The sequence below is a fragment of the Saimiri boliviensis genome, chromosome 16, assembly GCF_048565385.1.
Source record: "Saimiri boliviensis isolate mSaiBol1 chromosome 16, mSaiBol1.pri, whole genome shotgun sequence".
NCBI classification, from domain to species: Eukaryota; Metazoa; Chordata; class Mammalia; order Primates; family Cebidae; genus Saimiri; species Saimiri boliviensis.
This window is the reverse complement of record NC_133464.1, coordinates 62,766,809-62,891,259: the sequence shown is the minus strand read 5'-3', so window position 1 is coordinate 62,891,259 and position 124,451 is coordinate 62,766,809. Positions and strand designations below refer to the sequence as shown.

Sequence of the window (124,451 nt, the reverse complement as noted above, 5' to 3'; positions counted from 1 at the left end):
TCGTGATAGGAACTGATGTAAATATGGATGAGCTGCCACACAGAAGATTACCTGCCAGAATCTATTGTGTGGCTCAGGCCCATTTTGCCATAGTGATCTTTGGACTAAATTAACCTGTGGACTGAACCTGTGGATCAGTTGGAATTCAGACTGAAAATAATGTTTCATCGAAATAATGTTTTTATTTTGAGAAAGCATTGAAGTAAACTGTTTTAAACTTTATTTTTACTATTTTTAAATATAAATAATTGGAAAGGGGATTTTCTTCAGTTTCAAAACTGAAACAGAATGAATGAATACCTGTTTGCAGGTTCTTTAGAACTGATGTTTGAACAAAGATAAAAAATTAAATGATAAATTCACCTCACTGCGTCGAGGTGCAGACTAGCCAAAGAAGTGTAAGTGTGAAGTTCTTTTACTAAAGGGTTCTTGTGTTAATACAATATGAGAATAATTAGAACTAAAATTTCTTTTACATAGCATAAATAAAACGTTAATTGATCCACAAAAGTTGATTTCTTTAAAATATTAAGAATATGTACATAATTATTATTATTTGGACATGGAAGCAAAGTAAGTTGAAATCAGAAATTAGGGTTGATGTTTTAATAATGAGACTATCAATAAAAATGGATCAATATTAAGTACCCAAAGAAATAGTCCAAAAATTATGTGTGAGTGGGTGGCTGAGAGGATTTAGTACTCTTGGGTTGAACTAAAATAAATTGAAATATAATCTTAAGGAGCTAACAAAGGGATGCAACAAAACTGAGAAAAAGTCAAATATACTTAAAGCCTGTAAGAAAAGAGATTGTTTTAGTCAGTTCCAGCTTAACAGAAATGTAATCCTCACCATTCTAACAGTCTATGAAGTCCAAGATCAAGGTGCTGGTGAATTCTGTTCCTGCTGAGGGTCCTTTTCCTGGTTTGCAGAGGAATACCTTCTTGCTATAGCCTCACTTGGTAGGTGGGGTGAGGAGAGCTCTGGTTCCTTCATCTTATTTTAAGGGCACTAGTCCCATTCACATGGACTCTACCATTATGGTGTAATTATCTCCCAAAGTCTCCAACTCTACATACCATCATGTTAAGGATATTGTTAAGGTTCATTGTTTGAATGTTGGGGGATAAAAACATTCAGTCTATAGCAGAGATGATTTTAAAGAGTTTAGAAAAGGCACCATACATAAAAGTTATATAATCTCTTGGGCATCCAATATGCTATTTGAGAAGTGTCCTTGTGGCTTTTCCACAGACTAGAATTGGGTTTCTCAACCTTGGCACTATTGATGTTGGGGCCAGATAATTCTTTGTTGTGGGGACCTATCCTATGCGTTGTAGCAGGTTTGGGAATATCCCTAGCCTCCACTAGCTAAATGCTGGTAGCACCTCCAACAAGCTTAGATACCCAATATGTCTCTCAACATTGCCAAATGTCCATGGAGAGAGGGGTTGGGGAAGAGGAGGGCAGCACAATTGCCCCTAGTTAAGAACCACTGGCTTAGAGAAACACTTTTCAAAACTCCCTTTATTCTGATTCTGTTCTTACCTAGTGACATTTGGGAAAAGGATAGCCTCCACTGTTATTTAATAAATCAGAACTTAGGCTAATAATGCTTTAGTCTCTGGTGAGTCTAGTTGAGATGATATATTTTCCCAAAGACTTACTACCTCTGAGCATGATATTCACCTTATAAAATTGAGTTTCTGAATGTGTACTCTGAAGACCAGACTTTGGATCATGGGAACTGAACTAAGTACCAAAAACTTACAGCCCTATGGCACCGTTCCATCTTGTCTTTGTTATCTTAGTTCTAACTGTGGAGTGCAATACAGTAAGCATGATAAACCTTTCAGTCTCACACTCACATTGACAAATGTCTGAATTTCAGGTATTTCAATTTTATTTATTTATTTATTTAAGACAGGGTCTTACTCTGTCACTCAGGCTGGAGTACAATGGTGCAATCATAGCTCACTACAACCTCAAACTTCTGGGCTCAGGTGATCCTACTCAGCCTCCTGAGTAGCTGGCACTATAGGCATGTGCTAGCACGCCCAGTTAATTTTTGTATTTTTAGTAGGAATGGGGTCTTGAAATCTTGAGCTCAAGTGATCCTCCCACTTTAGCCTCCCAAAGTATTGGGACTATAGGCATGAGCCATTGCACCCAGCCACATCTGGCCTCAATTCCAATTTTTAAAAATATTCTTAAATCCTAAAAGCTATATTTCTTTTTCATCATCCCTTCAAAAAAAATCAAGAGTTAGTATGTGATGGCACAGAGCCGACCTTTGTATTAGCCATTATTGTTATTCTTGTTAGCATGATAACTAAAACTATAGATTTTTTCCTATTTAGACTGACTCTTTCCTATTCTTTCTTTCTTTTAACTGTACTTTAAATTCTGGGGTACATGTGCAGATCATGCGAGATTGTTGCATATGTACATTCAGGGCAAGGTTGTTTGTTGCCACCATCCCCCCATCACCTATACCTGACATTTCTCCACATCTTATCCCTCCCCCACCCTCCCTCCCACTATCCCTCCATAGCCTCTCTCCCTGTGATGGATCCTACTGTGCTATGCTCCCCTCTTTGTGTCCAAGTGTTCTCATTTTTCAACACCAGCCTATGAGTGAGAACATGTGGTGTTTGGTTTTCTGTTCTTGTGTCAGTTTGCTGAGAATGATGGCTTCCAACTTCCTCCATGTCCCTGAAAAGGACACAAACTCATCATTTTTTATGGCTGCCTAGTATTCCATGGTGTCTATGTGCCACATTTTCTTTGTCCAGTCTATCATTGATGGGCATTTGGGTTGGTTCCAGGTGTTTGCTATTGTAAACAGTGCCACAATGAACATATACATGCATGTGTCTTTATAATAGAATGATTTATAGTCCTTTGGGTATATATATACCCAATAATGGCATTGCTGGGTCAAATGGAATTTCTATTTCTAGATCCTTGATGAATCACCACACTGTCTTCCACAATGGTTGAACTAATTTACACTCCCACCAATGGTGTAAAAGTGTTCCTATTTCTCCACATCCTCTTCAGCATCTGCTGTCTCCAGATTTTTTAATGATCGCTATTCTAACTGGTATGAGATGGTATCTCAATGTGGTTTTGATTTGCATTTCTCTAATGACCAGTGATGATGAGTATTTTTTTGTATGTTTATTGGCTTCATGTATGTCTTCTTTTGAAAAATGTCTGTTCATATCTTTTGCTCACTTTTGAATGGGTTTGTTTTTTTCATGTAAATCTGTTTTAGTTCTTCGTAGATTCTGGATATTAGCCCTGTGTCAGATAGGTAGATTGCAAAATTTTTTTCCCATTCTGTTGGTTACTGGTTCACTCTAATGATTGTTTCTTTTGCTGTACAGAAGCTCTGGAGTTTAATTAGATGCCATTCATCTATTTTGGCTTTTGTTACCGGTGCTTTTGGTGTTTTGGCCATGAAGTCCTTGCTTATGCCTATGTCCTGAATGGTTTTGCCTAGGTTTCCTTCTAGGGTTTTTATGGTGTTAGGTTTTAAGTCTTTAATCCATCTGGAGTTAATTTTTGTGTAAGGTGTCAGGAAGGGGTCCAGTTTTAGCTTTCTGCACATGGCTAGCCAGTTTTCCCAACACTATTTATTAAAAAGGAAATCCTTTCCTCATTGCTTGTTTTTGTCAGGTTTGTCAAAGATCAGATGGTTGTAGATGTATGGTGTTGCTCTGGAGGCCTCTGTTCTGTTCCATTGGTCTATGTCTCTGTTTTGATACCAGTACCATGCTATTTTGATTACTGTTGCCTTGTAGTTTAGCTTGAAGTCTGGCAGCATGATGTCGCCAGCTTTGTTCTTTTTGCATAGGATTGTCTTGGCTATGTGGGCACTTTTTTGGTTCCATACGAAGTTTGTGGTTTTTTCCAGTTCTGTGAAGAAGGTCATTTGTAGTTTGATGGGGATAGCATTAAATCTATAAATTACTTGTGCAGTATGGCCATTTTCACAATATTCTTCCTAACCATGAGCATGGAATGTTTTTCCATCTGTTTGTGTCCTCTCTTATTTCCTTGAACAGTGGTTTGTAGTTCTCCTTGAAGAGATCCTTCATGTCCTTTGTTAGTTGTATTCCCAGGTATTTTATTCTCTTTGTAGAAATTGAGAACGGGAGTTCACTCTTGATTTGGCTCTCTTTTGTCTGTTATTGGTATATAGGAATGCTTGTGATTTCTGCACGTTGATTTTGTATCCTGAGACTTTGCTGAAGTTGTTTATCAGTTGTTTATCAGGAGATTTTGGGCTGAGGCGATAGGGTCTCCTAAATATACAATCATGTGGTCTGCAAATAGAGACTATCTGACTTTCTCTTTTCCGAATTGAATACCCTTTATTTCCTTTCCTTGCCTGATTGCTCTGGCTAAAACTTCCAATACTTTATTGAATAGGAGTGGTGAGAGAGGGCATCCTTGTCTAGTACCAGATTTCAAAGGGAATGCTTCCAGTTTTTGCCTATTCAGTATGACCTTGGCAGTTGGTTTGTCATAAATAGCTTTTATGATTTTGTGATAGCTTCCATTGATACCTAGTTTATTGAGAGTTTTTAGCATGAAGGGCTGTTGAATTTTGTCAAAGGCCTTCTCTGCATCTATTGAGATAATCATGTGGACTTTGTCTTTGGTTCTGTTTATGTGGTAGATTATGTTTATGGACTTATGTACGTTGAACCACCCTTGCATCCCTGGGATGAAGCCTACTTGATCATGATTGAAATGCTTTTTGATGTGCCGTTGCAATTGGTTTGTTGTATTTTATTGAAGACTTTTGCATCTATGTTTATCATGGAGATTGGCCTGAAGTTTTCTTTTTTTTGTTGAGTCTCTGCTGGGTTTTGGTATCAGGATGACGTTGGTCTCATAAAATGAGTTGGGAAGGATTCTCTCTTTTTGTATTGTTTGGAATAGTTTCAGAATGATTGGTACCAGCTCCTCTTTGTGTGTCTGGTAGAATTTGGCTGTGAACCTGTCTGGACCTGGACTTAATATTTTTGGTTGGTAGGCTATTAACTGCTGCCTGAACTTCAGCCCTTGTTATTGGTCTATTCAGGGCTTCAACTTCTTCCTGGTTTAGTTTTGGTAGGGTGCAAGTGTCCATGAATTTATCCATTTCTTCCAGGTTTTCTGGTTTATGTGCATAGAGTTGTTTGTAGTAATCTCTGATGGTAGTTTGTATTTCTGTGGGATCAGTGGTGATATCCCCTGTATTGTTTTTTATTGCATCTATTTGATTCTTCTCTCTCTCTCTCTCTTTTTTTTTATTAATCTGGCTAGCAGTCTATCTATTTTGTTGATCTTTTAAAAAAACCAGCTACTGGATTTATTGACTTTTTGAAGAGTTTTTTTGTGTCTCTATCTCCTTCATTTCTGCTCTGATCTTAGTTATTTCTTGTCTTCTGCTAGCTTTTGAGTTTTTTTTTGATCTTGCTTCTCTAGCTCTTTCAATTTTGATGATAGGGTGTCAATTTTAGATCTTTCCTTGTTTCTCATGTGTGTATTTATTGCTATAAATTTCCCTCTAGACACTGCTTTAAATGTGTCCCAGAGATTCTGGTACGTTGTGTCCTCGTTCTTGTTGGTTTTGAGGAACATCTTTGTTTCTGCCTTCATTTCATTGTTTATCTAGTCAACATTCAGGAGCCAGTTGTTCAGTTTCCATGAAGTTGTGCAGTTTTGAGTTAGTTTCTTAATCCTGAGATCTAAGTTGATTGCACTGTGGTCTGAGAGACTGTTTATGATTTCCATTTTTTTGCATTTGCTGAGGAGTGCTTTACTTCCAATTATGTGGTCAGTTTTAGAGTAAGTGTGATGTAGTGTTGAGAAGAATGTATATTCTTTGGCTGTGGGGTGGAGAGTTCTGCAGATGTCTATTAGGTCTGCTTGTTCCAGTTCTGCATTCAAGTTCTGTATATTATTGTTGATTTTCTGTCTCATTGATCTGTCTAATGTTTACAGTGGGATGTTAAAGTCTCCCACTATTATTGTGGAGGAGTCTAAGTCTCTTTGTAGTTTACAGTGGGATGTTAAAGTCTCCCACTATTATTGTGGAGGAGTCTAAGTCTCTTTGTAGGTCATTAAGAACTTGCTTTATGCATCTGGGTGCTCCTGTATTGGGTGCATATATATTTAGGATAGTTAGCTCTTCTTGTTGTATTGATTCTTTCACCATTATGTAGTGTCCTTCTTTGTCTCTTCTGATCTTTGTTGGTTTAAAGTCGATTTTATCAGAGATGAAAACTACAATCCCTGCTTTTTTTTTGCTCTCCATTTGCTTGGTAGATCTTTTTCCATCCCTTTATTTTGACTCTATGTGTGACTTTGTGTGTCAGATGGGTCTCCTGAATACAGTACACCGATGAGTTTTGACTTTTCACCCAGTTTGCCCGTCTGTATCTTTTTATTGGGGGCATTTGGGCCATTTACATTTAACATTAACATTGTTATGTGTGAATTTGATCCTGCCGTTTTGTTACTGGTTGTTAGTTTTGCCTGTTGGTCGATGCAGTTTCCTCATTGTGTCATTGGTCTTTATCATTTTTGCAGTGGCTGATACTGGATGTTTCTTTATGTGTTTAGTGCTTCCTTCAGGAGCTCTTGTAGGGCAGGTCTGGTGGCGAAAAAATCTCTCAGTAATTGCTTGTCCGCAAAGGATTTTATTTCTCCTTCACTTATGAAGATTAGTTTGGCTGGATACGAGATTCTGGGTTGAACGTTCTGTTCTTTAAGGATGTTAAATATTGGTACCCACTCTCTTCTGGCTTGTAGGGTTTCTGCCAAGAGATCCACTGTGAGTCTGATGGGCTTTCCTTTGTGGGTGACCCGAACTTTCTCTCTGGCTACCCTTAGCATTTTTTCCCATTTTTTCCTTCACTGTCAACCCTGGTGAATCTGACAATTATGTACCTTGGGGTTGCTCTTCTTGAGGAGTATGTCTGTGGTGTTCTTTGTATTTCTTGTATTGAATGTTGGCCTGCTTTGCTAGGGTGGGGAAGTTCTCCTGGATATTTTGAAGAGTGTTTTCCAGCTTGTATTCATTTTCCCCATGCTCTTCAGGTACACCAATCAAGTGTAGATTAGGTCTTTTCGCATAATCTCATATTTCTTGGATGCTTTGTTTATTTCTTTTCACTCTTTTTTTTCCTTTTCTTACCACCTTCTTTTATTTCGTTGAGTTGATCTTCGATCTCTGATATCCTTTCTTTTGCTCGATCGATTGGGCTATTGGAACTTGTGTATGCTTCATGAAGCTCTCGTGCTGTGTTTTTCAGCTCCATCAAGTCATTTATGTTCTTCTCCAGGCTGGTTATTCTGGTTAGCATTTCATCTAATCCTTTTTCGAGTTCTTAGTTTCTTTGCATTGGGTTAAAACATGTTCTTTTAGCTCAGAGAAGTTTGTTATTACCCATCTTCTGAAGCCTGCTTCTGTCAGTTCATCAAAATCATTTTCTGATCTGTTTTGTTGACATGCTGCTGAGTTGTTGTGATCTCTCTGGGGAGATGAGGCATTCTGGACTTTGATGTTTTTATCCTTTTTGCACTGGTTTCTTCCCATCTTCTCTGAGTGTACATCCTTTCTATTGGAAGTTGGGGTTATTTCTCCTGTATGAGGCTTTTTTTTTTTAAACCCAGGTGTCAGTGTGCCACTTGATGCAGTCTGTCCATTGTCTGCCTGTGGAGGCACTTCTGTGCTGCCTCAGTTCCAGACAGGCTGCTGTTTATTCTTCGCCTGGTTTCTGTACTGATGGGGTTAGCCCCACCTTCGCAATGGCAGGCTCTTTCCCTCTGCCGAGCCCCTTGTTCCTGGGTAGAGGATGTGAAACTCTCCCAGGAGAGGGACTCCGGTTGTGGGATCTTGTGGAGAAGGGACCTGTCTGGTTGTAACCACTCCCCGCTTTCAACTCTCCCTTCTGTGGGACAGGCAGTTCCTTTTAGCAAGCTTTCTTGGTATTAGTCCAAATCTCCTCCCTGGTCTGTGCTAACAAGGCACTGGTCTGGCCTGGGCTGCCAGCCTGGGTTGTGACTCAGGGTGGTTCTCGTAAGGCAGCGTTTTCCTGGTCTGTCAGCTGCCGAAGTCTTGGAGTGAATTGCTGTATCTGATTCAGAGAACTGAGGAGGTGATGCCCGTCCCCCCCTCCATCCTCTGTGCCTGATATACTTTCCAGGTGGAGCAGTGCCCTACCTTGCCTTGACTGGATGCCTTTGGGCTGCTTTCACTACCTTGTTTTGGGGTTAATCCCTCTGTTCAACCAGTCCCTTTATTTTATTTTATTTTTTTGAGACAGAGTCTTGATCTGTTTCCAGGTGCCAGGCTGGAGTACAGTGGTACAATCTCGGCTCACTGCAATCTCTGCCTCCTGGGTTCAAGCAATTCTCTTGCCTCAGCCTCCCTAGTAGCTGGGACTACAGGTGCATGCCACCACGCCCAGCTAATTTTTGTATTTTTTAGTAAAGATGGGGTTTCACCATGTTCCATTCCCTTTAAAACAAAACCGGTACCTCACTCAGAGATGTGGATATCACTCTGGTTCTGTCTCACTGAGTGGTAGCTGCACTCCGGAGAGGCTTCCTTTCGGCCCCTTTTGCTCTATTACAGTACTCTTTCAGTTTCTTAACATCCTACGTATTTGTTGATCCACAGTTTGTCAGTTAGTCATAATTTTCAAAGTTCCATTGATAGCTTATTAGGACCAAAATGAACTCTGACCATCTGTTAATCACTGGCACATATGAAAACTGACAAAAGGCCAGTTCACTGACTGTTTTGGTCAATACTTATAGATGTCGTTGGGTATAAGGTGTTTTGCTAGTGAGACTACCTCTGCTCTCATGATCCTTTTCTCCATAATGCCAACTATGTCTTTAGGTCATTTCTCAAATGTCTCTTGTCACTTACACTTTCCCCAACATACCTTAAATATGCTTCTCTAACCATTTGTAAACATAGAGAGTGAAGTATAATAAACTATTGCAATAGACAATAAGGCAACTAAAAAGTCCTGAGATTACCATCATAACCCTGACTGGCATTTTGCTAATGGAAAATAAGGATTTAGAAGAAAATTGGTTTCTTTATGTATCCTCCACGAATCAGTAGCTCTAGATATTATTTCATTATCTTTTCAGGCTGAGAATAGGACAGCTTCCTTGGTTATAAAGAATCAGATGTTAGGTAGAAATCTCCTGCAGATATGCCATCTTGGCCTTACTGCAAGGACCGTCATATCCACAAGTCACCCCAAATTTCCCTCTCTCTTTGCCTCCCTACATGAAAACAATTTAGGAATTCTCTCTTTTCTTTATCCTATATCCTCCCTCCCCCCGCCTCAATAGGCAGATAGTTTGATAGGTAGATCTATCTATATATATAAATAGATATACCTATATATAGATATATATTATATCTATCTTTTATACATAGATATATATCTCCATATATAATATATAATTTATATATGTCTATATATTACATATAGTAATGAGTTGCTATACATAATATATATCTCTCCATATATAATATATAATCTATATATATCTCTATATTATATATAATCATGAGTTGCTATATATATTTTATATCTCTCTCCATATATAATATATATATATACAGACATACACACACATAAACACACAGTCATGAGTCGCTTTATGACAGGGATATATTCTGAGAAATGCACTGTTAGGTGATTCTGTCATGGGACTATCACAGGGTATACTTATGCAAACCTAGATGGTATAGCCTACTACCTACCTAGGCTGTATGGTCTAGTATGCTGCTCCTAGGCTACAAACCTGTACATTGTGTTACTGTACTAAATACTGTAGGCAACTGTTACACAATGGTATTTATGTATCTAAACACAGCTAAATATAGTAAAGTACAGAAAAAGTAAAGTATTATAATCTTCTGGGACCAGTGTATGTATGTAATCAGTTACTCATCAAAACATTGTAATGCAGCACATGACTGCATCTGTACACACACATGCTCAAAATAATACCGAGTTAAGAAACACTTGCTATGTGCTAGGTACTATGAATGAAAAGGACATTAACACCAAGTTATCCCTCCAGGTTCATGATCCCCAGCGCCCTCATAACTCCATCCTATGCTAAAGTTGTACCAAGCTACTTCCCTCCTAGTCACAACCTAAACACTCCATGCTCTTATATCATCATGAGTTTGCACATGCACAAAATCATGATGATGTAAGAGCACGGGGTTTTTGCCTATCCCACAACACACCATTCACCATGCACAATCTACCTTATTAACTTTTACATGTTCTTCGTTTTTCAGCTCAAATGCACATTCCCTAGGGAAGCTTTTTGAACTGCTTAGATAAACCTAGGCACTCTTCAGTGCACCTTTAGCCAGTGTTCAGCCACACCTCTATTGTGGCACCTGATATTGCATTGCAATTTGAATATAAGTAAGTTTCTGAAAGGCAGGAGCTGAGTCATATTCTTGTTCTAATACTTGCAAACATAGGCACACAAGTGGCTTTGGAATTCTTGAAAGGTGACTATGGCCTGGGTATTTGTGCCTCTCCAGAATTCATATGTTGAAGTTTAATCTCTAATGTGTTGGTGTTAAGAGGTAGGGCCTTTTAGAAGTGTTGAAGTAATGATGGTGGATCCCTCATGAATGGGATAAGCGCCCTTATAAAAGAGGCTCTTAAAAAGAGGCTCTTACCAGACACTGAATCTGCTGATGCCTTGATCTGAGACTTTCTAACATCCAGAACTGTGAGCAGTAAATTTCCATTGTTTATAAATTACCTAGTCTAAGGTATTTTGGTATAGCAGCTCAATATGACTAAGACAAAGTTTAATAATTATTATGTTTTCAGGATTGAAATAAATTTATTTATTGTTCATAGAATGCAGAGGTAAATTTTTAATTTTCTTTTCATAAAAGAACATAAAGGAAATGAAAGCTTAGCATAAAACAGTGATGCTATCCATTTGTTAAATGGTTAACATTTTTCACAGATTACGAAATCAGCATTTAAAAAATATCCTGGCCAGGCACGGTGGCTCACGCTTGTAATCCCCACACTTTGGGAGGCCAAGGCGGGCAGATCACAAGGCCAGGAGTTCGAGACCAGCCTAGCCAACAACAGTGAAACCCTCATCTCTACTAAATACAAAAATTAGCTGGGCGTGGTGGCAGGCTCCTGTAATCCCAGCTACTCGGGAGGCTGAGGCAGAATTGCTTCAACCTGGGAGGCAGAGGTTACAGTGAGCGAAAATCTCACCACTGCACTCCAGCCTGGTGACAGAGCTAGATTCCGTCTCAAAAAAAAAAACACAAAACAAAACAAAAAAAATCCCCTTTGAGTTATGCAACAAAGCTGGACACAAACATCCTTGTTTAAATTGGTAACATTATTCTTTTGTACTTTCCCCCTAATTACGAATTTGGTTTTAAATTTCTTAGTTTAATTGATTTCCTCACAGACACATGTACTCAGTCTATTCATAGAAACATTTTCCTTAGCTTTACATACTAATTTATTTCATAATCCAAGATAAAGTTGTTTTACAGTTTTGAAATAAAGCAATTTGCCCTTTTAATTTAGAGATTAAATACTGCTTTAAATATTGAATCATAAAAACTTTTTTTTTAGAGGGAGGTAATGTTTTAGTTACCTACTGCTTTGTAACTAGCCACATCAGAACTTAGTGGTTTAAAGTGGTAATTTATTATTATCTTTCATGGGTCCAGGGGCTGACAGGCTTAGCTGATGCATCTAATCTGGGGTTCTTTATCCAGTTGCAATCAGATGGTTGCAGGTTGGGTACTGACAGCTCCTTCAGTTCCCTATCTGATGCCTGGGCTGGAATCGCACAAACAACTGGAGGCTGCTGGAGCACCTTCTCTCCACATGGCTAGCTTGGATTTCCTCACAACATAGTGGTCTCGGGGCACTTGGACTTCTTACATTAGGTCTGGCTTCCTCCATCAAGCATTTCAAGAAACCTAGGCAGAAGCTGCAACACTTCTTATGACACAGTGGGTAGGGAAAGCTCTCTCTATTTTTCCTCTGCTCTTACACCACAGCAATTGTGAACACAGAATAAGTTTTCTGTGACCAAATGTGTGGGTTTTGTTACCCAGGCAGAAGATACCAGCTGTGTGTCCTCTAATTTAGTTCTGACACTATCTATCCGGCGATAGGGTCAGATTCCACAGGTTGAGGGCTCAGTCCCTAAGATTGCCCCCCAACCACACCAGTTGCAAGTCTAGGCCTCCAGAACTTTTGACCTAACTGCTTCAAGTTGGGATCCCCATGACCTCCTTTTTGGGTTCAATTAATTTGCTGGAGTGGCTCACAGAACTCATGAAAACACTAATGCTTACTGGTTTATTATAAAAGACCTTGCAAAGGATACCAATGAAGAGACACATAGGGTGAGGTGTCGGGGAAGGGATAAGGAGCATCCATGCTCTCCCTGGGTGAGCCACCCACTAGGAACCTCCACATGTTCAGCTGTCTACAAGCTCACTAAACCCTATTCTCTTGGGCTTTTATGGATGCTTCATGACTTCAGCATTTCTTCCCCCAGAGATAGCATGGTACTTTTTCATGGGAGCATCTTAAGACCAACAGTCAGACAAATGGGGAAATATCAGAATGGAAGGAGGGCAGGTGGCTTGCCTCTGAGTCCTACCACACCCGATATTCTAACGTAAGACTGCAACAAGGGCTATAGGAGTTAGCCAGGAACTGTGGACAATAACCAGGAAATATCATAACGCCACACATAGCCTTGGAAATCCCAGAATGTCATTTCTGCCATATTCTATTGCCCAAGCAAATCACTAAGTCCAGCCCAGAGACTATGGGAAGGAAGGAATGACATCTATGTGCTGAGAAGGTTGGAGTAGATGGCAGTCATCCTTGACACAAACTACTGCAGATAGCTGAGATTTTTTTTTTGTTGTTAAAGACTTAATTTTTAATGAGCAGTTTAATGTTCCTAGTAAAATTGAGAAGAAGGTATAGAGGGTAATATTATATGTATTATTCTAGAAGTACCCTGTCTTTTTTTTTTTTAAACAGCTGAATAGTATATCATTCTATGAATGTACCATATTTTATTTAACCAATGCCATATTATACTGGTTCCTAAAGCTGCATAAAAAACTCCTCCAAAACTTAGTCCTGTGAAATACCATCTTGTTGCACTGAGTCCGTGGGTTAGGAATTTGGTCAGGGCATAATGGGGATGACTTGTCTCTGATCCGTGATGTCTGGGGCCTCTGCTGGGGAGATCCAGCAGCTGAGGTGACTCAATAACTGGGGAGTGGAATCATTGGTGGTATTTTCACTCACCTGCCTGTTGGTTGGTACTGGCTGCTGGCCAGAGGGCCCACCTGTTCATTTGCTTCCTAACAACACAGCAGCTTCAGGACAGTCAGACTTTTTACATGGTGATCTAGGACTCTAAAGGCAAGTGTCTCAAGAGAAACAGGCAGAAACTGTGTGGCTTCTTCTGATCTAGTGTTGGAAGTCCACAGAGTGTGACCTATTGGTCACAGTAGTCGCAAACTACTTAGAATTCAGGAGAGGGGACTGGATGAGAGAAGCTCAAAACTGCGCACTTCGTAGTCCTAGCTACTCCGAAGGCTGACGGGGGGATGGAGTCTATCTTGGGCAACATAGCGAGACTCTGTCTTTTGAAATAAGAAAACCAACCTTTGTCAAGGAATGAGACAACTGGAATAAAGGTTATCTGTGATCTTAGCAGTGAGTCATTTAAAAGAATTAGAGGTACATTTAGTCACTTATTCTCCCATTCGATGAATATTTATTGGGTTCCTTTAACGTGTCAGTGATTGTGCTTGAAATAACGTAATGAACTAGACAGGCAAAGTTCTTGAGTTCATTAAACTTACATTCTAGCTGAGGGAGACAGAAAAGAAAACAAAAATAAATAGATAATTAAGAAAATTTGAGTAATTTGTAAGCACTAGAGTGCTTATAAAGAATTAAAGTCAGGAATGTAATAGCAGTCCTCTACTTTAGAAACACTGGTCAGAGAAGGACTTCTGAGACTAAATTTGAGCTGAGATCAGAATGAGAAAAATAATCTAGGTCTGTGGCAACCAGGGGAAGACTACTCTATGTACAGGGTACAGCTGTTGCACAGACCCTGGAATGAAACCAGAGTACTTGAGGAAAAGCAGAAATGAATAGGGCAGATTCCAAACACTTTTTACTGTGCCACAGACCCTGTATCTTTTGGTACCTAAAGATCAAAATGAAACGCAGCCTGTGCAGGCATTTCTAACAATAGCTCTGAATTAGAAGAGCGCACTGATAATAGTAAACACATGTAGTGCTTCCTGTGGGCAAGCGCTGTTCTAATTGATTTAAACAGTTTGTAGACTCTTTGTGGAGGGGCACAGAATTAAATCTGTGGCAATGTAAGTGCATATGTAACTGCTTTACGTGCCTTAACTTTTGAAGTTATGAGACAGGTACTTCCATTTTTACAGGCAAAATGTTTTGCAGATGAGGAAACTGGACCTCAGAGATGTTGCCTGATGTGGGTCAGGGGGCTAGTAAATGGCAGAGCTGAGGTTTGCTTTCATTAGTTGAAATCCAGAGTTTTTGTGTGTAACTGCCTTTCCATTCCGCTAATAATAATAATCCTCATCAATAATAGTCGTGATGAAGATACTGATACTATACATTACTTTTGTTATCAAAGGATTCTGGACTGAACAAATTAATGATTTCCCCTAGTCATAACCAATAAAAACAAAATGAATTAATTTTAAAAATGTAAAAAATTAGGTGCAAGAATATGGCTTTATTTTCTGTCACCGAGTCACTGAGCAAAGTAAATTTGTTATATCTCTGGATCTCTAGTTATATTATTATTTATTTATTTATTCTTTTCAGCCGCAAATAATCATTGATTGCTTACCATACGCCATATGCTTTTCTAGATACTGGAAATACGGAAATAGACAAATCAAAGTCTCTGCTTTTATAGGGTTTACTTTTCCTTTTTTCTTTTCTTTTGAGACAGGGTCTCACTGTTGCCCAGGCTGGAGTACAGTGGCACAACCGCAGCTCACTGAAACCTTGAATTCCTGGGCTCAAGTGATCCTCTCATCTCAGCCTTCCACATAGCTGGGACTACAGGCACTTGCTACCACGCCCAGCTAATTTTTTCATTTTTTTGTAGAGATGGGGTCTTGCTATGTTTCCAGGGCTGGACTTGAACTCTTAGATTCAAGTGATCTGCCTGCCTCGGCCTCCCAAAATGCTAGGATTACAGGTGTGAACCACAGCCCAAGCTTACTTTTTCTAAAAGCATGGGAAAATACTATTATTTCCCCGTAAAACAAACCTTTTTTAATATATTAACTCAGGTAACAGAATCAAATATCTTTGCATAAAGTTAATTTCATCTTTACAGATTATAAACTGATTCACAGGAGACACATGACTTGATTCAAGGCATTGGCACAGCTAGAAATAAAGCTTAAGGTGAGATTGCTAGGAACCCAAGTGATCTGGCTTCAGCTCGAATACTAGATAAATCTAATTCCTTGGAGCAGACCAAAGCTTGCAAAGCAGCAGCATTTGTCCCACAAAATGGAACATGATTAGTGTTTGTAAATGTCCACTGCTTTTAGCCCACACTAGTGCAGTTGTACTTGAGAAGACATAGCCAAAATGTCTCAATAATTATTAAATTCTGACCTTTTCCAGGCTACCTCCTACTAAAGTAATCCATGTAACCTGGAAGTCAGCAATGTTGCAGAAACCCTCTAGAAACATTATGGTGTGAATACGAGACAGGATTGATGAGCTAGATCTAAAAGTGCTTTTATTGAAATCAATAAGGGGAAGAAAGAACAGAGTTTAAAAAACATCTGAGTAAAATGAGTTAGCAGAGAGAGTAACATGAGAAAAAGTGGAGAGATGTTTATAAACCAGGCCTGATGTGGAATGGAAGAAATGGGAAAGGGTGCCAAGATATTTTTAAGTTTGTTGGAAATGGGAAGGGAATAATGGTAACATTATCATTATATTTGATCCGACTGGTATAGAAAGGACAATTCTTGCAAAACTGACAATTTTCTGGAGTTTCGTAGGCTAATATGTTTCAGAAATACACTTAGATGAAGGTAGAGTTCACAAAACTGTAACTGATTTTAAATTTTATCATGTTACCAAACTTGTCTAATAAATGGACTTTCTTTATAAATCTGGTCCCACATTTCTCAGTGTCATTGAGAAACTCCAGTTCCATGGGATATTATTTAGATTTATGTTTCTGTGATTAAATGTGGGAATGGTAGGTTGAACAAAAGATGTCACTGAGTCTTCAGGTTGCTAGTTTACAGTATGCATTTCCCATTGGGGGTTAGTTTCTTTTTTCATCTTTGAGCATTCTGAAAGATTCATGTAATCTGGAATGTACTTTGAAAAATATCAGTCTATACACTGCTGGTCATATCTCCATTAGATGGCCCATAATAATCTTTTTCTGTTAATGAAGTCTTTAACGGTTCACATTTCCTTAACAACTTGTCTCTTTTTTAAGTCTCGACATCATGTTATCATCTATTTCTGAAGAAATTCAGAGCTCAGAGCATTTTATATTTAATTGCTTTTTACTCCAGAGAATTTTTTTTTGTTTTTTTTTTTTTGCTTGAAACAATGTCTTACTCCAGTTGCCCAGGCTGGAGTGCAATGGCATGAACATAGCTCATTGTAGCCTCGATTTCCATGCTCAGGTGATTCTCCCACCTCAGCCTCCTGAGTAGCTGAGTCTGCAGGTGTGCACCACCAAGCCTGGCTATTTTTCTTTTATTTTGTATAGAGACAGGTGGGTTTTTTGCAATGTTACCCAAGCTGGTCTTGAACTGCTGGACTCTTTATCATTATCGAATGTCTTTGTTTCTTAATTGGAATGCTTAGTTCATTTACATTTAATGTAACTATTGATATAATTGGATTTGGGTCTACTTTTTTGCTATTTCTTTCCCATTTGTCCTACCTTTTAAAATTTCTTTCCCTTTCTGGCTTTCATTTGGATTAATTGAAATTTTTTCATCATTTCATTTGAATTCCTCTATTAGCCTTTTAGTTTTACCTCTTTCTATTTTTAAGTGGTTTCTATAGGGATTATAATGTGCATTCTTAATTTATCACAGTCTACTTTGATTTAATATCATGCCACTTTAACGTAAGAACTTTGTAACAGTATAGTTCTGTTTCCCCACTCCACATTCTTTTAGTTCTTGTTACAATGACTCTTAGATCTACATACTGTAGTTATAAAACTATAGAAGTGTGCTATAGAAATAATAGTGTAACTTTTACTTTCAACAGGCAAACATTTTATAATAATAAAATAGATGAAGTGGCAAATAACACATCCTTTTAATATTTGCCACTTTCAGTATTCTTAATTTCTTCCAGCACATATGAATTTCCTCCTGGTATCATTTCTTTCAGACTGAAGATCTTTTAGCTTTCTTAGAGTTCAAATCTACCTATAACAATTCTCCCAATTTTTGTTTACTGAAGAAAATGGCCTCATTTTATCTTTACTTTTCAAGAGTATTTTCATCACTGGATATAGAATTTTAGGTTGCCATTTTTTTTCAGTCCTGTCAGACTTTTTTGATGGTAGGCAGGTCACTTTTGATTTCAAATATATTCTTAGGGCATACCCCTTACCCTGGTATATGCGCTTTATTTCTATGGCATGGTGTTTCTTGAGTGACAATTTAGTATGTGAAATGCTCAGTGACATCTCTCTACTCTGTTGGGAATGAACTCTGATATCTTCCAGTGTTGCATAACTTCTAGTATTACTGAGCCCTAAAGCACATGATCTTTGTTGGGTCTCATGAAGTCTTGTCTTGTGCATGTTTGTGTCAGACCTAGCCAAGGGCCCATGTGAATCCTCATGCAGAATTCTGAAACCAACTTTGTATTCTCAAGTACTCTCACACATCCTAGGTGCTTCAGAAGCCCAGAACCCTAATCTTTGTCTTCTCAGGTCAATAATATCACTGCTGTGTTTAGGCCCCACCTTTATGATCTGTGACAGGAAAGTGCTGCCAGGAAAAAAACCTGAGGAGACTCATCTTGTGGTTTTCCTTTTCTTAAGGATCACAGTGCTGCACTGCTTGCTTTTCAGTGCATGGAAACATATTTCTGCGTTTTGCTGGGGGTCGTTTTCTTCAGTGGAATGGCAGGTGCAGTGCTGGTTGCTCTGTCATAATTGGTAGTGGTAATCAGAGTATATTCACTTTTTTAAAAAAATCATGTTTACTGAGGTATAATTTATAAATAGCAAAACTGACCTCTAAACTGCATAGTTCAGTAAGTGTCTGTAGTTATGTAGCCAGCACCACAAACAAGGCATAAGTGTAGAAGATTTTAATTTTCTCCCCAAAGTTTCTTTGTATTCTTTCTCCCAACTCCTGCCCCTGGAAAACACTGATGTAATTTCTGTTTCTTTAGTTTTCATCCTTGAGTGTTAGTCCAGTCAGAATACATAAAAATTTATTTATTGACTTACCAGTTTATGAACCTTAGATTATTTCTAGATATTGGCTATTGGAAATACATCTTCTATAAATATCTACATGAGGTCTTTGTGTGAACCTAGGTTTTCACTTCTTTTGGGTGAAGTTGTAGGAGTGAGATTTCTGGGTTGAATGATAGGTATGTTTAACTTTGTAAGAAACTTGGCAGATTATTTTCCAAAGTGGCCATAACATTTTATATCCCCATTAACAATGTATGAGATTTCTAGTTGCTGCACATGCCCACTAGCATTTTACCGTAAATCATGATAATCAAACTGGAATCAATACATGAGGGAATCATAGCTTTGCTTCAAACTAATAGGAACTCTTTTGTTCTTCACTTCTTTGAAATCACTTGTTATCATTTGGTTTACTATTATTGCCACAGGCAGAGAAGGGCAGCCTTGGTTTTTTCTGACAAAAAAATACAGTGAAGCTCACTTCCCTATGTGTAAATTAAGGTTAAAATTAATAAGTCAACTAATAATCTGAATAGTTCCCCGATTTAAGTAATAATTTTAAATTATTAAATAAAACAACCTGAATTAAATATTTAATACCAAATAACATCAAATATTTAAAATTTAAAAATAAAACCATCAAAGTACTAGAAGAAATAATAGACAAATTTATTTGTAACCTTAAGGTAGAGAAGGTCCTTCTAATCACAATTCAAACTTTAGTAGCCATACTTTAGTAGCCATAACACCCCCCCGCCACATATACATTAAATTTGACTATGTTAATGACAACAGCAACAACAGAAACATTTCTGCATAAGAGAAAAACACAGTAAGTAAAAAAAAAGGAAACAACTGAGAAAAAGATAATCAACTCATACCATAAATTAAAATTTAACTTCCCTTAGAAAGAAAGAGCTCCTAGATATCAAGCAGATAGAGATCTAGCAATAACCACATAGAAAAATAGTAAAACAACATGGCTCTGAGCAGGAAAATGAACATAAGTGATCCTTCAAGGTGTGAAAATATGCTCGACTTCACTTAATAATAAGAAACACAAATTAAAATCGCATTGAGATATCATTTTCTACCTATTAGATGAAATTTGGAAAGTTGACAACATGCTGTTGGCAAGGGCATGGAGAAGCAAATTTTTTTCACACACTGTTGGTGTGAGCACAAGGTGGAAAAATCACTGTAGAAATCAGATTACAATATGTGTCAAAATAAAAAATGCATTAATATTTTGATCCAGTACTAATGGAATTTTTCTTACAGATATGACTTCAAATATATAAAATATTATACCTCCAAGGTTATTCATTGCAACATTGTTTATAACACCAAAACAAGAAAAGCAACCTAAATATCTGCCAATAAAGGCCCATTGGAATATACTAAGTTACATTACAAAATGGGATAGGCTATACAGCCTTACCTAAGAATGACGTAGTTCTGTGTATAGAAATATGAATCAATCTCTGGTTTAAACAATGTAAGGTATAGATCAAGTATAGATGTATGCAGTATGTTACTTTTTATATATAAAATGGAAATTTAAATAGGTATTTGTGTTAATGAATACTGGAAGGATACACACAATCTAATGAAAGGGACTACCTATAAACATGCAATAGGGATGGACATGAGGGAACAGGAAGCAGTAAGATTCCCTATTTTATGGGTTTGATTGTTGAAACTTACAATGTTTATTTAAAACTTCTGCTCATTCATAGCTGAATTAAGGACTATGGCTAAAGAAAAATGTGGCCCTGTGCTGTTAAGAATATGTGCCACAGAGCTGTCCTTTGATTTTCTGTTTTAGATGAAAATGAACATTTTATCACACTCATTGTGTTTTGTCTTTAATTTAGAATAACGATTCTTTGTAGCCCAACTTTTTATGATCTCAGAAGAAAATAAGTGATCCATTTGGGAAATGGATGCTACCAACTATTAAAGAAGGACAGGAATTTACTTTTAGCTATTATCTTTTGTCAACTTCTAAATCTTTTATTTCCTTGACTCTTGACACTTTTGTGAATGAATTGTTCTTCCAAATGTTAGGCTAGCCAAAGGGTATATAAGTATTGAGAAATATGTCTTTTCTGATAAATCATTGACAAATGAGCTGTTGAGGAAAACACTGGCTTATGTGCACAGAGAAAAACACTGGCTTGCGTTAGGAGACCATTGACTCCTCTCAGCCCTGTATCTGTCATTGTGAGCACACGTTATAAGGGAGCCTTGTATAAGAGAAACATGCAAAATAAGCGTGAGTATGAAAGGAAAGACCTGGGTCACCAGCTAGAAACATAAAATGAGGGAAAAAAGAGGTCCACAGCCAATAAAATACCTAAGGATAAGCTGCATCATAAACTTGAGAAATCTGTAAAAGGAAAACACATAAAACTCAAAACATGGCCGGGCGCGGTGGCTCAAGCCTGTAATCCCAGCACTTTGGGAGGCCGAGGCGGGTGGATCACGAGGTCAAGAGATAGAGACAATCCCGGTCAACACGGTGAAACCCCGTCTCTACTAAAAATACAAAAAAATAAGCTGGGCATGGTGGCGCGTGCCTGTAATCCCAGCTACTCAGGAGGCTGAGGCAGGAGAATTGCCTGAACCCAGGAGGCGGAGGCTGCGGTGAGCCGAGATCGCGCCATTGCACTCCAGCCTGGGTAACAAGAGCGAAACTCCGTCTCAAACAAACAAACAAACAAAAAAACCTCAAAACATTACTAACAGCTATTCTCCTGGGAAGAAAAATAGGTAATTAAAAAATGTAAATTCCTTCTAAATTGATTTACAAGTTTTGTGTAAGTCTCATCAAAATTCCAAGAGTATTTTTGTGGAAATTGGCAGAATGAGTCAAGATTCATTTAGAAGCATAAGAATAGAAAATTTACCACCATAAAAAAAGCGACAAAAAAAAAAAAAAAAGGAAAAATCAAAATAATTGATAGCCAGGTACTAGGACGAATAGAGGGAAGGGAAACAGGAATACACACGTGATGCCTGTAGCGTGTTTAGTGTCCAGTTCTTTCAGTTGTTTTCGATATTTGCAATTTCTCAAAATGAAATAGGAAAAAAAATCTGCCGCAGCTCCCTGTTCTTATTACATCAAGTTGAAATGCCTCTGCCTGGTTTTTATAGCAGGATTATAGTTGCGCCACACCTGTCCAGCCTTATTTCCTGCTGCTCCCTATCAGGCCCTCTGCTGTAACCAAGTAATTTCCCTCATTATCCCTCCTTCCCGCTATGCTCATTTTCTCTTCACACTTTTGCTCTTATTGGTTCTCCTGCCTAAGGTGCCCTCAGATTCCCTCTTCACCCGTCCCACTCTTGCTGGTCCACACCGACTTCCTGTTATAATTTCATGGAAACCCAATAGATACTGCCTCACACTGTTCATGCTGGTCTACTAGTCAGATCTCACATCATTGTGAACCTGTTCTGATGCTTCTTTGTGATACTCAGCAGGTAGCGTAATATTGAACAGTAGATGATTAGATGATCAATAATTTCTAGCTGGCTGATTAATTCTTAATAACCCTTGTTATGAGTTTGTTATCCAAAGTACCACCAGGATGTCTATAAAGTAGAAAGGAGAGTTTTATTGGTGATGTCAGTTTGCAAACTGGGAAGAAACAGTCCCTGGCTTGAGCAGATGCTCTGTCTCAGAAGTGGGAAGGAAGAGGTTGCTCTTCCTTCCCACGAGTCTGAGTTACACAATAGGACCATACAAACTCAGCAGGTTTGGGGAAAATCTATACGTATTTATAATGGGAGTCAAGTGTAGGCACCATGGGTGGGAGGGGCTACAGCCACCCAACCTGCCACTGTGGATCCGAGCCTCCCTGTGCTCTTGGAGGAGCGGAGAACAGGCAGGATCTGCCCTCTTGGGTGTAGCTGCAGCCACACCCTGCCGCAGACCTGGGCCTCCAGCTCCAGGAAGCAGGCAGGAGCAGAGGACAAGTGGGAACCATGCCCCTTCCGAGTTGGCAGGGAGGGAGCGCCTGGGTGCAGCTGTGACCACCCTACCAGGCACAGGACCTGGGCATCTCTGCAGCCTGCACCCTTAGAGGCCCCAGGAAGTACCCATCCCCCCTGGTCCCTGCAGGCTTGGGGGTGTCTGCTCCCACTGCCTGGCCTCTCTCCACTCCCAGTGCCTGTTCTGAACTCAGAGTAGGGGTTGGGGGCAAGCCCTGGGGCCATGAATGGCAGTGAAAGGCAGGCAGAGTACTGGGTGGAAGGGAGCAGATCCCCAGTAAGGTCCTACCTACAGGCCAGAGAGGGCCAGAAGGCTGGGGAGTTGGGTCTTGTGGTGCCTCTTCCAGGCTGTCTGTGGCTGCCCATGGACCAATCAGCACACATTTCCTCCCTTATGAGGTCCATAAAAGCCCTGGGCCCAGCCAGAGCAGGGCAGAGGATGGCCAGAGAACTAAGAGAGTAGAGGATGGAGATATGATGAAGACTATCAGCAGTTGCAGAGAGGAATATCATTTCCACTGAGAGATGCAGATAATGGGAGGATCAGAGAGGAGCTACCCTCTCTGTTCAGAGCTTCAGGGACCTGCAGAGACATCAGAATAACTTGCCTGCAGAGAGGAGCCACCCTTTCCAGGGCCTCCTCTCTCCAGGGCCTGCTCTCTCCAGGGCCTCCTCTCTGCTAAGAGCTGAACATTTGACTGGACGATCTGCCTACCGAGAGGAGCTACCCACTCCTCTGAGCTGTTCTAACACTAAATAAAACTCTCTTCAACCTTCCCTTGTCTGCAAACCTCATTCTTCCAGAATGCAGGACAAGGACTCAGGAAAGCTACTGTGGTCACAGATCCAGCCAGAAAAATCGACATTCCAGTGATCCCATAACATCACAACTTACTGGCTTAAAACAACACAAATGTATTATTTTACAGTTCCAGAAGTTAGACATCTGAAATGATTTTAGACTAAAATCAGGGTGCTGGAGGAGCTGCATTCATTCTGGAGGCCCTGAAGCGGACACTTAGGTTTCACTTTCTAGAAGTGTCAGGAAGCCAAGTATGGCTGGTCACAGCTGGGGGAATTATGGGATAGGAGCTCAGAGAGATAAGGGCTGGGCAGGTTATGTAGGAATTTCTTGGGCATTTACTCTGCCTGAGATGGGGAGCCGTTGGAGGCTTTAGAGTGGAAGATTGATTTTGTAAGGGTCCCTCGGCTGTTGTGAACAGATTTTCTGGGTGGGGTAAGAACAGAAGCCAGGGGACCAGGAAGGGAGCGACTCGGTCATTTATGTGAGAGATGATGTTGGTTTTAGTGTAGTGTGATGGATACATTTTGAAGATTGAGCCAACAGGACTTCCTGATGAAGGAGATATCAAATGTATCGAGACAGACAGATGCACAGGCAGAAAGAGGAGAGAGAGATGAGATGAGGTGAGAGAGAGAAAGAGAGGAGAGAATCTAAACGACAAAAACAATTGAATTCTTCCTTTGGATTCTTGGAGTGTAGGAAGGAGTATGGAGGATGGAGTGACTTACATCAAACTGTTGATGTGAAGTAGCGGAGACTAGATAGCTGTAAAAAGGGACCCTCCCATTTGTCTGTGAGCTGTTGTATGCTTGAATCTTATACAATGACAATATGTTTTTTATGTTGTTTGTATATCTTCTAAAAAAGTTACAGAAGACTGACAACTTCTGCAAAGGACACATTTTGCTTCATCTAGGCAATGTGTGCAGTTTTAACATGAGCATTGTCAGAGACGTGGATTAATTCAGACAAATATTTCGTCTCTACAATTGGCAAAGGCACTGCCATGTGCCATGGAACCATCTGACAAATATAGTATTATAAAGAAAAATGCAATCAAGAATGAAACAATTAAATTTATTATTGACTCAGGAGATTGAGATGTAAATGTAATGGAAGTTAATAGATTGCAATTATAGATCATTGTGCGTTTTTTAGAAGGAAGAAAAGTTTACTGATTGAAATGAAAATAATGATCAAACCGTGTAAAGTGCTTGAAGAGAGAGAGGGAGGGGCTGCTATTTTTCTCTATAGCAGTCTAATAATGTTGCATTATTTGGTGAACTCAGTATAGACCAACATTTTTCACATTGACGTGGGAGTAGAACTAATTAGGCTGAATGTGGTTCTATAGATTCTTTTTCTTAGGCTATCAAGCCTTTCCTCGAACTAGAGTCTTTTCTAGTATTGAATACATTTTTTGAAACTTCACATATGTAAAAATAAACTGAATGGGTTTTTGAAATCAAGATTTTGCTAAGTCTATGAGCACACGCATACAAAAATGCCTTAGGGTTGTTTAGAGGACTAAATGCAATAATTTTAGTAAAGAGCTTTGTAAGCTTTAAAGTGCTGCACCAACAGAAGGCATTATTGTTTTTAACCTTGCTCTTCTAGTTTTGAAGAGGTTTGAAAGGTTCTAGACAAGTGGATTTCTAGATATGTGTAAAGTACGCATTTGAGAACTATTTTTTAAAAAATTAATAATTTGAATGGGTATATTCCTACTGTGTAGTCTTAAAATTCCATTGAATGTTCTTTAATCTTTTAGCTCCTTTATTCTTTCTTATTATAGGTGGTGAAAGTCAGTATCTTCACTCTGTTTTTCATAGATCCACATCCCCTATCCAACACTCTTTGGGCTAGATGTGTTTGTGAACTGAGATCGTTCTAATTGTAGGAAGGTAATCTGAACCCTGAACAATGCATTCCTCGTGACATCACCTGCAGGATCCTGAACATCTCTCAGGAATCATATTCTTTCATATTTCTGAAGAGAAACAAGTAATTACATCAAGTGGGATAATTAAAATTATGCATATTCTCCTATCAGTCAGGGCAGGTTTGGTCAAAATTACTTTAGGTCAGGTGAGGTTTTGCTACCAAATCAATTAGTAAATTTTTTTTTTAGTTTTCAGAGCTTTTTGGTTTTAAAGCTGAGGGTAAAGTATTTTGGAATTGAGGTTAAAAGAGTGTGGGCCTGTTGTATAATAGTTTCCAGAGGGCATCACGCAACAGTTCTCCCATCTCCAATTCATTCTTTATATTACCAAACAATTTCAACATGGTGTATTCTCTACTCCTGCTCCCAGGTCTTTAGAAAATGCCCTGGCCTATACATTTGCAACTGTTGACACCTTCACCATGAGTTCCTTTGGCTCCATACACAGTATGCTTCCCATGGCTCCAGTAATCAAAGGTGCAAATCTGATTACATGGTTGTTTTTTTCTTTTTCTTTTTTTACTATTTTGGTCAATGGCTTATATTGACCACAGAAGAGATTCCTAACATGAAACTGTGCAATTCAGGGTTGTCTTTGTTCTAACCCTTACCTGTACAGTTCTACTTTATCTTCTACTGTTTCCTTCTCTGTCTCCTTTACTCTCAATGTAAGACTTAAGGTTCACTGAATGTCCTCCCTTTTTCAACCTCTGGACTTACCTGTTACTTAAGGCTTTTTTCCTCACGTCAGCTTAATGAATTAGTACCTATTGTTCATGATATAACTCCAGGATATCTTCATCTACAAAAAATTTTCAGACCTGTTGAAGTAGAATTTATCATTCTCTTTTGTTCTTTTTTAGGTTACCTATGTGGCATATGCATATATACACATATCTGTATGTGTGTATACACACACACACACACACACACATACACAAATGTATTCCTGTGTAGTATAGCATTGATCACACTTTTGCAGATTTGCACTTTTGCAGATTTTATTTACCTGTTTGTATTTCCAACTAGGCTGTGGGCTTCCTGAGGGTAGGGATTGTGACTTTGCCATTGTTGTCTCTCTAATTCCTAGCATTCTGCTCAGTACCTGAGTGTATTTTAAATTAACATTAGTTGAAGGAATGAATAACTGGGGTGCAATTCTACCTTTAGGTCCATGCTTCCCAAAAAGTGGTCTAAGGACTAACTCTGGAAATACCAGGGTCTTATAAAAAACACTTCAAATTCCTGGTGCCAATTCTAGATGGTTCCAAATAGAATCTCTGGGAAGGGGGTTCTGGAATCTGCATTTTAAAGCAATTCTCCAGGGATTCTGAAGACTCAGAATTATAGCTTTGGGGGCCTTTGAAGAATGTGAGATTTGTTGCCCAGTATGAAGCTGTTACGCCTGACGTGCTTTTCTTCCGCTACCCTACCCTGCTTTGTAGTTACACAGCCCACACCCGGACTATGGTGGTCACCTGCCTCTGCTGTTCTTTATTTCCTGTTTCCTCTCCATTTTCCAATCTTCTTTTCTAATTTATTTTGCAACGCCAAACAAGACAACAGTTATTAACAGCACTTCATCCCCCTATCCACACAACAACTCCAGAGCACATGGGACTTCAAGTTTGTAAGTTGCAGGCAACATACTGTTGCTTATTACATCCCTAGGTCCTGCTTCTATGAACGTCCTTGAACCCTGGAGCAGAGACTGGGGGTATTAAGGACAGGCTTGAGTCTATGGGTCTTGATGAAAACTACTTTGGCTACTCAGCAGCTCTTTTCACTCATTTCTCTATATAGCTCTGTTCTAGAAGGCTGAGATGGCTTGATAGCTGATGCTCAGACAGTGTCAGTCAGTAATATGAGACTTTCCAGTTAGAAGGGGATTATTCTGCCCAGGGATGGCTTTTCTGGGATGGAATGCAGTCTCCTTCCGCTCAAGCAGACAGGATTGATCATCTACTATATCATCAAAAGGGCAGATTTGAAAATGAAATATATCTGTTCTTCATTCTTTCTTTTTGTTACTACTCTAAATAATGATGCTGAAAATTTGTTTTTCCAAATGAAGTGGGTTTGAGCCTGCTTTCCCCTTTCTCTCCAAAGGTCAGTGGAAGGTCCCATTGTGGTCACTGCAGCCAGGAGCCTCACCTACTTCTTCACAAGAATCTGTAGGTCGTAGTCTGGAAGCCTTGAGGTGTTCGTGTGGTGGGAGGCTGGGAGGCTCACTCCTTCTGTGCCAGGCTCAGGCCTGGAGCTCTTTGGCCAGGGTGTCGGATTTTCTGTTCTCTCCCATTCACTGACAGCATAGCAGAGGCCTTACAAACCTTCAGGGCCCCGATGGGGCAGAGTGCAGTGTTTCTCACTTGTCAAAGTTTGTACCCTGTATTTTTCCTAATCGCAGGGTAACCTTGGAGTCAGGCTATCATCCCCAACTTCAGTTAAAGTCTTCATCCTCTCTGCTTCTGATATGACACAACCCAGCAGGACTGAAAGACCTGTTTACCTGGCCCCTTGTGGGAAGGAGCCCTTAGACCTTTAGAAACAGGTACAGGCAGGGAAAGGAGAGACCTCTCCTTTTACACCCATACTTGCAAAAGAGCCCAAAAGAGTGATTGATTTTTTTTTTAAGTTAAACTTGCTTCTTTATTGCAGGAGTTCCCAGAAGTTTTATCTTAAAATCCATTGTGAATCTTCCAGAAAAATGATAAAGTGCATTTCCAATTTTTTCTAGTTATATTGAGATATAATTGACAAATAAAAATTGTATGTATTCAAGATGTATGATGAGATGATTTGCTGTACATATACATTGTGTAATGATTGCCACACTCCAATTAGTTAACACACCAGTCACCACACACAGTTACTGTGAGTGTGTGTGGGGGAGGGGTGAGGATGCTTAAGATCTACTCCCTCAGCAGCAGTGAGATCTGCATATAAGTCAGATTACACAGCATTTGTCTTTGTTGATTATGTTTTCCTTTGGTAACCCACCTTATTATGAGAACACCAAGGGAGAAACAAGATGGGGGTAGATTTGTTTGAGACCCTTGCCAGGCCTTGGGTAATTTTGCTTCTGGCATGTCAGCTCTAGGGGTCTCTTTGTCCTCATTTTGATTCTCCTTTCTGTTGCTTAGTCAGGAGGGCCCCACTGAGAGGGAGTTACTTCTTTAGAGGGCAGAGAAGCCCTCTAGCTAGTCATGTTAATAACCATCACATATTAAGTTCTATTATAGGTCAGACCCTGTTTGAAATGCTCTTCATAAACTACCTCTAATTCTTACAACTCCGCAAGATATTATTGTCCCCATTTAGCAGATGTACCTCATAGAGTTTAAGTAATTCTCTAACACAACCAGTAAATGATAGTGGCAGAATTTGAAGTAATGTCTGAGTAACTCCTAAGTCCATGATCTTTCAAATATTTTTCTAAATCTTTTAGCATTAGATTGAAAATACAACCTCATGTAATGTTCTTCCTGTGAACTTTGTCATTGCGATATTCTCCACAAGTAAAGTACCCAAGCTCTCTATTGCATAACTTTTTCTTATTGTTGTGAACCTAAAGGATATGAAATAACTAATTCTCATTGTACCACAAGGGAAAATATTGTATTTCCTTATTTTTAATAATGTCTAGTTCCCTTATTTATTCTTAGAGTTGTGGTTTGCAGGGAATTAAATCCATGGTTTTCTCTGCTCAGGGGCATAATCTGGCCACCTTCCAGGGGGCTGCAGGTGCAGGAGTCATCCTATGTTTTGCTCTCATGGTTACAAATTATGACATTGGACGGATCTGATGGTTATCGGACTCTGTCGCCTGAATGACACAAACATTTCAACTACTAAGTGATTTTCTCCTCCAATGGGGCTTGGCAGATTTTTCTAAATTGTTCAATTTTCATTAGATTATAACGTGGCAGTTTTAATCATAGTGTACCATGATTGCTTGTTGAGGTCTTCAAATCACAACTCTCAGGGCAAGCCTTGGAAAAGCATCATTGAGATTGATTCATCTCCCATCCATTGTTTTCCCAGGTATCAGATTCAAGCTTCTGGGGTTTTTTTTTTTTGTGTGTGTGTTTTTTCTTAGCAACAAGTATTTTGCAGATAACCCCATAAAAGAAAACTGGCTGACTCACTTCTTGGTTATATTCTTTAAAGTGTTAACCTGTGAGGGTTCTGTTTTGCAGATGAGGTTATGGATAGGAAATTGGAAGTAACTGTATTAGAAGGAAAAAGTGTAAATTAAGAAATGGGAATGCTGGTTGAAAGAGGTGGCTACTCTTGCCAGAAGAGTAAATCAATAGATTTTCTCTCTTTTCAGATAAGGTATTGATTAGCATTCAGATCCAGTGATGGATACCCTAGCCCTCTGTGTGAAAACTCTTCTGCCAAGTGATTCCATTGTGGGAATATTCTGCGTAGCTCACCACAGCTGGTTGAATTGGGAAAGGCATCTGGCCACATCTGCTCAGTAGACTACAAAGGGAGCTCAGAACAAAGTCTCTGCTCATGTAGGGAGAATATGGACCAACCTAACCAGCTTGAAATCTATAAAAGTCAGTATAGAGAAGCTCATGTAATTAGTGGCAGCTGTAGAAGATGAAAGTCCATGAGGCAGAGGGGTCATGGTGTACTGTAAGTGAGCATATGCTATATGTAAAAAGAAACCAAATGGAAACCAGCAGGTAGAGGGAAGATGAGTGAAAGAGACACAGAGTGAAACAGGTTGAGAGAAAGTAGCTGGTAGCTGAGTACTAGGGATGATTGAGGCATTTGATGAAAACAGAACTTGTGCCTGCATCCCTCTGGCAGCCTTTGATTTGGTGTGGAGAGGGTTATATGTCTCTGAGCTTCCATGAGGGCTACTTGACATTGATTCAAAACTGTGATCCTTGTTTTCTCATTTCCATGTATATCCTGACAATAAGATATATGTTCTCTGAAGGAACTTGGAGATTTTTCAATCTTTCTGATTTGTATTAATATCTATAACATTTATCTTAAATAGTAATTTTTCCAGTCAAAATTTATTCTTTTATTGATTAGCAAATGAAATAGAAAGGGCATGTAAGAAATTTATTTTTGAACATCTACAAATATAAAGGACAGGCCAGGCTCACGCCTGTAATCCCAGCACTTTGGGAGTCTGAGGCAGACAGATCACAAGGTCAGGAGTTTGAGACCAGTTTGACTAACATGATGAAACCCTGTCTCTACTAAAAATACAAAAAATTAGCCAGGCATGGTGGTGCCTGCCTGGAATCCCAGCTACTCAGGAGGCTGAAGCAGGAGAATTACTTGAACTCAAGAGGCGGAGGTAGGTGAGCCAAGATGGCGCCATTGCACTCCAGCCTGGGCAACAAAAGCAAAACTCCATCTCAAACAAACAAACGTAAATGATATAGAGTTTATACATTCTTCCTTTTATTTAGAAGGAACTTAATGTTAGATACATTCTCTGTGCATGAGGGTGAGCTAAGAGAAAAGACAACAATCAATATATTATTATTCTATCTTACTAGTCAAGAATTTCCTTTAGAGAATTAACCATGTTGGTGAGCATCACTTATCAACACTTCTACTTATGAGTTGAAATTGTGTTTATTCAGCAAAGTCTAATTTACCCTGCATTGTAAGTTGGGGACTTTAGAAAGAACTGTATCCTTCCCAAAGTTAGAGCTCTGCTGAGCTTCACTCTTGAGTCTAACTAAGGCAAGGCAGTCACAGGTGTGATGCCAGCATGATCAGAATGTGCCTTCGTTCTTTTGGGGTAGGGAGGAAATAGAGCAAGTGGCTAAGAATACAGATGTTGATTCAAAATCCAGCTCTATTACTTACCATGTGTGAGCTTGGGTAGGTCACTTAATCTCTAGTTTCCTTATATAGAAAATGGAGATGATGATAATATCTACTGTGTATTGTTTGTATTATAAGAATATGCTAAAATACCTAACATAATACTTAACATTTACTAAGGGCTCAAATAAATAGATGTGATGGTGGTAGTAGGGTAGTAGTATATGTTGTGGTTGTTGTATTTGTGGTAATTATTGTTACTGTTGTTGGATGGTAGTATCCGGGGATTGGCTAACTACATAGTCCATGGCTCTAATCTAATCCAGAGTCTGTTTTTGTAAATAAAGTTTTATTGGAACATAGTCACATTCACTTATTTGCTTATTGTCTATGGCTGTTTTCATACTACCACAGAACCTAAGACATGTACTATTTGGATCCTTATAGAAAATATTTTCTGATCTTTAGAACAGTGGAAATAAGAAACAGTAAAAGTTTATCATTCACATAAGTCATACTTGAATTCTGATTCTTCTCCTTAGCTTGGTAGAATTGGTCAAATTTACCTTTGAGGCTCAGTTTCCTCTATGGTTATTGAGACATAAATAGCTGTTATTGTGATTAATGTGTGACAGCCCTTAGCACAAAATTGTTGCTCAGTAAGTATCAACTTCAGTATCTTCCTTCGACATTTCTTCTGCTTTCCTTGCTGTAGCAAGATAAATAGGTTGGATGTTTCTGGATTTAATCTCGCTGTTTCAAAAAATGTGAAAACATGGTTAGGGTATGCTTTATATGTACATTATTGCCTACCGACAAGTGGCTAGCTGTACTTTGCTCAAATTCTTAGAACCAAGTAAAATTACTCAAAGCTATTAGCAAAAGAAGCTGGTATTTAAGTCAAATAAAAAATATTCTCATCTAAGGCAGAAATATGTTATCTTTCAAAGCTACTAAAGCAAATTTCTCAAAGCAGAGTGTTATATAAATGCACTAATAATTTCAATATTTTATTTATTATGCTTAATATAAATGGAGCTAACTTGATATTTGCGTCATGACAGTGATAATAATTCTAAGTTTGACAAGATTTTTTTTTTGAGTGGTCCCAGTAAGTTTTCAGACTTAGTCAGGTCTATTTGGTGGAGAGGATTAGGACCAAAAGTGAGTCATAGCTTTCACATTCTATTTCAGAGAAGTACAGGGATAGTTAATCATAGTCAAGTTCTCTGGTGATTATATTAGAAGAATAAATGTAGTGTTACATTTTCGTGCAAATCACTCTTCTCGTTCTTCAGCCTAGGAAATATTTAGTTGTCTTAATTTTGTCCCACTTGTAATCACTTATGAATAACTAACATTTCCTATTTTTCTGCTAGTTCGGAATAAAAAGCCTACCATCTTGTCTCAAGGAACTAAAGACTAATAAATATATTCCCTTTTCAGAGTGTAAGAGAGGCATGCCATCACATGTATACATGTTGAACAGATTTGTTTTGATATTTACCATTGTTTATTTTTTCATTTCCTTTTTTCTTCTTTTTAAAAATGCTTCTTGGATTGCTTGTCTATATTCATTTAATTCCCATTTTTAAGATATTCTTCCTTATGTACCCCACTGTGATCCTAGGTCTTAGAATGCAGAACTTTAACAATGGAGCCTGGAGATAGTGATACTGAACATTCTAGCTAATTTTCATTTTTTACCCCCATTAAACCAACTTTAAAATTCTATATTCTTAACACTTTTGCCATTGGCCCACACAACCGTGCTTTTCACCAGTGTCTAAAGTGGCTGAAACATCAGCGTCAGGTGGTGGCAATGCCTTAAGGAACATCCTCTCATGTGCAGTGTGGCATCTCTGGGTAGGCGTATTAAGTTATCCTATATTACGTAGGCTAATTTGTGACGAAGTTGGTAGGCTCAACAAAATAAACATACATTTTGTAAAGAGGTAGAATAATCTCCCCACCCAGTATCTTATTTAAATTTTTTAAAAGAGTAATTCCATCCCCAGACTTCCCACACTTCATAGTCTTACATATAACATACACATGGTAGACCCTCACTAGCAAACCTGATAAGAGGATAAATGAGTCTGCAGCACTAGCTGCTCAACCCAATTTGAGTCTATTTTTGCTTATGTAACACACTAAACACGCAGTTATGTGAACTTTTACTTCTTCCCTCTCTAATGCTGTCTGCTTCCTCGGATCATCTCCCACGTAAATAACCTGCACCTGAGTCTTAACTCTGCTCTTAGGGTCACCCCAACTAACACAAGATTATCAGAAAAATAGCACATGTTACTTTTCAATATCTGAAATAAGTGTAGGACAGGAAGTACAAATTGTGCTGTTCTCTAGAAGACAGAATAAACACTTTTTTAAGGTCCCATAATCTCAATTATAAATGAAAACTTAAGTGACTTTGGCATGCTGTCAACATAAATCTAGCTTTTAAAAAAGAGATCTTCTCTGCACCATGAATTCTAAATCAACTTGGGCTTTTTAATTTTAACCCTTCAGGGAGATTGAACTCACATAGTAGGAGCACTTGTTCTTCAGGAAGCCTGAGGGTTATGAGAAAGGGCAACCCAAAATATTGTAGTAGCTATGAGCTGTGCAGAAGAGAGGCCAACTATGAGGAAAATACCATTGTAAGAACACTTACGTTGATATTTGCCTCCTGGTCTCATATCTTAGAAACTTCTTAGATAAACTCGAAATTTGATTTATCTCGTAAGATTCCCATATAAAAGACAAAGTTGTCATTTATTTGCAATTCATCTAGAGAATTTAAGAAAATATGAGTGTTGTACGTTCCACATTATCCTTTGCTGTGTTTTGGTTCAGCAAGGCCTTCTTTGGACTCTCTAGCGTTCCAATAAGCATAACCATAGAAGAGACTCCTTGCTGAGATCATTGACCCTATGTCCTTTATTATATGTTTCAAGGAGTAAAAGCTCGGACTTGTCCAAGGTCAGATGACAGCAGCAGGCTGGACCTAGGTTTCCTGTCTGTCTTTTGCTGTGATTGGGCCACGTGAAAAAAGGTTCCAATTGGTTATGAAGACTTCCCATAAAGGCTCAGATAGACATACTGGTGTTAATATCAAAAAAGAAGTTCAGAACTAAGATAGGTGTGTATACCATTAAGGAAACATTTTTTAAAACACATTTGTTTTAGCAAGCCACATGCCAAAATAGACATTCATAAAGAAGTCTTGTCTTATTGCTTATATGCTGGGACAAATACATCATTGATATTCTCAGTTTAGAATAAAATCATCGAAGTCATGAATGTTTCTTTCACTATCATCATTATTTTTGTGGATTAAATTCAATGTTAAGTTATAAAACTTTATATAAATTATGAAGTATTTGAAGGTACTTGTTTTCTCTTTTTTGTTGGTTATTTGAGGGATACCAGGAGAATATTTCCTTTCACTTATTTATTTATTTTGAGACAGAGTCTTGCTCTGTGGCCCAGGCTGGAGTGCAATGGCACGCTCTCAGCTCACCACAACCTCCACCTCCCAGGTTCGAGCAATTCTCCTGCCTCAGCCTTCCAAGTAGCTGGGATTACAGGTGTGCACGACCACGCCCAGCTAATTTTTATATTTTTAAGTAGAGATCAGGTTTCACCATGTTGGTCTGGCTGGTCTCAAACCCCCGACCTTATGATCTGCCCACGTCAGCCTCCCAAAGTGCTGGGATTACAGGCATGAGCCACTGCCCCTGGCTACCAGGAAAATATTTCTTATCCCCAGATTTTCTTCTCACTTGTCTCCTTGATGCCTAATAGTTTTCCTTTGATTTCTGCCTTTTGGATTTTCATCATGGTGGGCTGTTGAAGAGATGTCAGTCAATGATACACAATAGCATATCAGCTTCAATTTCTTATTAGTAATCTTCCAGAGAGCTGACACCTGAGGGAATGGCACGTAGGATGGAAAGCTTTTATGTAAGTAATAAGAAACAGCCCCAAAGGAGGGAGATCTGCATTAAGATGACGACAAAGCAGAAGTAAATATTTTTTTTTTTAAAAGAGAAACACTCACCAAGAGAGTAGCAGGAGCAGCTGTATCACAGTATTGCATTTCCCATAGTTTTGTCTAGAGTTTGCTCTGATGGCTAATAATTTACAGAGGCTTTGGAGTTTTTCCTTTTAATAACACATTGATTACATTTACATGGTGTTTTGCATGTTATTGAGCACAGCCATAAGCATGATCTTCTCTAAGCTACTCTGTTGGGTAGCCAGGATGGATACCAGAAGCTGCATTTCACAGACAATGAAACTGAAGCCCAGAATTGTTAAGAGGCTGGTTCCAACTCACATAACCAGTGAGTGGAGTAGCCAACAGGGGAACTCTCCTGTTGTGGTTTTGACAGGTGATCTTTTCCCTGTACTGCATGAGGATGGGAAATATTTTATGCTTTGGAGTCAGATGAGCCAGGCTTAAACTTGCCAATTTTCTTGCCAGCAGTGAGACTTTGAATATGTTACTAACTGCCCTGAATATCACTTTCTTCATCCGTGAAAAAATAAAAATAATTCTACCTTGTCAGATTGTTGTGAAATTCCATTTGGTAAAGCAAGCAAAGCAACCAGCTTAGCGCCTGGCACACGGTAGGCACCCAAAATACTTTCCCTGCAGTTAAAGATGAAATGATGAGTAGGGGTAACTTTCCAGTTTGTTCAATGATACCATACCTCCTTGGTTTACTTTAATTCCTGAAATGATCTCCTGTGAAAGAGTGTGTGTGTGCATACGTGGATGCGTCTGTGCATATGCGCACCTGTGTGCATGTCTTGATGTACACCAAACGTACCTGTGCACATCTCTTAGGACACTGAAGTTCTTCTCTGTGTTCCTCATCTCTGTGGAACCAGACATAGTGATCAGACATGGAGTATATTTTTACTGCAAATAGCTAGAGACTGAATCCTGATGATAAAGCTGATCCAACCAGATGGATCCTAGCTCCGTGACATGGCTGACTTCCAGAAGCACAGGCTCTTTTTGCTTCCAAATATCAGGATGATACCTGGAGTTCTGAGTCTGATGACCTAGAAGATTTGGGGTAATTCCCTTTAGTAGACACAGCTGTGGACTCACACAAAATTGCATTCATTTTGGAGTATACTTTATTTACAGTTATTTATTCTTTCTTAAAAACTTTTAGAATCACCTTGACTAAAATAAGTTCATAAAATAATCACTGTATTTGTTACATGTGGCACAGAATAATTTAGCACTTTATAAATATGTCTCATTGATGCACAAACGTCAGAAGCACCCTTTGCTAAAAGCAGTACAGTAACTTAGTTCAATTTGGCTGCGGTAGCACTTTAAAAAATTAGCATGAGATGGCGCTGTGGCCAAGTAGATGAAGTATGCTTTAAACTGAGTTTCCCCTAACTATGGCAGTTAATTGCCTTTTTTTGAATATAGAGGAATCTATCATTCAACTTAAAGTAGAGCAAGGTTTGTTACTCCGTTATAATAGTATCGATCAAAAGTGAATCCTTTAATCACCGATCCATAAGTCATTTAACAACTGTGTTTCACTCAGGTGTTTAAAAAGCCGTAGTAGTCAGAAAATCGCCGAACAAAGGGCCCAAAGGTATCATTTTATTTAGGATCAAGAAACTATATATGTGGACCACTGTTTTCGCCACCCTCATAGATTTATCTTAAAGTTCTTGCACAAAGTTAGATTAACTTCCAGTTTATTTAAAGAGCTGATATTTTTGTTAAACTTTAATCCGCTTTGACAGCAATGGAAGGTCATAGAAATATTAGAACATGAATTCACATTTAAATAAACATGATACAAACATGCACACATGTGTATATACTGAGTGTTTTCATCGACTTGCTTTTCCTCCATATAAATATATAAATATTGAATAAAGTGCATGAGAACATGTCTGTACATATATACAGCTACACATTTGCCTATACAGTATACACTTGAATACTTATGGAAGAAAAAAACACATATACATTTGTAATATATAGGTAGTCAAAAGACATCTGTCAGGCATCATTAATGTTCATTCTGATCAAGATTGAGTACATGGGGGTAGAATCTGTAATATTTTCCCTACTATATAATGAAATGTGCAGAGTTATAAGTGAAGGCAACATACATTAGAGCGGAGACATTTTAACATCTATATTTTCATCAGTTAGTATGGTGTAATCATAAGGAATAGCTCAGTTCAATTGCAGCCTTGGCACTAGCAGCATATTATACATTCTAGCTTTGAAATAGTGAACCCATTTTTCAATGTATCTAAGAGGACATAATTAGAATTTTATTCATTTCCAAATGACACAAGGACACCTCCCACATTCTTTAGTTTTCAAATCTCTATTTTTTCTCAAAGTTTTAGGGCAAAAATGATTTCTCATTCAACAGAAATGCTTCAGCATTGTAATCATGTATCTAACAGTGATTCCAGTAACAACGAGCAATTTAACCTTGAGTGTTATAATATCAAGGTACATTAACAGTTGTTAATCTCTTTTGCTCTTTAGCAACTATTTCTACAAAACATTATAATGTCTGCTTTTCTATTAGGGAGCCCGGTGCCAATGAGTAGTATTGAAATGAGCGAGTTTTTGGAGAAATAAAAGAAAAACTTTGCTCAAAACTATGGTAGTTGTAAGCTAGGTCGAGATTGAGGTGCATATTTCTAAATTAATTGCAATGTTAAGCTTCAGTGGTATTTTCCCCCACCTTTGCTTGTTTGGTGTTTATTGGTAACCAATCAGAAAAACTTATTTTTGAAAGCTACTCTCATAGTTGAAACAAACTTGTTTCTGAATCAGGTAAGAAGGAAATAAATTGAAAGGACTCTCAAAATAAGTCTGTTTATATTTTTTTACTAGGACCATTTCAGTTTGGTCTTTTTGTGTGTGTGTGTGAAATGCAGTTGTGTGAACTTTGGCTCACTGCAGCCTTGACCTCCTGGGCTCAAGTGATCCTTATGTCTCAGCCTCCTGTGTAGCTGGGACCACAGGTGCGTGCCACCACGATCAGCTAATTTTTAAATTTTTTGCAGGCACGGGGGCGGGGGTCTCACTTTGTTGCCCACGTTGGTCTCCTGGGCTCAAGCGATCATCCCGTCTCAGCCTCCCAAAGTGCCAGGATTACATGCATGAGCCACTGTGCCTGGCTGAGCCATTTTCTTTAAAGGTAAGGATTTTGTTTTAATTGTATTTCTCACATCTAGAAATTTGCTTCACACATAAATATACACTCAATAGATGATGGTGGAACCAAGCTGAATGGTTTTAATAAATAATATAAACTGATTGATTAGAAAGCATCAATGTCCCTGATGAATGTCATAGGAAAGTCACCTGCTTTTTACAGAGATGTCCTAAGACTCCACTACTGTCAGTAGCCAGAAACCTAAGTTCAACCTCAACCCTGACACAGTTACATCAATATACTGTTTACTGCTCAAAAGAGTGCATGCATGATGCAGTCATTTCACAGCAAGTTACCAAATACCTCTATGGTGCTGTTTTAGAGGAGTCATTGCTAGAAATGTATTTGGTAATGTTAAATCATCCTTTTGCTAGTTTACCTAGAAGAACAAATATTAAACAAGACCACATCGGAAATTCAGAGTAAAGCACAAGAAGTAGAAGAGAAAGCAGCAATAGTTATAGAATAACATTTGAAATCTTTTTTTTACTTCTGAGAATTAACTTGAAATGCAGCAAATACCAGCAACCTTGTGAATATTTCAAAATGGTATCTATGAAAAAGCAAGAATGAAATATGTTGTCAAGTATTTCATTTAATTATCTTAGCAATACAGATTTTGTAACACTGACCTTAGTGTCTTTTTTCTCCTTTCAAAATATATACCATGTAAGTTTTAAAGAGAATTTTTCTTTAAGAGGTCATTATATTCAATAAAATTTTCACTATTCATAGCTATTTTTATTTACAGCAATAGGTAACCACCTCAATCCATGCCATCAATGAACAGCATAGCAGCAAGGTTTCCATTTGAAAATAGAAGTTAATTTAGATAACTTAGGGTTTCATAATTATACAATAAAACTGAATCATTTTAAAGATGTATCATTTACAATGTTAAAAATAAGTATCAGAAAGCTCACAGCTGAAATGCTGTCAGACCATTTTCCAAGTGCACATTTTGTAGCATTGAACCCAGCTTTTCACTGACAGAATAAAATGAGGCGTACAGATATGATCGTTGGTTTCACTAGACTGGTCTAATATTTTCCAGTCTCTCTCTTTTTTTTTTTTTCCCCCAGATAGGTGAAACCTTGCTCAGTGTGCCTTCCACAGTTGCCACGGCAACTAGCTTTTCACACACAGCTCACCTTTTCATTTACGGCGTCGGTATTGTCTTTAGAAGCATCTTCAGAATGCTGCTTTCCTAGAGCCACCATCGAGCAGTCATTCTCTGTTGTCTTGGCATCTTTCTTTGAATTCTTTTTTTGTCCCATTTGGAGTTGGCTCGACTTGTAGGCTAAAGCCGGTATAGTGTTCACTAAAATTAACTGCAATGGTTTTTTGTTTTCCTTGTACTGACACTGAATATACCGTGAAAAGGCTGACCGATAGGTCTTGTTGAACAGTGTGTACACCAGGGGGTTGACTGCTGAAGAGAGATAACCGATCCAAACAAAAACATTGAGCAGGGCTCCGATGACATCCTCGTTGCAGGACTCTTTGCAGATGACGGCCATGATGTTGGTGATGAAGAAAGGGCACCACATCACCACAAACAGGAAGAAGACGATGCCCAGCACCTTGCATGCCTTTTGCTCATTGCTGATGGACTGCATAGTCCTCCTGCCTGTGTAGGATCCTGGCTCCCTGTGGATCGACCGTTGGAAGAGCTTTTCCGAAGACAAGGAACTCTGAGGGAGGAAGCTGAAAGAAGCTAATTTGGCCCGTGTGCCAAGATCACTTACACACAAAGTAGCTTCTTTCTGGAGTGACTTGATGGTTAGAAAGTAGGTGATCACCATGATGGTTAAGGGAATGAAAAATGACACAAAAGAGCCGATCAGGACAAAGTTATCATCGGCGAGTAAGCAACTCCCCTCCTTAAAGACCTTGGAATCATCCTGTAGCCCAAAGACTGGTATTGGCATGGATATACCTGGAGTTGGACAGAGAATGAAACATGATTATTAAGGAATTGAGTATATAAAGGCAAGAGCATCACCATGCAATGTTGGCTATTGAAAACATTTTATATCAACATTATTTAAAAGCTTAACATGCTTGATTCAGAATTTAAAATTCCTTTGGACTTACTTATGTGTTTTGTAAGTATTTATTATGTAGTTCCTTGTATGTTTTATTGCCCTATATAGTTAACCCTTTGCTTATTAAGAAGTATAATAAATCTAGCTTTAATTTTTTATGCCACATGTTTCTGATTATAGTATTATATATATATATATATATAAATTTTTTTTTTTTTTTTTTTTTTTTTTTTTTTTTTTAGACGGAGATTCACTCTTGTTAACCAGGCTGGAGTGCAATGGCACGATCTCGGCCGTTTCACCATGTTGACCAGGATGGTCTCGATCTCTTGACCTCGTGATCCACCCACGTCGGCCTCCCAAAGTGCTGGGATTACAGGCGTGAGCCACCTCCCAGCATATTATACTTATTAATTGAAGAAACACACAGAGGCAAATAAACTAAGAAATGACCAGTAACATCAACATCTAGAGCTAGCCAAAATTAACAAATGATGCTGTTCATTTTATTTATTTATATATTTATTTATTTTGGCCTATCAACATCTAGAATATAGATTTATTTCATTTTTTGATGCTGTTCATTTTAGATAGAGACACACACACTCACCATGTGCACATATTTTAAAACAGAGTTGAGGTTCTTTTTCACAAACAGTTCTGTATCTTATTAAAAAAATCTAATGGCCAGGCGCGGTGGCTCAAGCCTGTAATCCCAGCTCTTTGGGAGGCCGAGGCCGGTGGATCACGAGGTCAGGAGATCGAGACCATCCTGGTCAACATGGTGAAACCCCGTCTCTACTAAAAATACAAAAAATTAGCTGGGCGTGGTGGCGCGTGCCTGTAATCCCAGCTACTCGGGAAGCTGAGGCAGGAGAATTGCCTGAACCCAGGAGGCGGAGGTTGCGGTGAGCCGAGATCGCGCCATTGCACTCCAGCCTGGGTAACAAGAGCGAAACTCCGTCTCAAAAAAAAAAAAAAAAATCTAATGATATCTCACAAGCATGGTATATATAAAAAAACTATAAAATTATAAATATAGTATATTTTCTCTCTAGAAAATTTGGGAGGTACAAAAATGTAACAATGAATAGAGAAAAATAATATGTATTCTCACCAGCCAGGGGCAACCATAATTTACATTTGTGTAGTTTTTTCTTCCACCTACATGTACATATAAAAACAAATGTGTATATGCAGTACTTTTATGCAGTATTTTATATCTTATATGTTTTAGATCTTCCTATTTCATTTAACATTATAAATCATGATAATTGCATATGAAGTATTTTTGAGAAATACAATTTTCTAATATTAACTTTAAACAACTTTAATTTTGATTCTTTTTTAAAAAGCTTTCATTATGGAAAATTTTTAAAAGACACACAACTAACCAAAAACCAAACCCAGTGCAGTGAACTCATTACCCAGCTTCAAAGATTATCAGCTCAAGACCAATCTTGTCTCATCCATATGTCCTCCAGCTGCCACCCCTCCCATGGTATTAAGAAGCAAATCCTAGACATCATGTCATTCAATCTGAAAATATTTATTATATAGATCTAAAAGCTATGCACTCTTAGACAATCTAATATTTTCACAGTACTATTCTCACTCCTAAATAGAAGTTTACTATTTCCTTAATATTAAATATAGAGTTAGTGCTCAAATTTCCAATTGTTCCATAAACGTTGTTGTATGTTTTTAGTAGGAGAGCATTCATAAGGGGTGGGTTACAAAAAACAAGACAGCCATGGACTTTGTATTTACAAATATAAGGGGTAGGTACAGGAAGGGATAATACATGGGAACATGCGCCTGCATGGTCCATTCTGTGTCACCCAGATTTAGGGGATCTGTAAGGCTTTACCAGGCAGAAGAATTAGGCAGAGGAGGAAGCAGAAGTGAATAAACGCAACCCCTGACCTCTAATCATGCTACATTACCCCCATGAGAGTAGAACCTTTTTAAAGAGCGATTCAACAGGCCATGTTGCGCAGATTCACCACCCAACCCCCACCATGGACAACCTCTCTACTCCTGGGGAAATAGGTGTATCTTTCTCTGCTGGCCTGGGACAGTTGATCCAAGGCAATCGTGAGTGAGACGGCTTATTCTCCCTGCTGTAAAGATAGAATTAGGATGACAAAAAAAGAGAGGAAACATGAATCAAGTACTCTGTATAACTTAGTTTAAGATTGTTTCTTTCATGAAGTGGTAGATGTCACAGGCACAGCCATGGAGAAAAAGTCAGAAAAAAAGTTCCCTTCTAACTCCTGCCCAAATTTTCAGCACACTCAGAACCATAGAACATAGAGTGTCCTGGTTACTGCTTCTGACCATCTTTAGAGTCCAATACGTGGTCTCAAACCAGCTGAGAACACCAGTTTATTCCAGAGTTGGGGGCCACTGCCTGACTCTTCCCATCCATCTGGAAAAAGCTCTTTGGAGGATCTCTAATCTAACTTCTGCATACTAGGAACAGAGTTCCGCTTCATCCAACCACAGACATGACTGTGCTAACCGCATGTCACCTCACATTGGGCATCCTGACCAGGAGAGAACATTAGCTTGAGTTGATGTAATTTTCAACAAAAATGTTTCTCAGTGACATTTGCCATTGTCTTCAAAGACTTAACTGACAGTATTTGTCACTTGCCTATGCAAGCCCATCCAGAATTCTTGGAAGGTGGAGAGAAATGACATCAGAGCTGTTCATAAGGACACTTATGTGGCTAACGACCCTTCATTTCCTCCATCCCTCTCTGTTCCTGGCCCACTGTTTGGAACATTCAGGAAGAGACTGATGAGCTGTGCCTCCAAGCAGGACATCCTCCGAGGCCCTGGATATTGACCAATTTTGTTTATCCAGGAGAAAACTCTTGATTGTGAAAGTGAAGGCATGATTTTTAAGAAGAGTGTTTTTCTCCAAGTGTTGGAATCTAGATCTGTGAAAGATGTTTCCTGTACTCGTGTACAAGGTCTTGTTAGACAGCATAGTTGCTCGCTGATGAGAAAGGCTGCTTTGTTCATCTATTTGAGACATACCTGGATTTGAGTCTTGCCTGTGGCTCTGGGTTCCTGAACTGATTACTTACTCCTATAGTCCTCACTTCTTCATCTATCATAGGAGGCTGGCACCAACCTACTTTCATGCATGTGCTGAGGATAAAATGGATCCCATTTGCAGAGCACTGAGCACAGCACCCAGTCCAGAGTGATGTTCTACCAGTGGTCAATAAACATGAGAGTAGCTTTCTCTGCAGAACTATTTAGATTAAGTACATCAACATTATTTTATTCTAATCCATTTTGCTTAGATTGTATATACTAGATTTTATGTAGCAGCTCTTTTTAAACCAAAAGAGGCTTAAAAGAGTTTTGGCTATTGGCCATAGAGTTAAAACTGATGTAATTATTAGCTTCTGCCAGGGTGACACAGGGTCTCGATCAATTTTAATTTTGTACAGCTGGAACTGTTGATTACTTTCTTAATGTGATGAATTACAGCATTACTATTAGTAATAATACACATAAACAAAATATCAACTGTCTGAAAAAGATGTGTGATTTTGTTATTAAACTCTTGAGTGTTCATTTTTTTAATTAATACAAAGGAAGTTACTACCTTGAGAGCCTTTTGCTCTATTTGCTTGTGACTTAGTAATTTACATAAGTGGCAATTCTTAATTAACCAGAATGTGGGCTTACCTAAAATGCCAATTCTTTAATTATTTGAAATAGGTTCTTTGGTTGGACACACAGACACACAGACACACAGACACACACACACACACACACACACACACACACACACACACACTTCCAGAATAGCCCACGTTCTGAGAGGGGTGATGGAGTCACCTGCACTGTAATAGAGAATCCCTCTCTTAGATGCTTAGATAAACAGCTACTCTAGAAGAGGATGCGGTAAGAGGTTACAGGCAGAGTTGTTCTGTCTGGCAGGGGGACCTTAGTTTGGAGGGGGGAATCAAGCTGATCAGCTGTTTAAATGGTCCATTCATCTTTGCATGTAACAGAAACATCCTGAATACTGTCACATGCCATTCTTTTTCCATGCCTCACTCATAGTAACTGGTCAGCAAGGGTTGGAGAAAAAATAACCAGAAAGTTAAAGTAATACTCTCTAAAGAGGAGAGGAAATTTTATATCAAAAAACTAGTACACATAGATAGGCCTTGTGGGTACAATAAGCAGCTCAAAAGCATGTGCCTCTACCAAGAGAGGTGAAGACATGGGCTGATACCCAATATTGTGGTCACAGCCATCTCCGGGGCATTAATTCTCTGGCTGCTTTGTTTGATAATAGCTGCTTTTGGAGACCTGACATCTCCTCTCCCTTCAAATTTCTGCATATAAAGCATTTTCCTTTATGACCAAAACAGACAGTAACTTGAATTACGTGACTATATTTTGTTTAATATATTTTTCTGAGGAGTGGAAAACAGCAATCAAAATTCAATGGCAGTATTGGATCCTCCATGTACCTTTTTATTTATTTCCATTAAAACTCAGATAATAAAATGAACGGGAAACATTGACACCTGAGAACACAAAAACTTTGGTTGGTGTCTTTCTTTTGGCATAGCTCTGCTGATTTTCTGCACATAAATGTTACCACAGACTGGATACATAACTCACTTTGAACCACTGACTGTGAAGGACTGGCTTCATTCTTAATGATGGACTTTTTCTGAGACAGTGTCCATTTCTTGGGAAATAAGAAGATTGCCTTCGTTGATAACCATCCTCTTGTAGGGAATGAGACTGTGGCAGTCCCTAGGGCCCTCAGCCGGAAAGGAGGTGGAGGGCACCCAAGTTATTTTGGGGCTCTTGTGAAAAAGATCAAAATTTAGGTTTATAGGTTTCAGTTCCCCCAAACTGCTACCGTTTCTTTGCATTTTAATGCATGCTGTATTTTTCAAGTTATAAGAATTAATTTTCTAGCAGTTTGACAGAAAACACTACCTGTAAACACTGCAGGATGATCTTCATATTCAGGGAAAGAATTGAATATATAGGGCAACTGCCAGTGGGACTCACTGTCTTTCCGAGATAGAGTTGCTGACTTCCTTCCAATCTATGTATGGTGTGTTGACAAGGTAGATGTACATAAAAATGAGAGCTAGACAAGCATGCCAGTTACCCAAAAGCTGTATGTTTCTTTTTCTCAGATTAATTCCAAATAGCTCAGATAACAAATTGCAACTTTTCAAGGTATTTCCTCACATATTCATTCACTCTAAATTGATTTTTTACAAAATTGTTAAAACATTAGCCACACTTACTCATGGGGAAGATAAGTTTCACTTTACAGATATGAAAACCTGGGCCTACCTAGCTGAAGTAATTTTATTAGAATCATACAGAAATTTGGGAGCAAAATCAAGACCTCTGCTTAGGGTTCTTAACTCTTACGGTGAATTTTTTTAAACTGCTTATTTGTTCCTTTGAAGGTCGTTACAAAGGTCTATGACTACATCCAAGGTTTTTTGTTTTTGTTTTTGTTTTTTTTTTCTTTTTGAGATGGAGTTCACACTTGTTGCCCAGGCTGGAGTGCAATGGCACGATCTCGGCTTACCACAAACTCCGCGTTTCAGGTTCAAGAGATTCTCCTGCCTTAGCCTCCCGAGTAGCTGGGGTTACAGGTATGTGCCACCATACCCAGCTAATTCTGTATTTTTAGTAGAGGTGAGGTTTCTCCATGTTTGTCAGGCTGGTCTTGAACTTCTGACCTCAGGTGATCCACCTGCCTTGACCTCCCAAAATGCTGGGATTACAGGCGTGAGCCACCATGCCTGGCCTACATCCGAGGTTTTTAACATTGGCTTCAGGAAGCCTATGATGGTCTTATAATCTGAAAAATGTGTATATATGTATTTCCTTGGAGATAGATCGATCTTTCCTTAGATGGGCAGAAAAGTTCTAGCCCCTATATGACTCATAAACATTTAATTACACTAATTGATACTGTTGGGTTCTGTGTCCCCACTCAAATCTCATCTTGAATTGTAATCCTCATAATCCCCACATGTCAGGAGAGGGATCTGGTGGGAGGTGACTGGATCATGGCCAGGTTTCCTTCATGTTGTTCTCGTGATAGTGAGAGTTCTCATGAGATCTAATGGTTTTATAAGTGACAGTTTCTCCCCCACACTCTCTCTCACCTGGCACCATGTAAGATGTGCCTGCTTCCCCTTTTGCCATGATTGTAAGTTTCCTGAGCCCTCCCCAGTCATGTGGAACTGTGAGTCAATTAAACCCCTTTCCTTTATAAATTACCCAGTCTTGGGCATTTCCTTATAGCAATGTGAGAACGAACTAATACGCCAATGTTGCATATATGGAACAAACTCTATCTCTCCAACTCCACCCTCAATGATTTTCTGTACCTTGATTTACTTTTTTTTCATTCTTTCATCTCAAAGTCACAATTTTCTCTAGCCAGACATTAATTTCATTGAGGCCAGGAAAATATTTCAAAAATTAAATCCTTATAATCAACATTTAGTTTCTTTCAAATACTACAACAGTTATTCTCAACTTTATTTGGACATTAGAATCACTGAGGTGCTTAAAAGTTACATTGCCTGAGCCTCATTCCCAGGGGTTCTGAAGTTAGTATTTTAAAAAATATAAATACCCAGGCCATACATAAACATGAAAACAGCAACCACTCCAGGGATCTCTGTAACCAATTGTGCACTGCAGAAGCTGGTGACCTAATTGCCCGAATCATAGATTCCTTATAAAGTGTTCTCTGTCTCCCTGGACCCACCTTTCTTTTCCTTTCCATTGCGTAGCCTAGAGGTTGTGCTTTCAATATAAAGATCTTGCACTGAAAGGTGAAGAGACTGAATTCTGACTTGTAGATGGGGCTTGCCAGCCATCACTGTAACACTTAGGAACCCATCCACATCTCTCTTGTCTCAGGGAAGATTGACTTTCATCTACCATATCCCTCTGAGACAACACGTTACAAAACCCAAAGAGAATCTGAATTGTATGATGTAATTTGAATAAATTACCAGAGCCGTGTTTTGTTGTTGGAATCATAAGTAATAAGGTGACTTCTGATGACTATGTTAGTCAGCTTGAATTCATCTTTCTACATTGTAGGCATTGATCAAAATATCACATTGTACCTCATCAATGATAAAATTATGATTTACAAATTAAGAATAATATTAATAATAAAAATAAAACTCTTTGATTCAACTTGTCATCCATTGCCTCTTTTTTAATGAGTGGATATTACACGATCTACCCACAGCAAAGGCTCCTTTCTAGGGTGCATATTTAGCAACATGCTCACGAGTAAAGATTTATTTAGAAAAAAACCTCATCTCTGCCTTACATTATTGGACCCCATCTTGAAAGTATTATAATCTCTCTCCTATTTGTATCAAGGGATCAGATTTTGGAGTGATTCTGAAAGCTTGGAGAATGAGTCTTACATGTGACATGTTTCATTTCAGAGACTCTGGTCTAGAAGGTGTGGGGAGAAACAGTCATGGTGTCTGGAAAGTTAGGTTGCAGCAGGTGGGCACATCATCCAGACCCACAGCAGTCAGTTCTCTTCCCTCCAGCCTTGCTTGTACGCAGCATCCTAAAGCACCTTGTCCATCATATTACACAACAGCCTACTGTGCCCTAACGCTCGAGCAATTACCAGCTACTCAGCCCACCCTACAGTGTCTTTGTAATCTGATTTTAACATAATTATTTGACTGTCTCAATAGTCATATGGTGTTCTCTCTCTTCTTTATGTTGTCTTCAACTATTCAGAGGGATACCACCCATAGCAAGATTTTTCAGCCAGTCACCGAGTGTGATTTGAGAAGCCCAAAAGTCCTGCCTCCTCTCACATGTGTCTCCTCTCAGTGGCTTGCTTGGTATACACTAGTCCCCCTTTATCCTTGCTTTCCCTTTCCATAGCCTCAGTTACCCAGTTAACCACAGTCTGAAAATATTAAATTGAAAACGACAGAAATAAACAATTCATAGGTTTTACATTGCGAACTGTTCTGAGTAGTGTGATGAAATCTTGTATTATCCTACTTCACCCCACCTGGGATGTAAGCCATCCCTTGGTCCAGCGGTTTCACGCTGCAGATGCTCTGGGCCCGTGAGTCACTGGGTAGCCATCCCAGCAGATCAGCTATTGTGGGATCACAATGCCTGTGTTCAAGAAACCCCTATTTTACCTAAGAATGGCCCCAAAGTGCAAGAGTAGTGAGGTTGGCATATTGTTATAATTGTTCTATTTTATTATTTGTGATTGTTAGTCTCTTAGTGTGCCTAATCTATAAATTAAACGCTATCATAGGTATGTACACATAGAAAGAAACATAGTGTATATAGGGTTCAGTATGATCCGCAGTGTCTGGCATCCACTAGGGGTCTTGGAATGTATGCTCCAAGGATAAGTGGGAGCTACTGTACTGCAGTGTCTCTCTGTCAGGGTAGAGGTCCCATTCTGTGTACCTACAGTACCCTGGAGGGTTGACTATTAACCTAAGTTCAAGCTGCAGCAGCACAGCGATGCACAGCAGGGAGGATTCCTGAGGGCACAGACCTTGGAAAGGAAGGTTGCCCTAGGAGGGAAGACATAGAAGATAGCTCAGGGATGCAGGGCTGAGGGAGATATGGTGGTTGTGCCATGCTGGGCTGTTCCTAAAACCCCAGGCACCATGGGGAAGGGGCAATGTAAACAGCTACTGGGAAGTGCAGAGACTCACTTCTCATTTTTGCCCTGGACCAATTTTGATGCCTTCTCTTTCCCTGAAATGCTATACCAACGAGTAGGGATTCCAGGATTTCTATGTAGCAGGGGCTTAGGAGTGGCGGCTGGAGGGCATGGTGGAATGAGGCATGTCTTGAGGCTACATTTGCATAGAAAACACATTGTACTTTAACCATAAGATTATTTGGGATTGGTTTGGGAAGCTGAAGATGGAGATCATGTTTCCAAACCACACCCTACATTTTTTTTCAAAACATGTCTCAAGGTACATTCCCTGTATAAAACCTTTCCCGAATTAATTATCTCTATAATAGGAACTATTTTTCTTACTCCTATTCCTTCAACAGCTCCATAAATAAATTATACTGTGCTCGTTCACGCTTTCAATGTCTTAGAATTTTTCTCTAGATGAGTCATTATATTCATGAGATGATAATCTCATTAATAGCAGGGATATCTTTTCCTCTGTTTATTGTAAGACATTCCAGCATCTAATGTGCTTCTGCTTATACTGGGAGCTTAGTAAATGCTGTGGGATTGATGGGTAAACAAATGAGAGGGAAGAAATAAAAGAGAGAGTGGGGAATTATAATACCTTTTATAGACACAGCTTGAAATTACTGAATAATTTCATAATGCTTCCCTTCATTTTTGTTGGGAAAGCACAGTAATGAGGCTGCCAATTAGCCACATAGGGTGGAAAAAAGGAAAATGGAGATTTACATGACACATAATTTGTATGCTTTTTTGAGGGAGCCACATATAGGATTAATCAGCACATGAACTGACCACCTTAACGACTAAAATCACAAGGGAAAAGATTGCTGTAAAACATGGTGCCTAGTGAAAATCAGGAGACCTGGGTTTATTCCTGTCTGTTCTGACTCATATCCTGGATCTAGGCCCGTTATTTTTCACAAAATGTCTTTCAGGTAAATTAAAAAAAGTGTGTATCAGCAAACTGGAGCGTGAATATAGTGGAAAAATCACAGAATTTGGAATCACAAGACAGGTTTGTCTCCCTACTCTGTTAATCACTAGCAGGGTGACCTTAGGCTGCTTCGCTTTTAAGCCTCCATCTGTGAGGCGGAGATGACAGAAAGAGGACTCTGCTAATTTGCAGGCAAGGCTTTGGTGAAAAAGCAGTGAGATAATGAGTCTGAATCATTTTGTAAAGTTTTAAGATTTATTTAGATGAAAGTGATTATAATTTACTTAGCACTATGTGAGTCTCTGGCTAATGCAAAAGACCTTTGAGACATTTCATGATGTCTAAGATTTTATAGGGAAAACAAAATACACACATTTGATTTAGGAAGGCAGCAGTGCAGGACAGAATGAGATCAAGAGGCAAAATAGACGACATAGATAAATTCCTACGTGATGTCAGAGTGTGAAGCTCATTGTGGGTTGGCATCTCTGGGAAAGCCACAGGGGCTGAGCTGGGCCTATGAATGAATAGAATCTGGACAGGGATCAGGACCTATGCAGAAAGACAGGAGGGGTCTCTACATCCTGGACCAAGGTACGCCTGGACTTGCTGGGGCTGAGGCAGTCTGCTGTCTGGCACCCAGCTGTGAACTCAGGAGCAAGTACACACATTGCTTATCACTTACCAGAAGCATCAAGCAGGTCCTATACCTGTGATAGCGAACAGTTTTGTTCCTTCATCCATCAATCAGTCACTGAGCCTGCACTGACCGAGGTACTTGAGGAATTCAAGAGGAAGAAGGTGGGTGGGTCTATAATCAGTTACTTTACAATCTAACACCTTTCACTACCATTCATTAATTCATCTTTCCAAAAAAAAGCTAGGGAGGCAGAGGATACAGAGATATAAGCAGAAAACTAGGCTTAACACTGGCATCAAATTGTTAAAAAATAACATTCAAGGTAAATCTGTACTTATGCTGGATTTTTTTTCAAGGGTGATATTATATAGGATAGCAGTACTGAATTGTTTTGGTATTAAGTCTCCTTTACACATTTAAAAATTACTGAGGGGTCAGGCACAGTGGCTCATGCTTGTAATCCCAGCACTTTGGGGGGACGAGGTGGGTGGGTCACCTGAGGTCAGGGGTTTGAGACCAGCCCCTGGCCAACATGGTGAAACCCTGTCTCTACTAGAAATAAAAAAATTAGCTGGGCATGATGGCGGGCACCTGTAATCCCAGCTACTCGGGAGGCTGGGGCAGGAGAATCCCTTGAACCCAGAAGGCAGAGGTTGCAGTGAGCTGAGACTGTGCCACTGCACTGCAGTCTGGGTGACAAGAGTGAAACTCTGTCTTTAAAAAATGAAATAAATTAAATACAAATTATTGAGAACGCCAGAGTGTTTTTGCTTCTACGGGTTGTAATAAAGTAAACATGTGTCAATATTTACTTTATTAGAAATTAAAACAGGATATTTAAAAATAATTATCAATTCATTTGAAAACAATAGTAATAAGCCTATTATCATACATTAACATAAGTAGTCTATTTTAATGAAAAATAACTATATCTTTCAGAAAGAAAACAAAGTGGCATTGTTTTATGATTGAAAAAATCATGAATGTCTGGCTTAATGGAAGTCAGCTGGATTCATGTATCTGCTTCTGCTTCAGTTGGTTGTGAAGTTACATACAAGGTATCCTCTCAAAAACTCTCTACCCTCTTAAAAGGGTGAATGGGAGAAAGGAAAATAACATCTTACCATAGTCATGCACCCATAACAGTGTTTCAGTCAACAAGGGGCTGCATACACAGCAGTGGTCCCCTAAGATTAGAATAAGATTATATTGCTGTATTTTTTCCGTACCTTTTTTGTGTTTAGATATGTTTAGATACACAGCTATCATTGTGCTATAATGGTTTGTGGGGTTCAGTGCAGTAATACTCTGTACAGATTTGTAACCTAGAAGCACTGGGCTGTCCCACACAGCCTTGGGGCAGAGTAGGTTACCCCATCTTGGTTTGTATAAGTACACTCTGCAAGGGTCACACACGGACAAAATTGCCCAATGATCCATTTTTCAGAACATATCCCCTTCATTAAGTGATGCATGACTATATTTTGAAAATAGCATTGACCCCCTGGACTTCCTGAAAGGATCTTAGGGATCCCTGAGAACCTGCGGAATATATTTGGAAAGCCACTGCTATAGGAGAAAAAAGCCATTTGTTTGTAGTGGGAAAACCCAAATTTGCATCCCCTCTGGTTTTAAGCAAGTCAGTTAATCTCTCTGAGTTTTTTCTCCTGTAAAATGGGGATTAATGGTGTACCTACCCTTCAAAAGATGATCATGAGAAATATAAATGAGAATTGCTACCCTTAGATAGTAAATATAAAGTAAATACTGCATGGTAAATATAGTATTGTCTAACAACTAGAAATTATAGAGAAAAATGTTCCACAGCCTTCCTTAATGCCCAGAGTTCTCCATTCTGTCTAAAAATCTGCTGTAGCTGAAACCTCCAACCACGCTTGTTTGGTGCTAACAGAAATGAAAACCAGTTTGCTATCATCTTTATATTTTATTTTTAAAATCTGCGCATTGCTTGCCACTTTGCACATAGGTCTCTGTTAATATGGAACCAGTTCATCACCCAAGATAGGGGTCCTGCAGAGCAAGAACGTTTCCCAGAACGGCTGATAATGGTCTCCTCAGTAAACATGGAATGGTCTCTTCTGTGGATGGTGCCAATGAAGTCAAGTGCCAAGGGTGCCAAGTAATGGGTGTGCAATGTCATATTGCCTTAAAAGTACACATTGGGATTTGCAAAACAAGGACAAAAGAGAAATTTCCACTGTGTACTTTCTCTGTGGGAATGAGGCTGGTCATATAAAATCTGGGGCTTTTTTCATAGATGTTATGCTAATATGGAATCAGTTCGTTGCACAGAAGTCTGTATTAACATGGAACCAGTTCCTCACCCAAGACAACAGAAGGATCGGCCACAGTGTCACAGTGTCTCTTGTGTACTGGGAATTCAGTCACGCAAGCCCTGGAAACCTGATACCTCAGCTGTGCTGGCAAAAATGAGGGTGGCTGGTTCCTCCTCTTTGTTCGTTTTGCTGTTTTCCAAATTGCAGTTTTGCCAGCATGCAGCTCTTTGGTGGAACTGAGGCTATAAGCCAATGTCCTAGCTAAAAAGAAGGGTGGGAATTTGAGTTCCGATTCTTGGAAATTTCCCAAAACATTGAAAGGCTAGTTGAAAGAAATATGGCAGGCACCCACTTCACTTGACCTACGTGTGATCTGTAGCTGCTGTAATTGGGGAAGTGAGTGGCGTTGCCTCTTTCGAAGATGGTTCTGCTAGGATTTCTCCCCTTTTTCAATTTCCCACTTTTCCTGCCTATGATCTTCCTCTCTCTTTCTGGCATCTCTGTAGTCAACGTATGTTCAAGTGTTTAACAGTTAAAAATGAATTCATCTGAAAACGTAAACTACATACCAATAGCTATCATCTCAAATGCTCACAGGGCCAGGGTGGTAATGTAATTGAGTTACGTGTTGGAGGATAAGACGGTAGGAAGAGTGGTGTTTGGTAAACTGGACAGTGTCTGAGGGCAATTAAGTTCAATACAATAAAAAACAAAACACATTGTGCAAGCCAAACAAAACAGATCTGTGGGCTAGACACATTTTTCATTATTCAATTAGCTTGGCACAGGTTTAGAGCTTTGAAAAGTTTCTTTTGGGTTCTTCTTCTTCTTTTTTTTTTAGTTGATTTAAAAATTTTATTTAACGTTGGTAGTAACAAAAGATTGATGAGTACTGTGACCGGGTGTGGGCCGAACAAAAGTGAACTGGAAGATACATAGCAACAGAAAAATCACATTAGGAAATGCTTTCCGCAATAGAGAAATATGAAATTTGGTTAAGGTTTAATTAGAGAAATATTAATACTTTGACTTTTAAATCATACTAGTGTGACATCTATATTTTTGTCAGTATAAATCTTCAGTGGATCAAATTACTTGTGGTAATCATGGACTCTCCCTGGCACATTTTAGTTGAAAAACTGTACAACGAATAGCATATAGCTGTTTTTCTTGGACACTTATTATTTGGTAGGAAAGATTGTTCCTCTACTTATATTATTACTTATATTATTGGTCCTGTAGTGAGATTAAAATATAAAAATTGTAGAAAAATAGCTGGGTGTGGTGATATACACCTATAGTCCCAACTACTTGGGAGTTTGAGGTTGCCTGAGCCCAGGAGTTTGAGAACCACCTGGGCAGCCTAACCAGGCTGCATCTGATTTATTTATTTATTTATTCCTATCTCTTATGGACTTCTTAACTTGGCCTTGCTCTTGTGGTCACTGTTCTTGTCCTGATCAAGTGATGCTATTTGTACCACAAGGCCCAAATAACTTTTTGTTTTGGGTCCTAAATCGTGAGATGAGGCAGAATCTTAGTTTGGGTTTCAGTTGCATGCCTCTGGATCTCATATAAAAATTGTTATCATGCACACAGATGAGTGCTCCTGGGTACTATCTGGGGGCACAGAAAGTCCCTAACTAGCATCTTCTTCTTGTAACCTAGGCAAAACTTCTGTATCTCCCTCTTGTCTTAGCCACTGTCTCCTTGAGCTTCTAGGATTCTAGAAACTTCTTCACAGTTTCACTTTTTATCACTCAACAGTCTGGTTGGCTGAGACCTCCAAAATTCCCTTCCAGCCCAGGGACACCCAAGATGAAGAGCTTTTGTTTTTACTATCTTTCAGCGAGTGCTATGAAAGCCGCTACTCTATGAGATTTCATTTACTCCATCTCCTAAAAAGTTGTACATACCCTGAAACACTAGTGATTTGGAGGGAGAATTGTTTGTTTGTTTTGCATTGGAGAGACATTTCTGTGGTTTAATGTCTGCTTGTGAATGTCCTGTCTTCCCCAATCTTAAGTATGCCTTAAGTTTGCAGAAGGGTGCACTGAGTTCAGGTTAAAAGAAGCTTTAATCAAGAAGTTTATCTGGTTGTTTTCAAGATGTTGTACAGATTTTTTCTCAGAGATGAAATAGAGCTTAGTGATCATCTAGAGAAGCAGCTTTCTTTTACAGTTAATGAGCCAAGGTAGAGCTGTTAGCGCTCTGTGTAAATTTAATAGATAAAAAGTGGGGGAAATAACAGGTGTCCACAATGCGGCAGACACTGAGTAGGTCTTCACAGACGTCAGCACATTTCATCCTCACAAAGAACTCATGAGGAAGGAATTATTATTCCACAGATGAAGGAAACTGAGGCTCCAAGATATTCCATAACTTGTTCTAGGTCTCATAATTAATAAATGCATGGGCTAAGACTCAAATCTACATCTGATTTGTTTTCTGTACTTCAAGTTTTTTGTTAGAATCTGAATCTCATGAACCCTCATCTAGTGTTCTTTTCACTGCATCAGAAGAGTTTAGTTCGCTTTTTCATTGCTTTCATTTTGTAGCTAATACTTTTGGGGTTTTAAGGATTGAGAGTGTTTACTTGTAAAGAATTTTGAGATGCATCTGGAATTAATGAGATCCGATATTACTTACACATGGGAAGCGGGAATAGAAACGGGGAAATGAACAAAACCTCCGCCCCAAGGGCTAAGCATTGTCATGATAAGTAGTTAACAACTGAGACCTTTAGCTGCCTCGGGCCTCTCAACTTGGATGTCTCTGATGGGCATCCCTAACCTCATGTGGTCTCACTAGGACTCTGAGTGGCACTTGCTCACTCCCACCTTTTATTGTCCCAGTACATGGTCCTACCATCTATCCAGATATACAGCTTAAAAACTTAGGAGTCTCCTTTCTTTATCCTACCTTTGCAAAAGACTCATTAGCATTCTAATAAGTCTACCTAATAATCTATCCTAACTTTACCTGCAAAATATACTTTATGACCAAATCTGCTTACTTCTCTTTCTCTTCTGCCATCTCTGTACTCTAAGCCACTAGGATGCCTGCCTGAATTACCATGAGACCTTCCCCACTGCTCTTGGGAGGCTTCCATCCTTACCTGTGTACCCTTGAGCCTAAGACCCTCAGAGACTGCACACTGCCCTTAGAATACCATCCAAAGTCCTTACTTTGGATACAGGCCTTCAGAGATGTGGCTCTGCTGACCTCTCCTTCCTCCTCTCCTCTCACTCCCTCTCTTCCTTACTATGCTCTAGCTGCACTGGCTGCTTTCTGCTCCTTCAAAACTGTAAGCCGGTTACTCCATCAGGGCCTTGGACTTGCTGTTCCCACTGCCAGGAACATGCCACTCTCTACTGAAATTCCCATGGCTGGCTGCTTCTTATTTGGCATCAATGTAAATGCCCTAATCAGCCTTCCTCACCCTCCCTGAGTCACTCAGTAGCGCATTTCTCTGATTTGTTTTCTTCTTTAGCATTTGCCACTGTATGAGATTATCTTGCTGGTCTATTTATTTGCTTGTTAGCTCTCTCTTTACATGAATATGAGCTCCATAAAAGCAGATACTTTTCCTAAGACAGTGCATGGCACATAATATTTAAATATTAAACATGAGACAAAGATTTCTGGAATAAATGAGTAAGCAAATGCAGAGGCCTTTGGAAACACGTGCAACATAAAATGAAGAAGAGAGAACAATCATGGCTAACCAGTAGACTTCCTCATTACCTTAGTTACTGGGGCAAGGGCAAGAAATTGCCCAAATACAGGTCATTTGGGGAACTACCGATGCTGACAAATTAGGGCTTTAGAGAAGATGAAGGTAAAGCTAGTTAATTTGAGGACTCTCCATAGACACGGCCCTTTCTCTAATATCTTGGTTAATAATAATCCTCTGTCTTTACATCCTAACAGTGCATCAGGGAGGACTATGTCATGGTGGTGGTAGTGATAATAACAATGACAACAACTAATGCCATCAAACCATCAAATACTTATATGCTGCTTACTGTGCTCCAGGCAGTATCCTAAACGCTTTATATGGATTAGCTGACTCACTCCTCACAGTCACTTTGTGTTCGTGCTATTATGATCCCTGTATGCTGATGAGAAAGCAAAAGCACAGAGAGGTTAGGTACGTTGTCAAATGTCACACAGTAAGTGGTGAAACTAGAATTTTGAGACACAGTCTGGCTCTGCAGTCTGTCTTTTGCTATGCCCTGTAGCCTCGGCACACTCTCACCATGGCATGCGGGCTTGGAGATCACACCTCCTCACTTCAGAAAACTTGCTGCTTGAAGACTTACGGCTTCCTAAGTTGCTGCTCGAGGCTGGCTCTTGGATCTGGAGCCCGGAATTCATGCTAGGTCCTACCTATGAAATCTTTTTATTGAGACAGGCCTCCTTTTATCTACGCTTGTGTTGCAGGGGCTATACATTTCTCATTTAGAGCTATTTATATGCTATCCACGGGAAGACTGGTCATGGCATCCCCTAGGAGAGATACAAATGGACTAAGCTGTAGAAACCATCTTTTAATAACTTAACGCCAATGAGCGTTTACTGCAAGTCTTTAATGCACAACTGCCAGATCAACATTTTTTAAAATTATGGTTTCCTCCACTATTTCTCACCATGCTTATTTTCCTCCCATGGCTTCCAGCTAACTGGTGTCACGTACCTGTGCTGATACTGAATGTTCTTCCTCCAACTTAACCTGTAGATGATTTCTGGGGTGGGGGTGAGGATGTGGCAGAAACCTTTTGAAAAGGAGTGCAAAAGTTTATGTTGATGTGACTACGTACATTTTTCAGAAAAGAGGTAATTCTCCCAATACTCCACAACACAAAAAAGATTCTGAATCACTGGGCCTGGGTGTACAAACACTATGTCCTGTGTGTGTTTGTCTGTGTATGTGTGGGTTTCCTAGTAAAATCACAGTTTCATGTCTTCATAGTTCTATTTCTTCGGGGTAGTACTTTTCGAAGAATATGGCAGGGATTTCTAATTTTAAAAGACATCAAGAAACAAAAGTCACAGTAAAAATCTAATGAGCCAAGTAGTTTATGAGAAAAGAAAGAAAAGGATAAAGAATGAGCTCTTCAACATATTGCATATTCTGGTTCAAACATAATACATGCACGGATACATACAGCACGAAACACACTCACTTGAATATCCTATGGAGAAGTTAATTTGCTAGGTTACATACATGCATGTTAAATGGAAACATTTATTAGAAGAAGTCAGACCAAAAGAACACTTTCGCACAGAATAGCTGTATGATGGAAACAGGGATTTCTGAAAAGTTGTTTCAGTTTTCCAGGTGGCTTTACAAGGGTACGATGGGTGTAGAGTAACCAGGAGAGGGACTCTCCTTTTAGCAATATTCTGGGCGTGAAAGGCAGTTGTGGATCCAGCCAAAGAGGCTGCAAACTTCCTGATGATTTATTCACCGCTTTTCTACATTTTGTGATAGTAATAAGGAAGCTGTTGCTCTAACCTGCTAAATGTTTGAACTTGATGCATTTTGTAATTGGCAGCATAATGGTCCCCAAAGATGTCTACGTCTAACTCTTGGAAGCTGTGAATATGTTGTGTTATATGGCAAGGAAAAAATAAAGTTGCAGATGGGAATTAAAGATGACAAACAGCTGACCTGGAAATAAAGTGCGTGCCCTGGATTAACCAGGTGGACCCAATGTAATCCCAGGTTTCCTTAAAAGGGGATGAGGGAGGAAGCTGCGTGGGGTCAAAGCGATTCAGTAAGAGCGGGATTCGGGATTCGACCTGTACTGGCTGCCTCTGAAGACACAGGAAAAGGACGAGGGACCAAGGAGTGCAAGTGGCTTCTAGAAATTGGTAGGGGCCAGTGACTTTTCTCCTAGTGCCTGTCGAAAGAACGCAGCTCTGCCGACACCTTGGATTTGACCTGGTGAGACCCGTTTTGGACTTTGCACGTCTGAAACCGTAAGTCATAAATTTCTGTTGGTTTAAAAACAACAGTAGCGGCGTTGTTTCGGTTTGCGGTCACTGCTGCAGCAGCAGGAGCAAGGGGCACACGGGGCCGGAACCTCTCCTGCTCCCGCGCTTGGGCGGTGCTGTAGGTGCTCGTGCTCACGGAGGGAGTCAGCAAAGCACGGCTGTCTGGGCTGGGCAGGCCGCGTCTGCCTACACTGAGCGCTCCCCTCTGCCCACTGCGATCGTAGCCTTAGTCCCTGTACATTTGGAGTGGCATTCTCTCCAAAAATTCTCTGCCAAAGGGGCAAACTCGCTGAGTTATGATGCCGTTCAGACTGATGTGTTAACGCCTAAGCTTTCCTGTGAGCAGGATAATTGTTCTATGATTTAGGAAGTGGCGTTGCATGCAGTGTATTTCTTTATGTGCCATTAAAATGCAGTTCACAGCTATAGAAAGGTGGGGTGAAATGAGCACCAGACTGGGAGACGCAAGCCGTGATTTCTTTCCTCGTCCTGTCCACATACAAGCTATGGGTGTAATCGACTTTGATTTTCCCGTAAACATTTTAGAATCACTTTGTCATGCTCCTCAAAAATGTTAACAGTTGGATTAAAACTGTTAACACTGTAGATAAATCTGGTGGAAAATGAGCACCTTAGTTGTACAGTTTACAATGCTAAGTCACCCCAGTAATTTGAACACGTTATCTTTTTTTTTTTTTTTTATCTACTTAGGTCATGTCTGTCCTATAATAGTTCTAGAGCTTTTTTTTTTTTTTTCTATAAGGTTTCTGGTAATTCTTACGCTTATTTATCATGCAGCATCCAGTATTGTAGTCTGTACCAATCTGATTTTTCTTTTTCTCCTTAATATAGTGCGTTACTTGTGAATTGTTGGGTAAAAGTTGGTCTGCTTGTTGTTTTTATCTTACAGAGATTGTACTTCTCATATGCCTAGAAATTTTTTCCTGTGACTTTATATCCACCCCTCCCCCCGTCTCCAGGCATATAAGATGCCGTGATTGATATCGTACATCAGGAGAAGGGGTTACAGCCTGCGCACCTCCTGGTAATCTTGATTAGGAAGAAAGGGAGGGTGGGCCTTAAGGCAGATGGCCTCCAGCACTGAAATGTGGGCTCCCAGATCCTCCTTCTGCCCACATCTTGCTGGACATCTCCATGCGCATTTGCCTGGTCCACTGCTCTGGCTCCCAACCCCCTAACCCTTGGGCTGGGAGGAGAAAGAGCTCAGAAGCCAGCTGGTTGCTCGCTTCCCTTGCTGTGTGCTTTCAGTGGTTGTTGGCAGCACACTGGTATCACCTGGCAGCCTTAAACACTGATGGTGGATTGAATCCATAGAGATTCTGACTTTACGCAGTGCAGGTGAGACCAAGGGCATCAGGCTGTTTTAAAGCTCCCCAGATGATTCTAATGTGCGGCTAAGGTTGGGATCCCCAGTGCCAGCCCTATCCTGAAGCCACCCCGCTTGCTGGAGAAGACATTGGTCTGACGTTGCTTTTTCTCTGCATTGCCATGGTCACTGGGTGGGCCGGCTCCTGTCCAGGGGTGCGTGGATACTCTTCCAGGGCAGCCTCTGCGCTGCCTGTGGCTCTTGGCTCGCCTCAATCTAAAACATCTTAGTTTTACAGTTGTGCTTTTCATATGCCTAGAAATTTCTGGGCTACACTTCTCTTCCATACATGGACTTCGTGAGTGTCTATTTTCCCAGAGGATTTTTGCAGTTTTTACGCCAGTTTCGACTCACCAATCTTTTCCTTGTGTTAGGTTTAAAGGAGAAAGTCTACAGTTCCAGTTAGCCTACTTTTGTAACAGGACCTGAGAGCTCGATTCTACTTTCAATCCTGAAAGACTATAGGAAAAACTAGCCCAAGTGACTGAGCTGGGGGTCCCAGTCATTGGTAGCATGGGTATTTTGCTTTGGAATGTTAAATGGGGAGTGGGGAGAAGGGAGGGGAGGGGACAAGCACAGTTAATTTAAAGTGTCAAGTCTAGATTGGATTCTTAGCTAGCAAAACAAGCTGCTTTTCTCAGAGTTGTGAGGATTAAGTGAGATAAAATGGAATAGTGCCTAGCAGTGATGGGCTTTCAAGAGATGCTCATAGACGTTAGCTGAATTTGAACATGTTCAGCTTGAACGGAACAGAAACGTTAACTGGAGTTGACAGGAGGATCAGCAATGTTTCTAATAGGTGGCATCACAAAAAGCACGAGCTTAGGTGTTCCTCAGCTGCCACACCTTTGTGCTTGCTCCTCTGTTAGGATCATCTATTAGACTTTGCTGTTTGATTAGATTTTTATGTTACAAGAGGGGCACATAATAGAGCTCATGCAATTTAGTTCATTTCAGACTTGGACAAGCTTTCAGTGAAAGCTGCTGGAACTAATTTTTATAGCCAGGACTTCAAATAGTGACTTTGAGCCTATATCAGAACAAAATATCATTATCCCCATCTCTGGCTCTGACATCAGTTCTTTTGTGGCTGAAATTTGCCCTGGAGTTGTACGATCTTACACGGTCAATAGCAGAAGTCAGCAGGGACTCCTAGGGAGAGAGATGTGCTAACATAATTAACATTTTGATAGCATTCTAGACAGCAACAGAATCATGCCTTTGGCCAGGAAATCACAGATCCCTTCCCACCTGTCATGGTGGAACTGCGTCCCCTCAAATGATCCCCAGTAGCTGTGAATGTGATCTTGTTTGGAAATAGATGCTTTTGTAGATGAGCAAGTTAAAGTAAGGTCATTAGGTGGGCCCTAGTCCACTGTGACTGACCTTATAAAGAGAGAAAAATTTGGATACAGACATGTGCACGCTGGGATGACACTATGTGAAGATGAAGGCAGAGATTGGGAGATGGCACTACAAGTCAGGGAACACCAGAGATGACTAATGTTCCACCAGAAGCTAAGGAAAGGCCATAGAACTGCCTCTCCCTCACAGCCCTCAGAAGGATTCAATTCTGCTAGTGTCTTGATTCCCAAATTCTGACCTCCAGAACTGTGACACTGTAAATCTGTTGGTTTAAGCGAATGAGTTGGTGGTACTTCATTACAGTAGCCCTCAGAAACCAGTACACCCCCTTTTCTCTCACTCTGCCTTCCAGGAGAAGTGATACTGTAGATTGGTTAAACTCAAGGGAACTCCTTGTTTTTCTATGAGAACATGTGAAGAGGCTGATATGCAACCACTGTGACCTTCAGAAGGGCAGTTTCACAGGATGTGGTCAAATATATTTTCCGGTGGGTGGAGCTTTGTGTGAGATACAGATCAATCTCATTGGGTAGCTGTCTCAATTTCTGCTTTCCCAGTTCAGTGTGGGTGGATGGGAAGGTACTCTCAAGTGGGAGGTATACAGGCTGCTTTTTTCATTGGATTTCCCTTATGCTTTGGGGACATTCTTCATTCTGTGTGGCCAGGGAACATGTAAACTGGAGACGGAACCCGAAAGCTTTCCCTCCCTAAAAATGCCTGAGGTGGGGCAGCCAGTAGGCAGGTGAAGACTTTGCTACAAAAATTTTAAGACAGAGAAAAGGAAATATTGCTCCCCCCAAAATTCAATCTCAAAATTAATAAATATTTAATTTAGGCTAGGCGTGGTGGCTCACACCTGTAATCCCAGCATTTTGGGAGGCTGAGGTGGGCAGATCATGAGGATAAGACATGGAGACCAGCCTGGCCAACATGGTGAAACCCCATCTCTACTAAAAATACAAAAACTAGCCAGGTGTGGTGGCACATGCCTGTAGTTGCAGCGACTTGGGAGGCTGAGGCAGGAGAATTGTTGACGCTTGGGTGTGGGGGAGCAGAGGCTGCGGTGAGCTGAGATTGTGCCACTGCACTCCAGCCTGGCAACAGAGCAAGACTCCTCAAAAACAAAATGTAAATATCTAAAACATAACATGTCCACTAGCCAGATCAGCTGATAGTAGAGTATATACAGTGACATTTAATGTGGTGTACTATGCATAATATGTGATATGGGTGGGGTCTCCGAAAGTAAGGGTGCCAAAAGTCTGAAACAGCTTTGGGCATTGGTGCAAATGATATTTCCTCTGGCTACCATTGTCTCCTCCTTATGCCTTCTTCCTGAGCTGTATGTTCTTGACATTCCAAAATAAGATCAGAGACCCAGTGTGGGTTTGGGACAGAACATGTAGAACAAAGCAATGCCTTGCCTTGCTTCATCTCTGGCTATATGTTTATCTTAGAAAAGGGTGCTCTGGACAGTGAGTGGAGAAGATTCAAGTACATCTTTGTCCCTGACAGTATGCTCTCATCTCTTTTGTAAGAGTATACAATTTAAATTTCTAAAAATTCATTACAATAAAAAGCAAAACAATCCCTCGTAGGTTTATAATTAAACTAATGCACCATTTACAAAGGATTTGAAATAAATGCAAATACCTAGGTACAATGTTTTATCTTTTTAATGACACTTCAATAAACCCAATTACTTAACTTTTATTTTTCCAAACCAAGCAACTGTGAAGTGTTTCTTCATACACTGTAAGTTTATGAAATTCAAGAGGTAGAAAATGCAGCAGGGTTTTGAATAAGAGCCTTTTCAATGAATGTGAAGCTTGGCTATCCCTACACTTGGGAAGCGGGTCTTCTAAATGGTACCTTAAAGTTTGTGAAAGTGAAGGTCAGCAAATCCTTCCCCAGTAGGCTTTAACTCTTATGTTAAAAAAAAATACTAGGCTGAATAGGCCATTCGTATCATCTAGTAGGATGACTCTTATGTATGTACTTCCATCCTGGGATGAAAGTCCTTCATGAAGGATTTGCAGATTAGATTAAGAGGGTTGTCATCTAATTACACAACAAACCTATTCATCTGGCAAATACTTAGTGAATATCTACTAAGTACCAGCACAATGCTAAACAAACTTGTCGAAAACAACCACATGAGAGCAGGGGCATGATACCGGTTCCTGTAATCATGGAGCTCAGCTGAGTAGGAAGCATCTAGAATTCCATGTGAGGATGAGGGCAGTACAAGGTACCGAGGAGTACTAGCATCTTCATTCAGGCTGCTAGAATGAACTGCCACAGTCTGGGGGGGCTTGTAAATAACAAATTCATTGCCCATGTTCTACAGGCTGGGAAACCTAAGACGAAGGCACCAGCAGATTCAGTGTCTAGTGAGGGCAGTTTGCCCATTTCATAACTGGCACCTGCTCACTGCATCCTCACAGGGTGGAGGGGTCAAGGCAGCTCTGTAGGGCCCCTTAGATACCAGCTGTACTCTCATTCCTGAGAGCTCTCCTTTCATGATTTAACCACCTCTCAAAGGACTCGCCTCCAAACACATAATCACATTGGTGATTACATTTCTACCGGTGAATTTTGGGGAGACACATTCAGACCATAGTAAGTAGGGAGGGGCATTTCACTTGAATTTGAGAACTAATCAAAAAACCTTTCTGTAGAAAGTGGTAGCTGAGGCCTCAAAACCACGAAGGGCTTATCCAGACAAATGAGATAAATGCCCCAGAGGCAAGAAGGCACAGCACATTTAAGAACTGAAAGTAATTTGAGATGAGGTAAGGATCCTCGGGGGAGAGAAGCCTAGAGACATAGGCAGAAGCCACATCTCGAAGGTCCTTGCAAGCCATTTGGAGAAGATTTACCTCTATCCCGAGGGCAATGGGAAGCTACTAAATGACTTTCAGCAGAGAATGGAAATGTTTCAGATGACGACTTGGCTGTTTGGTCGATGGATTAGGGGGAAACTAGTCCAGTAAGGAGGCTGCTGCAGTAAGCAAGGTGAGAAATGAGAAATGACAAATAGTGCCATTGGGAACAAAGGTGGGGGACTCCTAAGATAGTGGCAGGCAGCATCATCAGCACAACTTAGTGATTGTTTGGGGGGAAGTGCAAGGAAGAAAATGAAGGCTGAAGAACTGATCTTTGTAAGAGTGGTACCTCTCGGTGGAGCTTGAGAACTCAGCAAAGCAAGTTTTGGGGGGAGGGGGACGATTCAGTTTTAGACATACTGACTGGATATACATAAAGTATATCCAAGCAGAGCTGCTTGGAAAACGGGTACCTGAGTCTGATGGCCCTTTACTCAGACAGCTCTCAGGACAGGTGACTCCAGGAAGGAAAGAGGACTGAGCTGCCTTCGAGGATGAAGAGTAGTGGGAGGAGGTGTGGCAGGAAGTGCTTGGAAGTTGGGGAACGGTGGTGAGACCAAAGTGCCACAAGGAATTGCAGGTAATACAGAGGGTGTGAGTGGAAGGCAGGGAATAATTACTGATGGGTTTTGCCTGTCATGTTTTATGCCTAAGGAGTGAGATAGAGCAAATACAGTATTTTAGACAGGCGAGAGACCTGATCATAATGGTTTTAGAAATTAGTCTGGCACTGCCATGAGTGTGAGCTGGAAATGAAAATAAATCAGACCGTTTAAAATAATCTAGTAGTATGCACATCAAAAGATCAAGTCCTAAACTGAGACTGGGCAGAGAGAATGAGGAAGGAGGAATGAATTTAAAACATATTAAGGTGGCAGAAATGATAGCAGTAGCCATGGACTAAATATGGGAGGTGAGGAAGATGGCAAGGATGATATTCAGGGTTCTGGCTTGGCTGATGGTGGGCCATTTGGTGAGCTGGACACCACCCATCTCAGAAGCAGAATGGCAGGGCAGATGTGCCATAAACCCTGATCTCACAATTGACTGAAAAATAATGAGTCACTAAGACATTCGAATTCTTGATCTCTAGAAGAAATAGCAATTTTAATTACTTTCATCTGCAGTGAAGAATTTGGCATCACTTTACCCTTTTTGTCAATATTAAGGCTTGGGAATTAGTTCTTTTTGCAAAACTACTTTATCTCTTTTTTGAAAGAAACTATACTCAACATGTTAAAAATGGACAAAATACAACTTGGTGTTTGCAGGGATCTCTCTTTCCCAAATAATCAGATTATTAAAGTCTTCTGTTGAAGTCTTCTGTTGAAAGCCTTAAAGTCTTCTGTTGAAGAGAACTATAATTTGTCCAAGTCCTCAAAAGGCTATCATATGGCTGATTCTGTTCAGTCTTCAAGTTTCAGTGGAGATAAAAATGGTCAGAAAAGCATTCCTTGAACATCTTCTCCAAGCGGACCCTATTATTACTATCATGGCACTATGTCCTGTCATCCATACCACTTCATCAGCTTCAAGTTATATTTTTATTTACACATTTTTTTCTCTCACTATGACTATAAGGTCTGAGGGTTGATATGGTTTGGATCTGTTTCCCTGCTGAGAAATCTTCTGTCGAATTGTAATCCCCAATGTGGAGGTGGGGCCGGTGGGAGGTGATTGGATCATCACGGGGGTGGTTTCTGATGGTTCAGCACCATCTACCTAGTGCTGTTTCATGAGAGAGTTCTCAGGAGATCTGGCTGTTTACAAGTGTGTAGCTCCTCCCTCGCCATTCTCCCGCTCTGGGCCACGTAATTCGTACCTGCTTCCCCTTCTGCTGTGAAAATTTGCTGAGGCCTCCCCAGAAGCTGGTTTGCTTCCTGTACAGCCTGCACAACTGTGATCTAATTAAACTTCTTTTCTTTATAAATTACCCTGTCTCAGTCCAGTGTTCCTTTATGGCAATGCAGAATGGACTGATACAGGTGAAGACTGTGCCTCCTGCTTTTTCCTGGGTATAGCAAGTGGCAGCTTTATGCCTGGCATATCGTCCCTATCCTATAAATACTAATTAAGTTCACAGCTAGAGAACAATTGAGATGTCTGTTCTCAAGGCTCTTTTTAGCCAGTATCATTTTTATGGCCATATTGGTTGGTAGAATTCAAACGCTTTCTGTACTCAAAATCAATAGCCTCTGCTCAGAGCCCTGAAGTTCCCCCAGCCCTTACTTACTCTTCTGTTTACACTTCTTGAGGAATTCTCAGAATTCTCAACCCACGGCTTAAGGCCTACCACCTGGCCCAGTGCCCCCCAGCTGTGGTGCTGAGGCCTGTGTTTGTTCAACTTGGTTGGTGTCTGTGCTGTACAGGTTGGTAAATATTTTGAGGGTCATACCTGCCTAGACTTCTAATCTAAACCCAGAATCTAATTTCTGTTGCTACACAACACAGGGAAACTTCATAATAACTACATAGATTCACATAAGAAAAGATCTCCATTGCTAATCATGAACAAGGTAGGTTAACTTAAGCAAAACCATAGCCTCAGACAGGGTAAGCAGATGGCCAGGTCTGTGTGCACATGCTTGTGTCAGGGTCAGGAGTTAGGTTTGTGGCAAGGGAGGATTGCAGAACAATCACTCTTATCTTCTTTTGGATTGAAGACAAAGTTTTATCTCTTCCAAGGAGAGAGAAGAGCTTTATTGAAAAAAAGTCAAACTTTAACTGTGAATGTATTCCTTAAGTGGAGAGATCCTGGGTGAGCCTCCATCCAGAAGCTGGCTTAATTGGACTCCAACTGGGCAGAATGAATTCTTAATCAGAACATATTTTATTTGCTTAAAATGAATATTACTGCAGTTACCCCAGATTTATCAACAAAGTGGCCATTAACAGCTATCAGTGGCTGACCTTGACAGATTCCATTACTGAAATAATGAAGTTTGATGGGTTACTATTAATAAGATTTGCTAATGGTTTTCCATTGCAGAGCCTGAGACCAGTGAAACAGAGCTGCTTATTCAGGCAGGTTGACCACAGGGAAAGGTGAGGGAGAGAGTAATGAAAAGCACAGGGAGCCTGATGAAAAATGAATGGCTCCCAGGCAGAATTTCCACAAAGGAAATGCAAATTCAGATATATATCTCTTAATCACCATACTGAAAAGGTTGATTACTTAAAATTAGACTCACCAGATGTTTTTGTGGTAGGCAGGAATGGAAAGCTGACTAAGTGGGAAAATATAAATTTATTCTTTTAAAAGGTCCTAGTTATCTCATAATAGCTGGTAGGAAATTGAACTGAAATTACAAAATGAAAGCAGCTAAGTTCAGAGGGGAATGAGGAGGAAAGCTCAGAGGCAAGAAGGGAAGAAATAAGACAATTCTATTGTGTTAGTATTTCTGATATTTGAAAACTTGGGGTGATGTGCAAAAGAAGTGATTTACTTTTTTCTCCTAAAGATTCATTGGTTAGCAGCTTACTTCTCACACATTTTTAGATTGTAGACATTTTACTTCCATCATCCTCAAAGCCGTTATCAATTTTCATTACCTTCAGAGGTGACCCAGCAACAAGAAATACCAACCCATTTCTTTTCTGAACGGAACCAGCTGTGGGCAAAGGAGGACAGTTGCTTCTGGGATATCATTTAGGAGACATTGGAAAGGCCTGTTCTTAGATTGGTTCCCTCACCTTCCTGGTTTCCCATCACAGATTTGTTTCTTTGGATCTATCAAACATTTTGAACTTACTGGCTTCTGTTTAAAATGCAAACACATCCGCAGAGGCAATAACTGAGAACCCATAAGGGGTTCTTTTATATCTTTGCCCAAATAGAGGTTCTGTCAGGAGGGAAGTTTTGAGGAGTGGATTATTTCAGAGAAATTAGTGTTTGGAAGAGGGAAAATGGCACTCCTAAGAGTTGGAAGAGATCATTTTGGCTTATCTTACAATTTCCAAGAGGAGGCCCCTTCTGTGGCTTAAATAATCATTATTGCCAAAACTTTGGGGATTCAATGACTCACAAACTGAAGTCAGTTTTGGTTTTGTCCTCCCTTTGTATGTTGCAAAAGAACTCCAGATAATGAGGAATATTGGATGCGCATGGAGACAAGCTCCTTGTTTGCCTGTAAGACAGAAATTAGATTCTGCCTTGCTATTGTTGTCTTCTAGTTTCTGGGCCTGTGGTCCAGGATCCTGATAATTTCTTACATAAGAAATTAGCCATGGACCTCAACAACCTCTGTCCAAATGTGTAAAATAGAGAAACAGATATGAGTCGGTTCCTTGCTAGATTTATTATAATTAAATTACTATGCCTTCTGTAAGTGTACTTAAGCCCAACTGTCAGTACACAGCATATAGGAAATGCATATGTGGTTTTGAACCAATCAACTTAAGTATATTGTACATTAGAGGGGGCAGATTCAAAGCAAGTAACTTCTTTTAATGTGTTTTTAATATACATCACATCCATCACCAAGGGCCTACTGTCTGGTAGGTATCACAATCCAGGAGTGCAAAGTTAAGAACTGTAATATACGGGCCTGTTTTATGCAAATGAATGTATTATTAGGGAATCTATACTTTGCTATCAAGTTTAATAAAACGAAAACAGAAAAATAAAATTAGCCAGGTTGGGGGAGGTATTGTATAATCCATTTTCGGATAGACAAACGGTGACTTTGGGGAACATAGAGACCTTCCCCTTGCAATAAGAAACTCCAGAAACAGAAAAGAGAAACAGGAAAACCAAAACTGGCTGGAAATCACATTTGTTAGTGGCTTCTGCTAAATGAACTATTTGAGACAACTTATAATTTATGTTGGGTCAGTTAATTCTAGAAGTGCCCTCTAGTTGATAATAAATAGCTTGTGATATGTCTGGTTCACATAATAAAACTTTATTTGAATGCCACCATTGTCAGAACATGTAGAAGATGCTGTTTGCACTACCTATAAAATGGTATTTGTTCTACGATGGTATAAAATTATTGGGGGATAATTAAAATACCTGTTTTAATTATTTGTACTACCTATTTGTACTACCTATAAAATGGTATTTGTTCTACAATGACATAAAATTATTGGGGAATAATTAAAATACTTAGACTGTTTTCAGGCACTTACCAGTCATTTCTGTATAAATGACTGAAATCGCTAATTGTAAAACATTTCAATTTAATCCTCAAGATACCCCAAGGACCTCTACTTGCTGATATTCTTTCTGGAATAACACTAGTTACCACGGGCATTTGAGAATAAAAATTTCTCTGAAATAAACTACAATTTTGACTCTTTTAAGACTTATTTTCTCAACAATTAGTCAAAAGTGAAACTATAAATGGTTATACAAATTTTTTTTTTTTTTTTTTTTTTTCCTGAGATGGAGTTTCTCTCTGTTACCCAGGCTGGAGTGCAATGGCCTGATCTCAGCTCCCTGCAACCTTCGCCTCCTGGGTTCAAGCGATTCTCCTGCCTCAGCCTCTCGAATAGCTGGGATTACAGGCATTTGCCACCATGCCCAGCTAATTTTTGTATTTTTAGTAGAGATGAGGTTTCACCATGTTGGTCAGGTTGGTCTCGAACTCCTGACCTCATGATCCCCTGGCCTTGGCCTTCCAAAATGCTGCAATTACAGATGTGAGCCACTGTGCAAGCCACAAAACTCTTAATTTCTTATTAAGATTATAAGGGCAAATATACTTGAAAAATAAAAGGCTTAATTCTCTCTTTTAAAAATAAGAGAATCCAGTGTGAGAGCTCTGATGCTTAAACAATTAAAAGAATAAGTTCCCTTCTTTTAGAGCATTTTCCTTTGTAAACTAATAATTGGCCTGGTGTGGCAGCTCATACCTATGCACTTCAGCACTTTGGGAGGCTGAGGTGGAAGGACAGGTTGAGCCCAGGAGTTCAAGACCACTCTGGGCAACATAGCAGCACCTCATCTCTCCAAAAACATAGAAAAATTAGCTGAGCATAGTGGAGTGTGCCTGTAGTCCCAACGACTTAAACAACTTAGGAGGTTGAGGCAGGAGGATTGCTTGAGCCCAGGAGTTCAAGGCTGTAGTGAGCTCTGCAGTAAGCTGCCACTGCACTCCAGCCTGGGCAACAGAGGGAGACTCTCAAAATTAAAAAAAAGAAAAAAGAAAAAAAAATAAAGAAAAAGACAATCGTATATAAAAAAAAAAAGCTCAACATCACTGATCATTTGAAAATCAAAACGATAATGAGATACCATCTCATGCCAGTCAGAATGGTGATTATTAGGAAGTCAAAAAGTAACATGCTGGTGAGGTTGTGGAGAAAAAGGAATGCTTATACACCATGATTGGGAGTGTAAATTAGTTCAACCATTGTGGAAGTCACTGTAGTAGTTCCTGAAAGACCTACAGGCCCAAATACCATTTGACCCAGCGATCCCATTACTGGGTATATACCCAAAGGAATATAAATCATTCTATTATAAAGACACATGAACACATATGTTTATTGCAGCACTATTCACAATAGCAAAGACACGGAATCAACCTAAATGCCTATCAATGATAGAATGGATAAAGAAAATATGGTACATATATACCATGGGATACTATGCAGTCATAAGAACAAGATCATGTCCTTTGCAGGGACATGGATGGAGCCTGGAAGCCATTATCCTTAGCAAACTAAACAGAAGTGGGTGCTAAATGATGAGATCACATGGACACATGGGGGAACAACACACACTGGGGCCTTTTGGAGGTGGGACATGGGAGGAAGTTAGATGACCAGGAAAAATAACTTAAGGGTACCAGGCTTAATACCTGGGTGATGAAATAATCTGTACAACAAACTACCATGACACAAGTTTACCTGTGTGACAAAACTGCACAGGTACCCCTGAACTTAAAAAAAAAACTAAAACCCTTGTAATTATAAATTCTTTCTTTGGCTCCTTGAGATGAAAAACATTTTAAAAGGCCCTTGCAGATCTTACAAGCCAGGAGTGTCTTTTTTTCTAGGACCAAGGAGCCATCTCTATCATAAAGGAGACAACACTCCTGTCTTGCAGCTTCAGTAAGAAGGTAGGAGCCTAAATGTCTGAGGAGCCTCTTCCTCCAAGTTGCAAAACTACTTCTTGTCATTAAGATATGAGCAGTTTGTTTTTCTTTTTATATGACACTAATTAGCTAACACAGATGGTCACCCCAATTACCATGTATATTTAGGATGAACTATGTGAGACACATGGTGTTGTCAAGTCCTCTTATTTGAGGACTGGCTAGTTGTTTATCTAGAGAATGCCTAAGTAATAGGATGTATCTGGCATAAAAGAGTGTCTGTATAAAAGAGTGAGATTTGTCTTTGCAATCCCTCAGTGGATTCCCTGTGATGTGTATCACATTCTGGTTTAATGTTTATTCAATAATAGAACTTCTTGCTTTCTCTACTATTATTTGTAAAGAGGTTTTTTTTTTTTTGGTTGGAAGATCATGTCTTTAAATTTACCCAGTATAACCTCATATTGACTGTAGGTATATTCCACATGTTCTTAAAATACGAGTCTTAAACCCCAGCAGATGCTAACATTAGCTTTGCTGCCTATGGGTTAACCATTCATGTCAAACCGAATTTTCCTTCCTCCACATCTTGCTGAGTCACCCTAGGACACACTTTTCCACTTTTCCTCATCTACTTCCTGGTATGATCCCTGATCACGCCCTGCATCTTTAATTTAAATATAGAGGATTAATTTAATGATATCTCAAATAATGACATAACAGCAAGTAGATTGTCTTAAACTTCAGGTTTCAGCTGGCTGAGAAGACTGCAAGTGATAGGGAGGATAGAGGTTCAGCCACTGGAGATTTAAGGTCAGTAAGTATATAAGAAAAAACAAAATATTACATGCCTAGAAAGGCAGGACAAGATGAAGCAGTGGCTCAAAGTCCATCAAGAGAAAAGAAGCAACATAAGAGACATCAGCCTTAAGTTCTAGCAACAGACTGCAGTACAAAACAATCCTGGCTCTACTGGGGAAAGATGCTGACCTAAACCAGTCCTGTGTCACCTGGGCTGTACCTGGAGCAACGATGTCCATTGGAACTTTCTGTGATGGAGGAGTTCCGTATCTGTACTGCCCAATGCACTAGCCCCCAGCCATGTGTGTCTACTGAACACTGAAAATGTGGCTGGTGAGACAGGAGTCGAATGTTAATTTTAAATTGATAAAAATGAAATGGCAATATATATGGCTAGTGGCTACTCGTTATTAGACAGCCACTTTCCATGATTCAAGAAAAGATGATTTTTGGGATCATGTACTTAAATGTTACAAGGTCTGTGCTATTCAGAGAGAAATGGCACAGGTAGGATACTGATCAGCATTTCTCACTGATAGAATATGTACAGGTACTAGAGTTGAAGTGGTCCTACAAGTTGTTGGCAGTGATGGGAACATTGGGGTGCTTCAGACGAGGTAAGCTTTTCTGGGTTCTCTTCAGCCATCTCCTGAGACTTCTTGCTATATTTCTTTTGCATAGTTGATTATTTCAAGCTCTGCTATCTTTATCTTGCCCACATCCTGGGAGTCATAAGAGGATTAATTCGTGAGTTTCATAAATTGCTTTGTAAATTAAAATTCCCTATAAAGTGTCTATTACTATCTGCAGTCCTGACTTAGAGAGGTTAGCCTTCTGACAATTCCCATTTATAGGATACGGAGCAATGCCTCCTTGCTATTAACCCAGGAGGCAGGTCAACACAGAGTCAGTTAGATTAAGCAGTCAGCTTCCTGATAGGCTTCCTGAGAAAACTGACTCTTTCAGCCTCAGCCTGGCCTCATGATTCCTCCCTTCTCTGCTGGCTTCCTGTCCTACGGTCTCTCAGCCCCTCTGCAGAGCTAGCCTCTACTGCCTGAGGGCCTGTGCAATCAGCTCAAGCCTTAGGGTAGAGAGCGGCTGAGGAATATAAGTGTTGCCCAGTGAAAATAGTAATGCACTTGAAGTCACAAGACCTGGCATTGAGTCCTAGCCTTGTCCTGTTATGAAATTCTGACTCGGTACTTAGTCTCTGTGAAACTTAGTTTTCCCATTCTAATTGATTTAACACATACTTAATGAGCTAGGTAAGTGTGGAATTTACCCTCATAGAACTTACATTTTCAGCAAGAGGAACTGAAAATAAAACATAAATGCATTACATGACATGTCAGAAGGTGATAAGCTGGGTGCGGTGGCTCACGCCTGTAATCCCAGAATTTTGGGAGGCTGAAGTGGATGGATCACCTGAGATCAGGAGTTCAGGACCAACCTGGCCAACATGGTGAAACACTGTCTCTACTAAAAATACAAAAATTAGCTGGGTGTGGTGGTGGGTGACTCTGTAATCCCAGCTACTTGGGAGGCTGGGGCAGGAGAATCACTTGACCTGGGAGGCGGAGGTTGCAGTGAGTTGAGATAGTGTCACTCACTGCACTCCAGCCTGGGCGACAAGAGCAAACCTTCATTAAAAAAAAAAAAAAAAAAAAAAAAAAAGGTGATAAGTTGAGGGAGGTAAACTTGGTAAACCATATGGAGAATAGATGGGAGAAAACATGATTTCTGTCGGGGAATCAGGATGAGCCTCACTGAGAAATAGACGTTAGGCAAAGGCTTGAAGGAAATAAGGCAGGTACATATCTGTAAAGAACTCTCCAAGTGATGCAAGTTCAAGTCCAGAAATAAGACAGAGAAACCTCAAAATAAAAACTGGTTGGTGACCCTCACCTAGAGATAAGTTATCCTTAAAATACCTACTATATACTAGGTGCCAAATATTTACATTTAAAGGCTGATGCTGACTGACTTCCTTCATCATGGAAAACGAAGGTCATCCCCAGTATCTTAACAAGTTAAGAGCATTTCAGGAAAGGGATCATTTTCAATTTGAATCTGTCTTATTCCACCATTTACTATGAATTTGCAGCAATATTATGAGATAGCTTGGTGCATATGAGTATGTAATATATAAAACTATTAGGAGCCAATTCTGCATGGGAATCTGAGTTACGAGAATCTCTCTTCAAGGATTTTTGAATAGTGAATAGTCTTTCAAGATAGAGATCGTGTCTCCATCTGGAGCAAAGTTCAGATTTGCTTCCTGCTCATTATGAAGATTTGGGTTTGTTAAGCTCAGTTTTCTTTCCTGTAATACAATTCACTGAGCTGCCAGGTGGCCCCCTGCATCACCCTGTGAAAATTGGGACTCTGGCAACCACTGCAAGAAAACGGTGATACTCTGGCTATTGTACTGTGGTGTATATCTGACCCAAGAGTCTCATGTGTTCTGCCAGCAACCATGAAACAGTGGCAAGATAATATGTTAGCTTGCAACTAGAATAAAATCCAAAACCTGCCTTTACCTGACATCTATGATTTGAGATAGATTTTTAAAAAGAGAATATTTAAAGAATCAAAGAAGTGATATAAACTATATAAACATAAGTTATCGAAGGATTTCCTGACATCTAAGTTAACTTTTTATCCTGAGTGAAGTACTAAGTACCCAGATTATGAAGCAGGAAATAGAATGGTTCATCAGTTGTCCCAGCACCACTGCAAAGAGAGAATTAATTGTTAAATAGCTGGTTTCCTTAGGTAATTGGAAATCTAGATAATATTGCGAATTTAATTGACGATTAATGGAAGTTCTCTTTCTATTTTCAAACATTTTCCTTTCCATCTTTGTGAAGCTATGGGAATACCTTTTCCCTAGAAAGGTCAGACTTCAGGAAGCATATCACATTTAAATAATCTGAAAGCTCAGCATCTCTGGATGTGCAAAGCTGCCAGACCTGGGTCAGAGGGTCAAGCTGAATGGCATTACTGAAGGCTGCTATATGGCTGGAAATACAATCTGAAGATGAAGTGGAAAGCTAAGCTCTGACAGCTTGGTATTGAGATTTAACATTTAAGGTAGCTGAGGATAAAGGCAATTGCCAAGATCAAAACTATTCAGAAGTTCGTAGATTTGCGGGGACTATTCATATGACCAAAAGCAAACTCCAACTCAAGGAACGGTATATTATCTGTGTCTATTATTTCCCCAAAATATCATTGCTGAATTTTTTTCTTCAACATTAGGGAATTAGCACTCTTATGGATATATCATTTTTACTATTAAACATGGTTCTTTGAGAAAACCTACTCACAGGGAGTATATATGAAATTCCCTAGATTCAGCTGATTTCCTATTTGATCCTCTATACAGAATTTCCATTATTTGTCTTAGGCAATTTCCCAAGGAAGTCTAGGGCAGCTTTTCATCCTTGAAGCATCTCAATGTGCTCTATAAACTATAGTACATATTCGCCAGCTACTTACATATTGCCGTTTCTAAATGTAAGTTACTGCTACTATTGGCACACAAATTCAGTGTTTATTAAAAATATTTTTATTAAGTGTTAGAAAAATAAAACTTCATGAAAATCTTTTAGAATTCCCAGATATATTATTAAATAGTATGCAGTGACTGAACTCATGGTGATAAAGTAGCTTTGAGGAATCTGAAGAAACTAAAAAGGGAAATTAGATTAAAGGAATACGAAGTGAGTGAAGCTGATACGTCACCAAAAGCACAAGCAAAAAAGAAAAATAGATAAATTGGAATTCATCATTATTAAAAACCTTTGTGCATCAAAGGACATTACTAAGACACTGAAAAGACAACAGGCAGAGTGAGAAATTTGCAAGTCATATATTCGATAAGGGTTTAATATCTAGAACATAAGGAATTTCTAAAACTCAACAAAAAGATAAAACAACCCAATTTAAAAAATGGGCAAAGAATTTGAATAGAGATTTCTTCAAAGAAGATATACAGATGATCAATAAGCACACAAAATTATTGACATCAGTAGTCGTTAAGGAAATGCAAATCAAAATCACAGTGAGATACCACTTCTCACATACTATGATGGCTATAATAAGCACAAGGAAAATATTGTTGAGGACTTGGAGAAATCGGAACCCTTGTACATTGATGGGGGGAGTGTAAAATTGCACAGATGCTGTAGGGAACAGTCTGATAGTTCATCAAAAATTTAACGATACAACTGTCATATAATCCAGTAATTCTCCTAGGTATATACCCCAAAGAATTAAAAACAGGGACTCGGTTATTAATATGCCAGTGCTCTGAATTGTAACATTTTCAGAATAGTCCAAAAGCAGAAACAATCCACACACCCTTCAACAGATGAATTAATAAACAAAATGATGTACATATATACAACGAAATATTAATGAAGTTCTGATATGTGCTATAACACAAACCCTGAAAACAGTATGGAAAGTGAAATAACCCACATAGAGGACAAATGTATAATTTCATATAAAATATCTAGAATGGATAAATTGAGACAGCAGATTAGAGGTTACTAGGGAGTTGGGTTGGAAGGATTGGGGAGTTATTGCTTAATAGTTAGAGTTTCTGTTTGGGAAGGTGAGAAAACTTGGAGATAGTGGTGATGGTAGCAGGAAATTGTGAATATAATTTATCCCATTAAATTGTTATACTTAGAAATGATTAACATGGCAAATTCTCTATATTTTACTGCATATATGCATTTATGTGTGACTTTTAAAAATGTGAATTCAAAATTGGTCAAATATATAAAGAATTTTTTAAAAGAAAGTAAAGAAATTATTGGGGTCTAAGTAAACACACCTGAGATAATTACAGGGAAGTAAAACTAAAAGGGCAGATAAAGGCTACTATAGGGGTAGAAGAAATCAGATCAAATGCCAAACTACTGTCTTAAATATGCTACTCCATTTTTAATGGTCAGGACTAGAAACAGAATTGGAAGAATAGTAAACAGATTATGGTATATCTATATGAGAGAATAAATTACAGGCATTAAAGTCATTGTGAAGCCCATGTAGAAAAACAGAAATACATTGACAATACAATGTTATGTGAAAGTATCAGAACCTAAAACAGTATATGATATTATTGCAACTTTGTGAAGATATGTTGTATGTGGCAGACAAAATATGAAAACAGTTGTGCTAGGATTAAAACATTTTTACTACTGTGGCTTTATTGTTCATTCAGGTTTTTAGAAAAAAAGGATACGTGAAAACATTGGTTTAAGACCTTGCATCTCTATTAGTAACTATCTATCGTGCAAAATAACTATGGAGTTTCAGGATAGCTTCTCTTGATTCTGGAGTTAGATCTATTATATACTGTTTTGTCATGCGGATTTATGTCTAAATTGGGCTACTATTAGTGACATTAGAGCTAAGCCAGGGGTTTGAAGAAGTTATAAGCTAAAGAAATTCCACAATGAGTTATTCTTGGGATCTCACTAAATATTCTTCTTTAACCCCAATATTTCAAGGTTCAATTTATTTAACTAAGATTATATAGTTTGATACTAGCTTAGGAATCTAGCAGTTCAAGCTCTTTTAACAAAGGAAAAAATGGAGGTATACAGCCCATGTCCTGACAAAAGCCAGACAGTAGCCAAGTTCACCTGAGTCTTAATCCTCTGCTCATTTCATGATGCCAGGGCAACGTCTTATCTATCTTCCAACTCTGCATTACCATGTAGTATAGACACATGCCTACATGAGCTTGGTGCTGGAAAACATAACTTCAAAACGATGCTAGTTTATTGCTATTTACTTGTACTAAATCAACCAAACCCATTATCCCTTCTGACATTGTGAGAATTATTTCAACTTATCAGTCATTGGACTTTAGCACATGCTAGAAGCTTAATGTGGAAATGTCAATGCACCTGATTCAGATGTCTTATTCCATCATCGCAAAAAAGCTATTCCAAGTCCATAAATTCAGTGGGTCAATTTTGACCCAAAAAAGCAAAATCAGTAATGAAAACATTGCCTCCTTTTATGATTATCTATTGAATTTTACTTGAAGTGAGAGGCTGGATTAAAAAAAAAAAACAACCTCTTTTGGTCCATCAGTTCTCTTTTGGCATAATTGTATTGCTGAATTATTGTAGGCTGCTGAGCCACTGATCAGGCTGCTAACTAATCAGTTTTCTACCCTATGCCCATCCATAATGGAAAAACAAAATAAATCTGAAATTACATTATTTAGCATTACTCTTTCAATAGGGTATATAATTTAGTTTATTACACCAAGAACCAACCCAATTTCAAAATAATGACAAAGTGTTAGTAAGTAAACTCTTCAGGTAGGCACACGGAGACATGAGTTGCAGATAATGCTGCATGTATTGGTCAGGACAGTAAGAGGTTTCAGTATCTCTCTCTGCATTTTTGACACCCAACTGGCTCTGAGTATGGCTCTGCGGGTCATGTGGAGATTTAGAAGTAGAATCTCTTGCCAACAGAACAAAAGCGTCTTTGTTCAGAGGCTTGCTGACAGTTTTAGGTGCTGAAACCCAACAGTAGAAATGGAATAATAGAGCCGGAAAGGATTATCAAAATGTAATTTAATTCTAGACATATCCCACAGAAGACATGATTTTATGAACTATTTCAGAAGAGCACCAGGGAAATTAGTTGTATCTTTTATTTTTCTTCTTTAAATTCTGATAAGTATCTTAATAATGGACGATGATATCTTTAAAAAACCATGGTGTTCTTTCAAATGTGAGAAGGTACTTTTTTCCTCTGACCAATTTGGAGTGAAAACTACACTTACATGTAGACTTTAAATCAAAGATGATGTGAGAGAAAATTATAAAGAATCAAAGTGAGGTGCACCTGCTTAAGGAAATCAGAATTGGTTATTAATGGCCAGTTTTCGTGCTTATTAAGCAACTGTTTCGCTAGTGGTGAGGAACTCAAAGACAGTTAAGACATAGCCCCTGAACTTGACAGGCTAAAAATCTAGCATGCTCTATTGCATGGTGTATTTTTCCACTCTGTATACTACTAATGGAAGAGCTAACAATAACAAGAGTATGTGCAAAAAGGATACATGAAAACATTGGTTTAATACCTTGCATCTCTATTAGAAATTATCTGTTATGCATAATAACTTTGGAGTTTCAGGCTAGCTTCTCTTTATTCTAGAGTTGTATCAATTATATACTATTTTATTATGTAGATTTGTTATACTAAATTGGGTTATGATTAGTTTATTTGTTATGTCTGTTTATTTGACCACCCTGTATATTACTAATGGAAGACCTAGCATTAACAAGTGTATGTGCAAAAAGGATACATGCAAACATTGATTTAATACCTTGTATCTTATTTTAATATCTTGCATGTCTATGTACAAAAGCCCCAACATTTTAAAGAAGTGTACATGCAGTATAATTCATGTGTAGATGTTAAAAGTCCGCTCAAACCCTAAACTGATAGTTTAGGCAGGGCTTCTCAGAGCGTCCCAATTCTGGGGCTTCCCATTATTTCCTACTAGGATTCTCTGGGAATGGGCCCTGAGAATATGCATTTCTCAGTAATTCTTAGGTGCTGCCATTGTTTCCTGATCTTTCCTGGAAAAGTTAGCCTTCACAAATTCTCAAAGGTGAAATGACCTTTAGTTATGCGATTATTTTTGCATCTATTTTACTTTCAAACTTGTCTGAGAATGGTTACTCTGGATGTTCAGAAATGTTTCACTTTCACAGTTCAGTCATATTCTTGTCTTTCATTCAAATATCCCCAAAATGAGGCAGGAGAGCGAGTGCTGGGTAAGGCAGTTCACTGTGGAAAGGGCGAGAGTGGGAAGTTCCTGAAGGCCACAACCGGAATCTAAAAGAAGTTCATTCCCCTGAGGAAAGTTCTTTATTAACACTGTTCTCATAATTGCTTTCACTTTTATGAGAAATGTAAACAGTCAAAAATGAAACCTCATTAATATAATGAAAATATTTCTTGTTGGAATTAATAAAACTCTCTCCTGCTGAGTTTAAAGCACCAAGTTATTGAAAAGACAAAAGTGCAACTTTGAGCTTTTACCTGACAATTGGAATGTGAAATTCTCATGGTAAGTCTCTGATTCTTAGCTTCTGTCTACAACCAGCCTTGCCAAAACTATTTCCCTGGAAACAGACATGAAATCTGAAAATATTGAAAAAGCTACAGGGATGATCATCTAAACTCATTTGCTATACTTTGCCAAGTAAGGTCCTTTGTGTAAAAAGGCGAACACAGGCTGGCATCCTGGGTTAAAAATGACTTTGCTGGGCCAGGCGCGGTGGCTCACGCCTGTAATCCCAGCACTTTGGGAGGCCGAGGTGGGTGGATCACAAAGTCAAGAAATTGAGACCATCCTGGTCAACATGGTGAAACCCCGTCTCTACTAAAAATACAAAAATTAGCTGGGCATGGTGGCTCGTGCCTGTAATCCCAGCTACTCAGGAGGCTGAGGCAGGAGAATTGCCTGAACCCAGGAGGCGGAGGTTGCGGTGAGCCGAGATCGTGCCGTTGCACTCCAGACTGGGTAACAGGAGCAAAACTCTGTCTCAAAAAAAAAAAAAAAAAAAAAAAAAAGACTTTGCTGTCAGGGAAAAACCACAGGGTCTCTCAGGGAACCATGTTTCTGCTATTGTCCTATCCCTCTTTTGTTTCTTTTCCCCTTCCTTCTGTCCTCATTAATTCACCCATTCCTTCAACCAATATAATAGATTTCCTATTTATGGTTAAATATATGTACACGTATTCTCTCCCATGTGGGTGAGGAACACTAATGCATCGTTTTCAGAGAGAAACCAATAGATACTGTCTTATGGTCTATCTAGGAAGCATGTCTGTTAAAACGCATACAGACGATGGAAGGGCAGGATTGGTGTCTGGTGGTCCCTGGCATCTAACACAAAATGGCTCCATACACATTAGGAATCCTGATGCCTGAACAGAATGGTTAGAGCCTTAGTAGAATTCATGCAGACTGGTATAGGAAATGTGTTAGAGAGTGAGAGTAGCTCAGAGATATAAAAGGAACCTCTTTTCCTTTGAGTGAAGAAGCCACAGGGGTGTGGTTGGGGATTTCGGAAGCCTCTGCCTAAGGTGGAAATAGCAGACATAAAACCACAGTGCTGGAAGCACCACCAATAAATGAGGATCAACTCTCTTTATTCCACACAGGATTGAGTGTCTTCCATCAAATGAAACAACTTTAACACCTAACTGCCCTTATCAAAGACAGACGGATTAATTGGTCTATTAGAAAAATAAAGAACACCCCTGAGTAGACAGACCTTTGATTTTTTTGTAACAACTGGGCCATCTCCAAAAGTTCCTCATTAAATGTATAACCTGAGTGGTTTCCTTGAATAAAACGGAATTAATTACACAATTATGGGAATATAGCCTGTAAATGTGGTCACTCTTAATAGACCTTTATGGTTGTTCATTTGGGATTTTTAAAAGTTTGAAATATGAAAAGGAATTGTGGATCCACCCCCCCAAAAATAGGGAAAGGCAGAAGAAAAATCAATTACCATTTTTAAAGATGTTTTTAAAAAGCAAAGAGAATGGCAAGCATTCATGATTGTTACCATAAAGGTTCTTACTGACGCGTGCTAATAAAAATTGAGCAAAAAGGTTTTGTTCATCTTTACATCTCACCGTAGCTAATGGTCCTAACTCATGAAATCAGTTATTAATAATTAATTTTAAAAGACAGCAGATAATTGACTTTGAAGACATGGCTTTTTAAAGTGCCACTATACTTCATGTTTATCAGCTCCTCCTGGTTAAAACAAAAGCTATTACAGACCCTTACATAGGGCCCTAAAATGTGAGGAAAGGTCAGAAAAATCCTGGGTGCAATAAGAGCCAAGGAGGGATCATCATAAAATGGATGAAAATGTTCACCTACAGAAATCTTCCTAGAAGTAACTCTTCAGAAGAAAGGTTTTGACAATGTTTCTGATTAAAAACGTAGCTCCATGTTCATCCAGGACTCCAAGTGGCTCTCTGAAAGTAACCCAAAACAAATACTAACCCACAGCACAACTAGAGAAAGCAGGTGTTAATTTTGGAACTGTAATAGTAATGTACGTTATAACAGACAATTTTGATGATTGAAAAGAGATAATGAAAAAGATGAGTACAACAGCTAAAAAGTCTTCAGCATTCTTTCCAGGGGAGAAGATGTTCTGATTTTAGAATACTGATCTTGCTTACCTAATCACAAATATCCCTAGATTGGAAAATGGTGATTCATCAATGTTACCGAGTTATAAAAATATCCTTTAAAGAACATCTAAGTTCATATATCTCAATCTTTTGCTTATCAAGCCACATCATAATGTCTTCCTTCCATATCATTCGATCTTCTTTAAAAGTTCTGGCCTATTCTCCATTTCCAGTGTTGAAATTCTGCCCATTCTTCAAGGTTTAACTCAAGCATCTCCCTCTTGACACAACCATTTCTGATCCCCAATTTTTGCCACAGTTCTCTGCATTTTTATTATAATGACAGATGGTTTTCTCATAGCAATTTCTCCATTCAATTGCAAGCCATTTGCTGTGTGCTTGTATTTTGATTCATAGTTTTAACAAAAGTTCATGAGAACGTATCTGTCAAACCCTTTTGCTAGATGCTTTATGTTCATTGAATCCTGTGTCCCTCACATACTTCTAGAGTCGCTTATCCACTGTAGACCCTTACTAACTTTGCATTGCCATTTAATATGACCAGGTGAGATGAGGCCCTTATCAGGAAGGTGTGTCCCTGCAGGTGAAAGGATCCAGGAAAATGGGCTCCTATTATATTCATTTAAAATAAGTGAGTGCATTGGAATTGGAGCCATATAGGTCAGCTTCGTAGAGTGCAATCATATCTGGATGAAGGGGAAATGACGGTAATCTAAACTTGACAATTTGATGCCTAGACCGTGGAATGTGGGGTCTCCACTAATGAGCGGCCATTACGGTGAGACCTATGAGACTGCTAGAAGATACATTATGCCCCTTACATTTTCCAAAAGTATCCAATTTACAGAACAAAAAAAAACTGCCCTGAGATGATGTGTGTATTCCAATATGGCAGAACTCAGCTTAGATGAAACAATTCTTGCACGCTTTCCAAAGAAATCTCAAAATCTGAAACTAAAGCTCACCAGCTTTGTGGGGAGGTTGGGGAGAAATTCCAAACAAAATAAACCAACAGCTCAACAGCTCTCTTGCTCTCTCTTTTTTTTTAAAAACGACCTTACTAACAAGGCATTTACAATTATAACATGGTGGTATTAAGTAGACAAACAAAAGTAGTTTATGCTTATATAAAGGTTTAGGCTTTTATTTAAAGTACTGTATAGGGAAAGCAATCTAAAAATAGCTTTTGATGGCAGAAGGATAAACAATATTTTTTGAAGTGCCTGCAGTGTTAGACTCCAGAAGTTTTTGTATACAGGCAGACCTGGATAGGCAGTTTCTATTACATAGTTCATACTCGAGATGAAGGATATATTCTGCTTTGCTTTCCAGTCCTTGCTCTCTGAAAATCTGTGACCTCGTAGGGGAATAAGCTGATGATTATAGTTGAATATGTGAAAAGATAGAGACATGGAGAGGTTATAGAAGAACAGAAGCAGGGCAAATACCTAATCTCTAGAGGGAAGGGAAATGTGAAGGCTTCCTGGAAGAGGTGATGTAGGAAAGTAGAAGGTAGCTAGGCAAGAGGATGAGAAAGCTTTTCAAAGAGAAGATTAAAAATGAAAGCGTGGGAGTGAAATGACATGAGAATGATGGGTGAGGCGATATACAGTAAGAGATGAAATAGAGTTGTGGACCAGGACTGTATTTTTATGGGGACTTTTATGCCTTTTATTTAAGGATCTGTACTTCATGGGGTAAGAGAGACACTCGAGGGTTTTGATCAGGACAGTGATTTAGTTACGCCTGTGTTTCACATGGTTTCAGATGGCTTACTTGAGTGGCAATGTCGAGAATGTGAGCAGCAACCCTGTGGACAGGAAAATGTTTGCAGTAGCACCAGACAGAGATGATGAGGGCTGACTGGAAGGAGAAAACTGATCTAGGGAACAGTGAGAAGTAAAAACAAAGGGACCACTCAACTGTTTGCACGTGGAGGTGAGGAAGCGGTGAGGAATTCAGGAGTCTAATGGCTGAGTAGGTGCCGATGCTACATTCTAAGACAGCCTTCAGGAGAAGAAACAGGTGGACGGCGAGTAGAGCTTTTGATCTGAGAAGGCTGAGGTTTCTGGGAGACTTCTGGCTAGAAGCGTTCATCAGGTAGTTGGATGCCAGGATTTGAGTCCCTGGGAAGTACTGCATGCTAGGATGTAGATTAAGCAGTTGGTCAACATTCTAATAGCTGAACCCATGAAAAGGAAAGGACCCAGCAGAAGCAAGAATAAAAAGTGAGAAGGTGGAGAATGGGTCTTTGGAGGTTATTACCCTTAAGGAAGAGAAGAAAAGGAGCTGTCAAAGCCCCAGAGGAAGAAGATCCAGGGAGTGGGAAGGAGCTTAGGAAGAAGACAGATGTGAAGACATCAATCCACAGAATAAAGATTGCATTAAAGAGTAATGGTAGATGAGTGTGTGCATACATATATGTGTGTATATATACACATAGAATTTTGGTTTTGTGGATCAAGACAGTATCTGAGCACAGGCTTATACTACCTCACCACTAAAATTCTATTTAATGATACAAAAGAATTAGAAAAAAATCGGAATTCATGAAAAGAAAATGTCATTTTATTAGGATATTTTAAATGATGTTGGAATTTCTGGAAGACAGCAGATGGGATCTGGTTTAGAGGGAAACAACTTGAAGAAAGGACAAAAACAAATAAAAGAAACTGCAGCAAATGTCAGCAGTGTCTTGAGGAAGCTGCATGACATGCAGAATCAAAGGATATACTTGCTGATGGGAATTGAGGGGCATTCTCCAAGGGCTGAAATCTGAGGGAGCTTTGTTTGGCAGTGTTCTCTCCTGCCTATGCTCTGCACTGGGGAGGAACAGCTCAGTTCAAGGTTAATGCAACAGCTGTGGGTGCTGATCTAGAGAGGCAGAGAGGGATGAAGGATAACTTCCCTCAGCTGTTTGACTCTTTAATGTTGAGAATGTGTTTGTGTGTTACCTGAGTACATTATTGAGATAGAAACAGTCTTTTGGATTCAATTGGAAATGCAAAAGGCCTTGGTGACCTTGGCAAGATCCATGGAAGGGAAGGAGGCTGTAGCCAATGGTGCTTTGAGACATGAATGAGAGGTGACAAAATGGAAAAAGCAAGAGTAAGCTCTTGGGGAAATTAACATAAGTTGGAGAGAGAGGGAGAGAAATCAAATTCTTGGGAAGGACAGGAGGTAGAGACAGGAAGTACAGAAGATCAGGGGTACGATTGAAAGGTGGGAGTAGGAAAAAGCTATTGTGCATGACGGTGAAGAATGGAACATGGTTATCTGCCTTAGAGAGTGGCAAGCCAAGGCTGTAAAGAGGAACTAAATAGAAAAATCTGAAAAAATTCACTACCTGGCACGGTGGCTCACGCCTATAATCCCAGCACTTCAAGAGGCTGAGATGGGAAGATTGCTTGAGCCCAGGATTTCAAGAGCAGCCTGGGTAACACATTGAAAGCCCATCTCTACAAAAAATACAAAAATTAACCAGGTGTGGTGATGTGCACCTGTAGCCCCAGCTACTCGGCAGGTTGTGGTGGGAAAATGGCTTGAGCCTAGGAGGCTGAGGCTGCAGTGAGCCATGATCACACCCCTGCATTCCAGCCTAGGTGACTGAATGAGACCCGGTATCAAGAAAAAAACAATCCACCAAGAACAAATTAAAGGACTGCTAGCAATGAAGAAGAGGGCTAGCTGAGGTTGAAAACCATAGATAGGTGGTGTACCCAGTTCACAGGGCAGAATTGTCTCCAAGTCTGAATTATCTGAGTGTAGCAACAGTAAAGACTGGTTTGTCGGGGCCATCCAGGTTGGGATTTGGTTAGGCCAATGAAGGAGTTGGATACTGGGACACACAGGATGCTCCTGATGATAAATGGATCAGAGGATCCACCTTAGCTCCTGGCATGGTGACGATTCCTACCTTTTAGCCCAGAAGGGATGATCTGGAGAGAGTGGAAGCCTCAGGAGCATGCAGGTTCCTGATGCAGCTCGAGGACAGGGGGTGGGCATGAAGGGGCTGCCTGCAGATGTTATTTCTCTGCTTTAAATAGCTAGAAGCAACACACGCCCCCTGTTCCTTCTCTTCCTCTTAGAGTATTGAGCAAGAGAATAAAATTCGTAGTCCGTAACCCAGGCCAAATCAACAGGCTAACAAAGAATAAAGAACCCTGGCTGGGCATGGTGGCTCACACCTGGAATCCCTGCAATTTGGGAGGCCAGGGAGGGCAGAATGCCTGAGGTCAGGCGATTGAGACCAGCCTGACCAACATGGCGAAACCTCATCTCTATTAAAAATACAAAAATTAGCAGGGTGTGGTGGTGGGCACCTGTAATCCCAGCTACTTGGGAGGCTGAAGCAGGAGAATCACTTGAACCCTGGAGGTGGAGGTTGGAGTGAGCCCAGATGGTGCCACTGCACTCCAGCCTTCACGACGGAGTGAGACTCTGTCTAAATAAATAAATAAATAAAACGCGCTTCTTCCTTATGACTTGATCATTCTTAATATTCTCACCAGTTTCCTGTGGCCATGGAGATCTATGCTGTGCTAAGTGCTGTTTTATTGAGCATGTTTTCCCAAAGCTGTGGCTGAAGTCTGCCATGCAGAGAGAAGTCAGCTGCCACTCTGGCAGGCTCTCAGCTGCGTGGGTCATTAAATGACTTCTTATCCATGGGCTAAAGTCCTGAAGGACAACCAAGGACATGTCTTTCAAGAGCAGAGATTTTTGTGATATTTTACCACACTGTACTTCTATGTATGAGATGAACTGGCCAGGCAAGGAGACGTCCCTAAATTCTCCTGCATCTGTGGGCAGAGCAGGGGAAGGGTCACTGCACTCAAGGAAAAGAGAAGGGATGGGCCAACTGTTGTCCCTGCAGATTGTTTCCCAGGGCAGTGACAGACATGGCTGGCCACTTGACCGCTCTCCAGCCCTGCCATACTCGAGAGACAGCAGCACTTTCTCTCAATGTGGGTGTGAGCATCTCTCTTCCTGGATGTCAACCCACCCACCTGCAGGCTGGGGTGGTGCCTGGATCTCTCCCCGAACCTCTGGGGAGGGTAATGAAGCATGGCAGGGACAAAAATAAAGGTGCAGCAAATGTAGGCAATTTCACTTCTTCCCCCCAGGAGAGAAAGTGAAAAGATAGAGAAGCCAAAGGAGACTTAGACTAAATCAAATTTCCTTTCGTATTCTGGTAGATGCTAACTTACAATATGTTATCTCAGAAGTGAAAGCAAGAACAAGTAACCCAAAGCCCTTTCTGTGCCAGGTAAGTGAATAGTCTCTGACACGTACTTCTTAGGCTGACTAACAGCCACAAAAGGAGTTGGGCATAAATCTGGTGGGTCCCAGGAGAGACGATCTCAAGTGGATTCCTCAGATAGTTTGTTCATGCACTGGGGCTGGGAACACCCTCCAGTGTAAAGGCTGACAGAACATCATCTGGTTTTGGGCTGGTTTACTCCGTTGATTTATTTTTTTTGTTAAGCATTTTTTTTCCCAGAAGATATGGCATCATAGGAAAATATATTTTGCTATCATTCCTCTTGGACCTAAATGAGCATGCCAGTTTTTTAACCTAAGTGCTTAGATTTTATACAGTTACATTTGCTTATATACATCCACTTCATTCCATATAGAATTTGAAGTTGCTCATAAAAAAGAAATAAGACAAAGTACAAAAAGTATACCAGCTAAAAGGTCTAGAGAGTAGGTATATAAAGTTATATGCAATTCCAAATATAGTAGTTTTTCGGGAATTAGAGGCTGATTTTTAAAACCCATAGGCAAATGAAAATGGGCAGGGAAGTTAAAAAAAATGAGAAAATACTAAATCTGAGACAATAAAAAAAACCTTAATTAAAAAGTATGCTCTAGGGAATGAATAGATCAGTAGAAATAGTCAATAAATATACCTATTTACACATGGAGATTCAGGAGATGACAAAGGTAGCAAATGAAATCAATGGGGAAACAAATGATGCTCTGGCCATGCAGAGAAAGATAAAATTAGATCACAGGTTAAATTCTAAATGGTTCAAATACTTAAATTTCTAAAACAGAACCATAAAAGTAATGGGAGAAAATATTTAACTTTGTAGTGGAAAAGACATTTGTAGTAATGATTTAAAATTTAGAAGCCACAAGAGAGAAAGGAACATTTATAAATGAGACTCTATTAAAATCCATTTGGAAAAAAACATAAGTAATGTCAAGTGACAAGTAACAGATTGGGAATACACAGGTAAACTGATAACACAAAGCGCTTAATCCCGTAATCTACCAATTAGGAAAAAACCAAGAACTTTATAGATGAGAGTTCAAATTATGTTGAAAACTTACATAACACTTACACGACAAGCATTACATTTACTCAATCTTTAACCTCATAAAGACAGAAAATAAAGTAGCATCTGTTTTCTTTTCTCACATGGCATCAGCATATGAAATAGAATCCAAGAGATTCTATTATAAAATCCATCGTGCAAGCAGAAACTTGAGTATAGGTACTGCTACCATCTCTATTTTACCACCAGAAACCCAAGGCACAGAGGTTAAGTAACTTGCCCAGTCACAGAGAGCCAGGATTCAAATCCAGATAGTGTGGCTCCAGACACTTTGCTTATATTCCCCGAGTTCTACGGTAAAATCCATGAACAGCCAATCATAGAAAACTGCATGCTGATAAACATCAAAAGATGCTAAAACACCTATATACTAAGTACACACAAAACTACGGTGAGATAAATCATTTTCCTTCGAAGTTTCCTTAAACATCTACACTGTCTAGTAAGGTAGGCATTTGACCTGCATAAAGGCAAGAGGTTAGGTCCAGTGACCTCAGCCTTCAGTTGAAGATTCTATGCAAGGTGTCACAGCTAGAAGGGAATGGCCCCAAATAAATGTAACACAGTTTGCCTTTCCTCCCATTACAAATGTAATAATGCAGAAAATACATAGTCATGTTTATCCTTGAGGGGAAAAAAATCAATTTAGACCAATGGTATTTCAAAATTACCTTATAAACTGCAAATATATTTCTGAAATGAAATAACACCTGGAAAAGGAATTTAAAGTGGTTTCTTTGGTTGCCTGTAAGAATATGACAATGGGGAAATATTCATTTTCACCTTTTCTGAGATATGTCTTTACTAAAGACAGGAAATAAAGTAGCTTCTATTTTCTCTTCTCATGGCACTGGGATATTGAAAAAAAAAATACATCAGGAAGGGTCCATTATGACAAAAGAAACCATCCAAAATGAGGAAAGGGTTTGCTTATTTTATAAGCTGCAGTGAAGTGAGTTAGGGCTGATCATGGGAAGTAGGTTTATGAAGGGAAAATGAAATCTGTAGAGAATGCCAGGATCACTCCCTCCCTACCCTTCATGATTATCCTTAATCCAATGCTTCAATCTCCTGTCATTGCTGCTTTACTCAGAAACTCCCACACAGAAAACACAATTGATTTGTAATTATGTTCCTTTTCCTCAGAATTATATGGAATCCTTGGCAAGCAGGGAAGTGACCACACTGATAAGAGTGAGCAAGGGAAAAGCAGCAGTAAGTCTCAGGAGTCCTGAGTGCAGGGAAAACTTGGTTAATCTACGATGTGGTTACCAAGGTGAAAATGTGTCAGATACTTGCTAACTTTGGAAATTGGCCGCCTCATCTAAGAAGCTGCCTTTGACCCATGATGGAGGTGTAAGAGCTCCATTCTGGATCATCTGAAACACTTTGGAATAAAAATATCTGTGACAAAACTATATAGAAATGTGTAAGGGCAAAGATGCCAATCCTGCCTTTCTTTCTAATTTCATCACCTTGAGAAGTGTGAAGTCTTTTGACAGATTCTCAGCACTGTGTGTGTGTGTGTGTGTGTGTGTGTGTGTGTGTGTGTGTGTTTGTGTATGTGTATGTGTGTGTATGTGTATATATATATTTGCCCACATATTATCACTATGTTATCATTAGTTTACCAGGATGAGCTCATATCACACAGACCATCCCAAAACTTGTTTTTTGAATTTAACATCAGGAACATTCCCTCACTTGAATATCAAATACAGTGGTCCCCCCTTATCTGAGTGCCATACATTCCAAGACCCCCAATACATTCCTGAAACCAAGGATACTAAACTTTATGTAGACTGTTTTTTCCTGCACATGCGTACCTATGATAAATCTTAATTTATAAATAAGGCACAGCAAGAGATTAGTAGCAGTAAGAATTAAAGAGTTAGTAAATGATTGAGCAAAATAGAGATTACTTGACTCCCAGCACTATGATGCCATGGCAGTTCTGATAACTGAGATGGCTACCAAGAGATGGGTATTGTAGCAGATTAGAAGTAGCTGAGGAGAGGACTAATAACAGAAGAAAAGTCAGTAAAGCTATCGAAACTAAAAGAAGATGAGAAAAATGTAGAAAATGTAGAAGTGTTTGACATTGCATGTTCTCACTAATATGTAGAAGCAGAATGATGAGAACACATGGACACATGGCAGATGTCAACACACACTGGGGCCTGTTGTGGTGGGTAGGGGGAAGGAGAGCATCAGGAAGACAGCTAATGGATGCTGGGTTTAATACCTGCTCTGTGCAGCAAACCATAGTGTCACGTGTTTACCTTGGTAACAAACCTGCACATCCTGCACATGTACCCCTGAACTTAAAAGTTAAAAAAAAAAACATGTAGAAGTGTTTGAGTTATAAAGAAGTTGGGTAAAAAATTTAGCATACATGAAACTGAAGACCCAGATATGAAGAAGAGAGAGAATGGGGGCAGAAGCAGTATTTGAAAAGATCATGGCCAAGAGTTTTCTCAAAGTGGCCAAAGTCACAGGTTTAAGAATCAGTACATACACCGTAAGGAATAAAAACAAAACTAATTCATGGTAAAGTTGCTGAAATAGAGAGAAAACATTCTGAAGCAGCATGGCTTGGCAAAAAGTGATGGTTCTGAAGGAACAACAGTAAGACTGACAGCTGGGTTCTTGCAAATTAGAACAAAATATAAGCTTGAAATGTTGAATTTGCTACCTAGAAAGAGCTAGAAAAAAAAGATGACTGTCGGCCTAGAATTCTATACTGAGCAAAAATGTGCTCGAAATGAAAACAAGATAAAGATGCCTAGAATAAGAAAAACAGAAAAAACTACATGATATTCTAAAGGAACTTCTTCAGGAATGAGGAACCCAGGCAAAACCATGAAAATGAAGAAAGCAATGAACAGCAACAGAGGGCTAATATATGAGAAATAGTGAACAGAATGGCTATAATGTCGTATGGGTTTAAAAAAGACAGACAGCAAATGGGGAAAAAGGAGTTAAAAGGTTCTAAAGTTTTCGCATTATCCAAGAAATGTTACAAGTAACAATATGTTTGAGTCGAAGTTCAAAATGGAGTGTTGTAATCACTAAAACAGTTTGAAACAACGGATAACAAGCTCCTAAAGAGGAAATATGAATGGACAATTCTTGATTAGTGCAAAAGAAGGCAAGAATGAAAGGAAACTAGAATACAGAACAAATAGGAAAATAGAAAGCAAATGGTAAGAAAACAGACTTAAACCCAAATATGAGTTAACATTATATGTGAAACTACTAAATACTCCAACTAACAGACGAAGATTGGATTAAAAACAAAGATTTATATACTGCTTATAGGCTAACACTTTAAAGTCACGAAAGGTTTGAAAGTAATAGGATGAAATAAGATACATGCAAAAATGATAATAAAAAAAAGTCAAGTAGATTTTAAGTCAGGAAGCATCACTAAAGTGGGACATTTAATGATAAAAGAATAATGTAAAAGATAAATTTTGTATGCAGCTAATAGCTCAAGAAGAGGTAGAAAATGGAAATGGAAATAATTATTGAAGTTAGAGGTGTAACTTAAAATAGTCTAAAAAGAACCAGGATGAGAGAGATTGGGAACCAAGTTCTACATAACCTCTCAAAAATATATAATTGCTACTTAAACACTTCAAGACAAAGTGGAAACTTCTCTATCACTTAATAAAGGTAGAAAAGGAAATATTGTAAGAATCATAAACCAACCAACTTTGTCATCTGAACTCAACATACCGGGAATGCAAGCCAGTATTTAGAAATTTATCAAAGTAAACATATCAATAACTTGGAGAAAATATCAATAGTGTCTAAAAAGGCTTTAGTCACTAGTAGAAGAAAACAAGTTAGAGCATATTTTAAAATTTCAGCTACACTAAAGATCTAAATTAAAAGAAACAGCACACAAAGCAAACAAACTAAACCCGAAGCAACAAAATAATCAAAACAGAAACACTAGAAGAAAACTCAAGAGAATATTTGTGCTCAGAGTCTTTCATTAGATCTGCCTTTTCCCTTTTTACATTTTCTACTTGTCCCCTCCTCAGGGCACACACCTCAGAGATGTCTAGCATAGATTTGATGTAACTTTTTTTTTTTTCTCTTTTGTTTCCTTATTTGTCTTCTCCTACCTTTCTGTGAGAGATCTTTGAATGCATCTCTTTTTCATCTTGGTCTATCCAGTGCCAAGCACATAGTAGATGCACATTAAAGCCAATGAATGATGACCCCCTGCCCAGGACCGCCTCAACCATTCCAGCCTGCTTGCCTCCTGTGGTGACAGCCATAAAGAGCCAGAGGCAGATTATCTTTTGAGTAGTGGAAAAAGCATGGGCTTTGGACTGAGAATAATCCATAATGACTCCTGATTATAAGCAATATTGTCCTGTGCAACTAAGATCTCTGCAGCTCATGTTTTTTAAGGTGCTTTGTATACTACCGGGTCTGTACTCAGTGCTGAGAAACTCTTTGTCCTTACTACTGTTGCTATCATGAAGCTTGAATGAGATGGGGAGTCATTGTGACTGAGGGTAAAGGATGGGTGATCTTCCCAGCATTTGTCTCACCAATGGCACAGCATATTAGAGTAAAACTATGGACCAGTGTATCGGGGTAAAAACAAATAGCTTTATTTGTCTCCTTTGCATTATTGTTGATTCTTCTACTTATCACGGCGACCACCCTGAAAACCTGTCTCAGTGGTCTTCAACTCTGACTGTTCCTTAGAATCACCTGGCCCCACCCTGGGCAATTAAATCAGAATGTTCCCCAGGGGCATTTTATGTGTAATTGGGATTGAGTGGTTACTGGCCCTTTGCTCTCTGGCTCCTAGTAGAATGAGTCCAACTTGCACAGTTTCAGAAACTGCAAGCATTTTCTAGGAGCAAAAATTGTTTCCTAAGGAAGGTAGAGAAAGAACGGGGCTTTGTGCTGGAAGTTTAGAGTCCTAGTCCTGTTGCAAGCTGAAGGTATGACCCTGTAAGCCATGATACCTCTGCACTCTTGTTCCCTAGCTGATCAAATAAGTACCATAGAATCTTCTACCTCAAACAGTAATGGGAAGTTTAAAAGAGAAAGTAGGTGAGACTTTTTAAACATTTGAAAGTGACACAAGTGTAATTTGTTAGTGTTTCCATCATATGTTCCCATCAGGATTCAACAAAATCCTCACTGTGCTACTTGCTGGCCGTGGGGCTTTGCACAGCTCATTTTGCTTTTTGAATCCCAGTTTCCTCATCTGTAAGATGGAGCTACCTACTCTCCAGATTGCATCTTAGTTCCCATTGCTTGCAGCAAAGTAAACAATGGGAGCTAAAAAATACAGGATGCTGTATTGTCGTGTTTGCTCTTATTATTGGTACTATTATTCCACTGAATCTAGAGAGTCTTTAGTTACCAACAAGCTGGCGAGGTTGACAGGTACCATTGACTTCACTGCCTGGGAGCTGCCCCCTTAGCTTTCATTACCTGGGCTTTTCTGATGTTGGGTATGTGACATCACAAGATCAGTACTGGCAGGAGATGAATGTATATAATCTAACAGAAGCAAATTGAAATCCTTTGGTGTGTGGTATCATAAAAGGAGGGTGGTCTATAGAGGCACTAGGGTGGACTGAAAAGCTGCCTTGCCCCTAAGCAAATTCTGGCACTTTGCTCTGGCCTCAGCTTTTCCCCCCATGTTGCAGCACATAGTACCTTTCTCTAGAGCCCAGAGGCTTTATGTTCTCTATTGGAGTCGTCTGCATCCTTTCGTTGACTCTAAGTCCTGTGATTATAAAAGTTGAGGTCTTTGGGAAACCCAAGAATTAGAGTCGTGGACTTGAAAGTGAGAAATGGGGAAAACGGCACAATTATTTCTGATGTTTTGGCTCTGCTGTTTATAGTCTTGCCTGTGCAGAGCAATACAAATTCATGCTGTCAACCAGTGATATAAACAGATTTTTCTTTCCTGAGGTGAACTGGTAATTACGATGTTGTAACATATCTTGCACCACCCAAAACAGTAGATTGAGGATGTCAGGTTTCAGTACAACAAAATGGAACAAGTCTTTTCAGAAATCACGAACTGTCATTTCGAATGAGACTCTGAAATATGTTCCCACTTACCTACTGAGATGGTCCAAACAGCAATGATTTTCAGAAACGCCTTAGTTCTGGAGTTGAAGCGGCTGTGGTGGATGGGATTCTGGATCGCGACGTAGCGGTCCAGTGAGATGGCGCAGAGGTGCATGATGGAGGCCGTGGAGAAGAGCACATCCAGGTAAATCCAGACTGCGCAAAGCTTGCTGGGCAGAGGCCACCGGTACCCTACGAGGCAGAAAGTTGGTGTCAGTCCCCTCGTGCCTCCTGGGACATGTGAGTCCCTACCCTATGACAATTTCCAGTTCTGGGACAGGCACAGGTGGTAGCAAAGAGCAACACAATGTACTTTTCGTATTTGAAAAAAGCCACTAACAACTGTACTTAATTATGATAAGCTAGCACTGGCTGATGCAGGCTTTGGACATTTCCAGTGTCTGGAATTATGGGAGTGTGGTGTGGTACACTCAGATTGTCTCTCTTTGAAGGCCCTCTTTATTTCCCCTTACACCTGGCAAAACATTTTTTTTTTTAAGTGACTTACTTCAAAAGTTGTGACGTGTTTTGGCTCCTCTTCTGTAGCACCTCTCACGTCATACTGTCAGGATTTATTCACACTTTTCCCTGGATTGTATTTCCCTAAGGTTGGTCTCACCTCTTGGCCATTATAATCATCCGGTCCCATACAGTGATGCTTATGGACATTTTGCCATCCAGTCCCATCAGTGATGGCAATGAATTGCATTGGTGCAAGTGGCTGAATTATTAAAAATTCAGATTGTGAATATGTCTATTTGTAAAAATGAAAAAAAAAAAAGACCTAGTAAGGCTTTGGGTGCCAAAGTCTAATTTGGGGTATGTGTGAGAGAGCTGAAGACAAGGGTGAAGAAAAATAAGGGACGGTGTCCTTGCTCTGAGCTTTGTTTTAGGGAGGCATTTTTCAAACTTCCGTGAGCATCAGACTCCCACGCCTCTTAAAACACGCATTGCTGGACCTCTCTCCAGAGGCTCTGATGCAGTTAGTCTAGAGCAGGCTGTAGAATTTGCATTTGAATTAGTAAGCTCCCGGGTGATGCTGCTGCTGCTGGTCCAGAGACAGCGCTTTGCGAATCGCTGCTTTAGGACGGTGGCTCTCACCTCTGGCTACACATCAGAATCACCTGGAGAGCTTTAGAGAAGGTCCTGATGCCTATGCCAAACCAAGCCCAATTAAATCATGCCTGGAGGTGGGGGTGTGTGGCTGAGGCAGGTATCAAATGTCAAAGCGTTTGCAAAGCTCCCCAGACAATTCCAAAGTAAGAGACTGTGCAGGTCACCTGCTATATTAGGAAGATTAGACTGCCTTATGGACGTAAGCAAAGTGTCCTGGTTTTGTGTTTTGGAGGGGGATCAAGCAGTTATGCAAAACTGAATTAGTTTTGATCACAGTATAAGCAGTGAAGTTGCTTATTACTGTGATCTGTCTGCATGTGAGAAGGAAAATTTTAGTCTACTTTTCTTATTACAGACACACAAAGCCGAACAAACTCTCCAACACAAACGTATACTTTCTACCAAAATGCCACGAGGGATATTTAAACAAGTAAAGAGCATAGGTACAAGCCTAATTTGCAACCGTTCACTTGAATGATTTACAAAGCGCTTGAGCTGAAACGAAAGCCTTTTCCTTTGCAGCGCCGGATGGGGGAAGCCAAGCTCTGTTCGGAACAGATGTTGGCCACCGGAGGGGTTTTCTCTACAAGGAGGCGGCCCAGGCTTCAGCGTGTATCTCCGCTGCAGGGTAAGGCGAGGGCATTTCCTTGCGGGAGAAGTCCCACGCCCCCTGCCCCACGCTCCGAGTAGCCCAGAGAGGGGCGGGGCTCCGGAGGGAACAGGCTGCGCGCTGAGCGGCCACCGCCAGGGGGCGACCCTGCTCCGGGAGCGGATGGCGCCGCGGGTCACCCCACCCTCCAGAGGCTGTTTAGGCTCCTGCTCTGTCACTCTTCCCACCCCCACTGGAGTTCGCCCCCTAGGAGAGGAGGTTTAGGAAACAAGAACCTTCCCGGAACGCCCGGGAAAGAACAGCCGAATGTAATGAAATCATGCCGGTGTGGCATTTAAATGGTCAAGCGAGGCTGGACTTGGACTGAGCCTTACCAGCCTGGGGCAGACTGCTGGTGCCTGCTCGCCCTGTACCGCCTTCCTTCTTCACACTCTCCAGGGCTGGCTTGGGGATGTTTAATCTTAGCCCCTAAGACTTGGCCGAAAAGTTTCCCTGAAAGATAGCTTATCGTCACCTGTCTCTAAGACCTGGGTGACTGACTGCTGCCTGCGTCTGTGTCACCAGTCCCAATAGTCTCCTTCTCTTTTAAGGAGATGTCTGGCTGTATTACTCATAATTGGAAAGAAGGTCACATTCTGCACCCTTGCTGCGAGGTTTGACTGTTTCAAACTCTGTTGAGAAGAAAGCAAGATTAATCTCTTGCCATTTGCTTCCCACCCTCCTCCAAACCAGACTGGAGGAGTTTATGCATATGCATTTTTAAAGAGTTGAGGATATAATTCAAAGGCACATTTCCAAATTAGCTTCTCTGGGCAGGGAACAATTAAAACTGGAGTAATTCATTTATTCTAATGGAGACTGCATATTTTAACATAAAACCTACCTCACCACTAATGTTCTCCCTGCAAATGTTCCAAGGGAATTGGGAAGGCTTTACCACTCCATTAGAAGTGCTGAAAACTGTGTGACAAAGATAAAAAACTGTTCTGTCCTGAAGGCTGGAATATTGGTTGGGATATATAAAGGGGCAAAAAATCAAGTAGATTCAGAATGATGGGTAAGTTACTGCTTTATGACTGCATCGGGGCAATTTATAAAAATTTCTACATTAAATGTACATGTTTTAAAGCACAAAACTCTCCAATGATCACAGGTAATAGGCTGTTGGATTTTTATGTGAAATCCCATTTTAAGAGGAAAATAGAAGTAACATGGTAGACCCTAGTCTATAAACAAAGCCTTCTAATTAGAGTTTGTCCCCCGGGCCCCATCTCATCTGCTGATGGCATGCACAAGCTCTTTATTACCAGTGTGGGTACGGCTGGGAAACTAATGCCACTCACCATACAGGATGGTTAACATGGACACCGGCATGACAAGGAAACCCAGCAGCATATCAGCTATGGCAAGTGACATCAGGAAATAGTTGGTGGCATTCTGCAGCTTTTTCTCTAGGGACACTGCCATGATGACGAGTATGTTTCCAGCAATGGTTAGAATAATCACTACAGCTGTCAATAAAGCAGACCAGTTTTTTTCCTGGAGATGAAGTAAGGAGAGACACGATGGTGAGAGGCACCCTTCACAGGAAAGGTTGGTTCGATTTTCAGAGTCGACTGTCCAGTTAAATGCATCAGAAGTGTTAGCTTCTCCGGAGTTAAAGTCATTACTGTAGAGCCTGGTGTCGTCATTTAATTGCATTAAGGAGTTTGTAGCTGAGCTCAAAGAAGTATTTTCTTCGCAAAGAATATCCATGTCTAAGCCAGAACTTGTAGCAGATGAAGTGTGGAAGGACTAACACTTTACAGCCTCTGCTCACCATACACCTTGGTGTCCCCACGCTCTGTAACACTGAGGCTGGTGTATATGCTGGTCTTCCTGTGCTGGAGTTTTGTCTCCCATTATTACAATGATAAAGAACTGAACTGCGGTGGCTCTAAGTTTTCCTCATTCACAATTTCAAGAGAGTCCACTGTTTGGTTTTATTATTTTCTCACCAACGTGAGGACGAAAGAGCAGAATGAACTTTTAGCACAGAGGTTGCAGGTTTTTTTTTTTTTTTTTTTTTTTTTTTTTTTTTTTTTTTGGTTAGCCTTCAGGGAGACAAATGTCCTGGACAAAGAAGAAAAGTTTTGTCACTACTGGGAATCTTGTTTAACTAGATCTCATTTTGTTGGTTATGCCGATAGTATTAATTGAGCCACAGTATCATTAAAATAGCATGCAATCAGAAACAGCGGGGATGTACGCATTCTACATTAAGAAAGTCAATTAAAAATATATCCAGTGTTAATCCCATAGTAATTGGATGTACTTTGGGTTACAGTTCTCAGCCGTTCTTAGGCTGAATTGCCACAGCTGCTGTCAGGAATTTCGGTTCCTATAATGTGGTTTAGTTGATAAAAGGAAAAGAAAAAAGTCTTAAGTAAAGATTAGCAGACAACTTTCCCCACTAGAAATTCTCATTGAAATGATTACATTTTGGCCAAGTATGATTTCAAACCGGAAAGAAAATTACACAGCAATAAAATATAGCAGCATGAGAACTTACATTTGTCTTCAGGGTCCACACATGAGACACACTTGTTATTCTGTGACTCGCTGCCTCTCTCACAGTGATTAAACTGGTGTAGAGTCCCCTTTTCTTGATCTTCCACCAGCATAATATGATAGTAATTTGCTTTCTGTTTTGCTGACTTCAAAAACTGCATGCAAGGGCTGAGCCAGCTCCCGCACTGCTAGGATACTGTTGGCTTCCTCCGGCAAGGCTCGGCTGGGTCCTCCCTCCCCGGGCGGCTCGCCTCAGCAGGCACACATTTAGAAATCATTCACGAGCCCCTCAAAGTCGCACAAAAGAACTGCTTGGAAAGTAGGCAGAGCTGTCGGCACCAAGGGACTCCTGGTTTCCACGGGAATGGAGTAGCTCTCTGGTTGCCTCGTTCACTTCATCAGACCTCCCTCTGTCTGTATGTCATAAGCTGCAAGGTAGCAACAGCCAGGAGGGCGGACCAAATAGGCTTTTTTTTCCTCCTTTTTGCTACATATTAATATTGGGAAGTTTTCCTTTGCTTTTGAGAGAGAGAAACTGGAGAAATGGCCTTTTGTGCAGATTCCCGTTAAGGTAGGTAAGGGGCACTGTCGTAATTTTTTAGGCAGAAGGGTGAAGAGAGAACATAAATAATGCTAGAAAACAGTACGTCCTGGGAATGCTGTAAGCGTCCTGTGCCTCCATCCAAAGCCAACAGTGTTTGTGTCCAGGGTGGAATTACTGACATTGGCCACACGGGCTCAGGGTGGCCAGGCACATCTGTGGTGTTAACTCTGATAAACGATTAGCACTATTTTTATTTATTTAATAGATAACACCACTCAACTGGCTTATTTTCTTCAGCAGAAATATGCCACCCATATGTAATTCAAAACCTCACCTGCGGTAGGAAGTAAGTTGATTTTGCAGTACCAACTTTTTTTTTTTTTTTTCCTCCCACCGGTACTGACAATTTGCCTTACCTGTAAAGAGAGCCCTTTCCCAAGCAGGTTTCTAAAGGAGGCCGATCTGTCTATTAGGCATGAAAATATTTCCCTGAATAGTTGGGGTTTTCTAGAGTTCTAGCACCTTCTGTTCCTTACATTCTCCCTGGACAAATTCAGCCACTCTCATGCCTTCAACGTGTTTGTGGCCAAGTCCGTACCTTCATAGCTGATTATTTCTCTTGGTTGCAGACCTAAATCTCCAGCTGCCCATTGGCTCCTTCTGTGGTAGCCTAGGAGACCCCGACCTGAGCATCTTCCATCACTCTCCATCCCCCTGCCTGGCTCTCAGTGCTTGTTCCTACCCATTCCCTCGTGTGGCAGAATCACCACCTCTTCAGACAGCTGCTGTTATCCCGCGACTCTTCCTTCCTTCTCACTCCAGATCCTACTTAGTCTCCGGTGCTACCTCTGTGTGCGTATTTCTCACAAGTCGTCTCCTGCAACCGGCAGCTCGCACCTCTGTGGTTGAGGCCTGGGCCATCCGTTTCCTGGGCGGGTGCCTTAGTGCCCCCACCTCCCGTGCCCTGCCTGCCACCGTCCTACCCCTCCACGTCAAATGTGTGCACTGGCCAGCAGGCAGCGGAGAACACAGACCTTAGAGTTCCTTGGTTTTGAACCCTAGCTCTGTAACTCACAAACGGTAAAACCTTGCATCATCTAGTTGCTCCCTTTAAAGCTCAGTCTTCTCACTTTTAAAATGGGATGATGGTGGTACCTTCCTCATGAGATTGTAGCGAAGCTAAAATGAGATAATGTGTGTAAGTGTTTGCCCCGTGTCTGGCTTATAGGAGGTTCTCAAGGAACGTCAGCCACGTTCTTTCTAATTGATATTCTTAGTGATATAATTTAATAACAGCATTGGCCTCACTTCCATGCCTACACTTCTGCAGTCCCTTCCTTGTGGGGCACATGACACCATCCCTCATCTACCTGTACCCTGCTTGCCCCACTTTTCAGGTCTGATCTCTGGTTACTCTCCCACAAGCAGCCTATATGTGGACTGAACTTGCAGGTTTCTGACCATATTTTTGTTTGTTTGTTTATATATATATATACACATATATGTGTAATTACACTTTAGGTTCTGGGGTACATGTGCAGATCATGCGGGATTGTTGCATAGGTACATACATGGCAACGTGGTTTGCTGTCTCCATCCCCCTGTCACCTGCATCTGGCATTTCTCCCCATGTTATCCCTCCCCAACCTCCCTACCCCGCACTGTCCCTCCCTTTGCCCCACCCCCAACAGACCCCAGTGTGTGATGCTCCCCTCTCTGTGTCCATGTGTTCTCCTTGTTCAACATTGGCCTATAAATGAGAACATGCAGTGCTTGATGTTTTGTTCTTGTGTCAGTTTGCTGAGAATGATGGTTTCCAGCTTCATCCATGTCCCTACAAAGGACATGAACTCAATGTTTTTTATGGCTGCATAGTATTCCATGGTGTATATGTGCCACATTTTTTCCTGTCCAGTCTATCATCGATGGGCATTTGGGTTGGTTCCAGGTCTTTGCTATTGTAAACAGTGCTGCAGTGAACATTCGTGTGCATGTGTCTTTATAATAGAAAGATTTATAATCCTTTGGATGTATATCCAGCAATGGGATTGCTGGGTCAAATGGAATTTCTAATTCTGGGTCTTTGCAGAATCATCACACTGTCTTCCACGGTGGGTTTCTGACCATTTCTATGTCTTTGTACTTGTGTGCCTGGAGGGCTCTCACCATTCCTTTTGTGTGTGTCCATCTAGTGAATTCCTGCTCAGTTCCAGAGTTGTCTCCTCTGGATCCCAGGCCTACCACTCACCACCAGCCTTGATTAAGCTGCTTAATCTCTCTGTGTTTTAGTCTCTTCATCTGCAGGTAGGGAATATTAATAATAAAAAGACCTCGGAGGATTGATCTAAAAGCCAAATAAATTTACATACACGCCTGGCACATATTAAGCACTCAATAAAGGTTAGTTGCTGCTATTCTTACTAAGTGTACTGTTCCTAAGCTTTCTGTAGCTCTCCTTCTCAGTGGAGGCAAAGATTATAGCATCTTCTGCAGTCTTCTATTTTAACACATCACGTCTCATGTAAGCCTCATAAAGGCAGGAACTGTGTCTATCTTGTGAACAGCTGGGCACATAGTTAGTGCTTAAGTATGTTTGTTGAATGAATGCATGATGGACATCTGTGTAAATGTCTGTCTTCTCTATTAGCTGTTGTATGTGTAATGCCTCTAATGATATCTGTGTAAATATCTTCTGTATTAGATGTTGAACTTTTATTCATCTCTATACCCTTAATATAGATAAGATATAGTATAACACAGGTCTATATTATACTATCCACCCAGAGGTAATTCAAAACTTCACATGTGGTGTCTAAGTATGGTATCTCATAGTGGAAAGTCCTCCACAGATGTGTTCTGATTGAATTGTTATAAGCATAAATTAAGATGAATTGATTGTTAAAAAGAGGAGCCAGGGTGAAACCTAGAAACTCTTATTTTTTCTTGTTACTTTGTTTATTGGGATACCAATTTAATTTTATTACAGAGGGCAAAGGGAAATGTGATATCGAAAGTACTCCAGCATTAGAAAGTTATTCAAAAGCTTCTGAGGTTAAATTTTATAAATTTTCTTGTCATAGCTCTTAGAGAATTCTGTTGATCTCAGGCCATTATTTCTGATGAAGAACAGCTAGGTTTTTAGTCATGCCAAAACTAATCAGTGTTTCTTATGTGGTTTACACTGGGAAATATTTTTTTGGTAATCATCTAAGATTATTTGTAGTTTTTAATTGCAATTTTATGAACTTGTTACGGACAAAGCAATAGGGGCACAATCTAGGCTCTTGATTCTTAAACAGAGCTTCTTAGTTGATAGCATGAGAGTTAGAGTAGGTAGGAATGGTTTCTTGCTGAGCAGATGCCTCTTGTGAGTTTGGTGAAAAGTGTGTGTGTTGGCTGTGTAGTGCACACTGTGATCCATCGCTTAGCTTCTGCTTCACTGCTGAGGCACTCAGGCTTCCGGCTGCTGGAAGGACTGGTGGCTGGCTCTGCATTCTTTCTGTGAAAACTACCCTCAGCCAAGGAGGCCAGCTTGCCAGTGGTCATGCCCCTTCCCAGTGGCAGCCAGAATGCAATGACTGGTTTGTTGTGAGCATATAAAGGGCTGGCCCTCTTGCCTGATGGCTGAATCACTTTGGTTCCAGTGCTCCTATGGGATCCACCGAGGCCTTTGGTATGCCAAATCCCAGTTAAATATCTCCCCACATCTAGTCTGGCTTCTCTTGCTGCCCTGCAGGTGTTGATCTGAGAGCTCTCCCCACACAAATCTCTTGCACACACATTGGTCACAGAGTCAGCTTCCTGGGGAGCTCAACCTATGACTTACCATCTTTAGCTGTGTTTTAATACCCTGGTAGCATCTCTGGGTGAGCTGGATGTCTTACGCAAAATAGATAAGTGTTGTCTATATGATGATGAATGATGCTTCCTTGCCATAAGCTTAGAGTTCTTTAATATACATCTGGCTTTGCTATCTAATTACTGACAGAAGGAAATTAAGTCAACAACTCCAAAACTGTATTTATCATCTTGGGCAGAATTTCTGTAGTCCTTAATTGGACCTTATATGGAACAACATTTTAGAACTAGTTCATTCTGTAAGGTTCACCGGAAAGCAATTACTTAAAATTAGATGTTAATTTTTTCTCAATGACTGCAGTGGTATTTGTCACCCTTGTTTGAATTTTTTCGAGGCTAAAGTTACTGGGTTTCTGAAACTGTAGTGCCTTAGAGATGTCAGTGTATATGATAAAATAAAAGTTCCTTGAGCAATTAAGTCTGGAACATTACTGTATCCAATAGTCTCTTCTTAGAAATATATGGTGCATAATTGTGTATTAAAAGCTGTGAGAGATCTTTCAGTAAGGAAATTTGTTTTTATTTATTTCATTCCTCCTCTTCCAGAACACTCACTGAAGGACACTTTTATTTTGTCTAAATTGAGTTATATTTTAAACTTATTAAAACATAAAGCTCTTAAGGATACAGTTAGTTTTGACAAATACAGTTTTGTCAATGAGTTTTGACAAATATGAGTTTTGATGGTATATGCATGTAACTGTCACCCAAATTAAGGTATCTACCATTTTCATCATTTTTGAAAGTACTCTCCTATCCCTTTTTGACTTAAATGGAAACATGTGGCCCTCCTTCCTCTTGGGGACAAGGACTGTAGCATCTTCTGCAGTCTTCTGTGTCTCGCTTGTTTCATTCAACAGTGTACCTGTGAGTTCGTCCATGTCACTGTGATTAAACTATTTTTTAATGGATTGTAGTTCGAGAAACCGAAATGGCCGGGACATTTGGGGTGTCAACACTTACTGTTTTTCTTGTTCAAAGCGACATAGACTAGGCCCCTTCGCTTTGTTGCATCTGTCCTTTTTAAGCTACTTAATTTTTCAAGACACTGCCAACCTTAACCTTCACTCAATTGATTATACCTGATTTTGCTATGAATTGGCAGCATAGAATTATTTTACTCTATGACATTTAAGAATATGTCTCTAAGATTTCTGCTGCTCAAACATGAATAATGGCCTGAGAATGTGGAAAAAAAAAATTAACAGAGGGTTTACTGACTGACATTTAATCTATCATTTCCTTTGGGTGCTCTGATTCTCAGGTTTGGAAGAAGCCAGACCCTCTCACCAGTGTATACCTAGAAAACAATGTCAATGAACTGCCTTCTGTTATGCCAGTAGGTTGTATGTTCTAAAAAACTACTTGAAATAAGCTAATGACTGTCATCTATCTTTCAAATTTTCTCACAATGCTGTTTAGTTGAACAATATTCATTAATTTAACGGTTAATAATTGACTACTGTGTCCAGCACTATTTTAGGTGTTGAGTATAACCATGAAGATGGACATAGTTCCTGCCTTCATTCATTCAAGAAATAGTTGGCAGTAGCATTGATGAGTACAGTTTAGGGAAGAGACATCAAGTAGCTGATGGCATATTGGTATTTAAGGTATGATACTAGGTGAAATCATCTGAGTGGAGATGAAGGGAAGAGGTCTGAGAACTGAGCCATGGATTATGCCAATATTTTAGGTCAGGGAGTGTGGAGGAACCTGTCAAGTAGACTGAAAAAGGGCACTCAATGAGTTAGAAGAGACATAAAAAGAAAGTGTAATTCTTAAGTAAAAGACAAATTGTCAAGGAGAGTGAGTGTGCAACTGAGGGAAATGCCTCCCGATCGGCTGAGTATCTTAAGGATTGAGAAATCACCATAAAATCTGTCAAAATGATAGTCTTTGGTGGCCTCAATAAGAACTGTTCTGGTGGAGTAGTTGGAATAACAGCCCAACTGAATGGGTTCAAGAGAGGAGGGGGAGGATAGAAGCAAGAACATCAGTTTCAGGTGAGAGATGGTGTGGCTTGGACTAGGGTAGTGCTAGTGGGTTTGTGGGAAGTGATCAGATTCTGTGTACGTTTTAAAAGTAGGGCCCATAGAACCTGATGACAGATAATGACAGGATGTAGGACGTGAGAGAAGGAAGAGAGCTGGGTGACTCTGAAGATAATAGATTTGAGCAACCAGAAGGATGGGGCATTGTCCTTCACCAAAATAGTGGGGGCTTCAGTGGGAGCCTATTTGGGGTGATTATCAGATCAGTCTTGGATATGCCAACTTGAGGTGTGTATAAGACAAATAACTATGTCTGTAAGATATTGAATATAAAAGTCTGAAATAGATCACAGAGGTCCAGGCTGCATATATAAATTTGGAAATTGTCAGTATATACATGGTTTTGAAAGCTGTGAGGTAGAATGTGATTCCCTAAATATCTGACTAGAGGAAGAAGCAGTTTAAATACTGAATCTGGAGCTTCTTCAACACTTAGAGGTAAGGGAGATAAGAAAGAAGTGGGGTTAGTGAGGAAGAAGGAAAAGTGAAGAATGTGGTGTTTGAGGAGCCAAGATAAGAAAATGTTTCGAGGGGAAGAGAGACCGAATGAAATACTGTGAAGCTGTTAAGAGTCATACTTGAAGAGCATTTCATTATGTGGGAAATCATGCACAAGCTAATGTTGAGTAAGAACAGGCTCTATAGTTGATGTTCTCAACTTTACAAACCATGTAACATGATTCTAAACTGGAAGGAAGGACATTAAAACATTGACAATGATATCTTCTGGTTCAAGGAGTTGTGATTTGTTTTCTTTCAATGCTGATTTTGAAATTTGTAAATATTCTGAAGCATGTATGTGTTTATAAACATAAAATACTTATTTTAAAAAGATTTAAAATAAGTTCTGGTAAAAGAACTTATACTTTAGTTCAGATTATACTTTAATCATGACTAAGATGGTCATGTGGCTTTAAGGTAAAAATTTTAAACAGCTTGTTTTTGTCAGGTGCGGCAGTTGTATTATTCAGGATTATTATAGACAAATGGTAGAAATCCAAGCCAGAAAGGATCACGGGAGACGCGCAAGTAATTGACAAGTCCAAGGTGGGACTAACTTCAGGCACGGCTGGATCTGGCGGCTAGAAGGACCTTATTAGGGCTATGCTGCTACATCTAGACTCTGCTTCTCTTTCACTGACCTGATTTTCTTCTTCTATAGATGACTTATTTCATGTAACTGAAAAAGGTGGTGCTTGGCAATTCTGGTTTTACATAATTGTAGCCTGTGAAACAGGATTAAACTCCGTGATTGAGTATTTTTCACTTGCAGAAAAGACCCTGGTTAGACCCACATGCCCATCTCTGAAATGATTATGGTAGCTAGGGGAAGAGAGTACTCAAATTAGCCAGTCTGGGTCACCTGGCTGTCCCTGTGGGCAGGGGATCAGAGCAACACGCCTTACCAGCTTCACTGAGACTATCGGAAATGAAGCCCTTTCCCAAATAAAGGTTTTTGCCCAGGCAGGCCTGTACAATAATGACTCTATTAGCAGAAAGTACTCCTCAGCTTATCTATTTTTTGTTGTGTTTTTACTCAGCCACATTGGCTCTGGTGTCTGAGTCATACTTGGTTGTTTCACGAGACATCATACTTTTTTTTTTTTTTTGACGTTACATGGAGGTTATTTTGTAGATTTTTACTCTGGAGGTAAATAGCACTTCAGTCAGTCAATGATATAAAAGTGTGTTTCCTGAAATAGCTAATTTACTACCAGGCATAACCTAGGTTTTAGGAGAAATGAATATTATCACTTTGATTGTCATTATAGAGCAAGATGATTACCTTTCTTACAAGAAAAGTGTAGAACTTTTTGAGGCAAAGTAATTTTGCTAGTCCCAAAGAGCTACCCTCACAATTTTTTTGCAGATGCCTATTGGTTGAATCTGAGGATATTTAGCTAGGATCCCAAATTTTGTTCTGGCATCAACTGTCGGGTATATGTGGCTGAAGGGATGTTTGAGGAATAAGAGGAATTTACCTCTTATTTCTAATGAGGGCATGTAGTGAACCAGATGGGACTGCTTGGGTTGTTAGTGTTCTGTTTTCCTGGTCAGAGCCTGCCTAGCTGCCTGTTGGACCTGTCCTCTGAGCCCATGCTGGTTCCTGCTTCATGCTGTGGGGGATGGAGAGAGACTGATGGTTCAGGTACTTCCCATGGAAAAGAGGAACTTTTTTTTTTTTTCATTTTTATTATTTTATTTATTTATTTATTTATTTTTTATTGCATTTTAGGTTTTGGGGTACATGTGATGAACATGCAAGATTGTTGCATAGGTACACGCTTGGCAGTGTAGTTTGCTGCCTTCCGTCCCCTCACCTGTATCTGTCATTTCTCCCCATGCTATCTCTTCCCACCTCCCCACCCCCCCGCCCCTCCCCCATTTCCCCCCAACGGACCCCAGTGTGTAGTGCTCCCCTCCCTGTGTCCATCTGTTCTCATTGTTCAACACCCACCTATGAGTGAGAATATACGGTGTTTGATTTTCTGTTCTTGTGTCAGTTTGCTGAGAATTATGGTTTCCAGGTTCATCCATGTCCCTACAAAGGACGTGAACTCATCGTTTTTGATGGCTGCGTAATATTCCATGGTGTATATGTACCACATTTTCCCTATCCAGTCTATCATCGTTGGGCATTTGGGTTGGTTCCAGGTCTTTGCTATTGTAAACAGTGCTGCAATGAACATTCGTGTGCACGTGTCCTTGTAGTAGAATGATTTATAATCCTTTGGATATATACCCAGTAATGGGATTGCTGGGTCAAATGGGATTTCTATTTTTAGGTCCTTGAGGAATCGCCACACTGTCTTCCACAATGGTTGAATTAATTTACATTCCCACCAACAGTGTAAAAGTGTTCGGAAAAGAGGAACTTTTTGAATCAGTTTTATCAAACCAGCTCTATGAGAAAAGCAGCCTATGGGAGGAAAGAGGCACACCTAAAATGAAAGTATGGAGAGCTCCCTACTCAGAGGATAGATTTTTAATCTCTTTGCTGCTTTGAATGATCTGTTAAAAATATGGCCTAACTGTGTCCTTAGTCTTGACTCACTCTGGTGCTCTCCCTCCTTTGCGGTGAGTGGCAGTTTGGGAGAATGGAAGTCTTGAATTTTGACTTCAGGGTAGAATGGGTAGACCGCGTGCATGGATTCTCTGTCTTCCAATGGCGTCAGCAGCCACAGGTCAATCAGTATGCATATGAAATAGTGCCTTCTTTGGGAGTTTCCCAATATATCAGAAAAGTTGAGTTCTCACCTTCATAGGGATACTTTTAAAAACCAAATGACTGTTCCTTCTGTCCACCTGATATTGATGAATCAGGCAGTTAATCCCTTCAGAGCCTTTTACCAATATCTCAGATGGAGTTCTAGAAACCTCTGAAGTGGATCAGATCATTGTCTCAATTTAGTTGAGATTACTCTTCCTGTTCTCTTTTCCATCTCAAATTATTCTTGACTGTGTTGTCCAGGGTAAGGTTGTGCATTGTATTTCAATATGTCTGGTAAGACATGCTCCATAATTTTGGAATAAAAAAGGAAGTTACATACTTTATTTGTAAAAATTAATCATTTGGGCTCCTATCTGCTCCTTTTTTTTTTTTTTTTTTTTTTTGAGACGGAGTTTCGCTCTTTTTACCCAGGCTGGAGTGCAATGGCGCGATCTCGGCTCACCGCAACCTCCGCCTCCTGGGTTCAGGCAATTCTCCTGCCGCAGCCTCCTGAGTAGCTGGGATTACAGGCACGTGCCACCATGCCCGGCTAATTTTTTGTATTTTTAGTAGAGACGGGGTTTCACTGTGTTGACCAGGATGGTCTCGATCTCTTGACCTCGTGAACCACCCGCCTCTGCCTCCCAAAGTGCTGGGATTACAGGCTTGAGCCACCGCGCCCGGCATTCCTATCTGCTCTTAAAACAGGGTGTCTATTATCTCCCTTTGGAAGCTCATCACGATTCCCTCTTCTCCCCAAATTGATGAAGGACTCTGAAGTCTCTGACCGAAGAGGTCAGTCCTACACCACACCTCACATGAGGAGGTAACTGGGTAAACCGATCAGTCCTCCATTGCCATTGCTTCCTGCTGCCACATAGTGTCTCTGTTGCAGCCTTGTCTGCCCTTTCCAAGGAAAGCTGATTTGTCATGAAAGCGCCCTTGCTCCTTGGCGTTCTGCACTGATTAGGTGGCCAGTACAATTCTTCATTCCTATTCACGTGGTGGCCATTGGCTCTGGAATAGAAGACTATAATAGGGTGAATCGATTCTGGGGTCTTCCTGCCAGAACCACCAATACTTAGGCACCAGCAGGTTGTCAATTCTCAGAACAGAAAGGTCGAAGAAGACTGGACAAACTGTATTTCTGGAATCTCTGGAGGAGAGAGATTCATAGAATGAGTTGGCTATGATGTCCTTGTAGATCCCTTCCAATCCTGATGTTTGATTCTGTGGTCTAAAAAAAATGTAAACATTGATACTATATCTTAAATATGATCTTTATTTCATTTTTAACTATAAAAATACGTATTATAGAGTCAAACCATGTTGAAAGAAATCTTTCATACTCCTATTTTATATCCTTTCAGATATTTTCTTTGCATATACAAGTGTTTACATAAAGATTACATATATAATATATATGTGACACATATGACTTTAAAATATATAGATTGGTAATAGAATTCTCATGACTATACCATAGTGTATTTAGCTGGTCTTTCTTTGAGCAGGTTAAATAAATTATTAGGATTGCAAGTGCTAAATTTCAAAGATACCACCAAATAACTGTCTAAAATAATATGCTAATTTATATTCCCAGCAACAATGTATTAGTGTTTTCCTCACACGTAGCATGGAATTTTTTCAACTGGCAACTCTAACACCTTTATATCTTATGAACTGCCAGTTGGTTACTCTATTAAAACTTGTCTCATTGTTAGAAAAAAATAAGAATTTTGTTTTATAAAGATCTTTATGAAAAATTTCACAAATATATAAATATTCAAGGCCTGAAAATTTAGCAATATTTTTGGAAGCCACAATCTTCATAAGTCAAAAAAGTGCTCATATCCCCATATAATATCTTCATCCCGCAGTTTGAGATTCCCTGCTTTTACCATTTCCATCAGTGTTTCTTCTATCTGCATTTCAGCAACTTGTTTCTAGAGAAATTTCTCTTCAAAGAACAAATACTTCTTTTTACATCATTTGCCATAAAGAAAATCCAAAGGCTGTAATGTGTTTGGGGAAAATATTTCACCTACTAATACACTGTGGAAATTCATCATAGGAGCCTTATGGAGACCTAGGACTCACCATGATGTTTATGGACCTTCTGGCTGTTAAGCATATGTATACCTTTACTGCTTGATTTGCCAGCTTTACCTGATTTCTATTAAAGAAGGAAAAAAAAATCATACGTAATTTCTTTTTCACTTGTCTTTCCAGTTTTGTTAATTATATCATTTCTAAACAATTCTAGGGTTTATAACATTAAATACTGTTTTAGGACCACAATTCCCACATCTGTCCCGGTCTTAGTCCTATAGTTTGATGGAGTAAGTATTCCCCACCTTTTATTTTGCTATAGCTGTCCAGTTAGCTCACAGTTGGTTAAAGACTAGGGAAGTTCTTGCCGTCAGGGCACCTACTCCAGTCTGTTACAGAAAAGGGATTATTGGTCTTCTCTCTCATAATTCACCACCTCTTGGAAAAATGGAAAAATGGATGTGGCCGGCTTTGTCTAAGGTCTGTAGCCACAGGCATGCTCTCCTGGCATCTTCCCACACCATATATATATATATGTTAGAGAAGACAAATATATATATATATATTGTCTTTGTCTTCTCTAACAGTAAGAGTTTCTAACTCTTACTGTTTTTTATAGTGTCATTAAAAGGAGAAAGGAGCAAAGTTGTCTTGCCTGCTAAAATCTTTATTTTTTAATTGAAATTATTTTGTTTCAGTAGCTCTAGGCATACAAGTGGTTTTCAGTTACATGAGTGAATTGGATAGTGACTAAGTATGGGATTTTAATGACCTGTTACCTGAGTGTGTACTTTGTGCCCTGTAGGTAGTTTTTTGGCCCTCAGCTCCCTCCCACCCTCCTCACTTCTGAGTCTCCAGTGTCTATTACACCACTCTGTATGCCTTTGCATGCCCATAGCTTGGCTCCCACTTCTAAGTGAGCATGTGCAGTATTTAGTTCTTCATTCCTGAGTGGCTTCACTTACGGTAATGACCTCCAGTTCCATCCAAGTTGCTGCAAAAGACATTATTTTATTCTTTTTTATTTGGCTGCATATTTTAGATTATAAGTCTCTTTGTTGCCTTGGAATGAATCATGTTTTAATCAGTCACATAGACTAATTTTTTTCCCCCTAAGAATTCTATTTTGTGTCAAGGTTTATCTTTCACTCATTTTAAGGTTTTGATATTATGCTTTCTAAGCTTATGAAAACAGGAGAAATATTTGCTTAAATATAAAGAAAGAAGGTCTTCTATTTTTTTTTTCTTCTAAGTATAAGAAGACCTAAAGAGGAAGCTTAATATCTTATAAGTGCCCAGGCTTTTAATATGGCATTGAGGACTGATAACTTCTCATGGCTAAATTTATAAAAATGGGTGTTTGATACATTCCACTGGGTAGGAAGGTGGTTTTCACAGTACTCTCTAGAGTATGGGTTGGCAAATGATCATCCTCAGGCTAAATATTTGCTACCTGTTTTGAAAATAAACTTTTATTAGAATATAGCTATACTCATTCACGTATATATCATCTGTGGCTTCTTTCATGCTGCTATGGCTGAATTTTGAGTAGTTGTGCCAGAAATCATGTGGCCCACAAATTCTAAGGTGTTTATCTTTCCCTTTACAGAAACAAATTGCTGACACCCTGCTACAGAAGAGCAAATTCTCTGTCACCTTATTGGTCTCTTTTTCTATGTTTTTCCATTATAATCAATCTAAGAATAAACCAGAAACCTCCATTTCCCATTTCTGTTTTCTTAGTAGATAATATGTGAAAGTATGGCATGTAAACAGGCCTTTTAAATTATTTCTTAGCCATAGACCTGACCCAGTTTTTGTAAGCAATCAATTTACTTTTTGGAAGATGCCAGAGAATTAAATTTGTAAAGATTTCAAGGTAAAGAGCAAAGTTATGATATTTTACTATTGTCTTTATCATCCTCTCTGGTATTTAGAAGACTGTTATGTAATATATTGATCTCTCATAGCCATGTAACTGCCTCCAAATTTTCTTAGTATCTAGTTTGGGAATAATCATGATCCCTGACATTTAGACTCATTTGCAGTTGACCCCAGTAGCCAAAGGTCATATGAGAAGACTGTGGAATATAAAACAACTGTATTCATCCAAACACTTCTATTTCCAGGCATTTTAAAAATTGCCATCAGAAATGATAGTGATTATATCCACACTGTCATGTTCTAAAAGCAGCATAAAGTCAGTCAAGAAGGCATCATTCTTGCTTGGGAAAGCAGTGGGTAAACCCGTAGGCAGGGCAATTAAAACCACGCAGTAAGGTTTATCACTTTTGGTTTTGTTGCCCATCTATTTCCATTATTTTTCTCCATAAATCCTTGATCTTTTGATTCGAACACAGTTAACTGTTGTTGAAATGTCCCCTACTTTTCTCTTTGTGTGAAGAATGCTAGTTAATTTAAAATTTTGCTTATTTGTCTTAGATTTCAACCTTTGCCCTCTCAATCTTCTCTAAATCTCATCTGCTCTGAAGCCCAGATGAGAAGTGGATGCGAGAGCAGATGCTCCCTACTATCAGAGCACTATGACAAACCATACCAGCTCCTCTCACAGCATCAGATAATGGGCTGCCTTTTAAATGAGAATATGCTACTAGTGCTTCCTCCCATTAAGCCTGAAATTCTTTAATACCCAGATGTTCTTCCTATTGCATCTGGATTTGGCTCCTGGAGTTTTATCATCCTTTCTTCAGTGACACAGCAGATCCAGGCTCTTGAACAGTGTGTCACACCAGTGTTTTCTTAGACATCACATTGTCCCTCCCATGGATAAGGTTGCTAGAGAAGAAGTCACTGAGAACAAGCTCAGTCTGTACCACCATTTGTGTTGTCACTGCAGAAAAGCATGTAAATTGGAAATACCTAAAAATCCTCTGGGATTATGTAATTCTGAACTGGTGTCAACATTCCATTGTATTCTGTATGCTCACATTAATACTGAGTTATACATTGGTTATATACCCTTACTACATTTGAGAAGATAGCAGTTGGCTTTCTATGAAACTTATTTTCATATTTTGCTTTAGAGTCAAGGAAGGAATGTAGATGAACGAACGCTTATTGAACCAAGTGCCAAGTGCTATGCTTTACATACGTATGTTACGTAATTCTGACAATGACTCTGCAAGAAAGGTAAGATAGACTCCATGACACAGATCGCCCTCAGGTCAAAAGACAAGCCTGAGTTTATCTCATGGTCTAGTGCCAGGATCTCGATGCCTGCATCTGTTACTCCTTCCCTCCCTGTTACATCACCCTCTCCTTTATTATGTATTTAAAATTTTATTATGTCTTGGTTTTAAAATGTTCAAATGCCTATTGTACCTTATATTGCTGTATAACTTAGTACAGTAAAGTACATATAGTGTTAAGTGTACAGCTCAGTTTTTCTCCAGTGAACATACTCATGTTATTAGCACCAAGGTTGAGAAACAGAAAAATACCGGCATCCCAGAAATGCTCTTTATTCTCCATTTTATTCTCTTTCCCCTCCAAGAGTAACTGCTATCTTGATTTCCAGCAGCAAAAGTTAGTTTTGTTAGTTCTTAGATTTTATGTTAATGGAATCAAACAGTATATACTCTTTTATATCTGGATACTTTTTCTCAACATTTAATTTATGAGACTCATCCTTACTGTTGCTTGTAGCTGTAGGTTGCTTTATAACATTCTATTATGTGAACATTCTCATTTATCCATCCTTCTGTCTCTAAGCTTTTGGCTAGTTTCTAGTTTTGGAATATTATGAATAGTACTGTTATCAGACTAGTGTATGTTTTTTGGTAAATATAAGCAGATGTATGTTGGGTATAATTCCAGGAGTGGAATTGCTGTCTTTTTTTTTTTTTTAAAGAACAATTTCAGTAGGGATGCTAAATCATTGGTTTGTTCAACAAACATCTTTGGAAATTTAAAAAAATTCCTGTGCCAAATTCTACTTAAGTAATTTAAATTCAGGTCATCCATCTGGAGTAATGATACAGGATAGGTGAGCCCTAAAATGGGGCTTAGCCTGGGAGGGTTCTTGACTTTGCCTAGGAAATAATTCAAAGGCAAGCTGGTGGTAGAAGAGATTGCTTTATTGAAGAAGCAGAAGTGCTATGGCTCTGTGACGACTTCTGCAGAGCAGGGATACCGCATGGGCAATGTGCTGGGCGTAGCAACCCAGAAGCAGTTCTGCAGTTGTAGTTCTACCCATTTCTAATTACATGCAGATTAAGGGGTAGAAATTTCTAGAAAAGGGGTGATAACTTTCAGGTCATTGGGTCTTTGTCATGGAAAGGTATAACTTCATGTTTACTGTGGCAATGGTAAACATGGCAGGTTGGTGTGCATGTCTAATTGGGGGATACTTCCAGATCTGGTTTATGACCAGTCCTCAATAGGGTCCTGTGACAGAGCTCTGCCCCCAGAGTTAAGTCCTACTTCCTATGTGATTAAGACTAAGATTTCATCATTAAAAACAAAGCTTCATGGAAATTCAGTTTTGCAGCAGAAGTTGAGAATGACTGATCTTTTTTGTGGTAAACAATGCTAAATATTCCTTAGATATATTTTTTACATTTTATGTAAGGATATGTTTATGTACATATATGTGTATAGTATCTATGATATTTTATAAGTGTAAACCACATTATTTAGCTACTTTCAGTTATTTCATTTTTAAAAAGAACGAGATACTTTAACCTGATTAAGTTCTGTCTAGTGCTTCCTTAGTGCCTGTTGTGTGTTTAGCTCTCAAGGGATTTGGTGTTTTCATATAGCAGGTGTTTTATCAGACTAAATAATTAAATTGTTTTTATTATAAAAGTAATTCACACTCTTTGTAAAAAATAAAATAAAATGAAGCAGTAGAGAGAGATACAAAAATGAAAGTTCTGCTTGTTCACCCACCATCTCTCAGTCTTAACTTCCCAGAGGCAACCAGCTTCTCCTTCCTCCATTTTCTATGTATATGTGAGGTGTTGACTTCTTTTGGTGATACAGTATTCTTTTGTGACCTTAGATTAGCCATGTCATTCTGAGCCTCAGTTTCCACTTCTATAAAATGGGGTGGTGAAAATACCTCATAGGATTATTGTGAGGATGAATGTGACAACGTTTAGAAAGTAGCAAATATAGTATCTGGCATGCAAAAGGCACTTCATAAATGGAGCAATTAGGATTAAATTATGATAATGGCTAACAGTCTGTTTTCAGAACAAAGCACTTTAATGAGGTAAGAGGAAAGTGCTTTGTATGATACATTTAGGCATTATTGCTCACCTTTCAGAAATGTCTATTCCATTTTAATCCAATTTCCACATAAGCAGAAGCAAGTTGGAAGCTTGTGCCATTCACAGAAAATGTCAGACATAATGTTCTTGTAATTTGCTGAGTTACAAATATGCCAAGCTGCTTGAAGGTAAATTTTCTGGGATCCAGACATCTCTCACTGTCAGAAATATGACAACGTTCCATGCTTATATTCATAGCTTGTGCGGCATAATGCCTTTCTGTTACTATGCCTCTATTCAAATGCACTTTTTAGCATCATGGTACAAATAAAAGATTCCTAGTTTCTAAAATATTGTATTGCATTTTGGTTTCTTTTGTTCTCCATGGAACTTGTTCCTGACACTTCACTTTGGGCTTACCTTTAGTTGGCATACCACAAGCTATGAGATGGTCCTCTTGAGCTCTTTGTTCAATTTCATGATGATGTGATTAGACTTACCTACAACTCCACTAGTTCTACTTTATTAATTGATTGACAGGGTTTGGCTCTGTTGCCCAGGTTGGAATGTGGTGATGTGGTCCTAGCTCACTGCAACTCTGAACTCTTGAGCTCAAGCGATTCCCCCACCTCAGCATCCCTAGTTGCTAGGATTACAAACATGTGCTACCATGCCCAGGTAGTTTTTGTGTGTGCATGAAGATGAGGTCTTGCTATGTTGCCCAGTCTGGTCATACATTTCCTTTAAAAAGAATTATTTCTGCTGACTTCCTCTACGTGTCCCGACACATGCTCGCTTATTTACAACCATGAGATAGCATGCAAATAGTAGACCTGCTGCAGTTGCAGTGTTCTCACTGCCTGTGAGGATCTTAAGATATGTGGTTCTACTTTGTAGATGTAGCCCAACGTATAATAGTGTAAGTACCACAACCATTGAATAGAATAAATAAATAGATGGCTGAGTGCTCCTCGCAGTATGTAAAGATATCTGGATATATGTAATAAATGTGCTCTGAAACAATTGTGGCTCATTTTGTAAACTTGACTTTCATTCATTTATTTATTTTGTAAACTTGAATTTGATTCAAGATGGAAAGGTAATCGCTATTTCAAACAAACCTAAGATAAAGGCTTTTGAGGAGATTTTTTTTTTAATGAGTCATTCCTCTGCTTTATAAGAAGAGGTCAGAATCATTTGCATTTAATTGTGGGCCATATTAAAAGCGACGGATGATGGGCTGGGCACGGTGGCTCACACCTGTAATCCTTGCACTTTGGAAGGCCGAGGCGGGCGGAGCATGAGCTCAGGATTTCAAGACTAGCCTGGCCAGCATGGTGAAACCTCGTCTCTAATAAAAATACAAAAATTAGCCAGGCAGAGTGGCACATGCCTGTGGTCCCAGCTACTTGGGAGGCTGAGGCAGGAGAATAGCTTGAACCCAGGAGGCAGAGGTTGCTGTGAGCCAAGATGGCACCAGTGCACGCCAGCCTGGGTGAGGGAGCAAGACTCCATCTCAAAAAAAAAAAAAAAAAAAAAAAAAGCTAAGGATAATCATAAGCAGAAGAGCGAAAGAATTAGGTTTTACTGGAGGCTCAAATAGCTCAGTAACATAAATTGATTCCCACTCACAGTATCCAGCTTGAAAAATAGATGTCCTGTAAGCAATCGCATTGTTCTTAAACATTCTCTTTTTGTTTTTCCAAGTATTGAACATGACCTAATTTAAGGAAAGTAAGGGAGGCTTGAAACAGTTTGGTTCAACTACTAGAAAAACAATTGGAGATTTTCCTACTGAAAATGGGACATTTCAATCCAAAGGTTAAATACAAGTCAATCAATCTGAGCAGGTGCGCTGTTTGCAACTATAATAAATACTGGTAATAGTATGCATATTTCTACAAATTATCCATTCATATAACCCTTAAAAAAATTAGTGCCCTGGTGGAACCCAAAACAAAAAGAAATCTACCTGTGATGTATTCTATACATCCTTTTAAAAAGGACTTTTAGAGCAGTCTTAGGTTCACAGCAAAATTGAGAGGAAGGCACAGGTTCCTATATACCCCTCCAACTCCTTGTTAGCAATGTCCCCCACCACAGGTGGTATATTATAGTAATCTATGAACTTACATGATACATGGTCATCCCAAGTTCATAGTTTCACATTAGGGTCTTATCCTGGTGTTGTACATTTTATGTGTTTGGACAAATGTATAAGGACATATATCTATCATTTTAGTATTAGTGTATTTTCCACTGTCCGAAAAATCCCCTGTGCTCTGCCGATTTATCCCTTCCTCCAGCCCCTGGCATCCATTGATTTTTTTTTTTCATTATATCTGTAGTACTGCCTTTTCCAGATTGTCATATAGTTGAAATTATACTCTAAGTAGCCTTTTCAGACAGTCATCTTTCACTTAGTGACATGCATCTAAGGTTCCTCCATGCCTTTTCATGGCTTCATAGCCATTTCTTTTTAGCACTGAATCACATTCCATTCTTTAGATGTACCAGAGTTTGTGTTAAATTCATGTCCTTTTGTCTCGGACTATTTTAAGGAGATTCGTTGGTAGTTTCTGCAGAGTCATGTGATTTGCAAATAGGGATACTTTCATTTCTTTCTTTCCAGGCTGTGCCTTTTGCTTCTTTTTATCGTTGCACTCTCTGGAACTTCCAGCACTATGTTGAATTAGCATGGTAAGAGTGAATTTCGTTGCCTCATTCCTGTCTTTCACCATTAAGTATAATGTCAGCTGTAGGCTTTCAAGTATAACATTAAGTATAAAGTAAGCTGTAGGCTCCTTATTATGTCAAGGAAATTCCCTTCTATTCCTATTTTTTGAGAGCTTTTATAATAATTATTGAAGTTTGTCAAATGCTTTTTCTGTGTCCATCGATATGACCTTGATTCATTCTTTTTTAGCTTATTGTTAAAAAAGAATAAATCAAGATTAAATCAGTTTTTGAGACAAAACCAGCTTTGCATCCCTGGAGTTATCCCAACTTGGTTATGGTATATACTTGGTTTTGCATTGCTGATTTCTGTTTGTCAATATTTGGTGGAGAATTTTGTGTTGATGCTCATGAGGGATATTGGTCTGTAGTGATTTTTATGATACTGTTTTTGATTGGCATTGATAATGCTAGTTTTATACAAGGAATTGGGAAGTGTTTTCTACCTCTTCCATTTTCTGGAGAAGACTGTGTAATATTGATGTTAATTCTTTTTAAACATTTGGCATAATCTACAGTGAAACCATCTGGGACTAAAGATTTATTTTTTAGAAGTGTTGAAATTAAGAATTCAAATAATAGTTTCAGGGTTATAAAACTAGTTATTTCACACCGAGTGAACTGTGGTAGTTTGTGTTTTTAAAGGAATTGATCCATTTCATCTAAATTGTCAAATTTATATGTGTAGAATTGTTCACAGTAGTTCTTTATATTCTGTTGATGTCTACAGTGTTTTAATGATAACCTGGGGTTGAGTTCATGATGACAATTTGTCTTTTCTCTTTTTTTGTCAGTCTTGACAAACCTCTAGGTTTTCAATTTTTAAAAATCTTTTCAAAGAATCAAGTTTCTTTCATTGCTCTTTCTTTTTTCTTTTTAAAATTTCAACTATTTTTGATAACAGGTACATGTACAGGTTTGTTATGTTGGACTACTACGTGGTGCTGAGGTTTGGGGTGCAAAACCCATCATCTAGGTAGTGAGCACAGTACCCAATAGGTAGTTTTTTGACAAATCCCTCCCTCCTCTTTCTTGCCCCAACCTCAGTAGTCTGTAGTGTCTATTGTTCGCATATTTATCTCCATGTATGCTTAATGTTTAGCTCCCACTTATAAGTGAGAACATGCTGCATTTGGTTTTCTGTTCCTGCATTAATTTGCTTAGGATTATGGCCTCCAACTGCATTCAGGTTGCTGCAGAAGACATGATTTCATTCTTTTAATGGCCAAATAGTATTCCACACTGTCTATGTACCACATTTTCTTTATTCAGTCTAACATTGATGGACACCCGGCTTGATTCCATGTCTTTGCTATTGTGAATACAGTGATGAACGTATCAGTGCATGTCTTTTTGGTAGAATAATTCATTTTCCTTTGAATATATTACAAGTAATGGGATTGCTGGATTAAAAGGTAGCTCTGTTTTTAGTTGAGAAATTCTCAAGCTGCTTTCTAAAATGGCTGGACGATTTACATGCCCACTAGCAGTATATAAGCGTTTCCCTTTCCCCATAGGCTCGTCAGCATCTGTTGTTTGGCTTTTTAGTAGCCATTCTGACTGGTGTGAGATGGTATCTGACTTGCATTTGCTTTGATTTGCATTTCTGCTTGATGTTGCTGAGCAGTTTTTCATGTTTGTTGGTCACTTGTATGGCATCTCTTGATATGCTTCTGTTCATGTGATGTGCCCATTTTTTAATGAAGTTGCTTTTTGCTTGTTGATTTAAGTTTCCTACAGATTATGAATATTAGGCCTTTGCCAGAAGCATAGTTTGTGAATCTTCTCTCATTCTGTGAGTTTTCTGCTTACTTGGTTGGTAGTTTCTTTTGCTGTGAAGAAGCTCTTCAGTTTAATTAGGTCCTGCTAGTCTATTTTTGTTTTTGTTGCAATTGTGTTTTGAGGACTTAGCCAAAAATTCTTTGCTACAACTGATGTTCAGAAAGGTATTTTTTAGGTTGTCTTGTAGGATTTTAGAGTTTGAGCTCTCACATTTAAACCTTTGATCTGTATTTGGTTAATTTTTGTGCATGGTGAAAAATAGGGGTCCAGCTTCAGTATTCTCCACTTAGCCAGCCAGTTATCTCAGCACCATTTATTGAATAAGGGATACTTTCTCCATTGCTTTCTTTTGTTGGTCTGTCAAAGATCAGATAATTATAGACATGTGGCTTTATTTCTGAGTTTTCTATTCTCTTCCATTGGCGTATATGTCTATTTTTGTACCAATACCATGCTGTTTTGTTTACTGTAGCTTATAGTTTGAAATTTTGTAATATGATGCTTCTGGCTTTGTTCTTTTTGCTTAGGATTACTTTGGCCATTTGGGTTATTACTTGTTCCATATGAATTTTAGAGTAGATTTTCTTAATTCTGTGAAGAATGACATTGGTAGTTTGATAAGAATAGCATTGAATCTGTAAATTACTTCAGGTGGTATGACCATTTTTATAATGCTGATTTTTGTAATCTATGAACATGGAATGTTTTTCCATTTGGTTTGCTAATATTGAGGATTTTTGTATCTATGTTCATCAGAGATATTAGCCTGAAGTTTTAATTTGTGTGTGTATGTGTGTGTCTCTACCAGATTTGGATATCAGGCTAATGCTGGCTTCATAGAATGAGTTAGCGAGGAGATCCCCCTCCTCAATTTTTTTGAGTAGTTTCAGTAAGATTGGCACCGGCTCTTCTTTATACATCTGGTAGAATTCAGCTGTGAATCTATCTGGTCCTAGGCTTGTTTTGTTTGGTAGGCTCTGTATTACTGATTTAATTTCAGAAGTTGATATTGGTCTGCTAAAGGTCCCAAACTCTTCCTGATTCGATTTTGGAAGATTCTGTGCTTCCAGGAATTTATTATTTTCCTCTAGATTTTCTAACTTACCTGCATAAAGTTATGTATAGTAGTCTTAGAGAATCTTTTATATTTATGTGGGATCAGTTGTAATAATATTGCCTTTGTCATTTCTGATTGTATTTATTTTAATCTTTGTTTTTCTTTGTTAATCTAGCTAGTGGTCTATTAATCTTAGTTTTTTAAAGAACCAACTGTCTGTTTCATCTTTTGTATGGATTTTTGTATCTCAAGTTCATTAAGTTTTTCTATAATTGTAGTTGTTTTTTTTTTCCTGCTAGGTTTGAGGTTGGTTGGGTCTTTTTTCCCCGTAGTTTCTTTAGGTGTAAATTTGTATTGTTAATTTGACATCTTTCTAACTTCTTGATGATAAGTGATTAGGACTATAAAATTTCCTTTTGGTACAGCTTTGGCTGTTTCTCAGAGATTTTGATAAATTGTGTCTCTCTTTTAATTTCAAATAATTCTATGATTTCTGCCTTAATGTTGATATTCACTCAGAAGTTGTTCAAGAGTAAGTTGTTTAATTTCCATGTGTTTATATAGTTCTGAGAGCTCTTCTTGATATTCATTTATATATTTTTATTACATTCTAGTTCCAGAATGTGCTTGGTATAATTTCAGTTTTTTTTTCTATTTATTGAGACTTGCTTTATGACTGAGCATGGGATGGATCTTAGAATATGTTCTGTGTGAAGATGAGAAGAATGTATATTCTGTGGTTATTGAGTGAAGTGTTCTGTAGATATCTAGCATGTCCAATTGGTCAAGGGTCAAGTTTAAGTCCAGAGTCCATTGCTTTTTGATAATCTATTGATGTAACGTTGTCAGTGAGGGTGTTGAATTTTCCTATATTACTGTGTGGTTGTCTAAGTCTTTTCATTGGCCAACAAGTTGTTTTCTCAATCTGGGTGCTCCAGTGTTGAATGCATATATATTTAGGGTATTTAAGGCTTCTTGTTGCATTGTAGCCTTTGTCATTATATAATTCCCTTTATGACATATTAATGCATGTTCTTCTTAACTTTTATTGGTTTAAAGTACATATTAATATCCTTCTTAATTTTTTTTTTTTCCTTTTTTTTTTATTGCATTTTAGGTTTTGGGGTACATGTGATGAACATGCAAGATTGTTGCATAGGTACACACATGGCAGTGTGCTTTGCTGCCTTCCGTCCCCTCACCTGTATCTGTCATTTCTCCCCATGCTATCTCTTCCCACCTCCCCACCCCCCGCCCCTCCCCCATTTCCCCCCAACAGACCCCAGTGTGTAGTGCTCCCCTCCCTGTGTCCATGTGTTCTCATTGTTCAACACCCGCCTACGAGCGAGAATATACGGTGTTTGATTTTCTGCTCTTGTGTCAGTTTGCTGAGAATGATGGTTTCCAGGTTCATCCATGTCCCTATAAAGGACGTGAACTCATCGTTTTTGATGGCTGCATAATATTCCATGGTGTATATGTACCACATTTTCCCTATCCAGTCTATCATCGTTGGGCATTTGGGTTGGTTCCAGGTCTTTGCTATTGTAAACAGTGCTGCAATGAACATTCGTGTGCACGTGTCCTTGTAGTAGAATGATTTATAATCCTTTGGATATATACCCAGTAATGGGATTGCTGGGTCAAATGGGATTTCTATTTTTAGGTCCTTGAGGAATCGCCACACTGTCTTCCACAATGGTTGAATTAATTTACATTCCCACCAACAGTGTAAAAGTGTTCCTATTTCTCCACATCCTCTCCAGCATCTGTTGTTTCCCGATTTTTTAATGATCGCCATTCTAACTGGTGTGAGATGGTATCTCAATGTGGTTTTGATTTGCATTTCTCTGATGACCAGTGATGATGAGCATTTTTTCATATGTTTGTTGGCCTCCTGTATGTCTTCTTTTGTAAAGTATCTGTTCATATCCTTTGCCCATTTTTGAATGGGCTTGTTTGTTTTTTCCTTGTAGATCTGCTTTAGTTCTTTGTAAATTCTGGATATCAGCCCCTTGTCAGATGGGTAGAATGCAAAAATTTTTTCCCATTCTGTTGGTTGCCGATTCACTCTACTGACTGTTTCTTTTGCCGTGCAGAAGCTGTGGAGTTTGATTAGGTCCCATTTGTCTATTTTGGCTTTTGTTGCCATTGCTTTTGGCGTTTTGGTCATGAAGTCCTTGCCTACACCTATGTCCTGAATGGTTTTGCCTAGATTTTCTTCTAAGGTTTTTATGGTATTAGGTCTGATGTTTAAGTCTTTAATCCATCTGGAGTTAATTTTGGTGTAAGGTGTCAGGAAGGGGTCCTGTTTCTGCTTTCTGCACATGGCTAGCCAGTTTTCCCAACACCATTTATTAAACAGGGAGTCCTTTCCCCATTGCTTGTTTTTGTCAGGTTTGTCGAAGATC

General features: G+C 39.4%; 1 protein-coding gene across 2 annotated transcripts; it reads right to left on the bottom strand.

Moving 5' to 3' along the window:
• Window positions 1-36,265: 36,265 nt before the first annotated feature.
• HTR2A (5-hydroxytryptamine receptor 2A) lies at window positions 36,266-100,938 on the bottom strand. Of its 2 annotated transcripts, none has more exons than XM_003942212.4 (3): window positions 99,514-100,938; window positions 95,228-95,428; window positions 36,266-40,305 (listed from the first exon to the last, which is right to left on the bottom strand). In XM_003942212.4, the coding sequence occupies exons 1-3, from the start codon at window positions 99,671-99,673 to the stop codon at window positions 39,503-39,505; spliced, it is 1,164 nt and encodes a 387-aa protein (XP_003942261.1). In that variant the 5' UTR covers window positions 99,674-100,938; the 3' UTR covers window positions 36,266-39,502. The 2 variants fall into 2 exon arrangements, with proteins under 2 accessions (XP_003942261.1, XP_010328359.1); XM_010330057.3 differs by lacking the exon at window positions 99,514-100,938 and adding an exon at window positions 98,306-99,072.
• Window positions 100,939-124,451: the final 23,513 nt, after the last annotated feature.

What these genes read in the sequence shown, in the direction of transcription:
- HTR2A (XM_010330057.3), bottom strand. Translation starts at nt 98,717, where the DNA reads ATGGATATTCTTTGCGAAGAAAATACTTCTTTGAGCTCAGCTACAAAC. An exon ending in CATGTTAACCATCCTGTATG is followed by an intron (nt 95,429 to 98,305) that starts GTGAGTGGCATT and finishes TCTGCCTCGTAG; the next exon opens with GGTACCGGTGGCCTCTGCCC. An exon ending in TGTTTGGACCATCTCAGTAG is followed by an intron (nt 40,306 to 95,227) that starts GTAAGTGGGAAC and finishes GTCCAACTCCAG; the next exon opens with GTATATCCATGCCAATACCA.